Source organism: Lytechinus variegatus, chromosome 5 (assembly GCF_018143015.1).
Source record: "Lytechinus variegatus isolate NC3 chromosome 5, Lvar_3.0, whole genome shotgun sequence".
Lineage (NCBI taxonomy): Eukaryota > Metazoa > Echinodermata > Echinoidea > Temnopleuroida > Toxopneustidae > Lytechinus > Lytechinus variegatus.
The window spans coordinates 9,298,013-9,441,980 of record NC_054744.1 but is presented as its reverse complement, the minus strand read 5'-3'; the positions used below and the strand labels follow the sequence as shown (position 1 = coordinate 9,441,980).

Genomic DNA, 143,968 nt, shown 5'->3' with positions numbered 1-143,968 from the left:
GCACATAATACGCCCATCTGTAACACGGAAAATGGAGCTATTGGTCAAGCAAGAAAAGTGGAAGATGGCAACTTCACCTTTGACCTTCTGACCTCAAAATTAATACAATTGCTACAGTAGGTCTACTGTAGGTCTATGATAGGATCTATGCTAGTATCATACACACAAAATTATATGACCCTAGGTTATGTTAAAGACCCAGACCGGACCCAAATAAGAAATTGTCAAATTATATACTAATCGAAAGCTTATAAGCTACTAAATACAGCAATGTATGCTATATGCATTTTCACTGTTTCCCAGCTGAGTATTTTGCTTAAGAATATTCCAATTATCGGGCTTCAAACCCGGCTTAGAAAATAGGCTTTATTGTGCTTTTCACCTGCCTCAAGACCGTGACGTCACGTTGTGTAAGAAGCGTCGTGATTCCATTGGTTTGTACACAGAAAAACTGGGTGATGTTTTTGCTTTCCAGATAACGCATTTCATTCTCTTCACTTCTATCACAGAGGGATATCACGTATATTTTTTCCCACAATCTTGAATTTATGAAATCTACAGTTTAGAACTAGTTTTTGCCATATTTTATTTCCTGCTTATTTGGCGCAGATTTCAATTCTATCTGCATTTAGATTATGTATAACAACTTTTCCTGACATAGGAATTTAGGCCCAATAAGAGCCAAACACAAAAATTACAAAAAAATGGTAGTGAATAGTTGTAGGTTTACATCAATTTGAACAGTGAATAATTTTGAGTGCCATTTTCATCTGAAAACGAAAACAAAAGATATAAGATGGAAATGGAAGAAAATACCCAATGCTTTTGTACACAAACCTATGGAATCACAACCCTCCAGACACAACGTGACGTCATCATTTCTAGGCGACGTGGGGGTGCTCAATCGAAGCGTACTTTGGGGGAGAAGTTTCTTTGATTTTTATTTAATATTTTTAAGAAATGGAAGGAGATGTGTGTAATATTTTTGGTGTATTTGTATTCTATGAGTCATTATCTTTCTTTTGATATATGATTGTTTTTATACCGGTCAGGGTCTTTAAACTAAAGTTATCGCTTTTACAAGGACTGCAGCAGGGAAAGATGAAAACATACATGTATCAGTGTGACCTCGAAATTTGACCTTTTGACATTAAAATCAAAAGGCTTCCTGGGATATCTGCTAGTATCATACACACCAAATTATATGAGCCTAGGTTAAAGTTAAACTGAAGTTATCACCTTTACAAGGACTGCAGCAGGGAAAGATGAAAACATACATGCATTAGTGTGACCTTGACCTTTGACCTTTTGACCTCAAAATCAAATATTTTCCTAGGATCCATGCTACTATCATACACACCACATTATATGAGCCTAGGTTTAGTTAAACCGAAGTTATCGTGTTTACAAGGATTGCAGAAGGGTAAGATGAAAATATGTCACTGTGACCTTGACCTTTTGACCTCAAAATCAATAGGCTTCCTAGGATCCATACTAGTATTATACACATCAAATTATATGAGTCTAGGTTAAGTCAAACTGAAGTTATCGCGTTTACAAGGAAAAGTTAACAGACAGACGGACAGATAGACGGACGAACACCGAGCGTGATACCATAATACGTCCCGTCAAGACGGGCATATAATAAAAAAACCAACTGATCACCAAATCCAACTGCTCCTCAAAGCTACTTATAATGCGATGACCTGCATACATGTATATACATGTACAGTGTATTGCTCCAATTCCAAAGAACAAATGTTACTTTGAATACAGGTCTGACTGAAACTGGAATGAATTCTTGGCAAACCATCTCATTTTCTGAGGTATCCCTACTCAGAACACATATACCCTGTAGTGCTGATACAGTCAATCTAGGGCACATTCTTCTCTACTAGTATATGTCTTCCGAGAATCCTGAAGACGTGCATGCATCCTCCATCTTCCCGGAAGCCTATTTAAACACAAACACCTACTGGTACACAGAGTACACAGTTTGCACGTACAGCATTTGGCTTACAGTTACCCCAAGAATAAAGTAATTATGGATAGATGGTCATCACTCACAGGTATAGGCCTACTTACTGATACATACAAATCGATATCTAATTATCAAGAAAAGTCTTTTTAAGGGCCTCCAAAATCATTTTTATTTTGCATTTGCTTTTTTTAAATCAAACATACAAATAGTCATTTGATTATCAAGGCATGTTTTTTTAAAGGCCTCCAAAATCGTTTTTGTTTTAAATTTGCCTAATAATGCTATCCTATGAAATAACTTAACCTGTCGAGAGCTCAATCCCTTCAGTTTGCATGAAAACTTTTCAGTAATTGTCATCTCTGTTCATATCAAGTTTAAGTTTTAATTTGAATCTGACATAGCAACATACATTAAAAGTCACCTTGTCCAATAGTGCCTATAAAAGATAAATAAAATATAATAAAAAATTATAAACAAATGATTTGTCAGGTTTTCCAACTTATTCACATCTAAGAACTGCCTTTTATAACCTGGGAAAGCTAATAAGAAAGAGTTCCAAATGTCATCTCGCAGTAAACAAGTGCTGTTGCTAAGAAACTTGAAGTCTGTTTTTTTTCACATGATGGATAACGACGAACAATTCTAAACCACGTACTGTATAGATGGCTGCTAGATTATTTGTCAGTAAAAACAGCATGTCTCCAAAATACCCTCAACATGTATTACATGTAAAACATGTTTCTCATACCATGTATAATCCTACTATCAGCTGATTTTTTTTTTAAAGGATTAGGGCTCCGTAACACAAAGGATTGCAATGAATAGCAAATATGAAAGAACACTTCTGATTGGTCCCAAGTCAGTATTTTGCGCCATGATCTTGATTGGTCAATTAATTTAGTGATTGATCGCAAATTTTTGTGTTACGGAGCCCATATTCAGAGATGCCAACTTTTGGAAATCAGAATTAGGGAGGATTTGCAACCGCCACCAAATTATGTGCGCGTAGCGCACATCTCGAGCGCAGAGCGCTCGACCCTTGCGGCCGGGTTTCTAGATGCTCTCTGGTGCAATCTGACCCTTATTTTGGGGCATTTCACATGTTTTGAAATAAACATTGTTCCCACTTTTTTAACATTAAAAATATCAAATATACATTTTCACATTGTAAATAAAAAATGAGGGGACAAAAGAAGTACCTGTTCAACAACAATAAGGATGAATTATCACTATCGGCTATAGGCAGGTTATGTTCCACTATAAATCCAGTAAAGAAAAGCTCAGCGCTGGTCCCTTGCTTGGTGAAATAAAGACAACAGGGTACTAGTGGAGCTCGAAGATCTTGTCATCGCAATGTCCGTAGGCCTATGCCGTTTGCTCCCGAACGAAAGTGCTTCCGAATTATCATCACGACCTCCCTGCTAAACTGAAATGTCCACGCTGCAAATTGCGCAAAATGCATGGTAAATTCCTCTTTCCGACTTCCGAACACACAGGTACTGGAGACTGTATTCAGTCTTATACTTCTGAGACCATTTCTTGGTCTTCTTTTGTTGATTTTCTGCCATTTCGTGTCAATATCAACCCATCAATACGCCGAAATCACACACCGATATTCCACCGCACGACTCGACAAATCCAGTGGCCGCGAGCGCACACGCCTCGCGAAGCTAGCCGGGCCTACCGGCCTGGTGCACAGTGGATTCCCGTTGGGCATATCACATGCACCAGCTTTTCGCTGCTCCTTATTTGTCTACTTTTCACACAGAATTTAGTAGCAGCGAACGTAATGGAGTTACTACATGCTAAAGTTAGCAGACGATACATGTCCTTCCAATCCAAATTGATCAATGAAAAAAATCGTAATTTCGGGAGGATAAGGATGGTTATCGTAAGGGCGGGAGTTGGGATGAATTTTCGGGAGCCTCCCGATGAAATCGGGAGGGTTGGCATCTCTGCATATTGCAGAAATAAAAATCATGTTGCAACCAATAGCTTAAAGGGGAAGTTCACCCTGACGAAAAGTTTGTTGTAAAAATCCAAAATAATAATAATAAAAGTATTGGTAAAGGTTTGAGGAAAATCCATAAAAGATTATCAAGAAAGTTAGTAGAGTTTTATTTAGGGGGGATCTGAAACCACGACCCTCTGTTTCAAAGTCTGGGGACCAATCCACTGGGCCACACGCCCCATGATACATTCATCATCTCCATAGTGATAGACTACACCATACTACATGTATGTTGCTGGCACACTGTTACTCACGACAATTGTATCTGTATTGTTACGTGGGTCATTACATGCTGACGGGAAGCATTTCATGAAAGGAATAGTCTGTGATTTTCACTATTACTACTTTCACCTCAGCCAACCAAATGCAAGGATTTCCAGTGGCATCTACAACTGTAGCAGAATACAGGTTTCATGAAACACTTCCCCAGCTGGACACAATGTCAATGCCAGTGCATAAAAGAGTACACCCCATGCGCAACTCATTTGGCAATTTGTCTCGTTAACTGCTAAAATGATCGGGTATCCTGACAAACTAATAAGATTCCTTCCCTCATTTCCTTCTCTGCCATCAGGCCGCAAAGGTCATCCCTTTTTGTGACTCTTTTTTTTTACCCACAAAGTGCCATGAATGACTGTAGTTGGGTGTCCTCATGTCAATGCCCTTGGTTGTGCAGTAGTGTATTTTTTTTGCATCCACTTCACAGACGCTTTCTGCGACATTCAGAATCTATTGAAAATGCCCGTCAAATCACAATGAACAGAATAGAGGTCATTGTCGAAAGTCAACACCGGGACAGCACATTGTCTTACAAATAATTACAGATATGTCATTTGTCCTGAGACCCGGGGAGCGTTTCAAGAAAGGACTTGTCAGACGTTTTATCTGACAAGTCCCATTTTATCCGACAGTTACTATAGTAACAGTGCCTCTCAGCCAATCAGAACCAAGGAAAGATATCAGATCTGAAAACTTGTCAGACGAAAATGTTCATGAAACGCCCCCCAGGATGACACTGCCGTACATTTAGATTCACAGATTTTCGACAATGGCTGCTTTTTTATGAAGGGCTTTTGACAAAATATTATCTGCGTTGTATAAAGCGTCCATATGGTGATTGCTAAAATGCCCAAGGATCAACTCAGGTCAGGATAACATCAATGACATGATTTGCATTGGCAACATTGTCAACAAAAAAGGGATAGTTTGATCATTTTACCTTCGATATAGTTGAGTGAATGCTTCCTACACATGAACAAGCTTTCTCAGAAGTACATAATGTAATCAATGAACCGTGGTCACCATACATTTCAAAATAACACAATGATTCGTACTATCCATTGTACTATTCAAGCTATGTACCATCCAGTGTATCAAGTAATAGCCTACATCCAAGGTATGAATGCTATACACGCCAGTAACAGCAACATTTCTTCATCTGCAATGTGTTGCTCTATCTTGTGCATTACTGGATGCCAGTCAATCCAGACCAATTTTTTTTTCGGGGGGCTACCTTTCACAACCTACTGCCTATTAAAATCTGCAACATTGCAGTGAATGGAATTTCCCTGGGCTCTTTGATTGCATTTCAGGGGTGAAAGAAATTACCTCGAGCTATATTTTTTTCCTCCGGCACTGGTCCATGCTAAAGAAAATTCCACTTCTGTAATATATGCAACTACATGTATGCGCATGAGATATAAATCCTACCAGGGATTTTTTTTTTCTTAAAATTCAAATCAACTTTTTTTTAGGGTGGACTTACCCTTGTTACAATTACTGTGGAATGATGATATACTTTTTTTTGTTTTGGAATGCAACCTAGGCTACAGATTTCCTTCCAATATTCATACAAAATTACATTTTTTATTAACCCAAATACATTTGAAGGGCCCTTTTGCAACTTCCAAGGATAGGTGTACATGTATTTAAGGGCATCAATCACTCGACAGTATGTAGTCCCTCGTGTATTTTTAGAGGGTACATTGAATAAAACAATACATGTAGACTTTCTACATGTACTGTACTTTATATACATCTTTAGCTAAAAAACATGGCCACTTCTCAAATGTCACAAACATACTGTACACTGCAAGTACTTGGCACCAGTTAGGCCTACACCATTTCCTTCAACATACAAAGATTGTTTATTCATTTATACTGGCACTGAATGGACGACGTGTAATTGGAAATTGAATATAAACAAGAGCAGCAGAATCGCATTACGGATCAACCCAATCATGTACACGCCGATACTCATTAAAATTCTGGGCCCGTACAAATCGCATAGAGCGAATACCGCCATCTTAAAACAGAGCAACGTGCTTGGGATTCGGGAACCTTTCTCCCCTGCATCTTACCCACTTGAAAGGGTTGGATTTAACCTCTCAAAAAAGAAACGATGGAAGCCAGGCAAGAAGCCGAGCTTGGAGGCTCCCTATCAAACGACGATGCCTAAGGGGGGTGTTTATGGCTTGAGCTGATATGTCAATGTGTGATTCATTCATTACCACTAGCTTCTCCAAGCATCATGAATATAAAACGGTCGTTCCAATACCCGGCAACAAATGGCAAGCAGCGGGCAAGGTTCTGTGTGCATACAGTGCCTATAGATCTATCAATTACAAACTAGCCTGCAGATGGAATACATGTATGTAAATGAATTAATCTAGTGGGTCGTCGTCGGTGAGAAAGGGCTTGCTGCTTCAACCACCACGGCCAAGGATCACGATGACTGGTTCATTCATTCACACAAGCAGATTGAAATGTCATCAATATTAACCCTGGCCGATCGCTAACGGTTAATATTTCACGCTCACCTGAGTTTGTGGGGGAAATTTCTTTTCATAATAAGGCTGTGGAAATAATCTTTGTTATTACGATGACTAAGTCTAGTACCTTTCCTTGCTCTAGTTATTGTTGGGTTGTAGAAAAGAGGGTCAGACCTACATGTACATGTACATATTTATTGCTGGATATTTAAAGTATGCAATATTAAATACCCCTTCTAATACAGAAATAATTTTTTTTAAAGCTTTATTTACCCAGGGTAGCCACTTCATTTGGGAAGCTGCTCTACCAGCAGTCCTTGCATACTAAAATACATGTAGCCTAATCTTGTACTGATGCATGTATCCAGAATCATTGATAAAATGAAACAATTATAGGACAATTTTTTTTCTTTAAATTGCCCCCTCCATCTTCCCAACATAAAGAAAGAATGTACACCCCCTGTAAAAGGTTCAGAGTTTCAAAGGTCAAGTCCACCCCAGAAAAATCATGATTTGAATCAATAATGAAAAATCAAACAAGCATATATTATAATGCTGAAAATTTCATCGAAATCGGACATAAAATAAGAAAGTAACAGCATTTTAAAGTTTTACTTATTTTTCACAATACAGTTACATGTATATGCACAAATCATTGGTATGCAAATGACAGTGTCGATGATGTCACTCAGTACATGTATTTCTTTTGTTTTTATTGTTTAAATTATACATTTCAATATTTACAGATTTGACAGTAAAGACCAACCTGAATGAACCACAAAATGTTATTAAAACAATGATAGATCCACATGTTCCGAAAGGAATAAAACTTTTTTCACATGACAATGAGGAAACAATTAATAATTCATATTTCATGTAATGAAATACAAAAGAAATATTGAGTGAGTGATGTCATCAGCCTCCTCATTTGCATACCGACCAGGATGCGCATTTAACTGTTTTGTGAAATTAAAGCAAAACTTTAAAATGTCATAACTTCCTTATTTTACATCCGATTTTGATGACATGTTCAGCTTTATGAGTGTTTGATTTTTCTCTTTTCATTCAATTATGTTGGGGTGTACTTGCCCTACATGTACATGTATAGGCCTTATTCAAGGCTCGACATTAGCGGTGGCCCGGTGGCCCGGGGCCACCAAAAATTCATCTCGGGCAACCATTATTGAAAAAATGTTAAGTTTTGGTGGCCCGAATCGGGCAACCAATAATTTTCAAAGTAGCGCAATTTTTCTCCCGAATTTGCATGCATATATCAACCTTCTACAGTTAAAATTGCAAGCCAATTTGTCATGCGCCTTTTTTGTTAATCTACACACAAATATACACACACAAAGATTGCATAGTCATGACAGTATGTAGGCCTACCGCTAGCATACAGTAACTATTATTCAGCCGGCCGTGCCGGCTGTCTGGCTGAGCTTTGCATGCATGAAACCAATGCAGCTAGCTGTGCACGAGCAGACTATTCAGACCCAGGGAGCTGCGATACGAAATGCTACTGCTAAGAAATCTTCCCCAGAACTTTGGAAATCTACGTCAAAGTCACATTTTATACCAATGAAATGCCCTTCTACAGTCCATATTACTGAAACCTGATTAATTGCAAGCATTAAAAGGAGGAATTATGACCTCTCTTTTGACTCAAAAAGACCGATTTCCAAATGCATTTAATACACATAAAACACATAGGTGAGTACATCACAGTCCCATATGTGCATTTGTATGTATGTTGATATTTGGTTTATTTCGAAGCTGTGTCTCTTTGAGCCAAAAATAAATAGGCCGCTCTTTCTTTCTTGTTTACAAATGACTTCTTAAACCACTCTTAAGGAAGTAAATACTTTGGGAAGGCATTTCATTGATATGACATGTGAATTTTTTTCCATCATTTTGTCAAATATAGGGAAGGAATTTTCTCACTGTTTGTTCCAGATAACTTTTGCCATTTTATTTTTTTCTTTCATTTTTTTTTCACAGTGATTAAACCATTTATACCCCTCCCATTGAAAATGCCTGATTAAAGAACATGTTTCTACTGAATAATAATAATTTCCCCCATTTTTTTATAATTTTGTTTTATTTATTTTTCTTAAATTTTCTTTTGATTTTTCTCAAATTTTTTTTATGACCTGTTCTTTGTTTTTTCTTTCTTCATTTTTTCTTTTGTTTTATTTCACTTACCGTATTCGTTTTCACAATTTTTGTTTTCTTTTTTCAATATACTATTCTAAAAATTATTTTTGTTTATTTCCCCCTTTTACACATTGTTCTAATTCTGCAGCATGTGATTTTCTCCTGCTATAATATGCTGGAAAAGAGAAAATAAACTGGATTTGGGGCCTGCATTATCTAGGTTTTACAATCAAAAAGGAAGAAAGGAAAATCATTGTTTTGTAAATCTATCTGAGTTTGATATATGCACTATTTATTTACTTTACCATTATGAGTATGTGTCTATACGGAGATTAAAAATCTACACAACCTGGGAACAATACAATTCTTTTATTCTCTTTCAATCATTTCATATTTACAATGATAGAACAATTTATATATTACCACAAAATAAGCAAAGTAAAATAACAGCAAGCACGATTTACATACAAGATGTACAAAGAATAGTGGTACGTGTTGGTGATTGCGGAATATTTCAGTTTTATTCATTTTTAATTAATGTTTTACTTTATATTTTTCGGGCCACCAAAATTATTAGTGGGCCACCAAAAAAAATTATTTGAAGGTTTTGGTGGCCCGAACGGGCCACCACCAAAAAAAGTTAATGTGGAGCCTTGCCTTATTTGTTATTAAACTAAAAGGAATTTTAGAGGCGACTTGGGCTGTCATTAGGGCAAATTCACCTGTTGACCTCATGTATTTTCTATGCTGGTTGTGACAGTTGCTTTAAGGGACAAGTCCACCCCAGCAAAAAGTTGATTTGAATAAAAAGAGAAAAATCCAACAAGCATAACACTGAAAATTTCATCAAAATTGGATGTGAAATAAGAAAGTTATGATATTTCAAAGTTTCGCTTGATTTCACAAAACAGTTATATGCACATGTATCCTGGTTGGTATGCAAATGAGGAGACTGATGATGTCATCCACTCACTATTTCTTTTGTATTTTATTACATGAAATATGAAGTTTTTATCCTCAAATGTTGTCAAGTAAAACAACTATTAGTTCTTCCCTGATGTGAATAGCATTGTTAAATACTATATGCAAGGCTCGACATTAGCGGTGGCCCGGGGCCACCAAAAATTCATCTCGGGCAACCATTATTGAAAAAATGTTAAGTTTTGGTGGCCCGAATCGGGCAACCAATAATTTTCAAAGTAGCGCAATTTTCTCCCGATTTTGCATGCATTTATCAACCTTCTACAGTTAAAATTGCAAGCCAATTCGTCATGCGCCTTTTTTGTTAATCTACACACAAATACACACACACAAAGAGTGCATAGTATGTAGGCCTACCGCTAGCATACAGTACCTATTATTCAGCCGGCCGTGCCGGCTGTCTGGCTGAGCTTTGCATGCATGAAACCAATGCAGCTAGCTGTGCACGAGCAGACTATTCAGACCCAGGGAGCTGCGATACGAAATGTTACTGCTAAGAAATCTTCCCTAGAACTTTGGAAATCTACGTCAAAGTCACATTTTACACCAATGAAATGCCCTTCTACAGTCCATATTACTGAAACCTGATTAATTGCAAGCATTAAAAGGAGGAATTATGACCTCTCTTTTGACTCAAAAAGACCGATTTCCAAATGCATTAATACACATAGGTGAGTACATCACAGTCCCATATGTGCATTTGTATGTATGTTGATATTTGGTTTATTTCGAAGCTGTGTCTCTTTGAGCCAAAAATAAATAGGCCGCTCTTTCTTTCTTGTTTACAAATGACTTCTTAAACCACTCTTAAGGAAGTAAATACTTTGGGAAGGCATTTCATTGATATGACATGTGATTTTTTTTCCATCATTTTGTCAAATATAGGGAAGGAATTGTCTTACTGTTTTTTCCAGATAACTTTTGCCATTTTATTTTTTTCTTTCATTTTTTTCTGTGATTAAACTATTTATATTGAAAATACCTGATTAAAGAACATGTTTCTACTCAATAATAATAATTTTCTTCATTTTTGTCTCACCTGCGAAGCAAAGTGAGACTATAGGCGCCGCTTTTCCGACGGCGGCGGCGACGGCGGCGGCGGCGTCAACATCAAATCTTAACCTGAGGTTAAGTTTTTGAAATGACGTCATAACTTAGAAAGTATATGGACCTAGTTAATAAAACTTGGCCATAAGATTAATCAAGTATTACTGAACATCCTATTAGAGTTTCATGTCACATGACCAAGGTCAAAGGTCATTTAGGGTCAATGAACTTAGACCATGTTGGAGGAATCAACATCGAAATCTTAACCTGAGGTTAAGTTTTTGAAATGTCATCATAACTTAGAAAATATATGGACCTAGTTCATGAAACTTGGACATAAGGTTAATCAAGTATCACTGAACATCCTGCATGAGTTTCAAGTCACATGACCAAGGTCAAAGGTCATTTAGGGTCAATGAACTTTGGCCGAATTGGGGATCTCTGTTGAATTCCCATCATAACTTTGAAAGTTTATGGATCTGATTCATGAAACTTGGACATAATAGTAATCAAGCATCACTGAACATTTTGTGCAAGTTTCAGGTCTCATGATTAAGGTCAAAGGTCATTTAGGGTCAATGAACTTTGGCCGAATTGGGGGTATCTGTTGAATTACCATCATAACTTTGAAAGTTTATTGGTCTAGTTCATTAAACTTGGACATTAGAGTAATCAAGTATCACTGAACATCCTGTTCGAGTTTCAGGTCACATACCAAGGTCAAAGGTCAATGAACTTTGGCCGAATTGGGTGTATCTGTTGAATTCCCATCATAACTTTGAAAGTTTATGGATCTGATTCATGAAACTTGGACATAATAGTAATCAAGCATCACTGAACATTTGGTGCAAGTTTCAGGTCTCATGATTAAGGTCAAAGGTCATTGAGGGTCAATGAACTTTGGCCGAATTGGGGGTATCTGTTGAATTACCATCCTAACTTTGAAAGTTTATGGATCTGATTCATGAAACTTGTACATAAGAGTAATCAAGTATCACTGAACATCCTGTTCGAGTTTCAGGTCACATGATCAAGGTCAAAGGTCATGTAAGGTCAATGAACTTTGGCCATGTTGGGGTTTTTTGTTGAATAACCATCATATCTCTGTAAGTTTATTGGTCTAGTTCATAAAAAGTGGACATAAGAGTTAACCATGTATCACTGAACATCTTGTGCGAGTTAGAGTAGTATTCAAAGTCAGCACTGCTGCTATATTGAACCGCGTGATGCAGGTGAGACGGCCAGAGGCATTCCACTTGTTTGATAATTTTGTTTTATTTATTTTTCTAAAATTTTCTTTTGTTTTTCTCAAATTTTTTTTATGACCTGTTCTTTTTTTTTTTCTTTCTTCATTTTTTTGTTTTATGCAAAGTAAAATAACAGCAAGCACAATTTATATACAAGATGTACAAAGAATAGTGGTACGTGTTAGTGATTGCAGAATATTTCAGTTTGTTTTATTCATTTTTAAATTAATGTTTTTCTTTATATTTTTCGGGCCACCAAACTTTATTAGTGGGCCACCAAAAAAAAATATTTGAAGGTTTTGGTGGCCCGAACGGGCCACCACCAAAAAAAGTTAATGTGGAGCCTTGCTATATGGTTGAGTCAAGTTGGTCCTTATTGTCAAATCTGCAAAAAAAATGAAATATTGTACAATTCGAACAATAAAAAACAAAAGAAATAGTGAGTGATGGACATCATCCACTGAGTTGTGCATATCACTTTTTTGTGAAAAATAAGCAAAACAATTTTCTGCCATAACTTTCTTATTTTACATCCGATTTTGATGAAATTTTCAGCATTATGCTAGTTTGATTTTTCTCTATTTATTCAAATCAATATTTTTCTGTGGTGGACTTGACCTTTAATATCTGTGTTGGTTATATTCACAATGCTCACTCATTTTTTTTTATAGATTTCAAAATTTCACACATTGAGGTTATGTAAACTGATGATTTTTTGAATAACATGATGACAATTGACACGCATTTTAAACCCTTTTTTTTCAAGATATTATTATTTTGGTTTTAATACTGCACTAGATCTACTTGAGTTTTACATTAACAGAATCCAATTTTAATAGACACTAGACATTCACTATATACACACGCATAGTTGCTGTACTCAAAAGGGATTTTCTCATGATTGATACATATTTGTTAACCACTATGATAACCTTTTGCTTTCTTGGAAATCGTGCAGCAAGCACAATGGAACCACTAAAGCATTCATCGCTAAAAGTAGCATTTCTATCAGCTTCCAAAGAAATCCAAAAGCCACAACTCTCAAAACACTTTGTCACAGTTTTCAGAAGACCTAATATCCCATGAAGCCCCCCCCCCATTTCATTTTCTTCGTCCTTCAGACTACAGAATATCCCCTTCATACAACCTTTTAAACATAGATTTTAGAAGAATTTTCTTCTTCCCTATAAAGCGTTTGTAAACAAGAATGAAACAGTGCTGTTTACTGATTTTGTTGTGAGGATACTTTGGATGACATTTCACAAAGTTTGTATCATATTTTATCAGTTAGAAATTTACATGAGGCTGGGAGGCAATTTTTTTTTATAGCCCCCCCCCCCCCTGACCCCGAAATGCTCAAAGAGCCATCTAAATACCCATTCATTGCAATGAGCTGCTTATCCAATATTACATTTTTAGGCAGTACATTGTGAAAGGTAGCCATCGAAAATAAAGCAAAATAATTTTTTGCCTGCATAATATCATGTCAGTGGCAGTGCCAAGGAATTTAGATAACCAGCAAGACATTGTAGGTGATCTAAAATCACATTCTTCAATAGTAAGGGTTAGAACCTTCTCTGGCGCATAATGTTATTCCATATATTTTTTTCTTTTTGTCCAACCTCTTCCCTACTGTACAACATTTGAATATCAAAGGTCAAGGCCACCCAAGAAAATTGTTGATTGGAAATGATAAAGAAAACTCAAACAAGCATAATGCTGAAAATTTCATCTAAATCGGGTATAAAATAAGAGAGTTGTGACATATTTAAGTTTTGCTTTAATATTTTTCACTAAACAGTGATATGCAAATGAGAGAGTCGATGATGCCCCTATAAACTCACTATTTCTTTTGTTTTTTATTGATTCAATTACATGCAATATTTCAATTTTTACAGATTTTACAACAAGGACGAACTTTACTTAATAAAACACTGTTAACATAATGGTCGTTTGACATGTTTTTCATTTTATTTATTTATTTCATTCTGTTTACCCAGGGTAACCCCATCAGTGGACTAAGCACTGTTTTTCTTGGGGGCCCTGCATACAAGTAACAAATGCATACATATAACAAGTACACACATGAAAAGGCATTTAACAAGGAAGAAAAATATGTTCAAAGAGACAAGCAACCTGCAGGACATACACACAGACATACTGAAATACATGTGTGTATCTAGAACAAAAGTCAACATATATATTGTGCATAAAAGCAAATCCATATAAGTATATATGTTTATTCACTTGATTGCTTGTTTATTTAATTTTTTTTACTGGGGCAGACTTGTCCTTTTTAAAACTAGCATCAGAAAAATTTTACAGGTAGGACACTCATTAAAGAGAAAAATTCAACAAGCAAAACACTGAAAATTTCATCAAAATCGGACGTAAAATAAAAAGTTATGGCATTTTAAAGTTTCGCTTCATTTCGCAAAACAGTTACATGCACATCTCGGTCGGTATATAAATGAGGAACCGATGACATCACTCACCCACTATTTCTTTTGTATTTTATTATATGAAATATGAAATATTTTGATTTTCTCGTCATTGTCATGTGAAATGAAGTTACATTCCTCCCTGAACATGTGGAATTCCATTATTTTAACATTTTGTGCTTCAGGCATCATCTAATTCGTAAAATTGAAATATTGTATAATTCAAACAATAAAAAACAAAAGAAATAGTGAGTGAGTGACATCATCGACTCTCTCATTTGGATGTAACTGGCTCGTTCATATAACTATTTTGTTAAAAATAAGCGAAACTTTGAAATGTCATAACTTTCTTATTTTACATCCGATTTTGATGAAATTTTCAGCATTGTGTTTGTCTGATTTTTCTCTATTGATTCAAATCAACATTTTTCTGAGGTGGACTTGACCTTTAATGAAAGTGATTAATACTCTGGACTATCACGACGGCCTTACGTAGAACTCACCCTCTATTTATTGGCATATGTTGTTGCCATGGCACAGTACCTAACATATAAAAAGAAATGTGCCTTGTCTCCTTGTATGTTTTCACTTCAAGACAAATGTGCTTGCTATTAAGTCTCATACAGATCATGAAGTTAATTTTCTTCAAGATTTGCAATGGATTGACTGCATGACCAACCAATCAACCATCTAAATGAACATCAGATTCCTAGATTAGATATCCATTTAAAAAAAATTGTTGGAAAGGGTACAATGAATTCTACGAAAAACTGCTTTCTCTAAATATCTTAAGTCAAAATTCCATGAAATTCCATGTACATGTAGGGCGATAGTCAGTCCCCTTTTATATACCAAATAATCATTTAAATATAGACGCCAGTCTCATATTTTTAAAAACTGGCGATAGTCAGTCCCCTTTTATATACCAAAAAATCATTTAAATATAGACGCCAGTCTCATATTTTTAAAAACTGGTTTGCTGGAAACTGGTTCCCTTTGCTGGCGTTCCCATTTGATCACCCGATAGTGGTTTTCAAACCACTTCACGTAAAGTCTTGTTGCTATGGGAACACTCTCAGTGGGGTGACATGTTTCACATGAAATTTGAAACCGCAGCATAGGCATTCCACATACAGTGTGTCGGGTAGCGCGCTCGAAATGTGCGAAGATCGCTTCCCGAAGAATGGTCGTGTCAGCACTTACGATACATGTAAAACCAGTTTCACGAGGCAAAGCAGGCGAGGCATCTTCAAAACTACATTGCCAGGTGGTTTTCTGAACCGGTTAGGAAGATCGCTTCCAAGACCGCTTTGACCGTTCTCATTACATGTTAAACTAGTTTCAGGACGATAGTGAGAACGGTGTCTTAAACTGTTGTCCTTGTGTAAAAGGATGTGACCATTAGTCCTTCATCTACATATTATAAAAGTTATCAGGCATATTCTGGATCCTGTGGATATTGTGGTTGATAGATATGGTTTGATCAAGGTAGGGTGTAAGGACAAAACTATTCATGAATTCTTCTTTCATTTTCATCTTGGCTACATGGGGTGGAAAAGACTGGATTGGAAAATCATGACAAAGAGGGGTGAGATAAAGGAAGAGAGGGGGGGGAAGACACACCCCAAAGGAGGGGGGGGTCCTCTTAACTACTGTATATCCACAAATGCAAACAATGGATCTTGTCATCATGAGCATGGTTATTGTACAATTATCGCCACTGAAGTGATACATGTAGGCCTACAGTGTACATTCTATGCAGACCATAGCATGGTAATTTTAATTATTTCAATATTTCATGAAAGATCACAATGAACATTTTTTAATTAATTTGTTTTATCATAATTATATATTTTCATGGAAATCAGAAAATATATTTAATTATAGATCCAATATTATTCTTTAACTTCTCACACAGCTAAAAAAAGACTAGTGTTGATTTGATACCAGCCCGGTATCTTTGTAGAAAAAACACCAGATCAGTTTTGATGCAGCACCAGTTTAGCCAAACAATTTAGGCTAACACCTGAAACCGGTGTTGTTTCAACACTTTCTTGTGTTTTCCTGTAGAAATGAAATACCAGACTAGTGTTAATTCAGCACCATGCAGTGTAATGGCAGTAATATTCTGTTTACTATACGCTAGTCCCACGTGTGGGTGATTATGACATCCAGATTCATCGGAGAGCCAATGCCAGTCCGCTTATTAGGCAAAAAGGATTATATTTGATCAAAAGCTGTCACAGAAGCTCAAAAGTGGATGACTATCTCCCCACGAAGTGTCAACAAATTATGAATCATGGTAGATTTATGAATGGTATGACTACTATACAGGCCGCCTGAATACAAATGTATATATTTGCTTTGGAGGCCTCGCTGAAAAGCAAAAGGAATGCATGCACATTGAGACTTTAAAGTTAAACATCAGAAATTTCTGAAATAACAGTTAAATATATAAAACTAAAGCTGTAAAAGCCAAATTAAAAACAATCAGCAAACTAATTTTCTCTCAAATCTTACATTAAATTATGGTATCCAAAACAGAACTACAACAAATTATAAAATAGCTGTCTTACATGTATATGGAAATGTCATGTCATGCCCCAGATTGTAATTTTCAGTTGCAAATGATCATAAATTCATAATCTTAAAAAATGATTGACATTTTAGTCAGCTCATTACAGTACATGTATGTCCTCACCTGAGCCTGTTTTAAAGATTTATTTATTTTTCACTTAGAAGTACACTTTGTTATTTGTGATCAGATTTTAATGAAATTTTCAGCATTTTACTTGGTGAATATTACTCTATTCAGATATTATAATTTTCAGCCCAGAGTACCCTAATGTAATCAATATTGCCTGCTGTATGATGTCATTTACTATTACTTTTCAACCAATTCTTGTACATGTAGGCCTACTTGTAAGAACGGAAGATTTAGGGTACTTTCTACATTGCACAGCGAATTAAAAAATGGAACTTCGTTTTAAAGCATAATAAGCATTACATCAATGTACCCAATTCACTTCTGCTACCATTTCCCATCAATCTATACCACATTTAGCAAAAATTCTTTTGAATACGAGTCTACTTTAAAGGTGCCTCCATACCCAATAATCACAAAAATTCCTTGTACATGTAAATGGCAATATGAGAAGAAAATGATAAATCACCTCCATGTAAATCCTGTAAAACTGATGCGCAGTCCTGGTTTATGTAATCTCAGTTCTGTGTCTTTCGTTAAAGATAAATTCCAGTTGTGGCAACGATTTAAAAATGAGTTCGTACAGAATCCAATGAAATGACCACCAAAGTGCCTGTTTGTATATTCAAATAAAAAAATATGTGCCAAAGGATTCTGAAAGAAATTGTGTAATTACTGAGAAATTAGCAAATAAGCAAGGGGTCTGGGTCAAGCATCGGGCCGACATTCAAAGCATTAATAATACACTGTCCCACGTGCGCTTATCTGTGTTGGTGATCTTCAGTGTGAAAATTTTTCAACATTTTTCAGAGTAGATTTCAAGATTTCACAAAGTTCAGTTTATGTAACTGTACCAGAACTAGATCCTCGATGATATAGTGACAATTAAAGCTTGATTTCACACACTTTCTCGTGAAATCAGTGTTTACTGCAACTACTTTCTTTTATCTTTAAAAGTCAAGTCAACCCCAGAAAAATGTTGATTTGAATAAATAGAGAAAATTCAAACTAGCATAATGCTGACAATTTAATAAAAATCGGAGGTAAAATAAGAAAGTTAAGGCAGTTAAGAATTTTGCTTATTTTTCACAAAACAGCGATATGCACAACTCAGTGGATTTATGTCCATCACTCACTATTTCTTTTGTTTTTTTATTGCTTGAATTATACAATATTTCATTTTTTACAAATTTGACAATAAGGATCAACTTGACTAAACCATATAGTATTAAACAATGCTAATTCCACATGTTCAGGGAGGAATTAATCGTTGTTTCACTTTGCAATGAGGAGAAATTTCAATATTTCATATTTCAAATAATAAAATACAAAGGAAATAGTGAGTGGATGACATCAGTCTCCTCATTTGCATACAGACCAGGATGTGCAAATTTAAATTAAGCGAAACTTAAAAATGTGATAACTTTCTTATTTTACATCCAATTTTGAGGAAATTTTCAGTGCAATGTTTGTTGGATTTTTCTCTTTTTATTCCAATCAACTTTTGTTGGAGTGGACTTGTCCTTTAAGGAATAATGTATGCTGATTTTATAACATTAGATGTTGTAACAGTGAAATAGGGTATCATGATTCAATAGTGAATACCTACACACAATATTGGCAATAAAAAAATTCAGTCAAAACATCTAAACTGAAACAATACTATCACAACTGCCTGCGGGTGCATACAGGATATGAATTTTAGTTTGGTTTGTTGATCAAATCAAAAGAATGATTCATATATTTCACATTTTAACAGTCACGCTTACCCCTATCAAGTTACATCTATCGAGCCTCGATGTTTTTTAAAGTATAAATCCACTTTTATGGCGTGGAAACCTTAAATAGGAACTTTTTTTAAACAAAAAATGAAATATGTATTACATCCTCAGCAAATAATTTGTACATCTGAAATAAATCATCAACAAAAAAGTGTAGATACTGTACCATGCAAAGTCACTTCCAATTTGCTTATTAAATGAACCAACATTGTACATGTATTTATTTACAGTTATCATTATTTTTGGGGTGAATTCATCCCCTAAAAGCAATGTCACTACTGTATTTCAGTTTCTTACTAGATACTATGTGCTCTAAAAGGGTTATGATATGAAGGATACAACATTAAATGTTTTTGGGTGCCTTATCGAAATAAAAATAGTTGCCTATTTTTATGTTTGTTTTTTTTTTTTTCCCAACCCAGACACAAGCATGGAATGGGCTGAAAATTTCAGGATATGATATCTTTTTCTGTAGCTTTTATGATGTTTGATTTGAATTTGTCATTTAGTGCTGAAAGAGTTTTTAATAGTAAAACACTATGAGAGGGCACTAGATACTAAGGTTTTTTTTATCAAATTCTGATGGCTGAAAAAATTCAAAGGCCGTTACATTTATATTGGTATGTTAGACAACAAGAGTACAATTCACACTTCAGACCCTCTCAAAAAGCTTCAGATCGGCTTTAATTACAAGTAGAAAGGAGTTTTCTACATGAAAAGTCTATTTCAAAGGTGATATATCATTTGCGTACATTGATGAATGCTGCTATCTCCCTTTCCATGAAAACATCTGGAGGGTCTATGATAACCTTTTGATTCAGGCAACCAAGATGAGCAGAAAAAGATTTAATAGGTCTATTGCCACTGGCCTATATACCGAGGGGGGGGGGCCTTGGGCATACCATGGCCCCAAAAAGTTCCATTACACAGGGGGGGAAAGAGAAAAAGAAAAACAAGAAAAGGGGAAAAGGGTGAAATGTAATATGATTTTTATTATTTTATTCAATTCAATTCAATTTCAATTTATTTCATTCAAAATTAAAAACAATTACAAGGTAAAAATATATATACAATAAAATAGAATGTAGAGACAGCTAGGAAGAACATTGAAGTCTTATAAAATGCTGCCACCAATAATACAAACAATTAAAACCAAGTAATATACAAACAAATGAAAAGAGAGCATATTTCAAATAAATAACAAAATAATACATATAAAATAAATTAAGCAGTTTACAAAACCTAATAAACCCTAAACAGACATAACAAAAGACACAAAGATAAAAATGAGCCTGATAATTTACATGTAATTTTGTAATAGTAGTTTTTTATAATTCTTTTTAAAAACAATTATTATTGTCAAAGTCATGCAAATCAGTTTTTGCGGTCAATTAGATTTCAGAAAGATGCTTCTATTGGTTGACCTAAGCATATAAAGTATTTATTGATTGGTTGATGATAAAATATTGGGCTCGTCAGAGATAAAATAGGGGACGTCCTTACAGAGATAAGACAATTTGTAGAATACCGATGTGAGACAATTTTAGCGAGCTGTTATTTTGCTGAGTTGCAAGAAAAGTTACAAGAATAAGACAATTTTTAGAATACCACCCCTGAACAATCTTGAGATTAAACATGTATTTGTAATGGAGACGCAATCGTTCCTATAGTTCACTGGATTAATCTCGAGATTGCAATCTCAAGTCAGCTTTAATAGGATTATTTGCAAAATAGTGCTCACACTATTTACAAATTGTCCCCTAATTTGCAGGTGCAGATGCACTCTAAATTCGACTCAGGATTATTCATTCATGGCCTAAGACCATCATGCAATTCATGTTTTACTTCCACCATTGTCTTCCGAATGTAAACACATGAGTCAACCTGATTAGACATTTTTATTTCACCAGTACATATGCTAAGATTAATTAGAACCATCATATTTAACAAAGAATACATCACTATTAAACTCATCTAGCTGAGAGGATTGCACAGACAATTTCCGCTGTAGTGATGAGGAGAACAACCGTGGGAAGTTATCATAAGAGTGCACTGTTTAAACTCTTGGATCCAAAAGTGTGCATGCTTGAAATATTGGGCCTTATGCCTCGCTCGAGCATGAATTGCTCTTCTTGTGCTGGTGGAGATGGGTTTTTTTTAATATCGGGAATAATCGCGAAGAGGTCTGATCGGGCTAAAATCTCTAGATTGAGCAAAACTAGGGCTGGTGCAGCACCGCCTTATGTTAGGTTTGGGAAAGAAAGCTTCCATACAGCAACGTCCAATCTACAGTGTAAAATAACTACCTGGGAAGCAGTACGAAAAGACTTTTCAAACTCGATCGTAAGGCATACTACATGGCTTTCATATTCGACCGGACATCAAGTTAACACCTGGGTGGGGAGTGGCAAATTATGGCTTGATGTCTTGCCAAAGGACACTACACATGTACATGTATGTCTTGGAGGGATTTGAGCATGTGACCCTCTGATGACAAAACGGGAGACAGAAACACTCAACCGCAGTGCATATATAATGGAATGGAATGAAAGCATGTGTGCAGTACGTATCATACAGGTACATGTAGATGTATGTGCACCTGCAGAATGAAGATGGTTGATTTCTCCACACATGACGGGGGAAACCCTCTCCATTCACCACAGACGGGGTTTGTCAATGGATCTGTTATAGAGCACCCATGACAAGTTTTGATATTTAGCATATTGCTGTTAGCCATACTCAATCAGGAGGAAGTCTCTACTCGAAGTGACAGGATAGATTTGGAGAGAGTGAAATCTCAAGTTCAGTTTGGCCAGGCCCCCTCTGATCAGAAGTGATTCAAAATATTACCCTCGTAATAATGCATCATATCCAATCCACATGGCTCAATTACTAATGCTGAGAGAGTGTCTGTTGTTGTATTTCTTGTGAGATTGACTTTTTAATACAAACTCGAACCAACCCTCTCTATATTGGGCAATTTCAAATCCCATTTCAAACCTTGATCTAGTTTTGATAATGTACATATGTTAGTTTATACATGTATGTAGCAGAGACTATTTAAAGAGGAATTCACAAGAAAAAGGATTTCTTGAAGACTGATGCAAATACCACTTTCATTAATTCACCCACAAATAATCACGATCTGGATGGTGTGGACGCTGCAATAAAATTTACATTCATTATTTCCAAAATAGTCCAAAATATTTCTCGCATTAGCAAGTGGAGTGAGCAAACTACAGGAAATAGTCCAGATAATCATCATGAGACCTACTAAATAATAAATCATGCTGAATTTGATGGTCGATTGGATTGTTTGCAAACACAGTGAAGTGCCACAGTGCGCATGGAAGAAGTGACCTTTAACCTCAGTCTCTGCTCTATTTGGGAATCTCGTTAATGAATTCCAAGAAGCATGGTACGGACCATGCCCTCCTAATAACAGCACTCCAATAATCTGGGGCCCGTCTTACAAAGAGTTAAAATTGATCGAATCAATCGTAACTCTATGGAAATCCATGAGTGTCATAATTTTTTCTATGTACAGAAAAGTTGCACATTGATGTCCTTTGCAAACAAAGAGAAGCACACTGAATTTTCAAGAAAACAATGAATGCATGAACATTCATCAATATTAGAAAATATTTTGAACAAACATAAAGGATGAACTTTTTGCCCCAAGTGTCAACACTACATGTTTAGAATTAGAGTACGTTTTGCGCGAGTACTAAACCCAACGATGTAGGTAAAGGTGAAACCGCCGTGACTTTAAACAATTGAAATATTGTTGTACTAGTAAAGGGTTCAATTCAGGGAATACTTGCCAAGAGTATCGTTTTGTTTCCAATAAAGGGTAGGGTTTCATCACACGCCAATACTTGTTAAAGGAGAATGAAACCATTGGAACAAGATAGCTTGTGTGAAAACAGAAAAATCAAAGAAACAGATCAACAAAAGTTTGAGAAAAATCGGACAAATAATGAGAAAGTTATGAGCATTTGAATATTGCAATCACTAATGCTATGGAGATAGCAAATTGGCAATGCGATGTGTGATGTCACTTGTGAACAACTCTCCCCATTACTTTAGTATATATTTCACTTGAAATGCCTCTTTTATCACATCTATCCATAGATCATGTGTTCTTTCTACATGAGGGCATGTAATACATATTTTTTTAATACATCATGGATAAAGAGTTTGTATCATCATAAGAAAAAGCAAAAAGAGACATTTTGAGGGTATTTTATAGTCCACCAAAGGGAAAGTTGTTCATCAGTGACATCACACATCCTTGTCGCATTGCCAATGGGAGGATCTCCATTGCATTAGTGATTGCAATATTCAAATGCTCATAACTTTCTCATTATTTGTCCGATTTTAATGATTTTAATAATTCCTTGAAATTACTTTGATTTAGTTGAAAACTATAAAAAAATGAAGAATATTCATCTCTTTCCCGACTCTGATTTTACTCTGATGTAGTCCCATATGTAGATTTTCATGGCAACACCATGGAAGTCTACATGTGGGACTACAATATTTACCGAGGTAAGTTCAAATCAGAGTAGGGAAAGAGGTGAATATTCTTCATTTTTCTGATAGTTTTCAACTAAATCAAAGTAATTTCAAGAAAATATGGAAAAAGAAGGCCATTTCATGGATTTATAGATGTAAAATGTGAAATTTTAGCAATTTTTCCCGATTTTTTTTTCGATTTTTTTTTAGCAGGAGCGCGGACGACATCTTGTAATCGTGTTGACGTGACCCAGGCCTAGTTTCACCACAGATTAATTAATAGCTAACACAGCTATTGCATATACAATGTTAAGAAAAATCTACAATTTATCATACATGTATTGTAATGAATTGATTTGAGCTCCTCACGGAGAGCGATTCTGAGGAGCTCAATTGAGCTCCTCAAAAAAATAAGGAGAGCGATTTATTGAGCTCCACGAAATTATAAAGGTGAAGGACTGCAGTAGACTGTATCCTTTCTTATGACACAGACCAAAGAAACAAGAATATCATGTGCAGGGAATAATTTTGTTTTACAAATTTGAATAGCATTATCGGTCATAATAGAAAAAGCTCCAACTATTCCTATGTAAAAATGGTTTATACGAAAGACTTTATGCATATAGCAGACTTTCAAAAATGTGGAGCAAATTGTGATGCGATACCAGGAAAATTATTCCCTGACATGACATCAATCAGTGACTGTCAGTTGTACACAATCGCAGAAGAGAATTCAAATCATGACACAGTGTATTTTTTCCTGACAACGCATCACGACAATTTGCTATACATTTTTGCTTGACCACTACTCAGCATTAATATGCATATCAGTATCAAGACTGTACTGAATATTGTTTACAAGTATTTTCCCTTCAACACAAGCGGAAGCGGGTGATCAAGTTTGAGAAGTAAACATATTCCCTGCAATACAGGAGGGGGGATTAAATGGGGGGCCTGGGGCAATTTCATCCCAAAAATGCTTTAAAAAGCCCTGGAAATTAAAGAGGAACCCAGTAAAACCGCAACCATGACAATGTTAAAGTTAATCCAATGTTGCAGATTTAGGTAGTAAGTTGTGAAAAGTAGCCCCGGAAATAAAACCATCCTTATTTCACTACTGCAATATATGCAATAATTCCCTTTAAAATATATCTACATGTATGTGTTAAAGTCTACAAATAGACCCCATGCACATACATGTGTATAATGTCACTAAGATAGATTAAGTTAGTTACTGGGCGATGTGCTAATCAAATGATCCATAAAGCCTATTACAGGATGAATCATCCAAAATCTTCTATCCATCTCTAAATCACCATCTCCATACCCTTGGTGCTTTCAGACCAACTTGACAACTGAAAATACCTGGGATTTAGTGGAGCGTTGTGGCCCAGTGGATTAGTCTGCGGACTTTGAAACAGAGGGTCGTGGGTTCGAATCCCAGCCATGGCATAATTTCCTTCGGCCCAGTGGATTAGTCTTCAGACTTTGAAACAGAGGGTCGTGGGTTCGAATCCCAGCCATGGCATAATTTCCTTCGGCAAGAAATTCATCCACATTGTGCTGCACTCGACCCAGGTGAGGTGAATGCTTTACCGCCTATCAATATGGTGGCTCAGCTACCGCCAGGGTAATTATATGATACCAAGTATCAAAGCGCAGTTGAGTATATGCACATGGTAGCTGTGCTATAAATGGACATATCATTATTTTCTTTTCAGGAAATTTACCGCGATCTAGCCAGATTACAGAAAACATGGACAACGGGGAAATTTCGCCCCCAAAATGCTAAAGAGCTCTGGAATTTTTTTTTAATAGCCATAGAAAATCCGTTTCCTCATTCACTTCTATGTTAAAGCTAATCCAATACATAGCAGATTGAGAGAGTAGGTTGTGAAACAATAGCCTCTGGAAAAAAAAATTGCCTAAATTGTACAACATATTTTGCCTGGGTGAAAGCAAATTTCCCATAGTATCTCCAGAAGTAAAGTACTCAGTAATTAGAAGGCACTTTTAAATTTAATACAAAAACTTTCACAGAAATTTGCCCAAAATCGTGGCATTCTTGCAGTGAGAAAGCAAATTACGGAAACGTTACAATCGCAGTGAGAAAGCTGGGCATGGCCGCCATATTAGGCACTTGGGTTGCTGGCTTGCTGAGCTACATGTACAGCTTTACGTGCCTCATCTGCCTCCGAGACCACAATGCGCACGCTTATAACCTTAAAGGAGAAATATATTGATTATGAATGTGGTCTTATTATATATCAATGGAAAGGTAATGATGTGGGGATCATCAGTGGGTCATTCAAAAATACCGAAAATAATACAAAAAGGTGAAAATCGCCGATTAAAAAACGCTAAAATGCCCCTCCGAAATATGCCTCGCATCGGTCTCTGAATTGACTGGAATTTGATGACGTCACTGTCTGTACGAGAGGCGTGATTGGCTCTCCCACGTGAAGCTCCACTTGCATGCAAAACCTGTTGCGTGGGTACGTTTTCTCCACACTGTCACTGAATACTTCTATCACGAAATGAAAGAAAACCCAGAATTTTATCTAGATTTGGATTTTCAAATTGATGATTTTAAAGATGAAGAGAATGATGATGAAGTGAACAACACAGTGAGGTAGTTGGAGGTAAATAATGGGGGAACAATGCCGATGATTATGATGAAAATTCAACTTGCCTGACGATCACAAGTATAAGTCATGTACATGCCGATTCGCTACCAACTCATGCAGCTGCTGCTACAAGTGGTAGCTATACGTACACCGCGCGGGCCAAATTAAATCCATGAAAATGAATAACCACATCAAGAGAGAGTCTATCATAAGAAGAAAAATAATGATATAACTGTACTTACAAACAAGTGAATAATCCGAATTAACCTGAAAGCAAATCAACTCAACGAATAGCAGCAGACGATATGCACCGACGATAAACTTCATGTGGCTGGGATAGATTGTCACTCGTTCTGTTAGATGTAATTTGTAACTCATTAATTTGACAAAATTACGAAACTCGGGGAATTATTTATATATATAAAAATATGGTAACATCTCTTATTATTTTTTAATTGTATTACGATAAAACCTCTTTTGAAGGAAAACGTTGAGATAAACTAAAATTACTTTTAAATCCCCCCCCCAACATGCGTAGCTTGTATGTCATTGCGAACAAACCATCGCAAACATGCACGTATTCCTTCCTTGCTGATTGAGAGCTGTGCAACACGTGCATAGATCTATTCTCTCAGTCTCAGCCAAGGCGAGCAAACAATACGGCATGTGTTGTTGTGATGGTTTGTTTACGATCACATAATGCTACGCATGATGGGATGATCTTTTACATCTAATTTTAATTTACCTCAACGTTTTCCTTCAAAACAGGTTTTATCATAATTAAAAAAATGATAAGAGATGTTACTATATTTTTATATAGAATAATAATTCCCGAGTTTCGTAATTTTGTCAAATTAATGAGATAAAAGTTACATCTAACAGAACGAGTGACAATCTATCCAGCCACATGAAGTTTATCGTCAGTGCATATGCCATATCGTCTGGTACTATTCGTTGAGTTGATTTGCCTTCAGGTTCGGATTATTCACTTGTTTGTAAGTACAGTTACATCATTTTCCTTCTTATGATAGACTGTCTGGATGTGGTTATTCATGTTCAGCATGAATTCAATTTGGCCCGCGCGGTGTAGCTAGCACTTCCAGCAGCATGAATTGGTAGCGAATCGGTATGTACATGACTTTACTTGTGATTGTGTTGCAAGTTGAATTTTCATCATCATCATCATTGGCGTAATTCCCCCAATTTACCTCCAACTACGTCACTGTGTTGTTTCACTTCATCATTCTCTTCATCTCAAAATCATCAATTTGAAAATCCAAATCTAGATAAAATTCTGGGTTTTCTTTCGATCATTTCGGGATCGAAGTATTCAGTGACAATGTGGAGAAAATGTACCCTTGCAACAGGTTTTGCATGCAAGTGGAGCTTCACGTGGGAGAGCCAATCACGCCTCTCGTACAGACAGTGACGTCATAAAAAAATCCCCAATTTCGCGGACGTAATTCTGCGTGTTTGAAGCATTCAGAGAGAAAACTTTAAACTATCAATTAACTGAGTTTCATCCGTCTCCATGATAAATGATGTACACCATCGTGTTCTCCTTATTTTCTCCTTTATTGTGATATATGATTCTCCAGTTTTACGATTTTCAATATATTTCTACTTTAAGAACCTATTCCTAAAGGGTCTGGTTTGGGCGGGTAGAGCATGAATACAGAAAATAATTATCATTTTGAGACCTGGTAAGTTCTTGTAAATTCTTGGGTATTTTGGTCATCGGGCAAGTATAAAAGCACCTACAGAAACGAGGGTGAATGACGCAAAATCAATGTCTTACTCTCAGCATTGGTATCATTTTTCGTGCCTACGTATTTATCACCTCAGTCTCCAGCAATCATCCATTTTGTCCTCTTCTTCTTCCTCTATCCATCAACACCCTTTTTCATCTCATTTATTTCCAAACTACTCCAACATGAATTGATGATTTCTTTTTTTAACAAGAGATTTACAAAACAATTCTTTAATTTTTTTGAGGTATTAATAATCCATTCTTACTTTTGAATTATATTTCAAAACAACTGTTCTGTTTTGTATGTCATTCCTTCAACTCATTTACAACTGGTAATTTTATAACTGTGGCATATGGAATTCAATTATATCAAAAATACAGATTGCAGATGATGCAAGTTCCATGTCAGACATGTACATGTAGCCTAGACCATCCTTGTTATAAAGGCATTGTATAGAAAGTCTATGCCACATCTTTAAGAAGAAAAGCGTCATTCAAAGCGACTTTCTCTCATTCCATGCATCATTCGTATTGTGAGGATTACCCAAGAAAGGATGCTTGTGGGATTTTTGCATGAAACAGACGAGTATTGACTTTTGTTTGGATGCGAAGGGAGCCTACATATATATCTATTTTAAAAAAGAGATAACCCAAATATAGGTTAAATAGGAATGCATTCAACACAGGTTTACTTTTAGTTTGAGCATCTGTGATTTTCTCAAGCCTCCATTGTGGCGCTCACTCTTCATCTGGATGCCAACTCATCTCGTGTTGCAAAAGGACCCGAGGAACAACATCACGCAGCCAGACTGCACTCCAGCAGAGGTGCATCCTTAATGCACATTTCATACATCCTCCCACTATGCACAGAATGCAAATACCGCACAGCCCAGTTATGCCATCAATGCCAGATAGACACGAACGTCTGTTAACATGGCAGGCACCGAAGGGGGTGGGGGGGGAAGGAACTGGCATTGGACAATCATCCCTATTGCGAGGATGGACATTCTCAAGGAAGCACTTGTCATCCTGATGCTTTAGTCATCGCCCCGCATCTATGGCAGGCTGATGAAACAGAGAAGCCAGTCTCGGGGGACGTCAACGAAATTCATCCTAAATATGACGAGGCATATATACTGTCATGATTAGCCTGTTGATGATTGGGATCTAATCCCCGGGTTAGTTAATCACTGACTTGTACACTTCTTTTTTTCCACAGAGATTTCAAAATTTATTTATCAACAAAATCCTATGGTCCCAGCATGACAGACACATGAGATGATTATTTCCGGTTCATGTTCATTTCGAGGAATGAGACAAACCGGTTTCCCAAATTAGAGGAAAAATAAAAAATTTTCAGAATGGATCCATTCAAGACAGTTCTAGGACTGGATCAACATGTATTCCTGAGTTAATACAATGTTTTTGAAATTTTGTATGAATCCAGGACATTATACAGTTTTTCCCCAAAATACACATTTTGGTGCAAATAATTGCAAACTTGGTACATGTAGGTGAGGATGTGACTGAAAGAGCCAGCAAAACCGTCTGAGAATCCTGGCAGTGGCCACATTCTTTATACTACACCCTGTCTCAGCTGACAGCTCGCTGCTTATCAACTGACAGTACCCCTATGCACAGAATGACGGTTCTCACAAACACTTGACTAGAATTACACCTAGTCTACATGTAGGTGGGAAGGTAGTATCAATGACATTAATGAGCCCCATTTGATAATTTACTGTTTGTACTCTGTCTTATTTCTGTAGGCCCATGCCGATGCCGGAGTAATACCCGACATATCACAACTTTCCTCTAGCAAGGCCCCCCATGCATACTCTACCCATCATAATAACCTCCCTTGACCAAGATACATGTATACTGTACATGTAGGTGCTTGTGTGCAAAAAAAAATATGTGCTAGCACTATTAAAAACAAGCATTGTTTGATCAAGTGAATATCACTTTTTATTTCAAGGAAAGCTTGATTTTTTTTAATCCCAAATAGAGAAGTACATGTACATATTGATTTTCTTCCTGTTTACATGTATTTTGTACATGGTTTCAGATTATAAAAGGAACCAATCACCTCTTGATTTCAGGTGATGGAACAAAAAATCACTTCCCTAGAGAGCTTGATGTACACACGACATGCTATCTTTCCTCAGCTTTGCTTCAAAAGGATAGCTACACGTACAAGCCTTTTCTACAGAGATTATTCATATTCCTTATCACTCCTGACATTGCATTTAGTCTCAGACAAAATAAAAAGTATTCCCAAGGATAAGATATATTGGCTTGCGACAATTCACAAACACATGTAAAATGAGAGAAATGTAAGAGCCGTTTTAGGTTGAGCAACACATAAAGTCTAACGGACTAGGTTAAGGACATGTATTCAAATTTTGTCATTGCTCATGACAGAAGCAGACAAAATTCACTTGCAGCGCATCTAAAATGAGAGAAATACTGTGCGCCTTTTTGAATTGAGCAGCACATATCGGTTAACAGACGGAGTACCGGAAGCAAGGCTTCCTTCCTTTCCTTCCTGTAAGGATGCTGTTTGTGCTATACCCCAAAAAACTCCTATCTAGAACAGAGCAACAGAATGAGTAACTGCAATCTATGCACAAAGAAGCATAAACATGTACACAGTCGCATTCAGTATAACATTGAACATGTTGGTTGAAATGTGCAGTGCTTCACCAGCTTCTGTTTACAAATCACTCGGTTCATTGATCTTCAAATTTTTTTCAGTACGCTCTCTGAGCATTATTAACATGTGTATTTCAGATCAGAATATATGTACAAGTACGCAAAACACACTGTTACATGTATTTTCATTCTGTGGTCCTAAGAGATTAATTAAACGGTTCGCAAAATAGGTTAACGATAATTTGCTTTCAATGGCCATTTGAACAGCTTTTAAACGTTTTGACTCAGCCCTAGGCTGGAGCTACCTGTACAGTCTGATGTAATGTAGGTTTACATGTACATGTAAAACTGACAGGGCGCGACAAACACGCTTGCCCGGGGCAAGTGAAAATGACGTACGGGCAAGCATTTTTCAGTCAATTGCCCGATCGGGCAAGTGGTTGTTTTGAAAATGAAAAAGATAAACTGACAGTAAATTTTAATAATTTTTTGATAAATTGCAATTATCTGCCAATTATCTCTCATACAATGTCATACCAGTCAAAAAACATAGGTACTAACATGTCAAATCAACGCCAATTTATCGACAATTTATCGCCAGCGGTCCTGTTCAATGGGGGCTGCCGTCTTACTTTCTAAACTATACTGTGCGCATGCGCTACTAATCGACGAAGGAGCTAGCTGGGGAAACCCCTCTCTCGCACTCTTAGCGTATGCTCTAATACATCGGCCCTACAGTACATGTACGTACGTACATGAGCGATTGCAAGCCAGCCAACTCTCCAGCTAGATCGCGCTGAATGCATGCAAGCTTCGGACTGACTCGGCTTTAACTTCAAACCAAATAAACAATGAGACGTCAGACTAATATAGGCAACTTTTGTCTTCGCGATCGGCGACCAGAATAACTTGAACAAAAGCCAAGAAAAAGAAATGCCGAGGCCAGCGCCAGTAAATCAAGTTCAGCCAGGACAGAAAAAAAAATTAAATTTGGCAAGCAGTTTTTCTATTGGCCAAGCACAACAGGGCAAGTGATGAAAAAATAATTGTAGAGGCCTGTTTAAAACAGAAAAAAACATAATTACAACGGTCAACCATTTTGATGGGGAAAAAATAACCTACAGTGTATTGCACTCCTTCTCCCACTCTAACAAAAGACAACAAACAAATAATATCCAAAATTATAAAAATACCCAGTGAAACTGCATAAAACATTACTTCAATAATAATCCTTAAAAAATCTTTAGGCCTAGATAGATAGATAAAATTGCACGATATCCCAGCAAGCAAAGATCTCATTTCAAATTATTCAATTAGTTTCTGAATATTAAAATCATCATATTAATTGTCATCATTAAAATGATGACAATTTAACCTGGGAAAAACCTTCATACAGGAACACTTCATATCAAGTTTCAATGAATCCTCAGATATGTACTGGTAGTAGCAAACGTAGTACAATGATTATTACTACGTGACCAATAATTGCGTGGAGTGAATGATGAATGCTGATGATCCATGGATACTATATGTATGTTCACAGGTAATATGCAGAGGTTTGGTTGGATGTTGCTTCAATCATTTTGAAGACCTTTAATATTGGATGCACAATTTGGAATTCACAAGTTACATACATGTATACATCAATGGCAAGCTGCATGTAATAAGCTCCAAATTATTATAGCCATGCAAGTTTTGAAAATCTAAAAAAATAAAAAATCGACTTTGCTATTAATTGAATAGCTATGATTACATTTTGATAATAGAAAGTTCAAAATCTGTTTTCTGTTACTTAGATTACAATTTAAAGATTTTAATAACAATTTGCATGAAGAGTGATCAAAAAGTAAATAAACACTATAGATGGCATCACACAGCCATATGTACATGCAGTACTGCCATAAATCATGATTTGTGATTTCTTTATTTGCCTATTATTTGACTTGGAGGAATACTATGTCAGGCAAACCTATAACATACAATCTGATTGCAGATACATTGAAAGCAGTGACAACTGGCAAAATTTGGCAAAAAATATTATTTAGTTTTGTAAAGTACCGTATGGTACATTCATTTGCGGAGAAAATGGTTTGAAAAAAAAAGTTAACTCACGACTATTTTTGTCTTCTGTATTTTTTAATTATCCAAGTCGTAATTTGAATCATGATTCCAGTGAATAGTACGGCTGACGAATATTTAGCACGTGTGAAACCAAACTAGAACATGATAAGAACCACAAACGCCATCAATCACAGTCACGATTACAAGAGCAATCATCATTTCAATGACGATTCAAGATTCACGTGTGAAAAGCCCTACAATGTACAAGGGCCAAACTCCGAAAATGCAGGAAATTTGTTTTGTTGTAATGTAATACTTTGTTTACTCTTTCTATTTTTGCCAGGTTGTTTCTGCTTCCTGCATCAGGCTGCATGGCCCCTAAACATTTTCATTGGTGCAAGTTAGGGTGTATTTATGCTTCCATTGCGAGAACAGAATCAGCGTTTTCAAACGTCGATTCAAAACGCTGATCGTAAACGTGGGTCTGGGAGTGCTGTTTATGCTTAACTTTTCAGAGGCGAAATCACGATCTCCAGCTGGCTTCGCATAGTAATTTCATTGAGCAGAAAAGCCAGGTCAAATTGGGCGCGCCTTTTTTCGAAAGTTTTTTCCTTGTTCTGACGTGGAGGTAACATGCAACCAAGGCTCCACATTAACTTTTTTTGGTGGTGGCCCGTTCGGGCCACCAAAACCTTCAAATAATTTTTTTTGGTGGCCCACTAATAAGGTTTGGTGGCCCGAAAAATATAAAGAAAAACATTAATTAAAAATGAATAAAACAAACTGAAATATTCTGCAATCACTAACACGTACCACTATTCTTTGTACATCTTGTATGTAAATCGTGCTTGCTGTTATTTTACTTTGCTTATTTTGTGGTAATATATATATTGTTCTATCATTGTAAATATGAAATGATTGAAAGAGAATAAAAGAATTGTATTGTTCCCAGGTTGTGTAGATTTTTAATCTCCGTATAGACACACACTCATAATGGTTAAGTAAATAAATAGTGCATATATCAAACTCAGATAGATTTACAAAACAATGATTTTTCCTTTCTTCCTTTTTGATTGTAAAACCTAGATTATGCAGGCCCCAAATCCAGTTTATTTTCTCTTTTCCAGCATATTATAGCAGGAGAAAATCACATGCTGCAGAATTAGAACAATGTGTAAAAGGGGGAAATAAACAAAAATAATTTTTAGAATAGTATATTGAAAAAAGTAAAAATGAATATGGTAAGTGAAATAAAACAAAAGAAAAAATGAAAGAAAAAAACAAAGAACAGGTCATAAAAAAAAAATTGAGAAAAAACAAAAGAAAATTTAAGAAAAATAAATAAAACAAAATTATCAAAAAATGGGGAAATTATTATTCAGTAGAAACATGTTCTCTAATCTTGCATTTTCAATGGGAAGGGGTATAAATGGTTTAATCACTGAAAAAAATGAAAGAAAAAAATAAAATGGCAAAAGTTATCTGGAAAAAACAGTGAGAAAATTCCTTCCCTATATTTGACAAAATGATGGAAAAAATCACATGTCATATCAATGAAATGCCTTCCCAAAGTATTTACTTCCTTAAGAGTGGTTTAAGAAGTCATTTGTAAACAAGAAAGAAAGAGCGGCCTATTTATTTTTGGCTCAAAGAGACACGGCTTCGAAATGAACCAAATATCAACATACATACAAATGCACATATGGGACTGTGATGTACTCACCTATGTGTATTAATGCATTTGGAAATCGGTCTTTTTGAGTCAAAAGAGAGGTCATAATTCCTCCTTTTAATGCTTGCAATTAATCAGGTTTCAGTAATATGGACTGTAGAAGGGCATTTCATTGGTGTAAAATGTGACTTTGACGTAGATTTCCAAAGTTCTGGGGAAGATTTCTTAGCAGTAACATTTCGTATCGCAGCTCCCTGGGTCTGAATAGTCTGCTCGTGCACAGCTAGCTAGCTGCATTGGTTTCATGCATGCAAAGCTCAGCCAGACAGCCGGCGCGGCCGGCTGAATAATAGTTACTGTATGCTAGCGGTAGGCCTACATACTGACTACTGTCATGACTATGCAATCTTTGTGTGTGTGTGTATTTGTGTGTAGATTAACAAAAAAGGCGCATGACGAATTGGCTTGCAATTTTAACTGTAGAAGGTTGATAAATGCATGCAAAATCGGGAGAAAAATTGCGCTACTTTGAAAATTATTGGTTGCCCGATTCGGGCCACCAAAACTTAACATTTTTTCAATAATGGTTGCCCGAGATGAATCTTTGGTGGCCCGGGCCACCGGGCCACCGCTAATGTCAAGCCTTGCATGCAACCATGGAGCAATGCCCAAGGATTTTCATATCACCGGAAGCATATACCAAATGACGTCATTTAAACACGTTTACGATTGTGGTTCTGTTTATACTTCCCCAGAAAGCCTGATTCTGGTCAAACGACGTTTACAAACACACCCTTAATTAATAGCAACTGGTCCACTACAATACAAATTCCTGTGACCCGAGGATGTAAATGTATCACTACAAGACAGTGTTATACTAGGGCATAAATTAAAGACACCGGAATTTGACAGACAGAAGGGGGTGCAATACCAGGTGAGGCAGCGAAAAGATCTTTTCTCGCTTTATAGCGATTTTCAAAGGTTTGATGCAAAATGCTTTGTTTACAATGATAAGCTGTCCACGCAGACATCAACGAGATCCCAATTTCCTTGCACAATTTTCTTTGAATAGCTCATTGCTCATATATACTGTATGGCTTCACTTCAGTATTAACGACAAACATGAAGCTATATTTTTTAAAATCAATTCTTCTACCCCAAATTTCTGCGAGTCTGCAGGCACAGACTGCGACTGGAACTTTACTCGACAAGTGGGTCTTCACTCTTCACACAAGAATAGGCATGGACCTCAGGTTGCAAAGAATTATTCAGACAGCTTTTTTCCCGTAAAGGATTTGACTGTCATCACAAATGACAAAATATCTTACAAATCGATCACTTTATTTACCTCATAAATAACAAAATAAATCTCACAATTGTCTTTATTTGCCCATGACAAGTCCATCACAACAAAAAGATAATTTGAATATAAAAAAAGAGAAAAATCCAACAAGCTTAACACTAACACTTCATCAAAATCGGATGTACATGTAAAATACTTAGAAAGTTAAGACATTTCAAAGTTTTGTTTAATTTCACAAAAACGTTATATGCACATCCTGGTCGGTATGCAAATGAGAAGAGTCCGAAGGACGGATTATATTATGCAAGTCAATTGGCCTTTTGCAAATTTTGTATTGATTCAATTTCCCCATGACTTGTCAGTGGCTGGGCCCTTTAAATCTCTTCAATTAAAGTGGCCACCTTGAATGACGTCCTCTTCCTAGCAAGCATCTTGATATGTCGCATTTTATATCGCGATTCACATCACTTATGTTTGTGCGCGACATTCTGTATTTGTCACTCACATAGATTGGCCGAGATATTGAAAAGCCTTTATGTAGGCTATATTGAATATCAGCTATAGGTAGATTTTGTCTGCAATCTACAGCAAACAATTCTGTCCACAAAGCGAAACGAGAAGGACAAGTCATCATTTAGTAACATTTTTCTGTTTACTTTAATCTATTACTGGCAAGGTCTTTATGTCATCACAATTTTTAGACTAATAATAATATATTCAGGAGTAATATTTACATTTTTTCATTTGTTTGTTGCTAATAATGTTATATTCTAGAAGTAGATCTACTCCCAATTATAAGGCACTAATGCCATTTTGCACCCGCCAACTTCAAGAGAATTTCCCCACCTGTAATTGTTTGCAAATGCCTTAATGTTAGCAAGTCTTCGCTTGGATTTGCTGTAATTTTGATATGGACATAAGTTGGGAGTAATATTTACATTTTTTCCTGTTTGTTGCTTAATGTTATTCTAAAAGTATATCTACATTACTCCTGTAGATTACGCGATTATAAATAACTGGTATAATACTAATAATTATCTATAATTACATAATAAATTTTAGTATTTGTAAAATAATAATTGTTATCTATAAATCGTTTTGGTCTGCAGTGCAATATGCTCACCCATGGGAATAGTAACTCTGGCACAGCACACAGGCACACATTATTTTAATAGTTAGATGAAGATAGCAACAGTGATAGACCTGGAAACACGACTGCATAATTAATTGCATTTTTCCAGTAGATCCGGTAATAAGTAATAAGGTAATAATAAGTTTTTCAAAACGGCATTGCTAATCGGAAGTACGTCATACATAAGCAGTTGTGGGGTCGACGCTAAATTTGCGTTGTTTACATGTGGATCGAGGGGCTAGGGGTCTACGCGGCATCAGTTAGGTAAGAAAGCTTAATTCTTTTATTTCTATCCAACATTCTTTAAAACCTTCCTACGCATTAGGCGTAGGAAGGTATAAAAATCAATAAAATTTATAAACTTTACATGATTTTTATCTTGAAAGATGAATTTCCTATCCATCTTTGCTTTGGTCAGTCTCTTATGCGTTTATGCCTGGGAAGAGTGTCAAGACGTCAATGATTAAGAAGTATAGGTCAGGATTTAAAAAGTCATCATCATCATTGTGTCCTCAACTTCCCTCAAGTAGGAGTGGAACCTGCCCAAACTTCGCTCGAGGTACGGTAGGCCTAGATGAAATTGAAACTGAAGGAGGTACAATTACCGTACAAATTCGATTTGGTGACCAGTTCCCAAAAGCACGGAAAGGCCAAAACTTTTATGGAATAAAAATCATGTTAATCTTAAGTCAAACTTTTAGGTAACCACGAAGACATTCATGGGCTCTTTACACCGGCGAATACACATTCGTCCCGTTCATGGCTTCATGCCCATTCATTCCGCTTGCTCAATCTCGACTCATCCATAACAACACAACAGGCTTCACTCACTGACTCAGTTCCACTTCCAGTTCCATTTCTCATTCATGCTTCTTATTTCCCACTCCTTACCTTTTCTTCGTCCGTACTCAAAACTGTCGCCATATTGCTTTCCCTCAATAACATCCTACACAAGCTGAGATGTGAAATAAAATTGAACGCGTTCAAAATTCCACATACAAAATCGAAATTTCCGTTTTCACTTCAAGATACATGTACGGTACGATGCGTTGTAGGTCAACCGGATGTTCCTGGCCTGCACGATGTGATACGATATATAGCTCGGGTCGACGTACGTACGTCTGCCGGAGACACGGGGGAGGCGCAAGTGAGCTCACCGATCCCTATTTATGCGCGGCTCGAACGAGCTGTGCAAGCTCTCTCTCTCTTCCTCTCTTGTATCAAAATTATGATTCCGAACGCAAGTTGGCGCTATTGCGAAATGAACAAGGTACTGTAACACGAAATGCATAAACTTTTTTCTCGCGTTATAATAAATATTTTGGGTCTATCAACCACAAAAAATCCCCACAAATAAATGTATTCATATTTTGTCTAGGTCAAAGTCACAAAATAAAGAAAGACAAAAGCAATTAGTCATTATTTCTTGTAGGATAGTTCAATTTGCCTCATACTCCGATATAGTTAAACTCTTTACACCCTCAACTATATAGCCATTTGATGATGCCTCAATGACAATTATATTTCAATCATTTTTTTTTATACTAGCATTGTTTTAAACAAAGAAAATAATTTCAATACTAGTTAGCATTAAATTTTTTTTGTTTAGATTTGAATATCCCAATTTTTTAGCTGCGGTTTGCGCTCTCACAAGAAAGAAAAAAAATGAAATAGAATATTCTGCTTTAAAATCTAAAACTTAAAAGAAAAATAATTGTTTGTTGGACACAAAAAGCGGTCCATTTTTTAAAATCGTAATATAACAAAATTTCAGCTAGTCACGCTCGCATTTCACTTGCACATGCTTATACTTTAATAAGATTCACGTAACTGTTAAAAAATCCCCCCCCAAAAAAAAATAATAAATAAATGTCCCATAGGGCCTAATAAGGTCTCACGCCAAAGTTTTCACTTAGCGCTAGTAGGCCTGGGGACCGTTTCATCAACATTTTTGTCCGACAAGTTGTCAGATCTGACATCTTTCCTTGATTCTGATTGGCTGAGAGGCACTGTTACTATAGTAACTGTCAGATAAAATGACTTGTCGGATAGAACGTCCGACGAGTCCTTTCATGAAACGCTCCCCTGGGGTTGTTCTAGTGTCATAAAAATGTGCTAAAACTGCCCAATTTTGGGGATGGAATGTAAAACCCCGCGCTTGCATCAATTTGTTTAGTAAGATATCTATTCTATTCCGATAATTACAATTGCTAGTGCTTAGAATGTCATATTTTATGTCAGATAAAAAAAATTAGTTAGAACTTTGCGGTTGTATAGAGTTTGATTACATAATTTTTATCCTGTCGAATGTTATGTCCAATTATTAGGTTTAAATCGCCAATATTTCATCTCGCGCTTGCCTCAATAATTGCTAAGTTATATTATTCCTATCCATGATCGTGGCTACAAAATGCTTCGGAATGTCGAATTTTTAAGTCAGAATATCAAAAATTATCAGCTCACTTTTTGCTCTCGTATTCGGGTTGAAATGTCATCTTCATGAGTCACTCCAAACAATCGTTAAAAGGTCCCTTGTAAGGTCAGTATATTAATAAGTATATTTCGGCTAGCGCTTCGCGCTCGCCTCCCAGTAATTGTTTAGGTGCATTGAGCCTGGTAACAAAAAAAAATGCTCAGAATGTTAAATTTCAGGTCTGAAAACAGTTTTGTGACCCATTGACAAGTTTGAGGTTATGCTCGCATTGATTCATTTATGTTTATGAAAGATAAAAAAAGTTAAACGATTTTTTTTTAAATCTTTAGTAAGCTCTCAGTTGCCGATGAGGGAAAATGTGGATAAAAAAAAATAATGGAACTCCTATTGGCAAAAGCTGAATCCGAAACTACAAAAGGTCCGCATTATAAAATTCGGAACCGGCCTCGTAAATCCTGGCTACTGTCTTGTGTGCTAGGATATAGAATAAAGTTTCATCGAATAGGACCTTCTTCCGGCACTGAATTTAATGCGTGCATTGCCAAAAATTGCTTGCTAAGAAGCGAAAGAAATAGCACATGGATAGGCTGGCGGTATACAGTGTTTACCCGCTCCGCCAAGAAGCGCGGAATTTTGTGTCATTAGTGAAAGAAAAAAAAAGATCGATTACTTTTCATACTTCACATACCTATTTCTACAATAATTCACGAGTGGTACAGCCTGGGACTGGGACAATAAACGGGGCAGAAAATAAAAGGGGTGCCAAAAAAAATGAAAAAAGATGCGATTTCGTAATTTTTCCGCGCGGAACCAAAAACTTTTTTGCATGAAGAGAGAGAGCGAGAGAAAAGATAAGAATGAAAAACCGAAAGTTTACCCCTTCCCCCCTTTTCACCTCGCTTTTTCTTCCTTTCACTTTCCAAGTCTTTGTTTCTTTTTGGCCCGCTTTTTTGGGGACTAAATATTCTTATCCCATCAACCTACTTCACCCACGTAAGTGCTATTCCCCCCTTTATTATTCATGCGCTGAGATAAATGCATGAATATATAAAAAATCCTACACAAAAAATTACAATTCACTCACTCATGCAAGGTGCAAATTAAACTGATAAAAATCACAACACCCTCAACTGCAAAGGACCCCTCAAAGGAAATGCCTCTCAAAAACTGAGAGAAACTGGGCAGGTACATGTAATTTCTGCTCAGCCTAGTTCTCATACCATTATACCGATTTTTTTTTTACCTGACTGCTAAGAAACCACGAATGCCTGTGAGCAAGCAAACAGGGGACCAACGGCTTAAGGTCCTCTCCGAGGGACCTGGTAATGAGGATAAATGCCTTACCAAAGGGCACTAGTGCACCACTTGGGAACCTTTAATTTGTTAAATAGACAATGCTTACCCAAGCATGAATAGTTTTCCAACTATTTGGTATCCAGTGTAATTGGATCTCTCTTCGATTACAATTACGTAATTGAAGCAATGTCCATTTACAACAACTTTTCAATAACAATTACCAATTAATTTTTTCAATTACTTTCTGTAAAAGTCATGAATAAAAACAATTGTACTACTCTCTATGTACTACATAACACTACCTATTTCAACATAGGCCTATAACTCTAAGTTACAGAAAATCTGACAGGATGAAGGTTTTATGTTTAAGAGCACGGATTCTGCCTACTTGATGCTGAAAGAGTTGACGTGAAAAATTTCATGAAATCAAATCATAAATCAAATAAGTTTATTGTCAAGTAATTGTATGTAATTAAAAGTAATTGACAGTGATTGAAGCCAATTAGATATTTTTCCAGTTACAATTACTTTCCCTTTCAAAATTTCAAATACAATTACAATTACTAAAAATTTTTATTAAATGCCTAACTTTTGATCAATTATCTTGAGCCCAACCCTGTTGGCATAATTTGAAAGTTGAGTTTATTGGCTAATTTATGAGTTGAAGTAAATATAAATAAATAGGTATATATACAAATTCTTGCTCGTATCCTTCCAATGGTTACAAAAGTCTAAAGTCTAAGTTCATGAAAAAACATAAAATTCAGATCGCGCTTCGCGCTCCCATTATTTAATTTAGCCATGACCATGACCTATATAGTTTGCCTGGTGCTAGGCGTAATGTATTCAATTACAGTCTTTATGAATGATGCCCATATATTTTAGCTTTAAAAGCAATCGAGAGGGGAAACTGTACATTTTGTTAGCACCCCATCTATACACAACAAAAAAAGTAAGTCCCCCCTAAATCAAATTGCTGTAACTTTTGAACCGAATTATTTTGAGATATGATATTTCATGGGTGGTTTTATACACTCATTAAGCAACTCCTGGGGAAAAATGAGATTGATCGGTTGAGTCATGCATGAGTAATTAAAGATTGAATTAAAAATGACCATTTTTGAAAGTCACAAGAGTCGTTTTTCAGATTGTGCAAGTACAAAGTTGGGCAAAAATTGTTTTTAGGTGAATTTTATGGTGTTATGCTGTTTTACTATCCATCATTTAACCACTTCAGACCAAATTTTGATATCGTATGTTCATGGTTGAGTGAGCACGATGTATTGCAGGGGCCGCGGAAGCGGGGGTGGGGGGCTTGGGGGCTTCAGCCCCCACTTTTTTCCATAAGCAAGTACAAAAATAATACGATTGTGATTTTTGGCATGGTCAGCCCCACCCCCCCACACTTTGAAAACTGCTCTGCGGCCCCTGTATTGTGACGTATCATCATAGGGTTTTTTGGGTAGTATCTTCTACAACTTGTTAGATCATGTTAAAATTTGAAAATGTTGATGGCTCCCCCGATTATAGGCCCCTCCCCCATTTAAAATTCTGGATACACCACTGATCTGTCCATACATTCAACTGATCCTGAGAAATTGTTAGGAAAAGACTACATTTATGCAGTATCAAGAGTATTTATTCCTAAATTTTCGAATGGAATGTGCTCGCTCAACCATAAAATGGTTAAAGTTCGGAAAGTGTTTGGTGATAGAAATGATGGATGATAAAAACAACAGCAATTAAAGACACATTTGAAACCAAATTTGCCCCCAATATTCACTTTATTACCCTTTAAAATGAGTCTGTGACACTGAAAATACCAATTTTCCCACTTTGATGCGTGCTCACTCATCCATAAATAAACAAATCGATTTCATTTTTGCACAGAATTCTGCCCATAGGTTGATAAACATTACTGCCAAACGACATTGCTAAAGACAGCCTTGAAAAAAAGTTCCACCATATTGAATAAGGGGTTCCGTATGCACCCATAATGTACACAAGTCTATGAGAGAGGAAGTCAAAATTTTAACAAATATGAAATGAGGGTTTGTTTCATGGGTGGTTTATGCTACTTCTGCCAACAGTTATTTCATGAAACTTCGCACATGGCTTCAGAGTAACACTATCCAAAAGGTGCGCACACCAAAATAACCATTCGATACGACACAGAGTGGGGCCAAGGCCTTGAACTTTCTTCTCATTTGCATAATTTTCGAATATTGTGTGCTCACTGATGCATTAAACATCGGGATTTTCATAAAAATCAAATCAAATGAACTGTGCAAGGAGTTGTGTGACACAGTGGCGTACCGTGGGTCACGGCATTGGGGGGGCACCAGCAATTTTTTTTAGGCACTTAGGGACCGCGCGAAGCGCGCTCAGTTGTCAGGTATACTGACCTAACAGAGATATTTTGTGGACATGCAGTGCCATTAAACGGATATGTATCTCACTGATTAAATAATGCGAGCGCGAAGCGCGAGCTGAAAATTTTTGATATTCAGAGCTAAAAAGGGACATTATAAGCAATTTTGTTTAAATCACGATACGTAACTGTCTCGCTAAACAAACAGTGCGAGCGCGAAGCGCGAGCTAAAATTTTTGTGTATATATTGACCCTAAACAGGGAAATTTTAAGGACTATATTTCAGAATCCATTAGGAGTATAAATATCTCACCATAGTCATCTAATGCTAGTGCCATCTTTTGCTGATTTTGTTAGAAAACACATGAAGTACTTTTTGAAGTAATTGTAATCATGATTATCATACGCATCTCACTAATCAAATACTGCGAGCGCGAAGCGCGAGCTGAAAAATTATGTAGGAAATTCAGACCTGAAGAGGGGCATTCTAAGGCTTATTTGTGGACATTCACTAAGACACTACGTATTTCACTAAGCAAGTGATGCGAGCGCGAAGCGCAAGCTGAACATTTTTTATATTCAGAAAATCGGACGTTTTAAGGACTGATTTAAGAACATGAATAGCAAAAATCTCACCAATCTACTTATGCGAACGTTAGCACGGACAGGAAATGTTTTATATTAAGACCTTACATTAGGGCAATCACAAGAAGTCATAGAAAAGAAGAATATGTCACTACATAAAACAATAATAACTCGAATTACGAGGAAATATATTTGTTGTATATTAATTTGAAAACGGGATGTTTTAGTACAACAGGATTATTTATAAAGTTAAACAGTCTATGCTTGCACCAGGAACAACACGAACAATGAAGACATGCACAATGAAGCAAATAATGTTTTATAAAGTTATGAAAAAATGCTTCTTATGTAACATAACATAACATTATAATGAACAATAATTTCTTCTTTCCCCACTACGTTTCTTTTCCCTTTTCCCTCTTTTTCTCCTTTTCCCCGTTTTTTTTTTTTTTTTTTTTTTTGGCCAGCCGATTGGGGGGGGGGGGGGGCACGTGCCCCCCCATGCCCCCCGTAGTTACGCCACTGGTGTGACAGATATCCATAGTTACAAATTGCATTTTTTCCAATAACGTAAAAAAGAGCTTATCACATTCCACATGTTCATTCAAGCGTAAATGTTTAATTTGACACCTTTGAATCATTAAGGCGTGTTAATTGGTCATGAACATAACAAAAAGGTTGAGAAAAGATCATTTACAGTTACCAAAATGAAGCAATACTTGCATACGGTATTTGAAAATCGCATTTTTTGTTTCCAATAAATGCTCATTGAACCGTGAAACGGTGAATATTGTAGGAGAAACTCTTCCCAAAAATAACTGTCATCATGTTCTAGCATTTTTATTGAAAGAAATGTGTAAAAATCCAATTATAGCAAATTTGGACTTGAGTTTATTCAACCGTGAAATTTAGCTAAAAAAGTTGTATCGTCTTTTAGAAAGTACCTTGCAAGCCTTCTGAATATTTTTCATGATGAGAATGTGGAATTAGTTCCAATAAAATGGAATCAAAGTCATGATATTTTGCTTGTGACTTTTGAAAAGTGACATTTTTGCCTTCTGACGGTGCTGACTGAAGCATGACGTAAGATACGTCCACAACATTTACTCAGCCCGGAGGTAGCTTATAAAATTACCTACACGCTCATGTAAAAATATATCAAAAACTCGCATTGGTTCGGAAATTATTGATGTTTGTTTAGGGGGGGACTTACTTTTTTTTTGTGTATATATTGAAAAATGGTAAATCCAATCCGCCCCTGCGGGGGGGGGGGATGTTTCTCCCACAGAAATTGCTCCCAGGCGAGTCACGCTAGCAATCAGCAATTCATTCACGCGCGCGCGCGCCCGCGCCGCCCAATATGTAAATATGGCCGACTGGGGTGAGTAACATGTGCGGTGACATATGTCAGAAAATTATAGTGAAATATTGATTTTAGGAATTGCAGTGGGAAAAAGTACAAATATTTCTTACATTTATCTTATGATTCTTTTTTTTAATCAGAGGACGATGATTTTGATCCCGATGCGGGCTTCGCCAAGGCGACTACCGGTGATAAATGGGAAGGAGAGGATGAGGAAGAAGATGTGAAGGTGAGATTTTGCTTAGCCCCACTCCTAACGTTTTGTGTTGTGTATTTGTGTCGGAGCCCATTAATTTTAAGTTTAGTGGCGAGTTTGAAACAGTGGCTTCATTTATGGCAAGACTTCCATATGTCCCCTCCACTAAAATTGAAAAAAAAATATGGAGAAGGTTTATCAAGAGTTATCTAACATTTATCTAAGAGATTTAAGAAGGAAAAGTCGGATACATACCAAAATATGGCTTGATTCCGTCAAAAATTCGAGTGTGTGTAATTCCCAATAGCATCGGTTTATTTAGTCAGAAAACTAATACTCTTGGAGAGTAGACTAGTCGTAATATCGGTTGATAATTGTTATGAAACCCATGGCTTTCAACAATTCCTGCTAGCTCAGTGAGTAAGGCGACAGACTGGAGATGCTTCGTTCTGCAGCGAGAGGTTCGAATCGAAAGTTCCCACCGGAAGTAAGAAGGAAAAAAAGAAGAAAAAAGAAAGACAGAAGGGGGTTTTGGGGAAGTATGTTTTAAAATTATTGGAGGGGACATATGGAAGTCTTTCCTTATTTATTTTCATCTTTTACTTATGTATAGAATCACAGGCATTATCGGGCATTATCGTGATATAGGGAACCACCGTTCACTTCATACAGCAGCACTTTATTCAGTCACACGCACGGTTCCCTATTTCCACCTCCATTCACTTTGTACACAAGCGCGCGTACACAAATCTACGAGTGGTTCCCAAAACCACGATTTGGCCCATTATCGTGATATAGGGAACCACCATTCACTTCATACAGCAGCGCTTTATTCAGTCACACGCACGGTTCGCTATTTCTACCTCCATTCACTTTGTACACAAGTGCGCGTACACAAATCTACGAGTGATTCCCAAAACCATGATTTGGCCGAATCACATCACTATGCTAATTTTGTATGTTCATATGTCTATGACCTTTTATTTTTATCTTTTTTTTAATACATTTTTTGGATCTCAAGAGTAAAAAGGTTGAAAAAGTCATGATTTTTTTTTTGAAAAAAGCTGCAGAGAGGGTATTCTAAAGATATTGTTAGTCAGAATTTGAAGGGCAAGAGTTTCATATGGGTGCACCCCACTAAAATTTGAAATAAAAACATGGAGAAGGTGCAGAAAGCCAGAATAATATTTTTTAGCCCAGTGCCCAGTGGCGTACCTAGCCCAATGATTTTCCTAGTCTTGAGGACGCAATGATGATGATTTTTTCAGATATGTCATATATACATATCTAAAAAATCATCATCATTGCGTCCTCAAGACTAGGATTTTCCAAGGGGGGGGGGCAAATTCGTCCGCCAAAAAATTTGACAAGCAAAAAAAAGGTCTTTTGTTTTGGCCTCCTCGCACCGCAGAAATGACTAGGGTCATTGTCGCCATGGTAATTGTATTTTTGGTCAAATTTCTGTGTGAGCTCTATATTTAACAATGAGGGATGACGCGGTGGGTTCGGGGGATACATGTGCTCGGCTGCGCGACCCGCTGAGCATCTCTAGTTGTCAACTTGGTCTTGGAAGAACAGAACTTGAAGCTGATTATTATTTTTATTGCTAGGATGACTGGGCTGCATCAGATGAGGAGGAGGAGAAAGAAGAGAAAAAGGAGGCAGGTTCTACAGAGCAGACAGCGACTTCTGGAGCCGGAGGAGGTAACTAATTAGGCTATCTCAGCCAATAAACCCACCAATCCTCAATTTTTTTTAAAGTCCTACCTAGGATACCAGAAAAAATGTAGAGAAATGCGGACATATCAAATTTCTAAAGGGTGAAGTTGTGAAGCCTTTTAGAACACTTGCTTCTGCTGTCAATTAAGCTTGTGGTCGAGTAGTCTTAAGTCTGAAGTTAAAGCTCTATGCTGCTCTGTCGCAAATGGCACTTGTTCAAAGTTCCGCTTGTTGGCTAAAAGTTAAATTATTCGTTCATTTCTAACCTTTGTTACAAAATCTTATTATTCTGTTTGAAATTGGACCAGACAGTGAATTTTGACAATGAAAACAAGAATCTTTGCTAAATTTTCACTTGGTCTGGGAGATATAATGGCAGCTGGGTATACTGATAAAAATTTGACAAAAGAATTTCAGTCTCTTCAAAGTCATAACCAGTGAATTTCTCTATACTAAGTTCACTGCCACATCTTGTAATTTGAAGGTAAAATGCTCGTGATGTCTTTGAATTGTGTTGTCCCTCTTGAAGCATCGTTATTATCCTTGTATGTTTTTTATTCAGCAGTTTATAACCGTTAGAAAAAAGATGATTAAGACATTTTGTAATTTAAACATTGTGTTTATTATGGTCACACAAGGTGAGCATTTATAAACATTCTGTGCTCACATCTTGATTGTCATTCCTAAATAATATTAGCATTTCAAGGAGAAAGATCTATACTCAGGGGCCCGTTGCAGAAAGAGTTGCGTTTAAACGCAAGTCAAAAAATCAATCGCAAGTCCCAAATGCGCGCTGTTGATTGGTTGAAAATCAAGTTGCGCATGATTTTTAGAGTTGCGATTGATTGCAACTCTTTCTGCAACGGGCCCCAGGGGTAGCCGATGTTCAGAATTTCATTGGTGATTATTATGACTTATTTATATATTCTACAGCATTTCAAGTCAAAAAGAAGAAGACCAATCTAGAAAAATCATTGCAAAGGAAAGCTGAGAAGAGGAAAGAGAAGCTAAAGGAAGCAGAAAAGGTAAAGTTGCATGGATTCTTGCACTCTCTTCGTAATTGTATAATGATGATAATTTAATATCCCACAAATTCACAGCATTATGGATCGAAAATTTAAGATAAATGCCAGGGGTAACAGAATTCAATCAAATGACCACCCAGGTATCTTTATGATGAAATTATGTGCCAAAGGGTTCCGGGAGGTATTGCTGAGAAATAAGCAAAACAAGCATGCAATTCAAGCATATTGGGTCAGATGCATAAAAAGAAGCAATTGCAGAGATGCCAACCCTCCCGATGAAATCGGGAGGCTCCCGAAAATTCACCCCAACTCCCGCCCTTACGATTACCATCCTTATCCTCCCAAAATTACGATTTTTTTGCATTGATCAAATTGGATTGGAAGTACATGTATCGTCTGCTAACTTTAGCATGTATTAACTCCATAACGTTCGCTGCTACTAAATTCTGTGTGAAAGGCAGACAAATAAGGAGCAGCGAAAAGCTGGAGCATGTGATATGCCCAACGGGAATCCACTGTGCACCAGGCCGGTAGGCCCGGCTAGCTTCGTGAGCCGTGTGCGCTCGCGGCTGCTGGATTTGTCGAGTCGTGTGGTGGAATATCGGTGTGTGATTTCGGCGTGTTGATGGGTTGATATTGACACGAAATGGCGGAAAATCAACAAAAGAAGACCAAGAAATGGTCTCAGAAGTATAAGACTGAATACAGTCTCTAGCACCCGTGTATTTGGAAGTCGGAAAGAGGAATTTACCATGCATTTTGCACAATTTGCAGCGTGGACATTTCAGTTGAGCACGGAGGTCGTGATGATATTCGAAAGCACTTTGGGAGCAAACGGCATACGGACATTGCGAAGACGAGATCTTTACAGGTAGACGTTACCGCGCTGAGCTTTTCTTTACTGGATTTATACTCAATTATAGTGGAACATAACCTGCCTATAGCTGATAATTTCTCCTTATTATTATTGTTGAACAGGTACTTATCTTCTATTGTCCCCTCATTTTTTTTATGTTAAAAAAGTGGGAACAATGTTTTTTTAAAAACATGTGAAATGCTCCAAAATAAGGGTCAGATTGCACCAGAGAGCATCTAGAAACCCAGAGCTTCCAGGGCCCTAAGGCCCGCGCGCTCTCTGCTCGAGATGTGCGCTATGCGCACATAATTTGGTGACGGTTGCAAATCCTCCCTAATTCTGATTTCCAAAAGTTGGCATCTCTGCAATTGCTGGAAAGCATTTGCTTTAAGCGTAAGCGATACATGTGGCTTGCCAAGCAAAAGATCATGCCTCATTAAATTGCTTTATTTTGTATGCATAACCCATTGCTTGTGCTTAACACTTTTCTTGCCTTCAGAAAGTCTTTGCATTGCTATCTTTAAAATAAACAACAAATGTTGTTTGTGTTGTCATCTTCAGGTTACGTTAACGCCAGAGGAGGAGTTAGAGGAAAAGTTAAGACAACAGAAACTGCAAGAAGAGTCAGACCTTGAACTCGCAAAAGAAGCTTTCGGTAAGAGAGTCCTGCATCTATATCATTTTAATTATTCCATCAATATCTGGAAGCGAATTTCAGGGGGGGGGGTGTTTCACAAAGATATCTAAATGACGTGTACATATTATGCAACGCGCAATCTTATTCATTGATACGCAGTAGTGTGTGTCATCTTGACATAAAGCCTGTTGCAGCAAGAGTTGCGATCAAACGCAACTCAAAAAATCTTGCACAACTTGATTTTAAGCCAATGAAGCACCCTAATTCGGGACTTGCGCTTGATATTTTGACTTGCGTTTAAACGCAACTCTTTCTACAACGGGCCCTGACCAGTGGGGTCATGCCTTTTATATAGCTTGCAACTAGGCATTTAAGAACGACTCAAATTCAGGCTTCAATCTTTGTGAAATACCCCTTGATCATATGTTAGGAAGGTGTTTCTAAGCAATTTGGAGAATTACATCGAATTAGTATAGACGAAGGTGTCTATTGTCTCTTGTAAGTATGTAGGTTTGCAATGCTCTATTCCTCCATGCCCTTGTATTTTCTATTTTCTTTTCTATCGATCTCATCTCTTTCTCTCGTTTAGCAGCTGATGATCGTTTATCAAATGTATCCATTTTTTATATGCCAGGAAACGAGTTTTATGTATTTTCATACATGACATTGAATTATCTGGAATCTTGATATTTTATTCCTGTCTCTTTATGCAGGTGTAGGGCTTGATGATGATAGATCACTATCTCTAGACACCATGAATCCCACAACGGAAGAAGAGTTTACGGAATTTGGGAAGCTACTAAAAGAAAAATTATCAATGTTAGAATCTTCAGATTACTACCCGTTTCTGCTCGAGGATGTTTTTCAATCATGTTGTGTTTGCCGTAAGTAAAGATTGTGTTCATGTTACTTAACCCTAAATAGAACTGTGTTAGTTGAACCCATCTCACATACATGTACAACTCTCCTTTGGACAGTTGGAATAGACCTGAAACTTCCCTTTTATAATAATAATAAAGGGTATTTATATTGTGCACATATCCAACTTGTTAGGTACTCAACATTACCTGGCTAAGCTAGGCGTTCATAGCACACACAGCTTTTTAAGGAATTCCTACCAGTACCCATTTACCTCACCTGGGTTGAGTGCAGCACATTGTGGATCAGTTTCTTGCTGAAGGAAATTATGCCATGGCTGGGATTCGAACTCACGACCCTCTGTTTCAAAGTCCGAAGACTAATCCACTGGGCCACGCTCCACATGATGAACATTCTAGTGAAGGGAAAACAATTCATCCATGTTGTAATGTTGTGAAACCTGTATTGCATGCCCTTTGATGAAAATAACAACTGGGCTCTGTAACACAAAGGTTTGCGATGAATCGCAAATATGAAAGAACCGCACTGATTGGTTCCTGATCAGTATTTTAAACAGAGTGCGCATGCAACGATGATCTTGATTGGTCATTGGTATTTAGCGATTGATTGCAAACCTTTGTGTTACGGAGCCCTGATCTTATGAAAGACTAGATATGTACTATTATAATTGGAAAGTTGTACCTGTTTGACAACAAAGATCTTGGTCGCATTGCTAATAGAAGATATTACTTAGCATCAGTGATCTCAGTATTCAATCTTTCTCAAACTGCCATTGATCTGTTCCTTTGATTTTTTTTCATTTATACAAATTCAACTGGTTTCATTCTCCTTTAGAGCAGGGAGGGATGATATTTGTTTGCTTCATGCAGGAAATTTGAATGTTTCACTTTAAATTCTACTAGAAGCAGGAGGAGAAAACTGTATTTAAATTATTACTGTAATTACTGTATTGTGTAAAGACATGATTTTACTATTTCATACTGCATACACATCCAAATCATACTTTAAAAGTCTTTGCCATTGAATCAGTTTGCTTGTACATACATTTTCGGTTCCATGACATTTACTTTGGCGACAGTTGCTCCGATGGAAAATCTGCACATAAGCCAAACGTAACCTCCAAAGTAAATAGATACCAATCCTTATCTTCACATTATTCTGAACCATAAACTCTATTACAGTTCTGTGATATAAAGACCGGAGCAAATGTCGCAGGAGCACAATTATATATGTTGCATCACTGTATTTTTAGACTGATTTTATATTATATGTTTCATATTTCAGTTGACAGTGAACAAGTAAAGAAATTAGGAAGCTGTTTAACAGCAATAGCAAACGAGAAAGCAAAAGCACAAAAGGTATGTTAACTTCAATGTGTTGAAATTTTCACAAGTTCCAGCAATGGATTGCCCGTTTTTTTTTTTTTTTTTTTTGGGGGGGTGTTTCATTGTATTCAGCTGTGAAAACCATGATAAAACAATATATTATAATCAATGAATAGATGTTTATTATAAAACTGATTCAAAGATGTAGCCAATAGTCATATATGTCTTCATCCTTTAATTCCATGCAACCTCACTGTCATGATTTGTTTCTGCAGCACTGCATTTTGAGTGCATATTCATAACACGAAAAGACTGAAATATGCATTATTTCAAAGGAAAAGCTATTGGTGCCGGTGCTTATTTAGACGGCATAGTAGATACTCCTGTGATGTCATAATAGGAAGCAGGCACGGGTGTGACCTCTTCATCTGCAGTATCCCTAAAAAAATTTGGGTGATTTGAACAACCTTTCCTCTACAAATTTAAACAACCGGACGGTTTTAGAAAACAAATAATGCACAGATTTAAATTCATAATATCAATAAAGCTGGCATCGCGGGTATTTTCAGTAAAGTACAAAAGGGGGTGCCTGTTTTGTGTTAGTCAGGTTACTTGAAACATTGAATAACTTTTTGGCTCCACAAATACTAGACGATGTGATAAACATTGGACATGAATCACATGATAATCTCCAGATATGAGTCCAAATCTCCTGTATATTCTCCCCTTTTCTTTGGTTTGGGGAGGGAGGAGGGGGTTGTTGGTGCAGAGACCATGCAGATCTACAAATCTACACCATTTCCTTCTTGAGAAAAATTCTCTCTGGATAAAACATGCGAACTGTACATGCATATATTGGCAATGGTATGAATATAATTTCAGGTCATTTCAGGGTCACTTGATGTCAGTATTAGAGGATACAGTTTGGGATGATGGAGTGAATATTCCCGTTCCCTTAGGTTAGCAGGTCCCGCTTTTTTTGCCCCCTTCCCCCTCTTTTGCTAGAAAGTCCTTTTGCCTTCATGATTCTTGTTTTTTGGCATGTGGACTTACACATGTGCATTATTTTTTTTTTTCAGGCCTCTAAAGGAAAGAAAGGCAAGAAGAAAGCAGTCTTAGCAGGGAGTGGAAAGTCGGCAAAGAAGGATGAGTTTGATGACTTTGGTTACGGTGGAGGTGAATTTGACGATTTCATGTGACGAAGACTTTCCATCTTAGGCCAACCTCTCTTCACCATCTCTATCCAGCCATGCGTACTTGTGAGATTAAAAGTTATTTATGGAACACTCTCAGACAAGCATTATATACGAGTAGATAAAACGATAAAGAGCATGCATTTTTTTTCTGTGATGTTTATAAAAGTCTATTTAATTGATTTGCTGAGACATGCTATCATAATGTACCTTTTCTTGCAGGCAAAAAGATTTTCGTTTTTATTTTCTAGGGCTACTTCTCACAACTTACTGCCTAAATCTGCAACATTGGATGAGCTTTAGGGGGTCCATGAATGGGGAAATTCCAGGGCTCCTATTTATGAGTTTCCCGAGCTCTTTTGAGCCTTTTGGGGCCTAAACCGCCCATAGTCCCCGTGTAATTTTTTTACCATGCTTTGCAGTCCTGTGTCATAAATCACCTCAAAGTTATGTATTGAGGTGGGGTCTAATGACGATTTGATTATAATGAATGAAAAATATTTTGGAAGGTTTGATGAAAAGGGTTACGAATTCAAGGTTTTTTAAATTTGTGACGTCATATGCAAGCAGCTCTTCCAATATATCCTGTAAGATAAATCCCATAAATCTTAATTTTTGAATGAAACGTCATGATTAAAAATATTTTTCTTAGACACATCACTTGGTAAGAAGTGATGTGTCTGTAGCTATATTCACTCCACAAATGAAATCAATTTCAATATGTGTTTAAAAATGATATGGGGAACTCGTATCACACAACATATCAAAGAGCTGCTCCTCTGTGACATCACAAAATAAAAAAATAAAAATCCAATCCAACATTATAATTAGGATTTTCATCGAAACTTCACAAATAGTTTTCTCCACTTCATCAGGGTGACCTTCCCCCTTTGATCTTTACGTCGGCTATCTGCATTCGATTTCATTTTTACAATGAATAAGTTTTATTTACTAGGTTAAACATGCTCTGTATTTGTGGCTATCCATCTGACTGATTGTTTTTAAATAAACTTATTATCTTGTGCCATCCATTTCTTTCGTTCATGTGTAATGGACTTGAAAAAGACTCGTAAGTGAATAATTACTTTTTGACAGCCCCAGAACTGAGAAGTCAAAACTACATGTAGCTGTGTAATGATAGGAGCAAAAGCTTTGTAACTTAATTTTCTTTTTTTTTCTTCATTTGAGACTATACAATTTTCAAAAGGGATACTTCAGGCTGTGACTACTGAATTAGAGTGAAATTAAGTAACCAAAACAAAACTAGAAAGGAATTGAAAGATCAGATAGAGAATACAGTTATAATGAGATTCTGAAGTTTTGCATTATTTTTGTGGAACAGGGGGCTGTTTCATAAAGCTGTTCGTAAGATAAGAGCGACTTTAAGAATGACTGGTGAACCTTTCTTACGCGCGTAACCATCGCCAATGTATATACCATTTACCACAAGAAAGGATCACCAGTCGTTCTTAACTTACGAACAGCTTTATGAAACACCCACCTGGTCAGTTCAGGTCATCATTAATATGTCATCTTCCCTAAAGAAATATGCTTATATTCTTCTTCATGGAATGTTTTGTACATGTCGTGCAAGTTCATTGTAAGCGTAAATGAGTTTTTATTACAAGGCATATATTTTTGTACGATTTAGAATAAAGACAAAGAAAATTTAAATTCAAACCACCCCCCAAAGGTAATTGAAAAGATGTCTTTAACTCGCCCAGTGCATTATCATGATCACTTGCATACACGTGTTTCACTGGAATAATGCAGATCTTTAACTCAACATTTTCTATTGTGTGTTATTTGAATGAACTGTTTAGTGATTTGCTTTTCAATTTTACTCAATTTAATAAAATATATTTTACAGCCTGAAGCACCCCTTAATCTACATCTTTTGGTTTTGCCTTGAAGCAAGTAACAGCTTACTTTTTTCTCTTCAAATTTAGTTTGTGAAATTATTTTTTTAAATTCAATTTAGCCTGGTGTGAATATTAATTCTTTATCACTTCTGTATCACCCTTTAATGTATATTCAACAGTCTTGTAAAAAAAAGAAGAGAAACTTGTCTTCCGTACATTTTTAAGCTTTTGTTTTGTAGGAAATGCGTTATACAGTGTGAGTCAGAAAAAAATGTTACACTATTTAAATTAAGTATTTTTTACAGAAAATGTGGGATTCAGAGAGAATTTCTAGCATGTATGGATAGAGTAAATATTCCTTTGTCACTTGGTAAGTTTTGTTTCAGTGTTGTTGTTGTTATTGTTGAGTGCACTACAGCCATTGTTTGAAAAAGTGTCAAAACCCATTTGCGCCAAGTCAGGTGATTACCTGCTGGAAGAGAGACAAAAGCATTCACACAAACAATGAGCGTAAAATTTATGCGTGTTTATTAAGAAAAACAAGAGTACCAGTAAATTAATAAATTGTCTTCACTGAAAAGTTCCTTTTCATGGTCATTTTGGCCACATCTTTGACAAAGCTTCCCACCTTCAATCTTCCACATGTTGCTCTGATGCTGCTGCAAGTCATCCAGATCTGCAGGTTGGGTGTTGTACACTTTTGACTTCAATTACATAAAATGCTTCTTCTTTAATTGTCAAATGATTTTGATTAGACACTTCCCAGGGCCAATGACAGCAATGCTCCATCAAGCTCAGAAGTGCATCGAGAGAAATGGACAACATGTGGAAGATTGAAGGCAGGAAACTTTGTGTCCAAGTTGTGACCAAAATGACAATGAAAAGAAACTTTTCAGTGAAGATAATTTATTAATTTACTGGTACTCTTGTTTATTTTTCTTAATAAACACACAAATTTTACGCTCATTGTTTGTGTGAATGCTTTTGTCTCTCTTTCAGCATGTAATCATGTGACTTGGCGCAAATGGGTTTTGACACTTTTTCAAACAATGGCTGTTGTGCACTCAACCCTAACAACAACACTGAAACAAATTTACCAAGTGACAAAGGAATATTTACTCCATCCTTACATGCTAGAAATTCTCTCTGAATCCCACATTTTCTGTAAAAATACTTAATTTAAAAGCATAACATTTTTTTTTCTGACTCGCACTGTATGATTGTATTTTTTTCTTACAGGATTTAAGTCCATATTTAGCATTCCATTTTCTGTTATTTTATTACATCTGGGTGGTCCCAATGTCTCAATGTGAAATATTCCCTTTTTAAGGCATATGTCCAAGATGAAAATGACAGCCTTCCAAGCCTTTTTACTGTAAAAAACAAACAAGACACCCGATTGAATAATCATTTTTACCTCAGATGTTTTCTTTAAGGTTTATATTTTCAAGTATATCTTTTGAATGTACATGTATTGCCTGTTAAAGCTTACAAATTCATTAAAAGTGACAAGTCACAGGATTTGTTCTTTTTTAATGGGTACATCCATTTGGTCATTTTTCTTCAATTAGGTGGTGGCCGTGCTATGTGTTTAAACTGCAGTGAGGACATCTTGCCTGAATTTAGCTGTATCTGTTAAAGCATGGGCATGGTTGACTATTATTGTTATCATCATAAATCATGATAAAATCAAGCCTGAAGTTTTCCATATATTGCCGTTGTTGGTGAAAGGCCATGATCTGATGAATTTATTCATTTTAAAGGGGTACTCCAGGCTGAAAATGATATGATTTGAACAGAAGAGGTAAAATCAGACATATACACTGATTTTTTTAAAAATGAAAATCTGACAAGGAATAACAATCTATGACATTTTAAAGCTTTGCATTATTTTGTTGAAGCTGTTCAATGCATGTCTTCATGAATAATCAATGAGCAAGCTGGTGATGCCATATCCCCACTTATTCTTTTGTATGTTACATGTATTTAATTTTGACTGCCAAGAATGTGTTGTTACAATGGAGGCACACAGTATTAGGCACACGCAAGAAAGGATAAGAAAAAAAATGGAAAGTGGGGATATGACATCATCAGCCCACCAGATAAATATTCATGATGGCATGCAGAAACTGGTAGATTTTCCTCCATTTTTTTTAAGATATGACTATTTTCAGCCCTAGTTACTCCTTTGGAAGTACTGTACATGACAAAAAGTGTAAGATCACCTATCAAATTGCCTACTCAAAAAGTAGAACAAAGAGCGATATCTTTGCTGTAACGATTGAGTTAATTGCCAGGCACATTGCATACTGGGAAGGCAGGAGTCCATTGGACGATTTCACTGGTCATAAAGTCGTACCATGTAGTCCGATTAACATCAATATTCATTTGCTACCGATAAAAGCTATAGGCTTTAGTTTTGTAAGTTCATTCTTGCTCTATACAGTGCTTTTATATTAAATTCAGTTCATTTTAAATGAAAAAATAACACTTTTCCTCTTCTAATCTGATATCAATCATATTGTAACACCTTTTTGGATTGGTTCTTTAGAAAAGAAATCAAATGTAGCATTTCATTTATTGTTTAATGTTTGCCATGAAATGTTGCTACTTCTTTTTTTTATGAAGCATGCTCTCTGTTCATGTTCATAGTCACATTGAGAAATATGTCTCAACCAATAACAATATTAATATTAATAATATTACAATGTTGACAAAGAGGCTTCTCATCGTTTTTCTTTACTCTAGTTTATTGTCAGTATTCAATCTTTTGACAAAAAATATATATCTGAGAATGTACACTGTATACAATATATTACAATTAATGAAATAGTACATTCACAAGAATTGAAACAAGAGAGAGTGAGAGAGAAATGCTATTAATACACTGACATGTGTAGAAAATATCACTGAGCTGCAGTTCCTTGAAGCATGAGAACCCCCTCTCTCCAAATTAATTAAAAATACAAATAATGAATTACCTTTCTTCAGATTTTTTGGGCAAAAACAGACAATTATTTGTGATACTTGTATACAATTTGTAAGGAGTAGAATAAGGATTGGCAATGATGACTTTTGACACAAGACAATCACATAGTTCACATACATGTATGAAAGCTGATTTCTATTGCTAAATAAAAATTCCAAAATAATATTCATGCCATATATGGTACCAATATTAAACTACATGGCCCGTATTCTGAAGACCGGTTTGTCTTAGACCAGGGTCTAACCCTCTGCTAAAATTATGGAAAGCCATGGGATTAATCATTCTGTTTATATCATATATTTCATACGTTCACTTTTTTTGTTTCCCCTAGCATACATGATGAAGAAACTATGCAAGCCAGTAACGTCAACATACAAAATGCATGTTTTCTAGGTATGACGTATACCGGCACTCAGACATTGTGCAAATTTCCTAAAGAAAAATTTTGACATTTCTTTGATGGATTTGCATATGCTTGAGGTTGATCTGATCAATTGTAACTCTTTGTAAGACGGGACCCATTTATCTTTCCCAGACAGATTCGAATGATTTGAGAGTCAAATGAGTTGATGAATTAAACATACACTAACACAATTTTTGCCATAATTGGCTATCCATAGACAAACCACAGTTTTAAACCCGAGTTCAGAATACGGGCCGATGTAACATTCTCGGATGAATCTTGTCAAAGCAAGGTAAAATTGATTCACAAATTCTAAACTACTAATTGTATGAATTTAATATTTGAAAGTAATTTGAAAAGCGTTACACGAGAGATTTGGATTGAAGGGATAGAATGATGAAAAGAAAAAACATTTCATTCAAATACCTTGTTCAATCAAAGTACGTGTTGTAATAATATTTTGTATAAACAAATAGCATATGTATGATATAAAGAAAATTTCATGATTGCACTTATTATTGCCAGTTTTTGTATATGTATATCACATCAATATCAAATTACTTGAATAGTTCATAAATACACAAAAACAGGGTTTACATGAAATACAAAATATAAACTAATACACAAAACAAAATCATACAAAATGAGTACAATTTAGCAGCTCTGCACTGCCCTTGCAGAGGAGTTGTGGCTCAGTGGTTAAGTGTCTGGGGTTCAAATCCCACTGAAGTACTCGTGCCCTTTCACAAGACATTTATCTACATTTGCTACTCTCCATCTCCAGAGTAGTAGATGGCTAATTGATAGGAAGCAATTCCTTCAATGTTTGAGAGCCCGATCAGGGTAACTATGCCAAAGCCAGGGAACATGTAATATATTATGCAGTGCTTAGAATCATTGCGTTAACAGGGTTCCCACAGAAATTCGAAAACAGAATTCCATGACTTTTCCATGACTAAATTGCTGCTTTCCATGACGTCCCAGGAGTTATGTAGAACTTGAGATGTCACAAAACCGGGAAAAATGGAAATCATGAACACCAATTACAATAGAAGAGTATGATCACAGAGAATGAGTTGCAAGACAAACTGGAAAGCTGCCATAGCCAAGAGGTAAATGAATTCCGTGACTTTTCACAAATTTTCCAAATTCCCTGACTTTCCATGACCACAAATTTTTCCATGACTTTGGGAACCCAGGTTAAGCACTATAAAAAAATCTGCTGCATACTACATGAACCTCATACTACGTGTGGCTGACTGCTGCATAGAGCTGCCAGGTTATGTACATCTTGTGACGCGGTCACAGTGCAATTCCGCCTACACTCTCTGGGTTTTTTGACTTGCCAATTTCTTATATGAAACCCTGTGATAGAACATGTAATGCCCGAGGGCGGGGCCACGACCTGTATGGCTACGCGGGCAAATAGCTGGCTCATGCTAATTGGCTGTTACTCCTTGGTAAGATACATGTACATGTACACGCAACCACTACCCATTCCTGTGATTTAGCAAATCAACTAGAGTTACATGATGGTCCTAAAATAGATACCTGTAGCCCTCGTGTCTTGAGTAATGCGCGTGATGAGGTATATAAAACAAATATGTACTGCGCTTTATTCAAATGATGGCGGACATAATCATCGCCTCAGTGGTTATCATACCGGCCTCCTACCATCCCTTGGCTACTGAGGACTGAGTCTCTTGTTTATAGTTTGATCACTGGTACACATACGGCCACTGAATAGCTCACCTGGCAAGATTGCGCAAATTACAGGCACAAGATATGGGCACACGACCTCTGCTCCCCCTTTGAATGCAAACGGATTTGTATCAAAAGGGGGGTGGGGCCTTTACAGGGGGGGGGGCGGCTTCTGAGCGACTAGAGAATCAAAATCAAGGTCTGAAAAACGGGCTCCACTGACCCCCTTCAGTAAGCTGAATGCCATGTCTTTGAACTCTAGCTGGTTGGCAAGGCAGTAATCAGTATCCATTACACACGAGTGCTACTCCCCTTAAAAAACATAGGCTCCATCGTCCCCCTTCAGCAAGCTGAATGCCATGTCTTTAAACTCCAGCTGGTTGGCAAGGCAGTAATCAGTATCCATTACACACGAGTGCTACTCCCCTTAAAAAACATAGGCTCCACCGTCCCCCTTCAGCAAGCTGAATGCCATGTCTTTAAACTCCAGCTGGTTGGCAAGGCGGTAAGCAGTGTCCATTATAAATGAGTGCACTCCTCTTCAGAAACATAGGCTCCACCGTCCCCCTTCAGCAAGCTGAATGCCATGTCTTTGAACTCCATCTAGTTGGTGAGGTGGTCAGAAGTATCCATTATACAGGAGTGCCACTCCCTCTAAGCAACATCACTGAGATAGGCTCCACCGTCCCCCTTCAGTAAGCTGAACGCCATGTCTTTGAACTCCAGCTGGTTGGCGAGGCGGTAAGCAGTCAGGACGTCAGGACAGAGTCCTAAGAAGCGCTGCATGTGAGACACAACCAGACTGCTCTTACTAGACAACTGACGGTACCTGAAAACAATAAGACAAACACAGGAAATAACTTACGGAAGATTAGACCATCGATCTACTCAAGCAAGCTTGTACCTCTCATATTGTTTCTCAAAAATTACTGTGAAAGGAAACCTGTCTATACAGTCCCGAAATCCCTTATCTTTTATTTCATAATAGTGATTTTCCCACTTAAAATGATTAGCACAATACAATGCATCCTAGAAAAAATGACACTCAGAATTATATATCATTGTAAAGCTTAGGCCCTTCTCTTTTACCTTGTATCACTACATTATGCCAAACTTCACATAAAAATAATTTTACTTCTTGGAGCTTTCATATTTAATGCAAAATGTGATTTCACGATCAAATTGTGTCATATCAAATCACAGAGTGTGTGCTTAGCTTAATACGAAATGATACAGAAATGTGTGTCCCCTTCCTCCCCTCTTCAAGCCTATGATCTAGGCAGAGGTGGTAGCTACTGCTGTGCTGGAAAGTTAGTGAACCCCACCACAATATGCTGATGAATGTAGACAACAACACTGCAATGTTCGGCGAGCCCAGACAAACAAACTTTATTGAATGTAATATTTTATCACCTGAATTCACAATTGAATATATAAAACATGGTAGAACTTGAACACAAGTTCATTTTCTGGTGGGGTCAACTGATTGTTGAGCACCGATGGGTGATTTCAAGTTCAGTGTTGACCTTTTGGTGTTGGTGTTAGGTCAATTTTCACATGAGTATAACAAACACCAAGCATAAAATGGAGATGGTCCTGAAAAGTCACTCACTGGTTGTTGAGATATCAATAATGTGATCTGGATCAGTTTTACAAACCCAGAATAGGTTTTGGAGCTAGGGGAAGCAATCAAAATTCCAACACTAACACCAACACCAAGGCCAACACCGAACTTGAAATCACCCAATGTATGCTATGACATGCAACTCCTGCCTACACCCTCTTGTCTTGCTTCAGTCATCTTTTTTTTAATCGACTCTGATGCAGTACAATCCAGTTTTTTGTACAAAAATCAGCCACTGAACCATTGTTGATCAAAAGAAAACTAATGCAAGGCAGGATTGAAGGTACGGATGGCAGCTGCTCCCTTTGCAGCTCTGCAGCCAATGTTAATACGTGTCACAAATAAAAACAAAAACATTTGCAGCCCCTGCCTACGAATAACAGCAGACCACTTTCAAAAGTTCTCTGAAAACCTGGTTATTCACGCAAGCTTTCAGGTAATTGTTATTCGCCCCCTCTTTTTAGGTTTTCTATCTTCGTTTCTTTTTCCTTTTCTTTATTGCGCCATGAGCATCTTTTTATGATGGATACCGGTGCATTACAAATGTTCATATTATTATTATTATGAAATGCCAAGTGTCACACATTATGCGAGAGACTCCCACATTAGGGCCTCTTGCTCGTCCAACTACACCTTTTTCTCACACATGTATCACAGCCTCTCCCCATAGACCTTACACACAATCCCTGTGACCTCACGACGAGCCGTGGAAAATCTCACATTGGCACCTCTGTAAATAGGCTTATAATAATAATAGGCATTTATAAAGTGCCATCTATCTAGAAATATTCTATTCTGAGGCGCATTGTTATTATTGCCCCGGCTTTAGCCCGAGCTGCCTTTCAGCGCTCATGCATTCAAAGAATTAATCCTGCCGGGTACCCATTCGCCTCACCTGGGTCGAGTGCAGCACCATGTGGATAAATTTTGTTGCTGCAGGAAATTACGCCATGGCTGGGATTCGAACCCACGACCCTCTGTTTCAAAGTCAGAAGACTTATCCACTGGGCCACAACGCTCCAGCAGGCTACCCTGCATTCACACAGGACTCCTACCTGGATGCAACGTCGGTGCAATGGCTAGCGGTGAGCTGGATGCAAGACTGGAAGTCTTCCAAGTACTTGAAATTTCCCTGCAGGATGACGTTGTTATAGAGGGCGCTTGACCATTCATTCTTTTGCTGGTACGCATCCTGTACTATCAATACCTAGTGCACCGCGAGAAAAGAAATCAGTTTTATCACTGCATTTCAATAGCACTGCGAAGCAAGTCACATATCAAGAAAGTATTAAGTTATTGATATTCATGTATTTTTGCTATTCTTTCTGGTCAAACAAACCAAATATAATTATATGTATGAAACCCATCATACTAGGCGCTATACCAGGCAAGACCACATGGTATCACACTGATGTCTGGCTACATAGTATTAGCGCAAATTTGGCACCTTTTCATACTATATTAAGCCACAAACTTGAGTTGGTCTTAATGAGATCCACGAGTTCTGCAAGGCTTAAAGAGAAATTCCAGTAGAGTCAGTAAACACTGATTTCATGAAACAAGTGGAATGCCTCTGGCCGTCTCACCTGCATCACGCGGTTCAATATAGCAGCAGTGCTGACTTTGCATACTACTCTGACTCGCACAAGATGTTCAGTGATACATGGTTACTCTTATGTCCTCTTTTTATGAACTAGACCAATAAACTTACAGAGATATGATGGTTATTCAACAAAAAACCCCAACATGGCCAAAGTTCATTGACCTTACATGACCTTTGACCTTGATCATGTGACCTGAAACTGGAACAGGATGTTCAGTGATACTTGATTACTCTTATGTACAAGTTTCATGAATCAGATCCATAAACTTTCAAAGTTATGATGGTAATTCAACAGATACACCCAATTCGGCTAAAGTTCATTGACCTTTGACCTTGGACATGTGACCTGAAACACGCACAGGATGTTCAGTGATACTTGATTACTCTAATGTCCAAGTTTAACGAACTAGACCAATAAACTTTCAAAGTTATGATGGTAATTCAACAGATATCCCCGATTCGGCCAAAGTTCATTGACCCTAAATGACCTTTGACCTTAATCATGAGACCTGAAACTTGCACAAAATGTTCAGTGATGCTTGATTACTATTATGTCCAAGTTTCATGAATCAGATCCATAAACTTTCAAAGTTATGATGGGAATTCAACAGATATCCCCAATTCGGCCAAAGTTCATTGACCCTAAATGACCTTTGACCTTGATCATGTGACCTGAAACTTGCACAAAATGTTCAGTGATGCTTGATTACTATTATGTCCAAGTTTCATGAATCAGATCCATAAACTATCAAAGTTATGATGGGAATTCAACAGATATCCCCAATTCGTCCAAAGTTCATTGACCCTAAATGACCTTTGACCTTGGTCATGTGACGTGAAACTCATGCAGGATGTTCATTGATACTTGATTAACCTTATGTCCAAGTTTCATGAACTAGGTCCATATATTTTCTAAGTTATGATGACATTTCAAAAACTTAACCTCAGGTTAAGATTGCGATGTTGATTCCTCCAACATGGTCTAAGTTCATTGACCCTAAATGACCTTTGACCTTGGTCATGTGACATGAAACTCTACTAGGATGTTCAGTAATACTTGATTAACCTTATGGCCAAGTTTTATTAACTAGGTCCATATACTTTCTAAGTTATGATGTCATTTCAAAAACTTAACCTCAGGTTAAGATTTGATGTTGACGCCGCCGCCGCCGCCGTCGGAAAAGCGGCGCCTATAGTCTCACTTGCTTCGCAGGTGAGACAAAAACCTGTAAAACAAGGCTTAATTATCAGTATATCATCGAGGATCTAGATCTGGTACAGTTACATTAACTGAACTTTGTGAAATCTTGAAATCTACGCTGAAAAATGTTCACACCGAAAATCCCCAACACAGATAAGCGCACGTGGGACAATGTATAATTATTGCTTAGGGCGTCGGGCACGACGCTCTACCCGAATCCTGTGCTTATTTGCTGATTTCTCAACAATTACACAATTTCTTCCAGAATCCTTTGGCACATGCTTTTTATTTATACAAACAGACACTTTGGTGGTCATTTCATTGGATTCTGTACGAACTCATTTTGACATCGTTACCAAAACTAGCATTTACCTTTAAGCTACAAAAATATATTCATGACCTAATTCTATATTATGAAGGACATTGTTCTTTATGTAATTTATCACTGGAAATGAACATAAGACAAACAATTCACAACAACATGCCTATGGTACTCAAATTCTCAGTACTTATCACTGGATTGGGTGGAATTTCAAGTTACCAATGCAGTGTATGATTGCATAGCTCGTCACATGTCAGGAAAAAAGTATTTTTTTTCTTTTGTCCTGAAATATGAGGAATTCTGGAAAACATATAAGCATTAATAAGATATCATCATTTTCATCTCCACATTTATTTCACATCTCCATACCTCATGAAACTTGGGATGCTGGGTCACAAACTTGGTCACCTCTGCAGGTTCAAAGTTGATGACCCTTGACCTCACAGGAAGAAGCCGAATCTGAAGAGCCACCAGACGAGCTTGCTTTATGCACTTCTCGGCATGCCGTAAACAGTTGTCCTGAGATGGGTAGAAATAGAAGTGTATTTCATCAACATTTTGTTGTGTGACAAGTCGTCAGTTCTGCCCTGTTAAGGGTAGGGTTTCACACAACAATACTTGCTAAAAGGTGCAAAATCACAACATTTTCAGAATATGGAAAATATTTGTTTAGGGTGCTTTTTGAAACCCCATGGTTACGCCTGGTATCCACTCTTCAATGGAAGTGCCCCTCCCGGCAGATCTGACAACTCCACTTTTGAATAGTTTAGAGTATAAAATAAGGACAAGGGGACTAATCAACCAAATATACAAGTAAGGAAATATACCTACCTTTGCATAATTCTTGGCAGCATTGGTCAGATCGTGTAAAACATTCTCAAGGATGTTCTGAATTTCAATGTTTGTATCTGGAAAAAAGGCAAATAAAATAGACAAAATGAATAAAAATGGTGAAACCAGCCTTTTAGGTAATGACAGCGTACATTGTTTTGATCACACTTGGAATGGGTCATAAAGCAATGTTCAAAACAAAACAGGAATACCACTGAAAGAGATTAATAACCATCCTGTCATGGAAATGTTACAAGAACTATGTAAATGCATTTTCCTGATTTATTGACACAGTAGTCGTCACCCTCACAGTAACCCTCACTGTAATAACTGGCTACCAGAAAGGAAAAATGTCTCAATCTCATTAAGGAGTATTCCAAACTTTGCTCAGTTAAAATGCAAAACAGATCGCTTTAGAAAACATGCAATACCATATTTTATTGATTTACTAAATTCTAAATAAATTTTTACTTTCATACCCTTGAAATCAACTCAAACTTTTGCCATTGTTTTAGTCTCCATTTCAATCCAAATGATATTTGAATTTTTAATTGTCTAATATTCATCAATTTTTAATATTGTATTTCTTTTTTTGTTCTATTTTATTATATTTAATGAATTTTTAAGTACACTTGCTCTTTAAAAGTTATTCATTATCTATGTACATTGTAAATTGTTTGCTTTTTATCCATGACATTTTGTGAACGTTTTATTGTAAACATGTTAATTTCAGCCTTCTGGCTTTGTAACATGTATTGTTTTTATACGAAATAAACCATGATTGAATTGAATTGAATAATAACTACGACAACGTAGTTTTCGACACATTAACCAAATGAGTCTTGCAAGTTTTTACACCAAAACCAATGCGGGCGCCATGTCTTGTGAGCATTGGGTGAAAAGCTTTCATTTAACAAAAGAGGCAAAGAGTAAAATCATCTCCATCATCACCACCATTATCATCATCATCATCATCAACATCATCATCATCATCATCAACATAATCATCTTCAACATTATCGTTAGCATTAAAAAAAAAAAAAAAAAACATTATCTTTAGGACCTACCCATAGTCCGAGACTTTAGGGTTTTAAGTCTATCCCGAGCTGCTTGTTCTAGGAGGCTGGCTACTTCTCTATGCATCTCAAATTTGAGGGCAACAATGCCGTAAGTCTCAGTGTCTGGTGGGTCACATCTCTTCAAGAAGTCCAAGAGAGCCACTTTCAACTTGTCATCCTTTAAAAGGCACACACATGAAAGTGAATTGAGAGTACGTGATAGAATTAGTAGAAGTTGAGTACATAAATCTATAGAAAAAAGTCTATTAATTAAAGCCTGACATTAACCGGCTATGTCCTTAATGGGTATAGCACTAAGAATGTCTAACCTGGCAATACAAAACCAAATAATTATATCCGACCATCGGTTGTTCGGTCGGTCGGTCCGTCCGTTCATCCATCCATCTATCTACCAATCTATCACCCAACCAATCAATATACACACAATCTACCTATCCATTTTGATAAGAAATACACGAGTCGAGGGCACTCTGCTGCTCTGGGCAACCCCCCCCTTGAAATGCTAAAAAAAATGGCCTTGGAAATAAATATAAAAGCCCCCCCCCCAAAAAAAAAAAATCCCATTCACTGCAAAGTTAAAGCTTTGCAGATTTATGCAGAAAGTTGTAAAAAGGCCCTAGCCAGCCCCCCCCCAAAAAAAAAACCCACACAAAATTAAAAAAACTTGCCTGCTATCCATCAATCAATCTATCTAGAAGTGTACATGTATGTCTATCTATTAATTGTGGCATTACCAAGATCTTGAAAAGTCCATGTATTGGCATACATGTAGGTAATAATAATAAAAGTCAACGAGTCAATGCATACTTGCTATTAAATGATAATTTATTCAGCAAATCTCTGGGGGAGGGGCCTCCACGGAAAATTAGAAGAAGGACTTTTCTTTTTGAGCCCTGAGGAGGGGGACGCCCCCTCCTGGTGAATAACTTACATGTATAAATAGCAAAAGTGAATTAACTAATTGACTTTCATTTCTTGTTATTTATTATGACATATGTAAGTACTTACATTAGCTCCTTTCTTCAGAAGGGCATCCATTTGATGATTGGCTCGAAGAATTTCAAAGATATAGGTCATCTCACTGAACCTTCTCACACCAATCAGAAGCCGTACCTACATGTATATAAAAAAAACATCAATCACATTTTGATGTAAAAAACTTTTAAAACAAAATGATTGGTCAAGCTACAATATAATTTTTTCAAGACAATTTCCCTTTTACCATTCAAATTAAACAAAGCATCAACACTAACAAAAAATACATAGAACGGTTTTTAATGAAACTATTAGTACATGTATATTCAATCATATACATGTGCTTATATGTACAAACTTTCAGATGATCTTGAACTATTGCAAATTGAGGGTAACATTGTGTTAATTGCAAATTTGGTAAAATTCCATCACAAAAATAATTTAAATCAAGTTTTAGGCACAGCTTTGACAAGCTCACTTTATTCTAAACTTTTACAGTGATGCAAATTCCTTTGCATGTGCAATCAATGATCCTTAATATGTTTACATAACTTGTATTTTTTGTCTTTGGTCATTGTATTGAGTATGTAAATATGTATTTTTTTTGTTGAATGGAACAAATAATCTTGAAGATACAACATTCTACATGTGCACCTCTAAGCACTGAACTTACAAACAGCATCCATGAGTGTGGACTAGTGGTTAGAGCATTGGACTCATGAATGAAAAGTCGTGAGTTCGAATCCCAGCTCGGCCATTATCTCCACATTAAGTTAAGGCCCCAGAGAGGTATTTCTGTCGTCTACAAGGTCAGCCACTATGACTGATTAAGTTAGATGTTATTATTCTATTATTATATTATTATTATTCTATTATTATAGAATAATAATAATATAATAATTAAACAAAGCATCAACACTATTATTATTATACTATTATTATTCTATTATTATATTATTATTATTCTATTATCATTATTATTCTATTGCTATATAAGTAGTAATATATATATTGTTTCCCTTTTCCTTTTTTTTCAAACTGTACCTATAGCAAGAATGTCCGTTCTTATTGATTTATTTCCTGTTTAAGGATAACTTATGATTATTACATACTGTTATTTTAGGGAACTTGCCTTGTAACAAGCTTTGCTTTTTTTGCATGTTCCCCCCATATCCAAATCTGTTCATTATTATTATATGCTTTATCGTTCAGTAACATCAATTGTGTAATTTGTATGTATGAGTTATATTATATACTTTGTGATATCATGGATATGGAAATAAAAATGAAATGAAATGAAATGTTATCCTATATGCCGTAATTGGTTATATTACAAGTTTGGTTTTGATGCAGCACAAAGCTGCTTTGCCGAGTCCCTAAGAGAGTTATTTCAACATACTGTCCAGCATTAGAAGAATTCAGATTTCACAAAAAAAAAGGGACGGGTTCTTACCATGAGACTAAACTCTTCGGACTGAGCGAGGGCGTTGCAGCAGTCACAGCTGGCTCTGAGAACCGAAGCGATCCCTTCCATGTTGCAGCTTAGGGTGAAGCAGTCATGAGCTCGGATGATTAGCTCTACCTCCAGGGTCAGGGCTAACAAAGATTAGGACAAACACACATTATATAATAGTGAATTGGCATGAATAATAATAATTATATGTCTATTTATATAGCGCAGTTTACTATGTGCATATACTCAACTGCGGTTTGATACTTGGTATCATATCATTACCCCGTCTGTAGCTGAGCCGCCATATTAACAGGCGCTAAAGCGTTCTAGGAAAAATCCTACCGGGTACCCATTCACCTCACCTGGGTCGAGTGCAGCACAATGTGGATAAATTTCTTGCTGAAGGAAATTACGCCTTGGCTGGGATTTGAACCCACGACACTCTGTTTCAAAGTCCGGAGACTAATCCACTGGGCCACAACGCTCCACATGAGTGCGATGGTGAGATATTTTGCATGAGGTGAAAGAAAGATGCTCTATTCAACGAGGCATCAGCCGAGTTGAATAGAGCGTCTCTTTCTTTCACCGAATGCGAAATCTCGCACCATTGCAAGAATAGAAATATCCGCTATTTGTGTTGTACAACCAACGTTCTCGCCAGGTCCACTCTGACGGTTGTCGGCGCGAAGCGACGCAAGCCGCGCAGCGGCCTCGGTGCGTGCGAAGCGCGGTAGCTATAGAAAATATCAATATCGACGAGCTTAGATTGCTGCTAAATGCACCACATTTTATGTCTGTTTAATGCTTTTCCGGCCACACAGCCGTAACGGTTGCGCGAATTGCGATTGAAGCAGAAAGGCAATTACTTAGATCTATAACTTAAAAAGGTGAAAGGAAATGTCGATCTCATTTTATACTTACAGTTCATTGATTTATGCACATTGATGGCATCGATAAATTAAGTCCATTATTTCAATGTTTAGACCGCTACATCCTTGCGCCGTGTCACGCCCTTACGAAATCCAAGGATTGTTCCGACTTTGTTTGGAAGCCTCGGAAGTCCAAGTAATGGACATCGGTATTCATGAGAAGGGGTCCCCAATTAACTTATATAATTTGCATGAATTTTTGTTTTGTTTATTCAGATACTCTCTGAAACTAACTCTCATAAGATTTCTGTTGATGATGTTTACACTTATACTCTGTTATCAAGATTCTTTTATCACTGTCAATTATTGCTGTGTTTGTTCGTTACCTATAAAATAATGAATGTGCTCATCACGAGCGTGAGAATTATTTTAGTCATTCATAAAACTTTAATATTACGATTTTGTTATTAATTGCGATTTATAATGTTTTGAAAGTATAGGTTAATTGATAGGAAAAATATTTTTAGGTAATACACTATGTAGGCCTACAAATACAGCGTACAAATAAAAAAGAGAGAGGAAGAGGGGGGGGGGGGGTTGTAGACGGGAAAGAGCGATAGGGGAGGGGTCGTGGCGTGGACAATGACAAGGGGATATGGAGATCGTGTGTGTGGGATTGGTGAAGTCAATATTCGAAGCGAATATATTTTTTTAGAATTCTACTGATGATGATGGCTGAATAATCTTTCTTTACATTTAAATTTAAAAAATATTTTCTTGCATGATGAGTGGGAAGATCGAGATACGTGATTCAATAAATTGCATCAAAATATCACTTTAGGTGAGTAGTTTTTAATTTACAAAAATTCACGTTTTAACAGTTTATTAAAAGTAAAAATATTTTCTTAATCGTAGTATAGCACTCATCCAGCGTAAACAACATGAAGAATATTTGAGGTCACGAAATCAGCTGATTCGCACTCAAACAACAGGTTAAAAGGTCACACACGTGGCACACATTCCAGGGTGGGAAATCGGGAAAGTCCGTTCAAGCACAATGATTGGCTCAAGCCCAAGATAATGAATACTAATCAGATCACGTGCCATCGGCTTTGGCGCGTCTCGTTAACTCATTTCATGAATATCATCCACTCGCAGTAATCAGGCTAACGACGTTGTAAAGCTAACTGTATAAAAGCACAATTCAGATAGAAAATATAACATCAGTGAAATTGAAAAATTCATCCAACGATATTCAAATTATACCAGCAACTCACTGTGGGCGTAAACAACGAAATACATATCCTCTAAAACGTTCACACAATTCGTGAATGAATTGTCAATCCCCCTGTGTACTTCTATCGAAATCTATTGAATCACGTACCCCTCCCGACCCAAGGTGGATTTTTCAATCGCCATAAAGATTATGCAGCCACAATGATCAATCACAGTAGACACATCCATAAATGAATATTAATTTCATTCGCTCCGAACATTGACTTCTTTTCGCCAATCCCCTCCTCCATAAAGTCACAAACATCCCATCATTTGCCCACGACCACCCCCCCCTCCTTTATTTTTTTCTTTCTCCTTCACACAAATCAATTTCAAATAATATTTTATTTTAAAACGTAGTTGTTAAGCAAAATTCATAAAGCATTCACTGTGATGATTAAAAACATTTCTCAGGACCGTGACAGGTGCGCTCATTATTCAATTGGCAGGCCATGAGCAATAAAGAACAATACAAATGAAAATACACTGTATGTACGTATAAGTCACATTAAAAAGATGAGTTGTAATGATGTGAATGATATTAATAAAGAACATTACTTATGAAAATTGTAACAGATTCAATGAATATCTGAAAAAAAAACATTCAAACTGAATTAGTTTTGGATCCCATCTAATTCTGGAAGACTCGGATCCCCAGATCAAGGATTTTGATGCCATGTGCGATTTTTTTTCCTGAATGTGGTCGTTGCGAGCGCTAGTGCAGTGATACAGAACTTGGTACACACCGTCGCGAAATTAATCAACACTTTGAAAAAATCGATGTAGAGATCAAGACTTTGGAAATTATGGAGTAAAATCGGAACATAAATGTGAATAAATCATTATGCTGTAAGTAAATGAGTTGGACATTATGTCAGTCCATTCCTTTGGCTTTGTCATTATCAACGTGATCTTTGATTAATTTTCTCAATTCGCTCGATCTAGGGAGTGTCATCAGAAAAGCATTCAATGAATTCATGTACCGTAGTCGATGTAGCCCCGATGTAGCAAAGGCTGGGACGAGATGAAATTAAAATCCGATCGAATTTTGATATTATTTTTGACACTTTATTTTTGACAAAATAAGTGAATACATCCGCGGATAATATCAAATGAAATTCCTAATAATCTGATAATTACATTGCCCAACCCAGTAACCTACGGTACCCCTCTCAACTCACTTTATTTTTGAGCGTATTTACTACCATTTTAAAGACGTACCGGTAAATAATGTGAGCAATGCGATACGCAAATGCGAGGTAAACATCTTCGCGCTTCCCACAAAAGAGATTGGGCCTCGAGTCGAGGTCGTATCGTATAGCGTAGTGAGTCAAAGAAATCCCGGGAAGAAATCTTGGACGAAATAATCGTCAAGTTTATTTTAAAATCTGAAAAGCAGATTGTTTTATTAAATATATTCATTTTTTTTGTAGATCTAGGCCTGTTTTACAGTTGTCGGCCACGGTTGTCGGGGAAGTTCACGGTTGTCGGATTTCCCCTGAAAATTTTCAGGGTTGTCGGCGCCCGACAACCGTGACGCGTGGTAGCGAGAACGTTGTGTACAACGCCTCGGAATCTAGCAAAAATATGAAAAAACAAGAGTTTTTCCCTGCAGTAATCTATGAAAAGGGAGCAAAAATATTGAAAGTGAAAAGCAAAACCCCATAAAGCCCACATGATCTTGGGCAACATTGCGCATTTAGCCAGCAGGCTATACGCATATTGCACCTTCATTTTCACCGAGCGCAATGAATAAATTTGTATTGTGACGTCACCTCCTAAAGCCGTGCAACGGTACATTTTGGATGGTAAGTCTTGTGTGCAACGGTACGAATGTTTGACATTCAGCCTTCCATTTTCTTGCGTACAACAAGCTATGTAGGCATTGTACAATAGGAGGTATGATAGCCATGGCCCTGTTAGAGACTACCAAGGTTTGTGTGGGGGGGGGGGAATTAGGTTGGTATGCTTCTGCTAGTATAAATTTGACCAAAATCGCCTCCATTTTTGGAGCGGGATTTTTTTTTTGTCTGTCAAATCAAAACTTTATTTTACCTCCAAATTCGATTAAATTTTCAGTGAATTGAATTGAATTTATTAACAGAACATCACTGGCATTCGCCAGTATTTTTTCCAAAACCAAAATACAAAGTAATACAAACAAATATACAATTTGAGGAATGTAGGCAGATAAACAGAAACATAACAGTATTCGTCAAAAATGTAAGTCTACTTTTAGTCAATATATCATGGCACAAATAATAGAAAAGAGGGATAAACTAAGTGTTAAACATATGTGATTGTTCTCTTTTCATTCACATCAATTCCTTGTCTGTATTCCTGGCTTTTAACAAGTAACTATCTTGGTCTGGTCTTACCTGGTCTTGTCGTGCTTAAATCTGAGTGGGCAATCTGTATAGCCTCATCTAGTAGTCTTGTTCCCAGACATGCTGGATCTTTACATATCTTAGCTAAACTCATGAAGGCTACCTTCTCAATACGATCAGGAGGAGGTCCCTCGGACGCTGGAGGGCGTGTCAATGAACCTGAAAGTAATCAATATTTCATATTATTAACATTTATACGAGGTGATTTTACAATCTTTAATAAAAAAAATAAAAAACTGTTTTGCTAATTTCACATAACAATATTTGTTATCACAGGAAAATCTATCCTCATTCAATAGTAATAATAATATCAACGATATTAGATTAAAAATAGACAGCAGCATGCATGCATGTTTTTCAGATTTAAAGTTTTTGGTGCAAAAGAATTATGAAAATTCAGATCTTAAATCATTACCCAAGCATCTTTTCTTGAATTCTACCATTCAACATTTTTGTCTCAAGACAATTTTTTTTCTGATGGTGGCGGCCTGAAACAATATCATCATAACTTTCAGAAAGTATATGGACTTGAAACTCATGAAACTTGGATAGGGTAATTAAGTATTACTGAACATCCTGCACGAGTTTCAGGTCACATGACCTAGAAAAAAAAGGTCATTAAGGGTCATTGAAAATTTGTCATGTTGGGGTATTTGTTGAATTCCCATTATAAATTTGAAGGTTTATGGATATAGTTCATGAAATGTTGACATAGGGGTTATCAAGTATCATTTTATAGGTCACATGATCAAGTCAAATTTAATTTAGGGTCAATGAACGTGGTATTATATTAAATGAATTGCGTGTTTTGTGAATGATTATTTAATAGTCATTTTCAAAGCACTGCAGCTATATTGAATTGCATAATACAGGCGAGACTGCCAGAGGTGTTCCACTTGTTTTTTTAAATGTATTTCTAAATTACAAGTCAATTAGTACATACTGAGTATGTTGTATAAGACTGGCAATTGAACACAAATCCAAAGATCGAACACAACTTTTTATATTGGGTTAATGTGTCTGAGTGTTTTTTAGTTCAGTTTAAATGAAATAATTTGTGCAACTTGGTCATGGTAACAACGGGGAGACACAAACATCAATTTTACTATGGTATCAATACATTCCATTTGATTAAAAATATTCATCTGTATTATTATACCATCAACTATTGCTTCCATGACATTTGCTCCGGCGACATTACCCTACTATGAATTTCACACACCAATCAAATTAAAATCTTCAAGGCTGGATTCAAAACTATACCCGATATCTTAATCCTTACCCAAAATCTAACATAAATAGAACTCTATTTCAACTCTAATCCTCTATCTGAGACGAAATAAAGCCTATGGCCATTGTCGCAGGAGCAAATGTTTGGTCTCCAAAGTATTTTATAAACAGCTTACAAATAATATGGGGGAAACATGGCATTTAAAAAGAATATACATTAACATTCCATTGCAACAAAGGAACATAGACTTTGCCCAGGTACATTATCAAACACAGTATCACTACAGAATGTTATCATCACCATTGTCATGGTTATTCAGAAAATATTTTTTGAGAAAAGTAGCCTTTTGTCAAGGCCTTTTGATTGGGCTATATTCCTTGTCAAGTAGTGGCTGTGATGAGACTAGGTGGCGATGAAGTGAGATGGTGAGACCTGGGGTGGTATTCTGGAACAATGTCATAACTTTTGTCATAAATATTGTCATATCTCTCCGAGATGTGACACCGCTATGATTGTCACAAATCGGTATTCTGAACATAGTCTTTTCCCTGTCATATCTCTCAAAGTTCCGCCCATCTTTTCGGAAGCAAACCCAGTGGGAGCCATTCTGGCCAATAAGAAGGCCCCGTGACAGGTAGGGCGTATCCCCAATACAGTTGTGGGCATCGCGCAATACGCAAATATCGATGCACTTAATTACAAAGAGAGACAGTGGGCTGTGAAAGATTTTAGAGGAGAAATAGAAAAAGAAGGAAAACAGACAAAAAAAGGAGGAAATAATACATGTATGTAGGGCCTAACTAATTGTAGCATGAAAATATAATATTGAAAATTGTCATGGATGATGAGTGAAACTAATACCACAATCTATGCTTGTTATTCAGTCGGCAGGGTATCAAGATATTTGGTACTAAAAAATATACAAATTTTATGACTGCCACCCCCCTGTCATAACTTTTGTCATATCTTTTTCTTGTATAAAAGGATTATGCGCAATTAAAGGCGCGTATTTTTGGTGCGCGCTAAAGATAAGAGACAAAATTTATGACAATATTTGTGACAAAAGTTATGACATCCACCATACCGATTTTGCCATATCTGAGAAAAGAAAAAATATGGAGAAAAGACAATATTCAGAATACCGCCCCTGGGTCCCGTCTTACAAAGAGTTGCGATTGATCAGATCAACCACAAATATGGACGGCCAATACTGTCACCATTTAAAGTGCAAATTTGTTCAAAATATTTTCTAGATATGATGCATATTCATACATTTATCGTCCTCTTGAAGATTCAGTGTGATTCTCTTTGTTTACTGAGGAGAATGTGCAATTTTTTTGTAGAAAATATATGGTATGGATGAATTTCAGATGAGATTGCTGAGCTTGCATTCACCTAGCCTTTTGTGATTAGTCATATTTCAATCGCTAGGCGTCTGATATAAACATCATGACTGACACAGAGCCTTGTCTAAAGGTTAAAAGTTAATAAGTATGTGTACATACTCTCTTTTCTCCTCTTGATTTTCTGCTGCAGTCCATTCAAAACAACATCCGAGAGAAAGTTTGCAACCTGAAGATAGAAAGACAAATTTAATCATAACGGAGAAAACAATTTCCTGAGAGATATAATGGCCCGTATTCAGCGACTGGTTCGTGAAAGTTGCCAGCACCGACAAGTTGGCTTTTATCCAACAGTTACCAGTGTCTCTCAGCCAATCAAAAGCAAGGATATAGTCAGTGAAGACAACTTTCATGAAGTGCCCCCCCCAAGAAAATATTGTAATCATCATTTCAAGAATTTTTAATGATTTGAAAGCCAAATGTGATGATGAATTTATCATTTACTTCTACATATTGATGCCATATTTACATACATACATGAAATGTTTATAAAGCACCTTTCCATTATCATGCTCAAAGCGTTTAACAACAATATGGCAAAGAAGTAAAATCATGCTCTCCAAGTGCTTACAAAAAATATAAAGGGGGTATTAATGAGAAAACAGATATGTTTTTAGCTTATTTTTGAATACCGGTAATGGAGAACATGAACGAATATGGATAGGGAGACTATTCCAGATACTGGGACCATACTCAACAAAGTTCAACACTTTCCAAATTCAAACTCTCTTTAAAAAGACTGTACTTTTCTAAAATGAATTCATGCTGAGTTACAATGTATTATCTATATGATATTAAATTCTCATTCTCTTTTCTTTAATTGTGAATGGAATTTATCATGACTCTTTCCTTTCTACGTCTTCCTCCTTCACTGTCTCCCCTCTCTTTCTACTTCTCTCTATCTAATTCTGTGTATACATATGTCTGTAGGTGTGTTCATTGTTATGTATGTATTTTTAATGTATAATTTGTATCATAATGTTATAATGTATAATTAATAATGTTAACCTCAAATGTTTAGTGTAAGATGGGACCCCGCTTACAATCACTGTGCTTATTAAGGGTATCCCTCCATTTTTAAACAATATGTATTTGTATTTCATGTCAGATTTTTATGTACACTTATTTTTAAAGATGGTTAATAGACTGAAATTAAATTGAAAAAAATTGAATAATTCATTGCTGACCTTTCTTGGAGTTCATTGTAGAAATTTGTAAGCAAAAAGGATCTGATCTAGAGTGTAATGATTAGTGAGATTGTGGACTGGAGAAAATATTATTGAGGTGTCAGGTTATTTAAGGACATGTACATGTTCACAAACAAAGCAATTTGATAAGTAATTTGGCTTCCCATGAATAAACCATAACTTTGGACCAGGGTTTAAGTTAGATCCAGAGTTTAGAATAAGGGCTAAATGGTTGCATCCTCATAACAATGGCAGAGTTTATAGCCTGAGGTTAAGACCGACCACACTTTTAAAGGGGAAGTTCACCCTGAAAAAAACTTTGTTGTAAAAAAAGCAGAAAAAATAATAACAAATATTGCTGAAGGTTTGAGGAAAATCCGTTAAAGAGTAAGAAAGTTATTAGAGTTCAAAATTTTGGATTTGTGACGTCATAAACGAGCAGCTGCCCCATGTGTTATGTAATATAAGATGTATGAATTTCAAATTTTGTATGGTTCCTGATGACTTAATTTTGTTTTCTTTTCATGATCGGGTGTGAAATGATTTGTCTATTGATATACAAAAGTTACAATGAAAACCATTTTCAATTTTCTGATAAATGACATTTCATTGATTTTTTACCATTCGCTATGTAGGAATGCTGCTCGCATATGACGTCACAAATCTAATAATTGAAATTCTAATAACTTTTTAATTATTTGATGAATTTTTCTCAAACCTTCGGCAATATTTTTTATTATTTTTTCTGCTATTTTTACAATAAACTTTTTGTCAGGGTGAACTTCCCCTTTAAGCAGTACCAGTTGTCATCTAATTCACAAAGAACAGATTCATGTTAAAGCTAATTCAAGAACCCATCATGACACACTTCTGTTACTTTGTGAGTTATTGATTTAAGCGCATAAAACTTCAACATGTACAGTATCTGTGGATATAGATCATTTATAATTACTATTAACTATTATAATTAATAACGTAAAAAGGATCATCACCATCACCACCATAATTTCTGTTATGTTTACTCCTTGTTTACCTCATTATCTGCTAGATTGTTTGCTCTGATGAAGTTTTTGGCCAGGAGGTAGCGGTCAGCATGGCTAGTCTGAAGAAGAGATTTGACCGATGTGAATGGAACTTGTTTGATCAACACATCATATGGCTTGTCCAAAACCTGTAGTGAAGGTCAAAAAGATTGGTTAACATTTAAAGAGGTCTACAAAAGGAAAAAAAAGATGGAGATGATAATTATTTTGATAATTACTGCCTCAAGCATGCGCAGGTGTGTGAAACTCCTTGCTCCGCTGAATACCCTACACCAAAATAAACAGTATTGTTCCACGCATGCTTGGTTGCGCAGCAAGTGGTTTATAGCAATGGCCGAAATACCACTGTCTGCCTCAGCACTAACTTTACATTTCATTGAATAATCACTGGATAAATATGACTGATAAATAATCTGAGTCATGTGATGCAGGAACAAAATATTAATTAAGAGTGAGGTTCTGAAGGGTTGTGATACAGGGTCAAAAGGGTCATGAGGTCTAGTGGTTGGAGCATTGGACTCATGAATGAAAGGTTGTGAGTTCAAATCCCAGCTCTGAATAATTGTCTCTATTTTAACCTCCAAAAAGTCAGAGAGTAATTTCTGTCGTCTATAAAAGTGTTAGCGACCATGACTGATTAATCCAGACGTAAAATGTTTCATATGTAACTGGTTATATGTAACTGGTGGGCGTGTCGTGGTCTAGTGGTTATGACTCTCGCTTTTCAAACAGAGGGTCGTGGGTTCAAACCCTAGCCATGGCGTGTTTTCCTTCAGCAAGAAATTTATCCACACTGTGCTGCAATCGACCCAGGTGAGGTGAATGGGTACCCAGCAGGATTTTTTCCTTGAATGCACTGAGCGCCGGTGAAGGTAGCTCGAGCTAAAGCCGGGGTAATAATAGCAGCACTTTGTATCCTCAGGCAAATGTACTTTATAAATCCAGCTATTATTATCATTATTATTATGTATCAATTACATCAAAGATCCATACCTGTGAGATCCTGTAGACATTGATAATGCGGTCACAGCATGTCCTGGCCGATGTGGTATGGTCAGAGAGGGCTTCCATTATGGTCAAGATATCGTCATTCTGCGGCGAACTCAATTCTTGATTGATTCCAAGACTGACCACTGCAACAAAAGATGAAGATATTTCAATAATTGTCTCTCTTTTTTCAGAGGTTCAAGAATTCTAAGACACATACATCAATTGAGCTTTCATACTTTTACTAGGTTAAAGTGTCATGGAGGGTTGGGATTTCCTTGACTGTAATGAAAGTACGAGTGCTTATCAAGTGCTGAACTTTGACCCACAAGGTACAGGGTTCAAATCTCATCACAGCACTCACATTCTTTGGCAAGGCATTTATCTACATTTGCCACCCAGCAGACCTGCCAACCTCTGGGAATAAAAAATTATTTTCTGTGATAACAAAAACTGTATTTTCCCCCAAAACACTGTATTTTATAAAAAAAAAATGCACAGAACGTGCAAGGAGGGGGGGGGGTGTCCTCCCCTCCCACAGTAAGGACTTTTTTTAAGCTGGAAAAGGGGCCATTTTCTGCACGTTTGCTCAAGAGCTCAAGCAAACACAGCGTCCATGAAAATGCATCACACACATGAGCCGCGAACACACAAGGGCACAAAGCCAACGCTCCGCTAGCCTGAATACGGGAATATCGTACTGGTTGGCAAGTGGATATCCAGTAGAAAGGTATTCCTTTAATGATTAAGCACCTGATCCAGGTGTAGCGGTGCTAAAGCTGGGTAACAGTATGCGGTGCTAAGAAACATTGTATGAAGCACTATAGAAATGTTGCACATTATTATCATCATTATTACCATTATTGTCATTATTATTAATATCAATATTATTATTATTATCATTATTACTATCAGCATTACTATTGTTATTTTTACAATTATAATCATACTTATTATCACCATCATCATCATCATCATCATTATCATTATTATTATTAATATTGTTATTATTAATATTCTTATTATCATTATCCTGTTTCAAAGTAGTCTTGCTATCTGACTTACTACTAGGTGTTCTCCCAAGCTGTTTCTTTGATCTACCACCGTACACCCCTGACGGAGGACCCAGCAGGGTCAGATTACTGGGCCGCCTGGTCAGCTTGGGTTTGCTGCTGGATACCTTGACCTTTGACCTCAGCTCAGGGTCAATGCCCTCTGGTGTGACCTTGCCTTGCATGAGCTGCAGGCATGCCAGTGTGATGGAGAGATCGTGGTGGGAGTGGCCAAACTGACTGGCTAGTTTATGGGCTTTGGCGATGCAGCAGCTTGACAGCAGGCCATCGATCATATCCTTGAGAGCTAACCTCTCCTACAAATAAAAAAAAACAATAAAGATGATTTTATTGAATGCAGATATACCAATCACCTTACTAACATAGAACATAAAAATGAACCAAAAAAAAATGAATGTACAAAAGTCAATAAAAGAAAGAAAAAAGTTACATAAAGCAAGGAAGAATGAGGTTCATGTAAAATAATTATGCATCGCAATCCCATCGCCAGATCTATCTAAAATATTTAAATTCCATCTTGACTTCTTTAGTCCAAATAATACTATTTGTCTGATTCTAAAAAATGTAAATTTTTATCACATACAGGTGTAGATAATGGAATTGTAACAAAATTTAGAGCAAGAAATATATCAGTATCTTTCATTTATGAGGCAGTTACGCAGTAATCACATATTTGACTATTGGACATACATGTAGCCGACAACGTACCTCTTCATTGAGCAGTTGGTAGGCAGGTGAATCTATTGGTTGTACATCATAGAGGAGCTCTCGAGGACCTCTAGACTTGGGTGTCCAGTCTGCACAATGGGATTCCAGACAAGATGGAGACGGGTCTACTGCCCTCTTCTGGAGTGAAAACAGACAGGTACGACATTAATGGCAACTTGCTACTGTGGGCACGTCATGGTCTAGTGGTTCTGACCCTCGCCTTTCAAACAGAGGGTCGTGGGTTTGAATCCTAGCCATGGCGTGTTTTCCGTCAGCAAGAAATTTACCACACTGTGCTGCACTCGACCCAGGTGAGGTGAATGGGTACCCGGCAGAATTAATTCCTTGAATGCACCAAGCGCCTTTAGCAGCTGGAGCTACAGCCGAGGTAATATATAATGCGCCACTGACTAGGCAACTAGACAGATCGGCGCCTCATAAATGCTATATATTATCATTACTGTTCAATGTGTGCTTGCTGCTATGTCATTGGTGCTCGAGCAGACAGGCAGTGCAAGTTTTTTTTACTCGCTGAGTCGTCAAGTCGGGGGGTATATCTTTATCCACAGGATGTATCATTATCTTTGTTCTGATGCATTTATTTGTAATCTGTGTTCCAATTGAAATCAACGTTTGATTTTTTGCTCCTGGCTAATGACATAATTGCATTTAATTGAATCAATTGATTCAATAAATATGAAACACAGATCAACCCCAGTGATTGCTGTTTAAAGGGGAAGTTCACCCTAACAAAAGTTTATTGCAACTAACCCCCCCCAAAAAAAAAAAAACAATGAAAAATATTGCTGAAGGTTCAAGAGAAATTCTTTAAAGAATAAAAAAGTTATTCGAATTTCAATTATTTGATTATTGACATATGTGAGCAGCTTTCTTACATACATGTATCGTATTGTTAAAAAAAAATCAATGAAATGTCATTTTCTTAGAAAATTGAATTTACTGTACCTTCAGTGAATCAATATACAAATAATTTCACACCCGTTTCTAAAAAGAAAACAAAAATACATGTAAGTCATCATGAATCATAAAAAAAATGACATCAATGCATTTTATATTACATAACATATGGGGCAGCTGCTCATTTATGACATCACAAATCCAAAACTTTACATACTAATAACTTTCTTAATCTTTTAAGATTTTCCTCAAACCTTCACCAATATTTTTATCAAAATTTCCGCTATTTTTACAACAAACTTTGCTTCAGAAAGAACTTCCCCTTTAAACAGGCAAGTGTTTCCAAAATTATCGGAATAGAATGAAAATATCTTTCACACGATAGCTGCAAACAAGTTCAAATCAAAACTAAGGAAGTACACCAACCTTTTCGGCTTCAGCTCTAAGCCTCCAAAGCCAGACTTTTTGTTCGAGTGACCGCAGAGAACTCTGAGTTGCAGTAGTCTTTGGATGAGATAACCACTGGTAGGACAAGTCTAGCAAGATAGCTTTCTCTCTGGCATGTTTCTCACCAGTCAGTTCATTCTCTTCTGATTGAGACTAGAAAAAAATACAATACAAGATTAAAATAATAAACAAAAAATAAAATAATAATAATAACAATAATTCACAGTTTATGCTTAGTACAACTGAGGACTTTTCTAATGTTTTTTTTTGTAAAATCAAACAAAAAATTAAAAAAATTGAAAAGAATAAGGATAAAACGAGCAGAAAGACTGCAGTTTTCCTTCACAAAAGTTAAGAGAGGTTAGAAATAAAACACAAAGATAAAATAAAGGAAAAGTAAGCACACACACAATCTATACTTAATTTTTTATAGTTTATATGTTGTCATGAAAAGGACTATTGGTTTGGTTTATTCTGAAATGAATTGAAAAATATAACATTGAAATGACGATGCAAAACAAAATCAGAGAAATCAGAGTATTCTTGAACACAATTTTACCTGGAAGAATTCAGCTGCTGATTGATAGTCTACTTTGGCCTTGGTCAGCCTTTCGTTGCACTTTACCCAGAATGCAATGCATCCAGCAACTGTACTCCCAACCTCTGACCTCATGACCTGCCTAAGGTCACTAAGGAGCTGTTGGAGGTTATAAAATTGGAAATGTGATTAATAACTGATGAGAAGCGAACAAAGAGACTTAATCTCCTGTCAGTCCAACAAAGTCTTGACTAATGATCAAATGCAAACTTTTATTTTGTACATATGTAAAGCATAGATTTGTTATCTAAACATTGAAATACACATTAAAAACATATATTTGTACTTCCTTCGTGCATGTAATACAAATGAGTAAAAATGCATTACATTCATGTGATGTTTACATTGAGACAGTCACCACCATCACAGTCATCATCACTGTAATCACTACTGATGCCATCATCATCATCACCATCACCACTACCACCATCACCATGATCATCATCATCATCACCACCACCATCTTCATCATCGTCACCATCATTATCATCATCACCTCCATCATCATTTTCATTCAAACTGCGTAACATCTTTATCCTGACCTCTTGTATGATCACATGGTCAGTAGAGAGTCCAGCGGCCGTAGCAAACTCTTTTGCCTGGTCAAACCTTCCCATTGCCTGAAGCCTGTCAAGCAACACCTTGCATTCAGTGACCATAGCCTCAGGGGAATCAAGCATCTGGGTTATTGGGAGCACTAGCCCCGTATCTTGAAGACTCTTGTGGAGATGATATAGACGGCTGTAGTTAGGATCTACATGTACACATAAACAGAAAGAAAAATGTAGGCTGAGATTAATATTCTGATCAAACTGTTTTATTTTAAGAATTGAGTTTGGTCCAAGTGCCTCATCACCGTATTCTGCTATTCACCCACAATTCTATGTAAATTAGTGTAAAGTAAAATAGGGGTAGATTTGGTTTCTATTGAATCCCACTAAACCAATCAAATCAAAGGAAAAGTTAATTCAATCAAAGATGCTTCGCATCCACTCAACCATTATTACACATTCTGGCATAGGACTTCCGTGTCACTCCAACCCGCCTTTCCCGTTTATAAAATCATTTGTACCATACTCTATCCACAAATTCAATCCACAGGTTCAACACTATTTAAACTTCCGTTTCCAGCATAATTATGGTAATTATTGAAATGTTGTACTGATATCCCGGAAAGTTTCAAAATAATAATTATAACAATAATAATGATATAATGATAATAATAATGATGATAATAATAATAATAATGAAAATTATAAGTATTTGGACAACTCAATCATTTGTAAATTTACCATCATTGCACATGTATACTTTCAAAACGCATGTCCACCATTTGATCACTAACATATGTTCCTCCAATTCAAAATGAAGTTGAATCAAATTAGATACAATTCTTTCAATACTTGCTTGAAATATAGTCATGGTATATCATAACCTTTTGTAATAATTGACAAAAAAAGGAATGAAGAAATATCAGAATCTTTTCAGTAACAAGATTTTAAACGCAAGATTTGATTGCATTTGCTCACCGTTAGAATCAACACATCTGGAGAAATTCAAGGTTGTGAAGGCTTCAAGTAGAAATCCGATCTCCCATTGGCTGGTACTGGAGAGGAGCATGTTACGAGCAATGTGATTGGCCGTCTCTTGAAACCATTCCAGATGGCCAATCCTAGGCCTGCTTGGACCAGGGTCAGGCTGGTTTCTCATACTACTACGACGTCGACACTAAAAACATAAAATCAAATCACAAAGGAACATATTGTTTTCTTATATTACTACGACGTTGACACTAAACACATAACATTAAATCACATAGGAACAGATTGTTCTCTTATACTACTATGACGTCTCATAAAGACTAATTATGGCGACAAATGCAAAAGGTTTATAACAAAATCACTGTCAGCCAATCACATTGAAAGATTTCAATAGCTTCTAACAATTATTGTAAATTTGTTATTACACTGTATAAAAAGTTTTATGAAATGGACCCCTAGCAAATCACTCAGTTTATACATGTTGCTGCTCTCATGAACACCTACACACTAGCTAGGCTTCTATGCTCAAGTGACTCTGGTCTTCTATAAAGTCAGTTCCAAAATGTAAACCAATTGGGGGGGGGGAGGGTTTTCATTAATATGTGGGGCTAACCAGGATATGGAATTCCCCCCCCCCCAAAGATCTCTGATAGCAAGACTGTCATAACATTCAAGATTAAATAAAAAAGACACCTAAATTCTATAATTCTTTTTAATCAATGTTTTTAGTAAATTTGTTTTCTTTTGTGTGCTTTCTTTTAATTTGTGAGCCTTGAGAAGAATATGGCCCTTATAAAGTACATCTTTTATTATATTTTTAAAATGAAATCCATATTTTATTGTTCAAAATTGAAATCTGAAACAAAATATATTAAGTGAATGAATTATATATGCCTGTAGAATGCTATTACTGGTAACCTAATAAACACAACTTTGCAAGTTGCATGAATTTTCACAGGCTACCAGCAGAATATTTCCCTAACGGCAGACCATTCCCTCGTTTGCAACTACTCAATGTTTGGAGTATTAAAGTCCTATCACATGAATTATTCTTCAAAGGTAGATTACTTACTGTAAGCATGGCTTCATGAAAGAACTCTAGGTCTATCTTGCACTGATTTCTATCTCTTAGAAGCAGAAAATCTTCACAGAAAGCAAGAAACGAGTTCAACACGCCTCTCTGTAATACAAAGCATACAAAAGATACATTTACTTTATAGGGGAAGTCCACCCCAACAAAATGTAGATTTGAATAAAAATAGAATATCACACAGGCTTAACACTTCTTAAAATTTCATCATCAATTTCTTCAAAACTGGATGTAAAACTGTAAAAGTTATGACAGTTTAAACCTCCATATATTTTTCAAAAAACAGTTATATGCACAACCCTTCATTATACAAATGAGAATCCATGGTTTCACTCAATCACTATTTTTTGGGGGGTATTTCATTGTACGAACTGCATAATACTTTAATTTTTTTTCAGATTTGACAATAAGGAAACTCTTCAACAAATCACTTCCCGTTAAGCCATCTATTCATTGATCTACATGTAGATATATCTGTTTTCACTCCTCAAAATGGCGACATTTAGTAATTTTCCCTTTCTTACATAATTAGAAAATTGAATGGATGCCTACAAATAAAGGCCTGGTCCCACTGGATAGGGCAAACAAAAACAATTTCGGGGTGGCTCCATCTGTTTTCATCAGCTCCAGACAATGGACAAAATGGGCGAAAAATGAAATCACAGTGGATGGACGCTCATGGATATAGAGTGTATGAAACATATATGCAAAGAGTACACAACGGATACATAACATTTTCCAAATGATGGAAAAATTATTTTCCGTTATACATCCGTAAGTGCAGTGGGACCAAGCCTTAATGTAATGTAATAGCCCTCCTAATGATTACCATTGATACAATAGGCAGCTTTCATTTATAGTCCAGGATAGAAGAGGCGTAACCTTGTTTTTTTATATATACAGTATTTTTTGATGGTTCCTTGTCAATTCGAGGGTGCTGATTACGAATCTGAATGATGCCACTCGTGTAACCTTGAGCATTTTCCGCAAATTGGCAAAATCCAATATGGCCGCCAAAATATGCAAATTACCCATAAAAATCCTAAAATTGTCCGCACATTAGCTACGAAATGCATGAAATTGTGTGGCAGGAGTGAGATACTCCCTGAAAAAACAATTTTTGACAAAATATCTATTTTCCTCATATTTAAAATGGCCGCCATAGTCCATTGTATACTATATTATGTACGATATGAATATGGAAAACTAGCTTTCACAAAAGTGAGCACTAAACCGCAAAGAAATCGCGATGTATGAACGAAGTGATATATGCAAATCATTATTACTAAAGAGATATACCATTTATTATATCATAAATGGGAATATTTCTGTATTTTGATACCTAAAATGGCCGCCACTGGCCCAAACAGTATTACGTACAATGGCAATGGGGGTCAAAAAATTCACAAGAGTGATCACTAAAATGCATATTATTAAGATTAAACGAGTGGAATAGTGACTAAAAACATAATTGTTAACGAAATATATTATTAATATGCCATGTATGTGATGAATGTTGTATTTAGATATTCAAAATGGCTGCCAAAGGCCCTAAAAGCATTATGCACAATGGGAATAAGGGGCAAAAAAATTCACAAGAGTGATCACTAAAATGCATATTATATGTGATAAATTCATGGGATACTGTTTAAAAACGTATTTTCTAACAAAATACATCATTCAGGTTTAAAGTTTGTGTTAAATACTGTATTTTTACTTTCAAAATGGCCGCCAGAGACATTAACAGTCTTATGCACAATGCAAAGTGGGAACCAATATTCACAAGAGTGAGCACCATAAATGCAGATATTAGTGATCTATGAGTAAAATATTGTCTGAAAGCATGATTTCTATTAAGAGATATCATTTATTCTGCCAGTTAGGTGATAAATACTGTTATTGGAAAATCAAAATGGCCGCTACAGGCCCTTAAGATATTATGCACAATGTGAATGGGAACAAATTATTTCATCAGAATTTGGCTTTGCTTGGCCAAATGGTGATGTATGAGTGAAATATCGTCTGAAAACATGATTTATGACAAAATATATCATCTCTTATGTAATTTGTGTGATAAATACTGTATTTCAACATACAAAATGGCTGCCATTTGCCCTTTTTGTGAACATTATTTGTCTACACTAAAATTGTATATTATACGATAAGGGCTTATGTTGGCCATTTTCAATTTAAAAATGCAGTGTTTATCACCTTAAATACACAACATTATGATATATCTCGTTAGAAACCATGGTGTTAGACAATATTTCACCCTTGCATTAAAATTCACAATAATAGGCAATATTTAGAGTCAAACAAAGCCAAATTCTGTCAAAATTATATGTCTAATGTTACAATGTACATAATACTTTTAGGACCTATTGCAGCCATTTTGGATTTCAAAGTACAGCATTCATAACCTCCACAACCAATATGTGATGTATTTAGTTAGAAATCATGTTTAAGACAATATTTTTACTCGTATATCACAGTCATATGCATTTCATGATTCTCACTCTTGTGAAAATTAGTTTCTCCATTCGCATTGTACATGATCAATATAGGGATTATGGCGGCCATTTTGAATGTCAAAATACAGCATTCATCACATAAATTACATAAGATATCATATATTTTGTTATAAATCATGTTTTCAGACGATATTTCACTCATACATCCCCAATTGGCCAAGCAAAGCCAAATTATGCTGAAATAATTTGTTCCCATTCACATTGTGTATAATATCGTAGGGCCTGTAGCGGCCATTTTGACTTTCCAATAACAGTATCTATCACCTATCTGGCATAATAAATGATATCTCTTAATAGAAATTATGCTTTCAGACAATATTTTACTCATAGATCACTAATATCTGCATTTATGGTGCTCACTCTTGTGAATATTGGTTTCCCACTTTGCATTGTGCATAAGACTGTTAATGTCTCTGGCGGCCATTTTGAAAGTAAAAATACAGTATTTAACAAAAACTTTAAACCCGAATGATGTATTTCGTTAGAAAATACGTTTTTAAACAGTATCCCATGAATTTATCACATATAATATGCATTTTAGTGATCACTCTTGTGATTTCTTTGCCCCACTTTCTCATTGTGGATAATGCTTTTAGGGCCTTTGGCAGCCATTTTGAATATCTAAATACAACATTCATCACATACATGGCATATTAATAATATATTTCGTTAACAATTATGTTTTTAGTCACTATTCCACTCGTTTAATCTTAATAATATGCATTTTAGTGATCACTCTTGTGAATTTTTTGGCCCCCATTGCCATTGTACGCAATACTGTTTGGGCCAGTGGCGGCCATTTTAGACATCAAAATGCAGAAATGTTCCCATTTATGACATAATAAATGATATATCTCGTTAGTAATGATGATTTGCATAATATTACTTCGTTCATATATCGCGATTTTTGCGGTTTAGTGCTCATTTTTGTAAAAATTAGTTTTCCCTATTCATATTGTACATAATAGAGTATACAATGGACTATGGCGGCCATTTTGAATATCAGGAAAATAAATATTTTGTCAAAAAATATTTTTTCAGAGTGTATTTTACTCCTGCCACACGCTTCCATGCATTTCATAGCCAATGTGCGGACAATTTTAGGATTTTTATGGGTAATTTGCATATTTTGGCGGCCATATTGGATTTTGCCAATTTGCGGAAAATGCTCAAGGTTACACGAGTGGCATCATTCAGATTCGTAATCAGCACCCTCGAATTGACAAGAAACCATCAAAAAATATTGTATATATAAAAAAACAAGGTTTGGTCAAGTTTCTATGGGGCCTATCCTGGACTATTAAATGTAGGAATGACCCTGGAAACCAGACAATATTTTTCAACAAACACTAGAGATAAATAAAAGGCACACTGACATATTATGTACAAATAGTTTGGTAAATTTGTAACTAAGAACTGAGTAAAAGTATTAATCTACAATAACACTGCCATAAAAAGAAATAGACTTCAATGTTACCAAATTTTTACATCACTCACATTTTCAAGTATACATGGAATCACTTGAACCATTAATCTACAATATCACTGCACAAGAAAGTAGACTTCTGGAGACCAAATTTGAGTAAAACGGAAACCACTCACATTGTCATATATTTGAAATCCTTTGGTGAGAAGTTTGACCCTGCCTGTCGCCATGGCGATATCGATGAGATCCCGAAGCTGATCCAGGCTCCAGGAGTGGTTCTTGTAGAGGGAGCTTGAACCTAGGACCTTCTCCAGATTGGGGTCATCAGAGAGTGACGTATAGAGCCAGGAACATAAACAATCCAAAATATTTGCACCCTAAGGGGGGGGGAGATTATCATTTAAAAAATAGATTAAAGCCCATCTAAAGCTTTGTTTAAGGGTCCATGATGTAAGTATCACCAAGCATTAAAGTTTTACAAGTGCATTATGAGTAGAATCTCTTTTCTCAAAATAATATCTTAAAGGACAAGTCCACCCAAACAAATAGATGATTTGAATAGAAAAAGAAAAGAATATCACTGAAAATTTTATCAAAATTGGATCTGAAATAAGAAAGTTATGACATTTTAAAGTTTTGCTAAATCTAACCAAACATTTATATGCACATCCTGGTCAGCATGCAAACTTGGGGACCGATGACATCAACGACTCACTATTTCTTTTGTATTTTATTACATGAAATGTGAAATATTTGAATTTTCTCCTTATTGTCATGTGAGCAAAGTTTCATTCCTCCCTTAACATGTGGAATTTAATTGTTTTAACATTTTGTGGTTCAAACAAGATGGTCATAATTGTCAAATCCGTAAAAAAATGGAAATTGTATAATTCAAACAATGAAAACAAAAGAAATAGTGACATAAAGGAGGTGACATCATCAACTCTCCCATTTGCATATCACTGAGTTGAGCATAGAACTGTTTTGGGGAAAATAAGCGACACTTAAAAATGTCATAACTTTCTTATTTTCCATCCGATTTTGATGAAGTTTTCAGCATTATTCTTATTTGATTTTTCTCTATTTATTCAAATCAACTTTTTTCTGGGATGGACTTGACCTTTAAGCTCATAGGTATCTAGTGCCCTCTATCAGTAATGATTTTTATTTTTCTTTAAAATTGGCCCTTTTTTAGCACTGATCTTAGTGATTGCCTAGCAGAAAGATACAAAGATTTATATCTTGAGATATTAAGATCATTCCATGCATGAGAAGTTGTTTTCCTAAAGGCCACATCACACCTTACGACTGTTTGCGATCCGATTTTGGAACAGATCGCATGTTGTTCATTTTCTGAAAATGTGAATGGAAAATATCATTTTATTTGAAGTTAAAATTAATTTAAAGAATACTAATATAACCATTATACATGTAAAAGATTACAAGCCTTTATTTTGAAGTAAATGCCAAATTACATGTAGTTTCAAATCGTAGCCAATCGTACAACTGCTATGACGTCATGTAGATATTAAATTTGCTTTTATTCTAAGAAGGGTGATAGCATTGTCACAGATTTGAACATAGGTATTCGTGCAATGATTTAGAACATTACACAGTAAGATAATCGATGTTTCAATAATAGCATCAAATTCTACTACATTTTATACCAAAATCGGGTCTGTTTCGACACAAGCCTATTTATTCCAAAGGTTTCATTCCCCTTTATTTATCTGTATATTACCTGATGACAGGCTGCAATCACAGCCAGGACCGGCTGTTGTAAGTGGATGGCATAAGACAGGAAAGCTTTCCAAGCAACTGAATGATTCCCGCAGGTGAATATAATCTCAAACAACTCGTGGGTCACATCTCCTCTCAATTCATGATCTGAATAAAACAAAAAAGAAAAAATCCAAATATTTCTTTTTTTACATGTATTTATCTCATAGATATCAATTGTTCTCTATAAATCTTCTTGCTTTCCTTTTTTGGGGGTAAATAATGTTAAATAGATCAATTACATGTCATCACTTTATTGAGTTTGAATCTAGAGTTGTCATTTTTTTCAAGCAGTCTGCTAATGATGAAAATGATTCTCCTGCAAATTGTGAATGTAATATATTGGTAGTGGATCACTTTTTTTTGTGTGTGTTGAATGATATTTTTTGTACAAAACGGTAAGCAATTTCATGTTTGCTCAATATTATAAAAATGTTTTATAAGAATTATATACGTACATGCATGCAGAAGAGAATAATAAATCGAATCAAATCAATATAAAGTCAATATCTATTCAATTTCTTGCTAACTGCTAAGAAAATAGACATGAATTTTCTTTCTTTCATGGAAAGATTTTATTCAAAATCAAACAAGAAAGCAATTCAATTTACAGAAAAATCATGAAGCTAACATGTTTGCAACAACTGCACATGTATACTATTATCTAATGATAAAACAAAATTATGATGTTTTTGGCTGAGAACCCTAAAGCGTTTCAATACGTTCTTAAAAGAGCTATAAAACAACTGATCACCCTCACGTGTGGAAAAAATAAAATATAGTGTAAAGAATATAACGGTTCACAGTAGAGTATTGAGCGTCTAGGCCACCAAACAAAAATAATCTCTTATTCAAATACACCTAATTGTTCCAAAAAGGTTTGGAAGTTTCAAATAAATTATTGAGTTACAGGGCAGTCCTTAAAAAAGATGTGAAGGAAGAACAAAATGTACATAAATTAAATTCTGACAAACCCATATTATAAAGATTCTTTGAAGTACATGCAATTCCAGAATAAAGCATTCACACATTAAGCTTCTTTATAAAAAGTATGCAGTATTTTCTTAATCACAACAAGGTTTGACTTCCACTATACTTAGGACTATCACTGAAGGGAATTTCAAAAGTTACCTATTACAGTATCAGCATCAGTAGATGAAGCATCCTCCTGCGATGCCTCCAGTCTACTTCCAGACTTATATTCTTCGTCTTCTGTGTCACTTGTTTCTCCAGAGGCATCTACAAGAAGGGTGAAATAAACTTATTATGCAATGCAATCTTTCTAAAATGTGTGATACATGCACTTGGATTTAAATTAAACATTTGATGGAGGTATTGTATCCAAGAAAAACTTTTCTCTTCACTGTATATGTCTTCATACTTCATAGTATTTTATAATAAGCATTATATATTTTCAGTGCATCACACACACACACACAAATGAAACAGAGATCTATCAATGATTTATTTAATCACATGTACAATAGACAAATGACCTATCATTCAAAAGCTTAGAATCTCTTCTTGTACCTAGCATAAATCAGCATAAATTAAGCATAATTTTTAAGCACACACCACAGGTTCAACCAACGGTTTTAAAAACCACCTTTGTGAATTTGGGCCATAAACTCCACACACCGTACCTGTGCAGTCCTTGAGGAATCCCATCTTGGTATAGTAGGCAGTCCTGTAGTCTTTGATTGGCAGTCTAGACCTGACACTGGCCACGCCTCCTTGGGATGCCGTTTCGCTGTCCTGCGAAGGGGCGGGGCCATACTGGAGATGGGAGAGGGCGTGGCTCATGTGCTCTCGGATGGTGCTGCTCTTGAACGACTTCACAAGGTCAAGAACCTGTGGAAGGGCAATGGAAATCGTCTCAATGCTCCACCACTACTTCTTAATTTGGAAAACATTGCCAGATTCACTCAAGCAGGCCAGATCATTTTATTCCTTTAAACGCGCCATAAAAGAATTGCAATTAAACCAACACCTAACAAATTGAAAGGTTTTTTTAAATATTATTGTTATCATTATTATTCTAATGAGACATTGACTCTTGTCTAGAATTTTGTCTGTATGAATTGAAAATTAAACAATAACAAGGCTATCATTTTTTAAAATTTTGTTCTCAGCCAAGCACCCCCCCCCGCTCCCAGTCCATTCATGCACTTGCACGTTTTATGACAGTACATACAATTATTTGGCAAGTTTTCAGGACTGTCACGTTTTCAAGCTTTGCTTTTGTGACGACCCTTGCAGCCATCCTATTTATTGTGTAACAGAAAATACCATTTAAATTGTTTATTTATGTATGAATATTTGATGATTTATGTGCAAAATTTTGTTCATTAAATTAAAGGTCAAGTCAACCTCAGAAAAATGTTGATTTGAATCAATAGAGAAAAATCAGACAAGCACAATGCTGAAAATTTCATCAAAATCGGATGTAAAATAAGAAAGTTATGACATTTCAAAGTTTCGCTTATTTTCAACAAAATAGTTATATGAACGAGCCAGTTACATCCAAATAAAAGAGTTGATGACGTCACTCACTCACTATTTCTTTTGTTTTTTATTGTTTGAATTACATATTTCAATTCTTAGGATTTTAACAATTAGGACCTCCTTGCCTGAAGCACAAAATGTTAAAATAATGGAATTCCACGTGTTTAGGGAGGAATGAAACTTCATTTTACATGACAATGACGAGAAAATCAAGATATTTCATATTTCATATAATAAAACAAAAAAGAAATAGTGAGTGAGTCATGTCATCAAGTCTCTCATTTGGATGTAACTGGCTCGTTCATATAACTATTTTGTTGAAAATAAACGAAACTTTAAAATGCCATAACTTTCTTATTTTACATCCGATTTTGATGAAACTTTCAGTGTTGTGCTTGTTGAATTTTTCTCTTTTTATTCAAATCAACATTTTTCTGAGGTTGACTTGACCTTTAATTTAATGAACAAAATTTTGCACATAAATCATCAAATATTCATACATAAATAAACAATTTAAATGGTATTTTCTGTTACACAATAAATAGGATGGCTTTTTGTTTTTGTAGGGGTGGACTTGTCCTTTAAAGTATATTTTTCTAAAAGAATTTCATGTCCAGATTTTTGTTATGAAAAATGTTGCAAAAACCAATAAATTAAATGAAAATAAAATAATTTCCATTTAAATGCTTACGCCCAAATTATCAAGTACGGTTGAAATCAGAACATGGGTCCATTCGGAACTAAAATTATGGGAAGCCTAAAATGCTAAAATCTTGTTTTCATTGTCTGTTTCTTATGACCACTCTATTCTTCTCCCATGATTTATGATGCAGAAATCTATTTAAATTTCTATTCCAAGATAGTTATGAATGGCTTGAGAGTAAAATGAGCCGATAAACTGTGCCATTGGTGATTTATATTCTAATTGGCCATCCATAGTTAAGCCACCACTTTAGATTAGAGTTTAGATTAAACAAATGTTCACAATACAGGCCATTGTGTCTTAGAGCTATCTTTTTACTTGTAATTTAAGTGTAAAAAGATATGTGCGAAAGTACCTGTCAGTTTTATGTTGATATATGAAGAGCTCACTTGCAAAAGGGGTTAGGTCCATTATTCATCAAATTTGATTTTTATGTCTCAATGTATAGATTTTTCTTTTATACCCAATTTTATGTTCACATGATAGGGTAGTACATCATGACAATTTAGTTTCTCATAAGAATATTGCGATAAGTGAGAATTAAAAAACATGGTTTTTCTCGGAAGGGCCCAAAGTGGACCTAACCCCTTTTGCAACTAAACTCTTCATATGTTGTAAGAACTGAATTAGAATATCTTGAATATTTTTTTCATTAAATTGTTCATATTAGCAATTTGTGTTATTTGATATTTCACATTACTCAAAAATACCTACATCATTTAACACAAAGTAATAGGAATAATTTCTTTTTATTTGTTTGTTATCATGATGATCATGAAATCAATAAAACAATTTTTAAAAATAGGATGTTCTAACATTTTATTATCAAATACCTGTTGCTTTGGAAACTGGTGTGTTTGGACAAAGCAAATGAACAAAAGCCAGTTGTCTGCTCTGGTACATTCCATGGGGAAGACCGTTGTCATGGCAATACCATGGAGACGACAGAACATCACTGCTAAGTTCCATTCCTCAGCAGCCTTCCAGCTAACCCTAATAAAAATAATAACAATAGTATCATTAATGTCACCTTTAAAACCGTATGCCCTTATGAAAATAATTCTAAATATAACTTAAAAAAAGAAAGAAATCTTTATTTCTGTTTCTTAGGGGGTGTTTCAAGATAATATTTGCAATCAATCGCAAATATTGTGTTGCAATTTTACAATCGATTGATCACTTCTAGCTAGAGCAAATCAGATTACACTCCTTCTTTTATGGAGCAGATTAGCAGTCATTCACTAATTTGCAATCAATTGCATGGCATATGCTTGATTTCGAGAACAAAATAGACTTGCAATTGATCGCAAGTTTCTTGCAACGCCCCATTAAAGTGATATTTCTCTCTCCTTCATGCTGATTGCTTCTTAATGGAAAAAAATGTATTATACAAATAAATGATATGAGTGTAGAAAAAGAAAATAAATAAAATCAAATCAAAATCTATTTGTCAAAGGGACAGTTCCATGTTGGATGGGAAATCCCTTTCATATTCACATGGCTCAGTATCTCAGAGCTGCTAACCTGAACAAGAACATTTCAGTATTTTCAAGGCTGAAAATGAGTATTTTGGTGAGGAAATTAGTATTTTCACAGGAATACCATGGGACAACACATAAACTGAAACTTAATAAATTAGTATTTGCATGAAACCATCAGTATTCTTCTCTATTTTCAGTACTAAATATGGAAAATCAGTACTACATGTACTTGGCAGCTCTGGTATCTGTCCTCATTGCATTAAGAACTATGAGGGAATGTTGTATGTTGATACCCCTTGGAAATTTATGCACACCACTGGAAGAACATCCATTGACAATAATCATATCATATTGGATGGCTCAGAATGGAATACCAAAGATATTCCAGGAGTTAGGGCCAATATTTGACCCCTAAAAACACTAATTTTGATAGAAATCCCTAAAAATAAGGCTCCCCTTTTGTGGAATGCACTGTATATTCAGAGCAGACAAACCTCTCGATTGCCTCCTGATCAATGTGGCTTGTGAGAGCTTCTTCTAGTTTTCGCAAGACAGTTTTGCAACACAATTCACTGCCTTTCACACAGGACATCATGAGATTCACTATGAATTACAAAAGAAAGAAATAAATTAAAGATAAAGAATTAAGTTGCAGCAAACAATCATTTCACAAGAAAGCATTTTCAAATCAAGGTTAATTGTCACCCTGTAATAGATCTAAATTTTGTACATTTTCATAAATTTACCACTGTGAAAGCATGAATTCTTAGCTGAAAAATGACTAACACAGAAACGCAAAAGTGGAACAGTGTATGAATATTGCTTGGAAAAATACCCAACATTTGATGGAATGCAATCATTCTTATGTCGATTTCTCAGCAATTGCACATTTTTGTCCAGAGCCATTTGGCACATATTTACTACTTATATTTTCTATTTATTATATATTTATTTTCAAATTCATTTGAATATTCTATTCAAACTCATTTTGTGATTGTTACCACAACTGTCATTCCTCTCAAAGATTACATGTAAATTTTAGCTGAGGTAACAAATTTCAATTTTAAGTTATAACAGAATCCAGTGTTAAATTGATTTCCAGGAATATAAGACAATGTATATCGACATGACAACAAATTATCAAGGAAACTTATATATGAATAACACCAAAGTAAAGAGTAACCAATGCCTGGGGATTACCTAAAAGAAATCATTATTTCAGTTTAAAGGCTTTCCTCATTGTTAGTTCTAGAAATTATATACATCAAAACGTAATTTGTTGAAGCAAACAGATTAGAAGCAAAAACTTATTCAAAATTTGTGCTCCCTCCTCACCTATATCTCTTTCCACTGTCTCTTTCTTCTCCTTTAGGCTCTTCTCAAGACCGACCCCTTGTTGACCTTTGACATTTGACCTGCTAGCATGGGTCAGTTGACCCTTGAGATGGTCAGCAATGGTCCTTGCGGTCTGGAGGTCAATACGAAGGGACAAGCTATCCCTGCCCAGCATCTCAATGTAAGCGGTACAGGCGGCACAGATGGAGCGGTTGGGGAAATGACGGAGTGCGGTCGTGTAGGCTTTCACGTATACCTCAAATAATCTAATGATAGAAATATAAAGAATTACAAGTCATTTGTATCAGTGTTGTACATATCTTTAGGCTCATTCAACATGTCTTTGTCTAAATAATGATTTATTTCATGGATAGTGCATTTGAGATTTAACAGAATTCAGAATGTCTTTACAAGCAAGAATACACTTCCTTATGATTGTATTCAGGGGTGTGAGTGGTCACAAATAAAAAGATCTGAAAAAAGCTGAAGAGTATTGAAAAAATCTAAAATATAAAGAGCTTCCATACTTTTTGTACAAAGCTGAAAATCAAAACAAAAAAATCTGAACACTCACACCCTTTTGTATTTTACAAATGCATTCAAAATTACATTTATCCTGTATCCAAATTATATGAATACTAGTAACTTTTAAGTTAGTCAGTTTTTACCAATTTCCCTCACTTTTTTTTCCCAGGTACACTGGTGCCCATTATGTTACATGGTGCAGGTCTGGGCCCCGTTTTTACAAAGATTTATTATTGATCTGATCAATCTCAAATGTATGGAAATCCATCAGTGTCATAATTTTTTCAACACGAAATCTATTCAATGTCCTTGTAAACAAAGAGAATCACACTGAATCTTCAAGGGAATGATGAATGTATGAATATACATCATATCTAGAAAATATTTTGAACATGTTTTTATTCTGTTGACTTTGCTGGACGTCCATAGTTGTGGTTGATGAGATCAATCGTGACTCTTTGGTCTATTCCCGTTGTTCATTTGGTTAAATTCCATATGATAAGCTGCATGATTGACTTCTCATTACACCAACTATGAAAGACTAAGAATCAAAATAATGGCATTTTGCGTACATGTAGATTATTCTCATATCAAACTTAACCTGATGACCAAAGTTAAAGTAAGCCTACTTTCTTCCATTAACTTCTTGTTCGATGCCACTTTAAAAGAATGCTTGAAGATTCCATTTCTTACATTTTCTTTGTCAGCGCAGCGCCCTCTTGGAGCAGACTTGTTATAAACGTGACGTAGGCGAAAGATGGCCGACCCTGTCTTAGGTAGTATGTGTAGCTGAACGCTTCGGTGTATGCGTAGCGTTCTATCAGGATTGGGTCCGAAAAATATGGCATCTCGCTTGTTGTGTCTGAAACGAAAATGAAACAGTAGTCGCAAAAGAATGATAAATGATGTTATATTCTACATACTTCAAATCTTGCTTTAGGATTGGTCAGAAGTCGATTACGTTCACACGATTTAGATTAGTTTCCACTTCAATCACACTCGCAGTGACGTTTAGCAAAGTATTTTATTGGCCCTACTTCATAAATGATGAATATATAAGTTAAAAAATAAGAATATATATCCTTTGGAATAAGAACAGGTTCAACAAAATAAGATTAAAGAATGAAAATTTCAATCAGTAAAAAAATAATATAGAGGAAATAGGGGATAAGATTATAGAGAGTGAGAAAGGGAAGATGTGATAAAAGAGAAGGGTACATTTAATCAACTTTGAAAGACTTCTACTTCAAAATATACATCAAATTACATGTATACACAAATACTGAGAGAAAAGGATAACAAATACAGCAAAGTATTTCCCTAAAAATAAATGTTTACCTTCTGGGTTGATGACCTTATTGGTGCTTTGCCAGAGGAAGAGCTTCCTGGGGTCAAACGGGCAATTTCCCTGAAAAGATATTGTACAATCGTTTGTTTCATTCCCTCGTAGAGTAGATCATTAGAGCAAGATCATTCAACAGCGAAACTATAATTATTTTAATAGTTAATATAATAATTTTAGTGTCTGGTACAAAAAATACATCAATTTGAAATTGTGTTTGGAATTTGAACTCATGATAAACCAAATGCACAACATCTTAAAGTAGATTTTTGCTACAACATGCATTTTCAACAGACCCCACCAGGCATAGGGCAGTCTTCATCAGATTAAATCGAACTGTACAAAAGTTTGATTATGCTTTGTTATTTTATTGGTTTCATTTGCACTCATACAATATATTCCTCATAACATCACAAACAAAATCTGACAATTTTGGAGGCATGGATCCTGGATTGAGCAAACAAACATATTCCAAATGAAAAAGATCTTCAGGTAAATTATTCTAACGTTCACAACTTGAAGGGAAAGAATTTGAGCGCTTGAAAAAATAAATACATCAATTTGCTTGACACATTTATAAAACAGAATGGGATGTACATATACAGTTGTTCTCATAATTGAGTGGACCACACCACAAAAATGCACACCGTCAGGTCGAGCGTGGAATGTAGACGAGGCAACACAATATTTGGTGAGCCCTGAGAAAGAAACTTAACTGAATGTAGGTCTACATGTACTATATTAATTAACTTAATTAAAATTTAATATTTTATCACCCGACTTCACAATTAAATATCTAAAACATGGTAGAACTTGAACACTTTAAATATATTTATTCTCTGGCAGGGTTCACTAATTTTTGAGCAGCACATTCATGTTTGATTTACCTGCAGGAGTTGATAAACTGTGATGTCTTGAGGCTTGATGCCATCGATGCTAGAGGGCGGGAAGACGGCAGAGAGCAGCTTGGGGTAAGGACGTAAAGCCTGCTGGAGTTTGTCACCATCCAGCTTCCATAGTCTCTCTTCATCATTGCTTGCTGGGCTAAGAGCCTGGAAAAAGTATAATATAATTAGAAAGCTATCAAATAAAGGGAAAACATTTCTTAGAGATACAGTATAGAGGTGGGAGCAAGGGTGGGGGGATACTAAGCACTGTGGAAGTTCCGACTCTCGCCTTGTAATCAGAGGGTCGTGTGTTCGATCCCACCGTGGCCTAGCGTCCTTTGGCAAGGCGTCCATCCACACTTTGCCACTCTCACCCAGGTGCTTATTGGGTACCGGTAGGGAAATTGTGGCCGGGTTAGCAAGTGTGCGCCTAACAGGCTGCTTAAAATGCTATGAATCCAGTGATCGGGTAATAATAATTGTGAAGCACTTTGAGCAGCCGTAGATTGATAAAGTGTTATATAAATGCCAGTCATTATCATTACCAACCAAAACAATGGGGACTCCACCAAGAAGATTTATATTTAACGCATGTTTCTAATTAAAAACACTGCTATTATTCAAACTATTTTATTTCATGTTTAACAGAACAAAATAAAATGGTTGTATAATTATAATGATAATGACATTTGCAAGTGAAACTTATAAAAACAATATACACTGTGGGAGGTAGAATGTATTGATATATTATCCATAAGTGAAATAAAGTAACATTTATAAGAGCAGATTATCATAAACATTATAAAGATTTGAGAAAATGGAGGGATCAATGGGATCCCCTAGAAAAGCAAAAGCTTGTTGAACTCATCAATTATCCTGATGAAGAGTTCATGTGATATGTTGTATTTTTATCATATGTGCTTGCCTCAAGCTTTCCTTCTCTTTAAATTCTGTTCATGCCATGTTCACTCATGTGTAAGTGTTTTGTATGCCCTTTTTTCAAGTGGCTGAAGAAATTAGTGCAGAGTGGGGATGTGGACCAATGGCAACCCCCCTAAAAAAAAAGGGATAAGTCCCTTATCCTCTGAAGACCCACTTAAACGGACATATCCCATTAAACGAAAACAGACCGGAGATAGAACCTTCAATGTTTCATCCTCAATGGAACAAACTCCCTTTCACATTAAGACAATCCCGAACAATCAAATCATTCAAGAAGTCCCTAAAAACTTTTTGTTTCAGGCAACTGCCTTCATTTTATATGTTTGTTATTGTTTATTTCTTTGTATGTGAAATTGAAATTGTGAGTGCTTGAGCCATTTGGGAAAAACATGTTATTGTTATATATACAGTGCGTCCCAGAAAAAACGAAACCGAGATGAAAAGATGAATTATCATAACTTAATCACAAATACAATAGACAAATGACCTACCAATGTAAAGCTTAGAATCTCCTCTTTCATCTGATATTACTCAGATTATTCCTCATTCACGCACGAGTGAGCAAAAACAATTTGAAGAAAGGATACCAAAAACTTATTTGGCGGGGGGGTATCTGAATTTCAAAAAGAAAATCACATGCCTAAAAAGTTAAATATCTGCTCTTTTATTTGATACCTTAATCACAAAAAATTGTCAAGAAGTAAAAAAGTTATGTTCCCTCGAAACAATGCTTGTATTTCCATAATTTCATCAAATAAACATGTTTTCACCGGTTCAAAAAGACTTAATGCATGGCTGATCGTCAACAAAACGGAGTGTCGAGTGAGTTTGAACGCTAGCCTGTAAAACCTCTTCATTTTATGAAATTATTGAAATTCAAGCCTTATTTCAAATAACCAGAACTTTATTTCTTGACCATTTTCTTTAATTGAGGTATCAAATTAAAGAGCAGATATTGAACTTTTTAGAAATGTGGTTTTCCTTTTGGAAACCCAGATACAGCCCGCCAAATGACTTTTTGGTATCCCCTCTTCAAATTGTTTTTCCTCACTCATGCGTGAATGAGAAATAATCTAAGTAATTTGTGCCTAAGTTATGATAAACCATCCGTTAATCTCGGTTTCGTTTTTTGTGGGATGCACTGTATAAAAATACATATACCATGTGTTTATTGTTACAGTATAAGTGGGAATTACTCATCCTTGTTTGGACTGGCAATATTAAAAAAAATTTCTCTGAGAGACACCCCTAAGAGAAAAGAATAGTATTTGCCAGTCCAAGGCCAGATGAGTCATACCTCACTATAATACTCAAAGCCTGGTATATTTGTACAAGATGTCTTGTGCTTGGTTGGAAATAAATCCTGATCTTGAAATTGTCTCTCTTAATTTCTATCATTTCTCCTTTACTTCTCTTTTCACTCACCTCTGGAATGGATCCCGGTGCATAGAGTAGCGTTGCTATGGCAATAATCGGGTATCCAGACTCCAGGAGCCCCGATATGGTTGGCTGTGTGACTTGCATCAACAATCTTGCATTAGAAAGACTAGCTTGGAAAACCAATGATGGATCTGTAAAAAAAGTGTAAATTGGTGACAGCTACATGTACAATGTTTATAAATTTACTTAAATACACATACATGAACAAGGAGTACATACATGTAACAAAGCAAACTTCCAAGAATAGATTGTAAACTAATTAAATTGAAAGTCCTAGAAATACAGTAATATCTAGGAGAGAAGTGAAAATTATTTGATAAAAACAGACTCAGAACAAATTTGGTAATTTCAGGGGAGAATCATCATCATCATCGTAATTATCATCATCATCATCATCATCACCACTATCACCACCATTTTCCCCACCACCACATCATCATAGTCACCACCATCATCATCACCACCATCATTATTGTCATCACCATCATTATCATCATCACCACCATCATCATCATCATCGTCATCATCATCACTACCGCCACCGCCACCACCATCATCTTCATCAACACCACCATCAACATCATCACCATAATCACCATCATCATCATTATCATCATCATCTTCATCATCGGCATCATAAATATCATATCACAACCACCATAATCATCATCACCACCACCACCGCCATCATTACCACCACCACCACCACCATCATCACCATCACCATCATCATCATCATCACCACCACCACCACCACCATCACCATCACCATCACCATCATCATCATCTTCATCATCGGCATCATAAATATCATATCAAAACCACCATAATCATCATCACCACCACCACCGCCATCATTACCATCACCACCATCATCACCATCATCACCATCATCATCACCACCACCACCACCACCACCACCACCATCATCATCATCATCATCATCATCATCATCACCACCACCAGCATCATCACCACCAGCATCATCATCATCACCACCATCACCATCTCAACCCTGATCATCTCTATGGTTCTAACCTGTTGCCTGTCTACCAATCCATCTGAAATGTAGCATGATTTCAAGCCAGGGACAGTGGGCTAGGGGTAGCTGAAGACTCATCACTTCATTCTCTGAAAGGCATAAACTAAAGATGTAAAATGAGAAAACAAGATATCGGGTATCTGTTAGTTATAATAAATATAATAATATACAGTATTTCTGAAGCATCAGATCAACTTGGATTTAAGTTCCATAATTTGGGAGCCGCACATGTAAATGCTCTATCACCAAGGGTAGGATTTGACCATCCAGAAGGATATTTCAAGAGTGTGTTATCTTTTAAACTACATAGGCTGTAAGACACATAAGCTGATGACTTCAATTGTAAGAGATCCTGAATGTAGACTGGTGCCTTACCGTGAAGAGTTTTGTACAAAATTGACAATGTGTTAAAGAGGAGTCCTTGCTTTACATTGCAACTCGAGTATTAATTCTTTCTTTTTTATTATGATCTTCTTTAAGTTGAATATTCATAAAACGAAACCAAAGTCAAACTTATTTTTTAAGAACAAGTTATTAAAAATGCGTGTTATAACCTCCTCTGACTCAAACTTTTCCAAAATTGAAGGGATTTCTGTGGTCTCAAAGGATTTGATTTTGGCAGAATTCCTTTATTAATTATCATGTATGCACGTACCTGTAGAAATCTAAGAAGGCATACAACAGCCCTGGCAACTTCTTCTTGATACAAGTATCCAGGAACCACTGCTTGTATGATGGCAGCACGGACACCGTTTCCGACCTTTGACCCAGCGGGTGCGGATGCTGGAACAGCTGCTGTGTGCTGCTCAGACGTCGGGTTAAAAGGTCAAAGGTTGCCAGTTCAGAAGAGCTGAAGATCCCATGCCTATTGAAGTTTTATTTCAAAAGGGAACGGACACAATGATTAGATCATTTTCCTTGAAGAAAAGAGGATTTCAAATGTGACAAAAATAAAACATGTTGCCAGCCAGACAATGAACTCTAAATTCAATCATCTTTCACTGCTTCTAAAATGATTCAATTAGGCAAAGATTGCTAACTAACCTCGCCAATTCATCTAGGATTTTCTCCCTAAGATCGGGCAAACAGGATCCCATACTGTGAACCACTCTGGGGATTAGCTGGAGATCTTGTAACCATGGGTTTACCGCTTCCATAGATGGAGGTAACAGATCAGGATTAAGAGATAAGCTGGATCTAATCCAGAGCTTAAGCTGATCCCAGTGGTGGTGTGACGTCAGGTAGGACCAAGCCGAATCTGCTCTTAGATTGTAGTTAATGGAGGGATCTGAAAGACAGAATTTGGATTCTGATTTAAATAGAATTAGGGAATGTTCAATGAAGACTTCAGTTGATTACAGCAAACAATTATCACACAAGGCCTAGTGCACATTAATTTCCCACAGAATTAAAGTATTCAGGGGCTGATCGCGATTGAGGTCTCGTTACAAACGACTCCAATCCATGGTGTGAATCCAACAATGCAACTAGAGAATTGACTTTTCAATTTTGATTTTATCCAATAATAGTCTTCTTAACAATGAAACTCAAAACCAAGGCACTTAGCAACAAATTACTAAACGAAACCAAGAGTAAACTCTCATTCATTTCCCTAAGACCCCTACACCTACATGTAAGACCTGCTTTATCATAACTAATTTATATTCTTCTTCTTCCCACTTGACATAAGCATGTCATCTAAATACTAATGTACTAATTTTTTTCTTTCTTTTTACAAATACCACGTAAATTACTTTTGAAATGTAATCATGTCTTCAGCATAGCTTATATCTGCTTTCATATTCAGTCTATCATAATAAGAACATTGATTGATTTATACTCTTCCTTACATTAACGACACTCGAATTATTCTTAATTAATAGAACAATATACAGTTTCAAGTCACCTTTCCTCCTGACTTTGCACTCTTTCTGATTAACATTGTATGTAGTAGTTTCTGGTTGCTTTAACTTTGCATTATTTTTCTTGACATCCTCATATTTTCACCACCTATGTTCTCCTTTCAGGGACAGTTCAAGATACAGTAACTTTTTTTGTAATTAAATTTTGTCTTTGTTTTATATTTGTCACTTTGCTTGATTGTATTTTCAGATATCATATCAAATTGTATGAGATATCTGTATACCATTTTACTTGATATACTGTTTAAAAAATATCACATAAATTGATTTTTTGTTTATCTCAGGACCCTCAAGAACAACAGGGGCCCGTTGCAGAAAGAGTTGCATTTAAACGCAAGCCAAAAAATCAATCGCAAGTCCCAAATGCGCGCTGTTGATTGGTTGAAAATCAAGTTGCGAATGTTTTTAGAGTTGTGATTGATTGCAACTCTTACTGCAATGGGCCCCTGGTTGTATAACCGATGAGGCCACCCTGACAAATTAGAATATACAAAAAATAATGACTTGAAAATTTTGAGGTAACTCTTCGTTATTTTTCTGTTTTTTGTGTTGTGAACAGAAGTTCAACCAAATCATTATCTTTTACCAACACAGATGAACTTTCATGAATATGACTTGATTGTCAAACATTTTCATATTTTTGGAAAAATAGAAAGAAATGTTGCCATAACACAAGGCAAAGTTTCACATCACCCGTGTCAAATATTCTGTTAAATTGTAACATACTATTGTATTTTTCACATATTTATTTCAAATTGCACACTTCATTTATATTTTTTGTATTTGGTTTATGATGTTCACATCTTGTAGGATGTCATGACACCTTGTATTCATTAAAACTGATAGCCTGGGTTTTATATTCGTTAACTTTTTGTAATATAATTCGTATGATTGATCACTAAAGAGGCGAATGAAAAAAATCGAAATAAAAAATTCTGATATATTGTTTTGATTGGGGTTATTGTATTGAAGCAAAAAATTTATTATTTTTTCACTTTATACTTTCCTATACTATAAGCGCATAGAGACATACAATCTGCTACATGTGATGCGCTATAAAAGAACCATGTATTACTATTAGCAATATCATTATCATGACTATATATATTGTTATGAATATTATCATTGTCATTTTGAGAAAAGTACCTTTATTCTTTGAAGCAAGTAGTCTCTCAAGGAGGATGCGATCCCTCGTCTCCTGATTCCAGCTCCTCACCCACTCAAGAACAACATGACCATAGTTGAAGTTCTCACAGTTAGCCGGTTCACCAGACACCGAGATGTCCCCTCTTACGATGATGTTTTCAAGATATTGCTTGGCGTCAGTATCATTTGGAGGGAGTAACTCATGTCTCTGCTTCTCGTCCACATACCTGAAAAGATTAATATTAAATAATAGAAAAGTTCTTTCAAAGCGCATTATACCTTTCCTCATGAAATGATCCAAGATTTCGAACAGGTTCATATTCTACAAGTAACTCAGACAGATAAGTGGAGTGTTGTGGCCCAGTGGATTAGTCTTCGGACTTTGAAACAGAGGGTTGTGGGTTCGAATCCCAGCCATGGCGTAAATTCCTTCAGCAAGAAACTGATCCACAATGTGCTGCACTCAACCCAGGTGAGGTAAATGGGTACCGGTAGGAATTCCTTAAAAAGCTGTGTGCGCTATGAACGCCTAGCTTAGCCAGGTAATATAGGAGCACCTAGCAAGGTGGATATGTGCGCAATATAAATACCCTATATCATAAGATGGAGCCATTTGACAAAAACACAAATGAGAGTTGCAACATCTTGAACTTAATATGTGACCTGACCAGCAACCCAATAATGCAATGATCTTTTCCAGATGATACAGATTCATGTCTTTTTGTTCTAGTAACAATCCTAGCAGCCAAGTTTTGAATGACCAGAAGTTGAGTTGAACTGATATCATCATGTTCATCAATTCTTATTTTATAACCAATCCCTAAAAGAATGCAGTTTGGTTCACAACTTTGTTCAGTTAGCAACTCTGTTCTCTGCTTCTCATCTGTACATACATGAAATAATTGAATTGATTCATGTTATTCATTCTACAACTGACCCTCAAAATAAGGCACTTTGGTTTAATAGCTTTGTTCACTCAGCAGCTTTTCTTTTTACTTCTTGTCTCATCTACTTGCCTGAAAATATTGAATTGAATTTGTCATGCTTTTTCTGACCGATCCTTAAAAGAGTTCAATTCAGTTTGTAACTTTGTTCAGATAAAGAACTCTCCACTCTGCTTCTCATGATGTACATGTAAGTACCACAAATGATTGAATTGATTCATCAGGCTTATTTTACAACTAAGCCCTGAAAGAATGAAATTTGGTTGAGTAACTTTTTTCTTTTAATAGTTAGCATCTTTTCTTTTTTGCTTCTTGTCTCATAGAATTGCCTAAAAATGAATATTGGATTTGATTTTATCATGCTTGGATTATAACCGATCCCTAAAAGAGTGCAATTCCTTTTCTCTCTAATAAATTTTCATCTACATGCCCTAAATTATGTATTTCTTCAGGCTTATTCATTTTTTTAGCTGGTCCCTAAAACAATGCAATTCAGCTAGCCTGTATTTTAGAAGTATTTCAATAGAAAATCATTCTAACATTTAGTTTAATCTCAACTAAATTTGCAGTTTAACTATGAATAGGCAATTGTGACAGATATCTCTTAACAGTACAAGTTCAATTTGTCAACTCATTTGACACTTGCATCATTCATAAGAGACTGGTAGTAATTACTGAAATAGTTGTTAAAACACCAGGAAAGAGCCAAGTAAAGATAAGAAGCAAAAAAATATAAATGCAATTTTGAATTTTTTTGGGCTTCCCATAAGTTTAATAAAAAGTTAGACCATGGTCTAAGTTAACGGGGAAGTTCAACCTGAAGAAAAATTTGCGAAAATAGCAGTAAAAAAAGTTGGTGAAGGACTGAGGAAAAACCATTAAAAATTAAGAAAGTTATTAGAATTATACGTATGGGATTTGTGATTTATCATTAACGAGCAGCTGCCCCATATGTTAAGTGATAAAAACACATAAATTTCAACTTTTCAATAGTTCTTGGTGACTTATTTTTGTATTTGTTTTAGAAATGTGTCTGAAATGATTAGTCTATTGATATACTGAAGGTATGAAAGTAAAAATCATTTTCAATTTTCTGAGAAACTTCATTGATTTTTCCTAACATAGGATGTGAAGGAAAGGTGCTCGCATATGTTACAAATCAAATAATTAAAATTCTCACAACTTTCTTATTCTTTGATGGATTTTTCTCAAACCTTGGCAATATTTTTTATTATTTTTTTGCTGTTTTTACAATAAACTGTTTGTAAGGGTGAATTTCCCCTTTAAAGGTAAATGCCAGTTGTGGTAACAATATGAAAATGAGTTCGTACAGAATCCAATGAATTGACAACCAAAGTGTCTGTTTGTATAAATAAAAAATATGTGCCAAAAGATTCTGGAAGAAATTGTGTAATTGCTGAGAAATGAGCAAATAAGCACAGGATTCGGGTCAAGCGTTCGGCTGACATTCAGAGCAATAATAATACACTGTCCCATTTGCGCTTATCTGTGTTGGTGATCTTCAGTGTGAACATTTTTCAGCGTAGATTTCAAGATTTCACAAAGTTCAGTTTATGTAACTGTACCAGATCTAGATCCTTGATGATATACTGACAATTAAGCCTGGTTTTACAGACTTCCTCATGTAATCTGTGTTTACTGAAACTACATGTACTGGTATTTCTCTTTAAACTGAACTTCAGAATAGGGCGCTATATAGGCTTGGCAGTTCTGCTACAGCCTATATATGACACTGGACGCTTACCTCTGGCTCTTTTCTGAAGCGAGGGCCTTGGCTTTTTCAAACGACTGACAGGTGTAGAGATGTTCAAGCTGATGAACAAAGTGGACCATTTCTGATTCCTCGTTGGTCAGATCTTGAGATTGGGATAGCTCGGAAATCTGTGGTTTGATTGAAATATGAAGCACGTGAAACGCTTATTTGGGTTGGGATTCAATCTTTGAACCATCATCATATTACCTTTATCACCATTATAATCATAATCTTCAGCATCATCACCATGATCAGTATTATCATGATTATCATCTCCATCACCGCCATCATCATCATCATTACCATCATCATCATCACCATCATCATCATCATCATCATCATCATCATCATCATCATCAACATCATCATCATCACCATCATCATCATCAACATCATCATCATCATCATCATCATCAACATCATCATCATCACCATCATCATCATCACCACCATCATCACCATCATTGTCATCTTCATTATCATCACACTACCATTACCCTAATCACTTCAATCATCATTTTTTATTATCAGATTTAACATTATCATCATCCTCGTTTGCATTGGTACATACCAAGAAGTCCCTTAGTCCTGTATTTGCAGTGTACAGACATATTTTCTTGATTTCTTCTGTGACATTGAATCCCTGCCAATAAATAGAAATGAAATCTAAGAGAGATAAAAGTAATCACCATCCTAAATGAAGTTGAAATCTTCCAAGGAGCTGAATTTCATTTAAGAAATTTTGTCATGTGCATGATGTAATGATGTTCAAAATGATGAATAACTAGCTGGGCATACAGATATAAATATCAAATCCAATCTAATAGTCTTTTGATATTGCGCCCTTTCCTTTTGGTTAAAAGGTAATGCACAAACACTTTTCAATATTTGGGCCATGGGTGTAAATACATGACGTCAATAGTATTCAAGTGAGGGGGGGTGACAATTTTTTTATCCCCCTGATCAATGGGTATACTGCTTGAATTTACACCAGTAATTTGGGCCACTAAAACAATAATACATAAATAAAAGCATTTAACCAGATTTTTAAATTAATAATAATAATGATATGGTTCATTTATATAGCGCAGCAACTGTAATACTCTACTGCGCTTGATACTTGGTGTCATATTATTACCCTGGCTTTAGCTCGAGCTGCCTTTCAGCGCTCGGTGCATTCAAGGAATTAATCCTGCCGGATACCCATATACCCCACCTGGGTCGAGGGCAGCACAATGTGGGTAAATTTCTTGCTGAAGGAAAACACGCCATGACTGAGATTTGAACCCACGTCCCTCTGATTGAAAGATGAGAGTCATAACCACTAGACCACAACGCCCCCACAATGAATTAATACAACCATTTCGCTAAACAGTGCTATACCATATCATAATTCTGGGTGGTAGTTATTCTTATGTCATCCTGTGACCTACCAAATTTTGAAGCATTGTGTAAGCAGTCTCCGTTTCTGCATTGAGAAGTGAAGCATAGACCTGGGCAAGACCAATATCGACCAAGAGAGGGAGCCCTTTGGAATCCAGTGACGAGAGAGCTTGCTGCGTCTGTGTCTGTTCAAGCTGCAGATTGTACTGATGCTTCCTGAGGTACGTCTGGGCCAAGGGGATCTGACGTTTCAAGATGGCTGCACGGATGATCTCCTGTTTTAAAGGTCAAAGGTCAAATGTGACAGCGGGTACTTCTTTGACAATAAACCATTGAATGTATTCACATTTACCTGTGATGAGTCATACATGTACATGTAGATACAAATATAACCTCTTTTCTCTTTATTTTATATTACCATGCCATTAATAACGAATGGTGATAACGTACCTGTGGAGACATGGATTTCCAATCGTGCATTGTGGCTACCATAGACTTGTCTGTACCTGTGTAGAATACACTGGGGGAAGACATACCACCTGCATGCATATCAATCACAGAGAGATAGAATCATAGAGTCATGCTTTACTATAAACAATGTCATACAAGAAAATAAAGACCTGGGCCCCGTCTTACAAAGAGTTACGATTAATCCAATCAAAAAAAAAAAAAAAAATTGCAACTATGGACAGCCAGCAACGTCAACATGTATTACTCATGTCTGTTCAAATATAACTGTGATGTACGTTCATGCATTGTTTCTTGATAATTCACTGCACTTCTCTTTGTTTACAAGGACATTTTGCAAAGTTCCTATAGAAAAAATATGACACTGATGGATTTCCATAGTTAGATTGATTGGATCAATCGTAGCTCTGTGTAAGACGGGGCCCTGGTGGGTATTTTACAAAGCTCTTTGTATGTTACGAGCAAATTGCAAAACGACTGGTGATCATATCTTGTGGTTATTATGTGCACCAAATTTTCATTGGTATTGACTCAGCTCCTAAGGAAGGATCACCATCATCTTAAAGTCGCCCATAACAAACAACTACATGTACATGAAACACTCATCAGGCAACAATCGCCATTCTGGGGTTCGTTGCAGAGAGTTTAAATGGAATTCAAGAAATCGAGCGCAAGTCCCAAAAAGTTGCTTTTGTTTCATTGAAAACTACATGTAAGTTGCGTTTAATTGCTCTTTGTGTAATGGTCCCTATAAGATTTGGACTGAGAAATAAGAAAGACAGTATAAAGGCAATCAATGGAGAAATCAGGGCATCATATCATGAGGATTTTCATTGATACTAGGAGTGTTTCACAGAGTTTAGTGTGACTTAGAGTCGCACTTAAGTGCCAGTTACAAGGGGAATATAATGCGTCACCTCATTTGTCATATAATGCGCACTGGGCGCACACTTCAGCGTCTCCATCAATCAGATTACCCGTTAAATAATATTGCACGTTGGCGTTAAAGTGCAACTCTTAAAGGAAACCAAAACCCAAGAAGAGAAGTAATCTTATTGGAAGGAGTAAAATGAGAGGAACAATTTAAAAAAAGTTTCATCAAAATCGGTTATGAAATAAGCAAGTTATGGGAGTTTGTAAAACTCATGTTGTACTTTCTATGGGCATCCTCAAATTGGCAAACGTGATTCAAAATGGCTGATTTTGTGAACAACTCTCCATTTGTTTTGTACACAAATTTTCAGATTTTCCTCATTATCTTTCAATTGCATCTTGCCTCCTTCTGAGCGCAACATATGTCATGGGAAAATATAATCCACACCATATATGTCAAGGTCAAGAGGAGATAATGTGAAATATGTAAAATAAAGGGGAAAATCTGAAAATATATGTACAAAACAAATGGAGAGTTGTCCACAAAATCAGCCATTTTGAAGTACGTTTGCCAATTTGAGGATCTACATAGTAAGTACAACAAGACTTTTTAATCATTCATAACTTGCTTATTTCATAACCAATTTTGATGAATTTTTTTTAATTGTTCCTTCCATTTTATTCTTTCCAATAAGATTGCTTCTCTTCTTGGGTTTTTGGTTTCCTTTAAGTCACACATACATGTAACTCTTTCTGAAAGGACCCCCTGGCTGGTATTCAATTTGAAGTAAATATTTAAGTAAACCACTCAGCAGTATACTTTGCAAAGAAAAATAGTTACCGGTATTCAATTCACTTCTAAGTATTTTACTAAATCAAACCAACTTCAAGCAAGATAATTGCCAATAACCATAAAGCCTAAGTATGATTAAACTTATTCAATATGATTTATCACTTCTTCCGTCTCAAAAAAAATGAAAATTGTTTGTAGGCAATCGATAATCTCTTTGTTTTTTTAGCAACATCTTTGTGATGTAAAGTTTGTAAAGACTGAAGCATGTTGTAGATTTATTGGGTATGTATCATGAGAATGCATGTTGCATTCTGGGTAAAGGAACCGACTGTTTGAGAAGTTTAGGACTCCTGGGACTTTTAACACAAAGCTTAGCAATCATCATAGAATACATGATTGACAGCATTGACTACATTGTACAATTAAGTGTGAAATCAAATGTACGATTAATTGCTGTTTTGTGTTACGGATCCCTGATCACCCTATTCATTGAGCAGGGTGCTACATAATTTTTTAGAAGTGCTTGCCTGGTTGGGCAAGTAAATTTTTTAATAGTTGGAATATACTTGCCTAAAAATCTATTTCACTTGCCCGAAAAAATCCTTGAAAAAAGTTTACCTCTTCAAAAGAAAGTTTTGTGGTTTTATAAGCCATTGACCTTTTTTTTCTCTTTTGACATGAACTGATCTACCTTGTTATTGCATTACTTTTTCCAAAGTGATTTCATCTTGCCTGCCATGACCAAAATTAGGGTCAATAACATATCAACCCTAATTTTGGTCATTCTACCGTGACAATTTTGCTTTCTACTGTGTGAATTTTGCTTGCCCAGTTCGGGCAAGTAGTTTTGGTTTTTATATCAAAACCCTTGTCCGACTATAAGTTTTACTTGCCCCGGGCAATCGGGCAAGAGCTTATGCAGCACCCTGCATTGGGGAATATTTCCTTTAATTTTGATACTTGAATATATTGACTACTTTTCAATGTATAATTGCATAATGAAATGTGTACTGATCCAAAATGCATTCATACTACTAAGAAATTTCTTTTTCTTCTATTCCCTAATGAGCTGGAAATATAAGTACAGTTTATTTATGAAAAATTGTTACAAATGCATAGAAATACAAGAACATTCAAGGCCTAAAATGTATTAAATCTAATGATAGAATTCAGAAATCATAGAGAAAAGCAAATCCAAGAAAAATGCAAGGGAGAAAAGAACAAAAAAATGAGAAGTTTTTATATTTTAAAAAATTAGGTAAAATGTAACATGTGAATAAACATATATTTAGTTTAATAATATGACTGAGAAAACTAGGAAATTAAGTGCAAAAGAAATAAACGGTATCTTTTACTTTAAATGTATTTTCATGTAAATCTACATTGTAGTCCAGTGGCCCGTATCACAAAACTTGGAAATGATCGTAGAATATTTCTCTTCGATTGCTTCCATTGACTACAATGTACATGTACGATCAATGTAAAATCAAGTGTATGATCAATTGCTAACCTTTGCGTTACGGGACCCTGTATTTTCTATGATTCAAGTTTGGAGGTGATAAATAAAGAGAATATATGAATTGATGGAAAGTCATTCTGGAATAATCATTACTCAATTTTGGTTGAAATAATCCTCTTCTCAAAGGCAATCTGGCTTGTAGATTGAAAAAAAAAATGGTGATCATTATTATTTTTAATATTTTGCTGGTTTAACATACAAACAGATCCACAGGAAAGTTAAAAACTGTGAGATAATACAGACTTTTCTTGGATTTGCACATTCAACAGTGGGCTACTATGTGAATACATCACAATACTCTGTGATACACAGAGCATGGACAAGCATTTACAATCCTCTTCAAGGATGTTATTTAGGGAAAATCCATGGCATTGTCACAAGCAATTGATATGTCAGGCATCATCAGTTGAGCTTGGGCATGCTATGTGTCTAATGTTGCCTCACATCACCATCTCTCTATTCTGTGAACGAAAAAGGTTATTTTGACATACTGACATAGCAGTTTACTAGCTGTAGGGGGGGGAGAGGTCCCTAATTTGTTGACTGTGGGAGGGGCAGGGGGGGTGGGAAGGAAAAAAGTTCCCTGATATGCTGTGTCTCTTTAAGATTCCCAGTTGATGGATTACCTGAATCTATTTCATCCTTGTCTGGGAACATCCAGGATGGCGTTCCCTTCAGATGACCTCTTAGCTTGACTGTGTAACCGATCAACTTCTTGATGATATCCTCCAGGTCATGGTTAGTTCCTTCAAACCCCTCCGTCATGACCACCAGGGATGCTGCCATGGGCGCCGTCCGAGGCCGGTCACTCTGCAGACGAGACTGGACCGATGGTGTGCCAGCTACAGAAGATGAAGTTTCCAGAGGGCTTTTGATGGATGATGTCACCTTGCAGGAAGTAGAGGATGTACCGAGATGTTCCAGGGAGTCGGTGGCATTGTGGATGAGCTTGTTGAGATGATTCAAGGCAAGATTCAGGACCTGGAGAGCGTACTGCTTGGATTGCATTTCTTTGATATTGTCTGCGATGGCTTGGCAGAGGAGATCCATGGCCGACCAAAGCTGTGTTGCATCGTTTGAGGAAAGATCACTGTGGGATGAGGGTGCCACGCTGACTGGAGCGGTGTGCTGTTTCAATCGGAACACTGGAACATTGAGGGAGACAAACAACCTGTGAGACTACAGATGCATTTTTTTGTACATTTGACATGCATGTCAGTCAACATTGAATGGGAATAACTGAAATTTTATTATCATCAAAACTTGAGGAAACAAAACTGTAGATAAAAGGAACTACTGACAAAAAAAATTTCAATTTCAGCTTTCCATGATTTTAACACAGAGGTAGATTTATCTTTGGAATGCAGGCCATAATGCATGTGCACTGTAAGTAATAATGGCCGCCAAACCAAAGCTGGAGTATCCCAAGTCCTTCAGAAGCCCATACAGATGCTATAATCATATTGCGATATGCACATTAAAGGAAGTTTAATTATTATTATAACTAATATTATCATTATTACTAATATTAATCATTATCATTTAGATGTAGGGTTTTAGAGGTGCAGATATTTGTTGACGTCTGACGAGGTTGTTTCAAAGAGACAAAATATTTTAACCGATTTTAAACGTGCACGCCTCTGAAAACCATTCAAAATTGAAAATATTGGACGAATCGAATATTTTGCCCCGCCCACAAGATTATCATTGGTTAATAAATGATTGTGCACATGAAGCTATTGTTATGTCACAATGAAATTGCATAGCATATAAGTTGCCTGGAGGTATGGTAAAGGAGTGTCAATTTATTGAATTCAAATGCGCTTGCATTATACGGTAGCGCATCTTTACTTCATAACGGAAAATTATTTTTTTTTAATGACAATACTTAGGCGCCATTCCCTTTATTGCCAAAAATGATGGTTACTAAAAACAATTTTTTTTGCTTCATTACTTTATGTTTAGCTTGGTTGGGGTATCTAAATAATTGTAATAACATTGGATGACTAATTTTTGTGGGATGCGTAGAAATATTGTTACTCGCTGAAACACAATATTGGATTCGTCTCTGACTCATCCAATATTGTTCTTCAGCTCGTACAATATTTCTTCGCATCCCACTCAAGGCCATCCAATTTTTCCAAAATGTTCTTAAATTTCCTGTAAAGATGACCTACTGTTCTCTCTACTTTTGAGGAAGAACGCGATTGTATCCAACTGTCGATGTTTGAGTCCAATCTCCAGAGCATGGATAGGAATGGAACAATGGTCCCAGTTATTGAGATGGCAAAGGGCTTCAGTCACCGCAGCTGACTTGTATACCATCATCTGATTAAACCAAAAACGAGTTGATATATGATATGGTATTTAGAGTGACCTAATTAAAGATCTCAAATCAATTTTCAATTTTCTTTAGCACAATTTGCTATTTTCCTGGGTTTTAATAGAAACATATGTCTTGAGTACATTATAATAATATGTATTATTGTCTTTATCACTTTCAAGCACAAACTTATCAGGAAAAAAATGTGATTACTTCTAAGAACCTACACACAATTTGGGTCTGAGGAGTAGAATGAATGTGATGCATTATATCAAAAGCAGACAGAACAAGATTCTTTTGAATATAGATTTATTTTTTCACTGATTTTAATTCATTGTTTCTCAAGCTTTAAGCTTAAAATGTAGCACAAGCAATAGGACAGTTTATTTGCAGAGATAAATGTCACAGGTATGAGTGTTGAAGAAAAATATATCTACAAGAATAACGTTTCATAAGTGTGAACTGCCCGAGAAAAAAGGCTCAAAGAAAAGCTATTTTTCTTACACTTTCCCCTTATTTTTTTTTTGATTTTTTTTTAATGGAGTAAGTATCTCCCCAAAATAGACAATTTTGGAAGATCTCAAATCAAATTTTGAATTTGGATAGCTTGCTTATCTTTCAATTTTCTTTCTTAAAATTTGCGTTGTTATTTTCTTGGGCTTAGAAACATGTTGGTTGCATTGTCAATGAAATGTATTATTGTCTTTTTTACTTTCAAGTACAAACACAACTCATTCTGTCAGATAGAAAATGTGATTACTTCTGAAAAACTGTACAATTTGGGTCTGAAGGTGTAGAATAAATGTGATACATTGGATCAAAAGCAGAAACTAGATTTTTTGAAATATATTTTTCACTGATATTGATTCGTTTCCATGAAGTACCGGCAATTGGACAGCGTATTTTCAGAGATAATAGTCTTTAAATGTCACAGGTATGAGTGTTCAAGAAAAGTATATTTACAAGAAAAACCCTTCATAAGTTTGAACTGCTTGAGAAAGCTACTTTTCTTACACTTTCCCCTTATCTTTTCATTCTGTTTTTTTTTTTTACAGAGTATACTTCAAACGTTAAACACCCCCAAATTCTTTTTCTTAGCATTGTACATATATATATATCAATCCATTTTCTCCATTTCTCATTGAGCGAGTTCTGTCTGATTTTGACATGACTCATCACAAATATCCCTTCTGAGTTTGTTAACCTTTACGTTAATATTAAAGAGGTTTACTGTTAACCATGTGAATAGTCCTGAAAAGGACTGTTCGGTGGAGATATAAGGTGAAGTACTTCAAAGGACATTAAACAAGATGAGAAGTAAGGACTTGGAATTGATGGGTGAGTCAAGAGAAGTCTTAGACTTAGACTTAGTAGGTGTCTGAACTTTCCGGGAAGGTTGATTCTCTGTCATCAGTGCTGTTTTCAGAACCAACCACACGGTGAACTATAACTCCCTAAACGTTATCTATACTCCCATGCAAACCTTCAAAGATCTTCTAAAAATTTACCTTGTTAACGACCGATTCCTGTTCTAGGTTGACCGAGAGAAGTCTGACCTCTGACTGCGTTAATAACACATGTGGATGAGTGGGGTCATCAGAGACAGACAACAAACTCGGTTCATCAAAGCTAATCAAAAACACAGAAATCAAATCATTTAGTATGCAATAACACTCATAGCTAATATCTTTATACATCAGAGAAAATGTTGCATGTTTACCATATTCTTTACATATTAAGTTGATGGAAAAGTGTTAGATAGGGTTAAAGGGTTGAATATTTGAAACTGCAAACTTTAATGATTGTTCTTCATTACCTGTTTAACTGAATACTATTCACCTGTCAAATATTGTTGCATTGTCTGAGAAATTCAAGAAACAGAGGCCACCGTATCTGTCGGTGCTTTGGGCTTGAAGAGCACCACAGTACCAAACAATGGCTGACGAATTGCTGGCGTATACCGCCCTCACTGGTAGCCCTTTACACAATTTGGGACAGCGTACAGCAGTGGACACCAGTGAATCCGTCTTTGTTTCAACTCTTGAACTCCTGTCCTGTTGTGTAATGGTAGATCCTGGTGACCTTTGAAGCTTCCTATGAAACCCCGAGGCATGATTCCTCCTGACTGAACCAGTCTGCTCTGCACAAACACTTCTAGGGTTTCCGACAGAGAGGTGTCCATCGGCTATTAGATACCACCTTTGCCAAGTTTTGATATCATCAGCGGAAGAATTGGCGACTGCTCCTTTGGTGTGGTCGCCAACCGTTGTCAGCTTGAGTTTAAGATCATCCAGGTAGTTCCACCAGCTTCTGTTCATCGGTCTGCCTTTCTCGTTGACAGGAGACGCACCTCGGGTAAAGTCAAGCTCATCCTCATCCTTGTCGACCTTCAACGATCTCTTCTTTTGAACAATCTCTTGCTTCCTCCAGGATGAAAGCACGTGCTTTGGATTGTGGCAGAAGTACTCGGCAAGATTGATCCTGTAAAGACCGTACTTTACATTACTGTAGGTCACAATGATGTTCTGCAGATCAGGACTGATGTTGAAGTCCCCTGGCTTTCCCGTTTCTTGCGATTCTAAGACGCCTGCATTTGTAAAGATGCTGTGAACAAAATCCTTGTGGTTCACATGGGCAACAAGCTTCTTCTGATGAACAGAGAAGATAGCTGGATTGTTGGTCAAGTTAAGAAAATACTATAGTATTGTGTTCATCCTGTCAGATTACGTCACCAAACTAAAAAGTCTAAGGGATTTAATTTTTCAAATATATCAAAATGCATTCAATTGAAATACAAACATCTAGAATGACAAGGTGCTTAGCACAGGGTTCCCAGCTTTTCAAGAAAACAAAATTCCCTGATATTTCCACAAATTCCCTGATGATCGTTTAAACCCATTCCCAGTTTCTCATGATTTCTAAGTTGTTGCAGTGAATACATTCATTTTCAGCATAAAAAAATAATGCAAAACTAATTAGTACCACCATAAGTCATTCAACAAATGCTGTATTGAAATGCACCAAACTATGACAGAGTGACTATCGTGCTTTCGACTTTTGGGCTGATCAAATTCCCTGATTTTTCCCTGACTGAAGTAAAGTAATTTTTCATGATTTTCCTGATTTCCCTGATGGGCTGGGAATCCTGTTACTAGCATTATCTACATTTGCCATTCTCCATCCAGGTGTAGAAAATGGGTACCCAATGGTAGAAAAGAATTCCTTGATTGTTTGAGCGTCTGACAAGGGTAGCCATGCTCAAGCTGTGGTAATATTATGCAGTACTGAGACATGGTTTCAAGCTCTATATAAATGTTGCATATTACCGGTATTATAATTATTATCATTATCATCAATATTATTATTTTTATTATTACTATTGGGAGTGGGTTATAAATGGGTGATTTTTGGTTTTACTGTGGCAACAGTTTTTTGTATTTCTTTTACCTAAATATTAACATGAAATGACAATGCTTCTTGTCTTGGGTCCGAAAAAAAAGTGTGCTGGGCCAAAATCCAAAATGGCCGCTGAAACCCCCCAAAATCACAGTTTTGGCCACAACTTCTTTATTTGGTGGTCTTTTTCTCTGGTTTTTGGTGTCTATTCATATGTTTTTTCGGGGGGCAGACAATTTGTTTTTCCTAAAATTAGCACTTTTAAAACCATTATTTATAGAGTTAAGAGGTGATTTTACTTGAATTAACCATTTTTTAGACCCTTTTTTTTTCAGCCCCAAATCAGGTTTCATCGTCTCATGGTTCTTGGATATTACTACATTAGACGATACCAGTTGACCAGTAGTAAGCAGCTTCATATAGCTATATCGCTTTTATTCCTCAAAATTTGGGTTGATGTTTGCAAAATACATCTTATCCAATAAAATAAAATGTAATACTGATAGGGGCTGTATGGTATGCAATGTACTGTACATACTACTGCATATACATGTACACTGCATTTTTCCATGCATTGGCCACCATGACATATAAACTATAGTCTTCTTCTTGTTGGTAATACTCCTCAATGTCCCTATCATAGGAACCACCCAAGGAGGAATTGGGAGTGCACATTTTGTTTCTTATTAGTCCTTGTTGCTAAGGCTTTGTTGTGAAAGTATATAGTTGCCTGTGTTCTGAAATTACCGGAGACTGAGATTGATTGGATGTCGGGGGGTAGAGAATTCCAGTTCTTGATGGCGCGTGGAATCTACGAGTTCTTTAATAAAGCAATTGGTGCGAGTTGAGCACTGGATGAAAGATTTTCCGGATGTGCGTCTGGTAGCTCAAGTTGCCGGACGTAGATAGTCCGATACCGGCAGGGCCAAGTGCCCCCCCCAAGGCCTTGTGCAGTATACCAACCCTCAAAACTTTTCTTCTTGTCGAAAGGAGATCCCATCCTAACCCCTGCATTAGTTTTGTAGCACTGGTGGTTTGCCTATAGTCACTACCATTCTGGCTGCCCTTCATTTCATTTCATTTAGGTTTTATTTCCACAAATCCGTTACATAAAAAACTAAATTGAACAACCATTACACACGTAGCCTATAAAGTATAAATAGCAAGCATTCTTAAACAATACATATTAATAGATGTTTAAGTACATAAAAACCGGAAAAGTGGAGGAAACCTTAGAAGCATGATGCTTGTAGATAAGGTTCCCTTTTTTATACATTACTTTCGATATAACTACTTAATAATACTTTTCAATTCAATTCAATTCATAAATCGTTCAGTTCATTCTCATAATACTCTGTCAAGCAATATATTTCATTATCCCCAAGTTAAAACCGAAATTCTACTTAATTCATTAAGGCACCATGGCCCTCGTATATGGAACAATCTTTCTAATAATATCAAGTGTTCAACTAAATTAACTTAATTTAAAGCCAAGTTAAAAAACGTGTAGGCCTATATAAGTGAATATTCAAAATAATTTTTTTTGCCTAATTTTACACTTCCCCCAACTGTCCTGTCCCCCTTGTATGTATGTTGGTGATTTCTGATGCTGTGTGTTTATTTTTCATATGATTTTCATATGTATTTTTTGGTTATTGTTTGGGAGCTACAACTCACAAGTTCTCATGAACTTTTAAGTAGTTTTCCTTTCTTCTCCTTTGCATGTTATATTCATTCTTGTACATATTGTATATTGTTTTTTTATATTGATGACGTTGGAAATATGCTTGTCCCAATTAAGATCTTGAGAGATATTGACACCAAGGTATGAATGGTGGGTGGTTTCCTGTAGATCTACACCACCCAAGTTATATTTGGTTGTGAAAGGTGATCTAGAAGAAGTTATCTTCTTAGGATAAGTTTCATTTGCTACTTATTTTCCCATGCAGAAAGTTTATCCAGGTCGTTCTGTAGTCTAGTAGCGTCGTTTTGTGATTTGATGTTAGAATATATGATGCAGTCGTCCACATAAAGTCGTACAGTTGAGGTCAAGTCATCTGGTGGGTCATTTATACAGATGATAAACAATAAGGGTCCAAGCATTGTGCCCTGTGGAATGCCTGACTGTACCCTACCCACTGTGAATATTCCTCCCTAATACTCCTCTCTGGTATCTATTCTGTAAAAAAGACGAGATCCTCTGATTAATCATCCCATTGATACCATATTGCTTGAGTTTGAGAAGTCATTGATGGGGCACAGTGTCATAGAAGTGAGTTTCTGAGGTTTGGAATTAGATTAAGACTTGTGAATTTGATTGCTTGTTAGCTGATGTACATGATGCAACCGGATGATAACATAAATTGCACGTAAGCATCATGTATGTGTACATACATCACATTTTTAGCCATATCTGCTTCATTTGGAGGCTTGTTTTTACCTGGTGGTCTAACCCTATGTTTATGGGGTCAGGTAACTACCGTAGTAATGCTGATCAATGGCCAATCAGAATCAAGGAATCCATGCAAGTTGCCATTGGATGGCAAAGTTACCATAATCAGAATAGCCACATTGGAAGTGCCATAATGTGGGATTAACTATAATCCATTGTTAATATTTTTTCCTCTCTCCACCCCCTGAATGAGCATAATTGACAAAACACGTCTTCAATTTCTGAGACAAAACATACAGTATCTTTAATTTCTCAAAAGCTCATTTCTATGGCACTATATACAGACATTGCCATGGTGGTCAATGCATGGACATACATGTATGCAGAGCAGTAAGTACGAAACAATGTCTACTGTATAGCCCCTATGGATAAATAAATTTTTTTATATAATAATACTATTACTATTATTATAATTATTATCATAACTATTCTTCTTCTTCTTCTTATTATTATATTATCATCATTCACTTATTCCATGAAAATGCTACACTCTACATGTATAACCAGATGTGACAGCCGCCTTAGCTCGGCATAATCAGAGCCTTCTGGCACCACCAATCACCAGTAAACATTACGTGTCCGCAAAGGATACATGTATTCCCCGATGTGTGCAGAGTGAACACGAAGCCATCTTGTAGTCTGGCATTTACAATATCCTCTTCTTTGATTCCTGTCTGTTGCCATGACAACAACCAGCTTTCTTGAGGCGAGAGGCCATTTTCTGTCTGTAAGAGCTGGCAGAAGTGTTTCCCAATCAAGACAGATACTGCAGGGTGTTCAGCGGATAAGATTTTGACCTCTGGTAGATTTCCTGTTTCATTGATGCCTGTCAACAATAAAAAATGAATAAAAAATTATATCAAAGAGGCAATGAATATCATTTAATGCTTTAAAAAAAAATAGATAAGCATTTTCCAAATATGCCTTAAAAACTGCTTCTCTAAAATAACCATACTAACTTTCTTGATTTACAACCAAAGCAACCACCTGTAAAAAAAAGACTTAATAATACCACAAATTTAATTTCCCTCAAACAGTATTCCCTAAAAATAACAATGTCCATTATGATTGTCTAGTTAAGACCACTTTTCCTGTCTCCAAAGGACAGTCTCTATACTGGTTTATCTGTATACCATCGGAACCTAAAAGTAATCCTCTTTCCATCAATATGTTAATTATTTTTTACTGGCCAACTTTTAAAGGTTGAATGGAGATACACTTCACAGACCTTTTTTTTATCTACCATTTATTTTTTTCAAGAAATGTTTTTAATATTTCAATGAAAGACAATTTTATACCGATTATCTGCTTGAGCTTTTCTGCTGAGTAAACCCATAACACCTCCGCTTGTGATGTTGATTGTGTAAGAGAAGATGAGGCAGGTGAAGAGGAAGACAGCAGACGAACTCGTCAATAACGAGTAAGCAGTGAGAGAACCATTGTTGGAAAGAACTAGAAACAAATCTCTATCGCCATTGACATTGCTATTGGATGTCCATCTGTAAAGTCTGTAATATGAAACAGAGAATGAAAAATGTTGTATTAAACAGTGAAAATCAAGACTTAATTTTGGGATATAGCTTCCCTGTACAGAATGAAACAAGTGGAGCACCTCTAACAGTCTCACCTGCATTATGCGATTAAAACGGCAGCAGTGCTGACTTTGAAAGACTATAATATAATAATAAAAACATTCATATAATATACGTTCATTGACCCTAAATTACATTTGACCTTGATCAAGTGACTGTATCCACATGATCCATAAACTTTCAAAGTTTATGGATACAGTCCGTATTTGCGGACTGTATTTGCAAACTAACATTTGCGTCCTTTCCTTATGGATACGGAAAGGATGCAAATGTTAGTCCCATGTATAGGAGAGTCCAACCTATGCAAGTTAAATCCAATAGATCTACACCATTTGTCAAAGACCAGTTTTCATTTGGTGTATTGCACCTGCCGTGCCAACAAAATTCAGGTCAAGTCAATCTTGACGCTCATATGCCATAATAATCAATATGATTGTGGGCATTCACGGACAGACAAGATAAGACAAATGCAACACCAATAAAAAAGCCCCAATAGTTTTGTTTTCTTTTATAATTATAATGACCCCTATCCAAACAAAACAAATTACCATGGCAATTTTTTACTCGACTGTAATTAAAGTTTTAGATTAGTCTGTAGAAGTAGTCAAACTTCAAAGCTCATGTCTAATCTGAATCGCAGTATCACGGAATTACATATTTTTACATGGGACATGTCAATTGCATGTCGCCTAGCCTAGTGGCAGCCTCTTCGATCCGATCTGTATCATTTCAAGATTTGTCAATATTTATGCTGACACAGTTTTGAACGTGTGGGACTACACACATACCTTTTCGCGTCCGGAACGGTTCTATTTACGAAGAATACTTCATTCTGATTATAACTATCGCCAGTTTCTCTTCCACATATTAAAAGTGATCCAAACCTAACAGAAAAATAGCAATCACTAATAGTAGTTGTGTTTAACTCCGATTTTATCTTCCGAACAGATACCGAATGCCGGTTCTCAGAAACCTCCATCGTGAAAATGTCAGGTGACCCGCCCCCGTGACTAGACTGCGGCCGGTCGGCCTCGGCGCGGCCAATATGAAACTAGACCCCCAATTCCAATACTAAAATAGACCTAACCTTACAGGACTTTTTGTCGTGCTTTTTGTCTGTTCCAAGAATGGACAAAAACAGAGGTACATCTCTGTGGTAAAGGAAAATGAGAGTAAATCATTAATGCCAATAAGGCCGTTCTTTATTTGTCATATTATTTTTCTCTTTTTTTGAAACCATTTTCAGCCTCGAATATAAAATGCAAATAAATTGATGGTGAATCATTTTTATAAATTTTGATTGTTTCATCAACGTAGGTCTTCATGAGCAGCTAAAGCAGGGTTTTACTCTAGAGCACTAGCGTACCTACGGGGGGGGGGGGGGCGGGGGCAGACTGCCCCCTGACGAGTCACAACCCATGCAAGGGACGCATCCCTACCCCCCTAAAGATTCACAACTGATCCATGGCCCGGTCCTTTGAACTTTTTTTTTTGCTTGTCAATTTTTTTGGCGGACGAATTTGCCCCCCTGTGGAAGGTACGCCACTGCTGAAAGTGAAATCCTCGGGGGGGGGGGGGGGGTGGCAATCTGCATATGCATGAACCCTGCCCTTGGTTATTAACAACCTTTTTCCATTCATTTGTTTTTTTTCATTTACGGAATAATAAATCACGACCAAGGGGAAAATAGTGCAGAGAAAGTAAAATAAGAGAAGAAAGATTGGGAAATGGGAATAAAAATAGGTAAGAAATTAATCATTGAATGGATGGCTTCGCTCTTTCGTGCCCCCAGTATGTAAATGTCTGTTCATACACAACGTTATCCCTCTCAAAATCTATGACTCATCGCACCACTTACATTCGCACCTTTGCATAGGCGGATCCACGTGGGGGCCCAAGGGGCCCAGGCCCCCCCCATTGGCGGAGCAAAAAAGAAAAAAAAAGGAAAGAAAGGAAAAAGGAAGGAAAAGAAAAAAAAGAGAAAGAAGAGGAGGAAGATGGGTGAATAAAGTAAGATGAGAGGAAGACTTGGAAAAAAATATTTCATGTCACTATATAAAAATTTCGCTCGGAAATAGAACTTTCATTAATTTGTGTGATTTACAAATTGATTTTTAAAAAGTGCTCTGTCAAAACTTCAGTTTTATGGTCTGAATATCAACATTTCCGCTAGCGAACTTTTTACTTATCAGGTACCTATTATTTTCATGTATTCCATAAAGTTTTCAAAATATCCCTTTTCAAGTCCGATTGTCAAAATGCATCAGCTAGCGCTGCCATGTTTGCATTTTGATTGGCGGGTTATGTCTATCTCAATATTGATTATATAACAAACTACTTAAAATTCCCTTTTCATGACAGTTTATCAAAAATTTCGGCTCGTGATTTGCCCTCGCAATAATGGTTAAAATTATATCAACTGATTACTGATGCATCCTATTCATAATAAAAAATGCTTGAAATGTACAGTGTTCAGGCCATAAAATTTCGCGCCCCTCATTATGCATTAATAAAAAAGATATCAATCTAATAATTAAATTGTCCCTTTTGTTTAATATCACGCTTAGCAAAATGAATAGGAAGATATATAGTCATCATATTCATATGATAACATGCCCTAAGGATGTCACGGTCCTATAAGTAATGAGAAATATCAGCTCTTTATCAAGTGCGATTTATATCCACCTTACAATTTTCCTACAAAGTGTTTGAAATAAAAATCTGAAATTGACCCCTTTTTCAGATCGGAATATAAAATATTTTAAGCTCGCGCTTCGCGCTCGCTTTTATTTTCATGATAAAAGATTGATTTATTTTGAATGCCTATTCTAGGTCTAAATCTGAAACACGCGCGCGCATGTTCATTCAGTTATCCAATATCAGATCGCAATACAAAAAGTTTCCTGCTCGCCCTTTGTGCTCGAATTATTAATGTAGGAAGATCCCCCTTTCTCATCTCTTTCATGATTTACAAAACATGAATAGAGTGTCCCGTTCTAGGTCTAAATCTCTGTTCAGTTATATATCCTGTTCATGATTACAAAAAATTGTTAAAATTTTCCATTCTTTATGTATGGAAATGTCAAAAATTTTCAGGTCGCGCTTCGCGCTCGCATTATTTGATTGTTGAAATGTGTAACGTCTTCATGGCTAACTGCAAGCAGTCTTTAACGTGCCTACCTTTCCGATCAGTTCAAAACGTGTATCAAACATTTCTGCTCGCGCTTCGCGTTCGTAGTAATTATTGGAGGCACATCTTATTTTCAGAATGTTCAAATTTTAGGCTTTAAAAAAAAAGGATCATGATATTATATATTTATGTTTACTTAAAGGGGAAGTTCACCCTGAAGAAAACTTTGTTGTAAAAATAGCAAAATAATAGTAAAAATTATTGGTGAAGGTTTGAGGAAAATCCGTTAAAGACTAAGAAAGTTATTAGAGTTCAAAGTTTTGGATTTGTGACGTCATAAACGAGCAGCTGCCCCATGTGTTATGTATCATAAAATGCATGAGTTTCAAATTTTGAATGGTCCCTGATGACTTAATTTTGTTTCCTATTCATGATCGGGTGTGAAATAACTTGTCTATATATATACAATATGTACAGTGAAAACCATTTTCAATTTTCTGAGAAAATGCCATTTCATTTATTTTTTTACCATTCGCTATGTAGGAATGCTGCTCGCATATGACGCACAAATCAAAAAATTGAATTTCTAATAACTTTGTAATTATTAAATGACTTTTTCTCAAACCTTCGGCAATATTTTTTAGTATTTTTTCTGCTATTTTTACAATAAACTTTTTGTCAGTGTGAACTTCCCCTTTAAAGAATAAAGCTAAGAAGTGACTTATAGGACTACCCTCTTTTTAGAAAAAAAAATCATCTTCGAGCGGCCGATCGGGGAAAATATGACTGAAAAAAAATTCCGCCCCCTATTGGCGAGGGCTGGATCCGCCCCTGCCTTTGGAATAATGAATCTTGGGAACGATGATCGGCAGCCGGCTATAAATCAGAAAAAAAGGCTTGGCGTCCCAAGCGGCCTTCAAATGGCCCTCGATCGAATTTGCATCACTTAACTTGAGGTTCCCCCAATTAAACTGAAAATTCCTGCATTCTTACTTAAAGGAGAATGAAACCATTGGAACAAGATAGCTTGTGTGAAAACAGAAAAATCAAAGAGGCAGATCAACAAAAGTTTGAGAAAAATCGGACAAATAATGAGAAAGTTATGAGCATTTGAATATTGCGATCACTAATGCTATGGAGATAGCAAATTGGCAATGCGACAAAGATGTGTGAAGTCACTTGTGAACAACTCTCCCCATTACTTTAGCATATATTTCACTTGAATTGCCACTTAATCACATCTATCCATAGATCATGTGTTCTTCCTACATGAGGGCATGTAATACATATTTTTAAAGAATACATCATGGATAAAGAGTTTGCATCATAAGAAAAAGCAAAAAGAGACCTTTTTAGGGTATTTTATAGTCCACCAAAGGGAAATTTGTTCATCAGTGACATCACACATCCTTGTCACATTGCCAATGGGAGGATCTCCATAGCATTAGTGATCACAATATTCAAATGCTCATAACTTTCTCATTATTTGTCCGATTTTTCTTATTCTTATATTTTTCTGTTTCTACACAAGCCTATTTGTTCCAAAGATTTCATTCCCCTTTAAGAGTCATTTTGGAGGCCCTCAAGTTTAAGATCAAAATAACGCCTCCTAATACTCCCCTTTTCATTTCGATTAGATAACGCTGCACATAAACTAGGTCAATTTGGCGCTTTAGTGCCCCCTCGAGTTAGGACAGTTTGTTACGATCTTATTTCAGCTTTGCTTTCCAGTGGATTCCTTTTTTAGTACTGTATATCATATTTTTGTTTCGCCTTACATTGTAAACTTTTGTTGAATTTGAAATGAAGAATGCACTCAAACACATTTAGCGCCCTCTTATTCTAGGGTCATTATTTTAAGATAATCTCCCACATCCTCCACACTTCATCTTCATATTTTTTATGTTATTTGTACCGATGTATTATGAAAATTATATTGTTTTATGACTTTGACCTATCAAAAATATTGATGTTTTTAAATGATGTGAATAAATTCAATAAATGTGGTGACACTGATTTCTAATCTAATTTGGCAACCCTTAGTTCCGGATCAATTTGGAGTGCATCAAGACAATGGTTAACATGGTGCCCCTAAGTCCAAAATTAATCCCCTTCAAGTTTGAGATAAATTTGACGCCTCCATGTTAAAAATCATTTTGGCGCCACATGATGAACAATTAATTTGACGTGCCCCTAGGTTATGCCGCTATTTTTCTTTCATGTTTTCCTCTTATCTTTCATTCTCCCTTTCCTTTCTCTTCTTTCTGTCTTCTTTCCCTTTCTTTTTGGCGCCCTCTTTCGCCTACCCATGGGAAATTATAGCCCCCTCCCCATGGAATCTTTTACGTGCACTGATGGGGGTGGGGGCGTTCCGTGGACTCTAAAAAATGAAAGAGTGGAAAGAGGTGAAGGGTCGGGGAGTGACAGCATATTTCATAAGGATCGAAAACGCTGTACATAGTACCTTCTGTGCACTAGTTTTTCCCGGGCTTTTCCACCCTTTTCGCCTTTGTTTTTAGAGTGTGGTCTTTCCTTCAAGTGGCGTAATGAAACAAATAAATGGGGGCTTTTATTTTAATATGGCTCACTATTTCTTAAACAGTTATGAGTGGGCAAAGCAATCAAAATACACTATGGTTTAAAGATCTTTATACACATACACAATTTTCCAGTGCCTTTATCCTCGGCACCATTGAAGCAATGACTCTCACATTGAAAGAAGAGACAAATTGCAAGAAAAAACGAAATAAACTAATGACTTTACGTAATTTTAATATTCATTTTACAAACAAGACTTGGCATCTCATTTTGTCGTTTGAATTCATGAAGAGGGGCCGCGGGAATTCTATGTGTATGTAACGGATGATTGTGTGTGTGGATGTTGGGGGTCAACTCATGTCTGAAATAGACATTTTGATAGTTAGATTCATTTTTGGTACATGAATATTGAAGAAACTGGTGGTGGGGTCGAAGTCCCCAAAGCCCCTTATGCATCTTACTTTACAAATAATGCGAGCGTGTAGTGCAAGCTGAAATCTTTTTGATGATTAATGATGGAAGAGTGCATTTCAAGGACTGTTTATAAGGAATCTTTCGAGATAATAGAACAGAACTGGAATGAATTTAGGTTTAATCATAAATCATATCGATTGTTGCTTTGGTCGTGCAGAGGTGTTACTATTCTAATTTGTAACGTAACATCATTATAGAAATCTGATCATTGCCCGGGCCGTCAGCACATTTATATTTTCAATTGTTGTTAAATAAATAAATGAATGAATGAATATATATATATATATATATATATATATATATATATATATATATATATATACATATTTACATATATTATCTTATATCATCTTATAAAAGATTACGGCTGATTTTTCTAATGGACCAACGGACCTTAAATTTCACAGTGACACCTTTGCACTTAACAGAGTCACCACGAGAAGGTAGCAACAAGACTCCGTGTTAGTATAAACTAAATTTGACCATGATTACAAATGGTAATTTGAATTAGTAAAAACAAATAATAGATGGTATTTGATGACCATTATGATGACATACAGACTACACAGAACTTGACATGTATATAAAACATGTATAACATACATACACCAATATCAAACACATGCAAGCATGTTGACATGTAACGTTTAATACATAAAACATGTATAACATATATACACCAATAACAAACACATGCAAATACACAAAGTTTGACACATAACGTTTAATACATAAAACATGTATAACATACACCAATAACAAATACATGCAAACACACAAAAAAGTCATTGGTAGTGAAAGTACGAGTACTTGGGAAATATAATCAGGAGGGAAAATGAAAAGAAAAAAAAGTCAATAAGGTCACCATTTTCGAAAGCACTTTCCCTCGAAAATCTAAATCCATCAATTACAGGGAGTAATTTCCGGTAAAAAAAAAATTCCAAGGAAAAATTCTTACAACTGAAGAAAAATAAAATCTGAAACCAATCGTCAAACACATTCTCGCAAGAATAGACACGAAGAAAAGGGGAATAGAAAAAGTAGACGCATAACGAATTCGCGGAGGCGGTCAGTCGCAGAAATACAGGTGCAGTGTTAACGGCCACGACCATACGAGAAACACAAGTCATGTAGTACAAGTCGATCATAAAGTTTCAAACTGCTAGATATTCATATGGAAGGGAATAACCCTTGAATCCTCTAATTCTGAAAAGGAACAGTTGAAAATGAATTTATTTAAAACAAATTGAGATTTAAAACAAAGCAAGTAGTGCATAAAAACGAACTTTACTTTTGTAAAACGGCCTCTGTCATCATCATAGCTTTCCTGGATAAGATAATGAAATATGAAAATGACAAAAGCTGTAAGTGGGAAAGGTTACATGTCTTCAATGTCGTCATTTAGTTATTGACGATTAAATCAATTCGTAATTATTCAAAGTCAAGTAAAAATCTATCGTGGATAATATTACTCAAAACTAAAATTAGATAAAAATACGAGTATTAGAACGTGAATGAAATAAAAAGCTAAAATGCAACAAAAGGTTACTTCCTTGAGTATAAAAGTACCAACAACGTGCTTCTGTCCATTACATCCTGTACAAAAATTAAAAGGTAAAAGAGGCGAGTATCGTACATTATCAGTTATGATTGTCATTGTTACTATTAGACTTAAAAGAAAGAACTGAATATAGAATTAACTTTCAACAAATATCTTTCCTGAAAATTACCATAAAAATGAAAATGAAAAAAATACAAACATAAGGAGTATTGTAATATGTACAAAATCAAAAGAAAATATGACACATCATAATTTTTTAAGACATGTTAAAAAAGAGAGAAAACAAAGCCTGATTAAAATGGGTTTTCGCTCCCTTGGGGTCCTGTACAACAAAAAGGAATACAAAATACGAGCATGACAGACGATAATCGTATCAGCGAAAACGAACAGTAATTTTGCTTTAATTGCTTTAAAATAGAACAGAATTTCATTTTTGGGGAAAAGTGTTCCTCAAATACTCAAGAATACGGCATAATTTCTGTCTTTTGGGGTCCTGTAAAATCTAGAGTAAACCGAAAAAAGTGCAAATGTTAAATTTTAGAAGCAATGGTAACTGGGTGAAATGACATGATTTGAATATGAAATGAATAAAAAAGATTTCCCGAATGTTTCTTTCTCCTTTAACCCTGTAAAACATTAAGGTGAAAAAGAAATAAACTGCAAGCGTTAAACATAAGTCCAACCAAACATGTCAGTAGATTCAATGATCAATGGGTGTGTATAAAAAAAGGGGGAAACTTTCATTTGAAAAAAAAAGTTTCAAAGAAACTCCGTAAAGATGCCTCTCCAACTAGGTCCTGTACTAAATAACATAACGAACAAACCGAAATGGATGTACATGTGTACATCATATCATTATATGGTAAATCATAATCCATTAATGTGGCAAGTATATAAAATCCAACTGGAAAAAGAGAAACATTAGAATTTGAGAAAAAAATAGATAAACGTTGCTTTTTCTTACTTCTCTCCTTTTGGGTACCTTACTATCCAACATGAAATGAAAATAATTGAAATAAAAGCACCATACAAGAAAAGCTATTTCAAATATCATTTATCATTTCGTTTATAAAATCAAAAGAGAAAAAACAGACACATTAGCATTAATGACATAGGATTTATGGAATTGAGGCGGGTGAAAGAAAATAATGGTTATAAATCTGATGTAAATGTCTAAAAGGACTGGAACACTTTGACAGACTGCTCAAAACGGAACTAATTGATAATGTAATAATTGTTGTTAAAGTGGTAAAATTTGAGTACGACATATGATATTCACATTCAATTATTTTTAAAAGAACAAAACAAAAGTTTCATTAAGTTTCAAAGAAACCCCGTCAAGATTCACCTCTTCCATTGAGCCCTGTATAGTACAGATTGAAATTAATATACATGTTATGTACATGTATTATCATGCATTATTAGTGTGGCAATAATATATAAAATCAGAAAAGCAATAGAATTTGAAAAAGACAAATTCAAAAAATTGCTGCTTTTTGGTATACCTGCTCATTTATCGAACATAAAATGTAAACGATTAAAGAGATGTCAGCACCATCGATAGTAGCCATTTCAAACGTGATTTATCACTGCATAAGCGGAAAATCAGATACATTAGCAGTCATCATGAAATATGTTTCATTAAAAGTTTCGTTAAAAGTTTCAAAGGAACCCCGTAAAGATGCCCCCCTCTCTCTCTTATTGAGCCCTGTACTACATACAGATAAAAACCAAATAAAAATGGATGTACATGAGTAAGAAATCATACAATATTAATATCGCGATTGAGCACTCTGGAAAAGGATAAACATTAAGATTGGAATTCGGAAAAAGGGGTTTTGTAAATTGATTCTTTTCACATTGGAAACCTGTTTACCTGTCCAACATGAAATGTAGAACAATGACAAGTGTGGCCAATTTAAATATGGCATTTATCATTGCGTTTATATACAATCAAAAGATTAAAGATTTATCATAATATATATTTCAAAGAATTACAAAGATAATAATGGAAATGGTTATAAACCTGTTGCAAATAAAAACAATGATTGCCACATCTTGACAAACTGCTCAAAAAGGAAACTAATAGACCACGGAATAATAGCTAAATTATAAAAATATGAGTATGAATAAGGATATTCACATCAACGAGACAAACATTATTTTTTATTCTAAGAAAAGAACAAAGTAAATTCATCACAATTTAATTTTACGAAAAAATGTTTCGTAAATCTTCAAAAAGAAAATACATTTTCAGTCTCTTCGGGTCTTGTACAACCTATAAAGTTAAAATTTAAAGTGCAAATGTTTAACAGAAGACCTATACATTGTTTTAATGATAACAAGATGAGACGATATAATTCAAATTTGATAAAATGATCCTCCCAAAAAGGGGCCCCTTTCGTCGTGTCCCTGTAAAACAAACCAATCGTGTCAGTAGTTTAAATGCATGCATGGGTGTATAAAACAACCCCTCCAGAAAATGACACATTTGAAATTGGAAAGCAAAGTCTTGTTAAGAAACCCCGTAAATATGCCTCTCTTTCTCTGTGAGCCCTGTACAACATGAAAAACCCTCACAAATTAAAATGGATGTACTTGTATGCATCATGATAAATCACAGTTATTATAAATGTAATTATGTAATAAAATTAAACTAGAAAAAGATAAACATTAAAATTTGAAAAAAAAAATCATAGAAATGCTTCTCTCACTTGGGTTGCCTGTTCACCTGTCCAGCATAAAATGCAATTTATTAAAAAGACGGAAGCACTATTCAAGACTACCCATTCCAAATGTCATTTATCACTGCATTCATAAAATCAAATGGAACATTAGATAAATTAGCATCTATCATGGTACAAGTTTCATAGAATTACAAAGGGGGCCGATGGTTATAAATCTGATGTAAATATATACATATGTATAAAAAACTGGAACATCTTAAGAAACTACTTAACAGGGGAACGAATAGATAATGAAATAACTGCTAAAAGGATTAAAAGACATCAAAGTGTAACTAGGCGAAAAAGGGCGATTTCGTTTGAAAAATATGTTACTGTCTCTTCAGGTCCTGTACAAACTTAAGTTAAATAAAAAACTAATTATGTTTCATAGATTTAAAAAGACAGCTGATAAATAATGAATAGTAGTTATAAATCCGATGTAGTTAAAGGGCTGGCAAACGTTGACAAACTGCTCAAAAGGAGAATAAATATATGGAAATTGTTAACTTGTGCTTTTAAAGACTGCTGGAATAATGATGCTAAAGTGGCTACCCTGGGTAAATATTTAATTTTGATATTACTATAATTATCAAAAATACATATTCTTAAAACAAGAACATTTTCAGAACTGATCCGTTTGTAAACATCCAAACTAAAAGGGGAGAAAATTTTAAAGAAAGAAATTATGTAACTAAACCTTGATATCATTCTTACAGCCCTCCTTTGTTGACCATTGTGCCTCTTCCTAAGTCATTGTCGCCATCACTGCTCTCCTGAAAACAAATATATCAATATCGACAATCGGATAAGGAAAAGTACAGAAAAGAAAGCCCCGATGACTACATAACTTATCTTATGTAAAGATTTCAGCACTTCTCATCCTTGGTTACTGCCACCAACACAGCTGACATGCTAACATCGATAAGAACCTGCAAATACTCCTCTCACTTTGCCTCCTGTAATATGTAAACTTACCGTTAATAGCCTTTGAAATACATACGGTTTGTTAAGATTATCGAAGCAACTGATGGATGATGAATTTTCCATAAGATCGTGAATAAATCTGTCATTATTAAGAAGAAATATTTTGACGGATAAATTACAAGCTGTTTCAGAAGAAAATCACTAAACAATGAAGAAAAAATGACTTACTTGTTTGGATTATCTGGTTCAAGGTGTATGAAAATATTTGCCCTGAATAACTTTTGACGCACATCAGGAGGTAGATCCTATATAATCAGAAAAGTTTAATGTTTATATCACTGTTTTTGTTCTAAACTGCATCCAGCCTTAAACTCGAATGTAGAAAAAAAGTTTTATGAATGAGATATTGAAATCAATCCTATAGTCACTTTCTGCAGAACTTTCAGTATATTCTTGGCCACTGTCCTCATTTCAACACTCCTGAAAAAATGGTAAGCTGGAATAAGAAAACGAAAAAAACATTCTAAAGGTTATCTCAGTTTTTCCCCAAATTCAAATAACTGGATCTTACTTCTTCCTTTGCCTGGTTTGTCATGTTATGATTTTCAAATTCTTATAAAATCACGACAAATACTGAAAACAAAGGAAAGTAGTCTTTTGTAATATTAATTGTAAATCAAATGTCTCATTAAAAATTTAGTCTCCCACCAGTATACAATCCAATTTTGTGTATTTGTCAGACTGTTACAATAAATATCTTTCCTATCTTTCATACTTCTTGAATAGAAATTATTTCTTTTTTTTTTTTAACCAATAAAAAGGGAGATATCTAAAAATACCAAATTGAAATTTCAAACATTTTCTTTTCGTTATCACATACCTTTAGAATCATAGACGGAGGGTGTGGTAGACTGAAGGAAGGGTGTCCTACTGGTCAGTTGTCTCATTTATGTTCAGTCATCCCAGTACTTTGTAAGTTTGCTGGACAGTCTCGTAGATCACGAGAATGAAGATGAGCACGATAGTTTGCAATATAGATGCTGGTTGTATACCGAAGAGTACTTGCTTCTCAATGAAATATAGGATGTCAGGAATGAAGGTGGTAAGACAGGTGGAAAGAAAATCCGAATTGTCCTCGATAGATTCTGGGATGTTGAAGAGACTAGTTATTGATGAAAGGCGAATCGATATTCAAGGGATTGCAGTGATGAAGATACTGTTAGATGGAATGGAAATATCTTCCAGCCATCGTAGATCGGCAGACGGTTGAGGGAGATCGTGATAGATGTAAGGAAAAAGACATTCGTCTCGTTGCTAGATTGAATGTAGGATGTTATTACAGACAACGGTTTCTCGATATTTCTCGACGAGAATATGAAGAAGATAGTGGTGGGGGAGAAGATCTTGGCGAAAGTAAGTGCTGAGGGAGGCTGAGTCTTCGGGAAACCCAATGAACATCAAGTTTGTTGGTAAGGGTTTCGGACGATCTTGACTGCATATACGGGCGGTTGAAGTGAGGCATGGAAAAAAAGTTCAATAGGGATAGCAGACGTAACCAATTACCGATGAGCGCGATTGATGCAGGGAATACCAAAATAGATATGACTGGCATTAACATCGTTAGAGGGATGTCAGACGAAGTTGATTCCTGGCGAGGATGGATAACCAACGGGGTCATTGGAGACTTGACAGTAAGGGTTGCAGGACACGTCTATTTCAGGTGAGAGGGAAAGAGCCACAAGAACACGACATCAACGTCTGTAGTTAGTATCGTAGAAGTCGACTGCCAATGAGGGTGGGTAACCAAGGCAGTCACAGAAGAAACATGACAGCAATGATGACAGAAGAGGTTGAGTGACACAGGGAGCTAGAAGAAACATTACTGACATCAACATCGTTAGAAAGATGGCGGACGTTTGTCGATGAGACATCATGATAGTTGATGATGAATGGAGCAGAATCATGACAGTACGGGAAGCAAAGAAGTCGATTCTATCATATAGAGGATGAAGAAGTACATGAGACAGAGCCACATGGGAGCAGAGTTGACAGATTCGGTTGCTGAAACGGGCGATTGGCACTCTTTGAAAAAATCTTCGAGTCTTGGATGAAACAAACCAACGTGAAGATCGTCGAAAGTCAATTGCAGATGCGCTGGTTGACGAAGAAAGCCTTAGAAGAGACTTGAAAGAACGGATTGCACAAAGTATATCTGGCAGGGTCGATGGCAGATGTTTATAATCCATGAGAGTGGATAAAGAGGGGAGCCAGGAATAATAATGGACATCAGTGTTGTTGGTAAGAAGTGCTTGAGGAGTAGATTTCCCATGAAGGAGGGTGACGAAGCAAGTCACGAGAACCATAACATGAGGAAAGGGAGAGAAATCCAATAGCATCATGGGGATGGTTGACAAAGGGAGCCAAGAGAAAGATAACGGGCATCATCATAGTAATGATATAAGAAGTTATATGACGATGTGGACGGTTGGCATGGGGAACTGTGAGAAACAAAACTAACATCAATATTAGCAAAGATTGCAGGAGAAGTTACTTGCCGGAGAGTGCGGTTGGCATGGAAGACAGAACATAACTGATTTCAATGTCGTAAGGATTGAAGAATTCAATTTTCGATGAAAGTGGATAACCAGGGGAGTCGTTGACTAAACTTGACCATACGAAAGGAGAAGTGTAATAAATAAAGGCAGCCAGAATAAATATAACTGACGCAAACATATTGCGGATTGCAGAAGTCGGTTACATTACCAATGAGGGCGAGTAACCAAGGGATTCATATTAGAAACTCGACATTAAGGACGACCAAAGAGGGTGGTTGACAAGTGGAGCTAGAACAAAGCAGACAGTCACAGAAGCCTGACACTAAGAAGGCAGAAGAAGAAGAAATATAACTTGACATCATTTTCATATAAAATGGAGAAGCGACTTCTCCAGCATTCCTTAAAGGAATGCTGGAGAAGTCGCTTGCCGAAAGCGTTAGGTAACCAAGGGAGTCAAATAAGAAACCTGAGAATAAGGATGACAGAAGAAGTTGGCTGATAAAGGGAGCCAGAAGAAACAACTCATACAACGTTTTAGTTAGAATACAGGAAAAGTCCATTTCCGATGAGGGTAGGTATTCCAAGGTGTCATAGATGAATTTTGACATCAAGGATGACAGAAGAGGTTGAGTCACAAAGGGAACCAGAAGAAACATAGACACAAACGTCTTGCGGATTGCAGAAGTTGATTAAAAATGAGGATGAGTAACAAACGAATTCACAGAAGAAACCCGATAGTTAAGATGGCAGAAGTGGGTGGTTGACGAGGGAGTCAGGGGAAACATAAGTGACAATGACGTCATAAGGACTGCAAAAGAAGTCGATTTCCGATAAATTTTGGTTTCCAAGGGGATCATAGAAGCTTGCGTGATGAAGGATGACAGAAGAGGTTGGGTGATGAAGGGAGCAAGAATGAACATTAATGATAGAACTTCTTAGTAACGCTTGCAGGAGACGTCGATCTCGGCTGAGGGTAGGTAACTCAGGGAGTCACAGGAGAAACCCGACAGTAAGGATGGCAGATGTTGACGAAAGGAGACAGAAGAAAAGTGTCATTTAACATCCTCAGGACTGAAGTCGATTGCCAAGGGAGTCATGTAAGAAACTCGGCAGTAAGAATGGCAGGAGAAGTCCTTTGCTGAAGGAAGCCGGAAGGACTTTGGCATAAAAGTCCACTATCGAAGAGGGTATGTAACCAAATGAGTCGTATCTTTACTTGACAGTAGGGATGGCAGAAGAGCTTGGGAGACAAAGGAACCCAGAGGAAGCATAACTGACGTCAACGTGAAAGGATTGCAGAAGTCTATCACCAATGAGAATGACTCATCAAGGGAGTTATATAAATATATATAGAACCCAACGATGAGGATGGCAGTAGTCAATTGCCGAGGAGGGCGTTTGACAAGCCAAGGCAAAATAACTGCCAATCAAAGTCATTTATTGAAGATTGCCAGGGATGGTACTTAAGTACGAAACGTGACAGTAAGGATGGCAGAAGAGGAAAGGTGACAAAGGCAGCTAGAAGCAGCATAACTGACATCAACGTGGCTATTAAGGGTTTCAGGAGAAGTCGCTTGCCGATGTGAGTGTTAAACAAGGACAACAGAAACTCGGCAGTACGGACGGCAGATGGCGATTACCGAAGAGAGAGAGATTGTCAAGGGAATCCAAAAGAAACTTGGAAGAAACTTGACAAGTAGACCCGGCAGATATATTCTCTTCCCGACAAGGAGAGTGATGAAGAAAGTATTGAAATAACTTACCGTACGAGGTCGATTGCTGATGAGGTCTCTTGACTAAGGGATACAGCAAAAACTCGACTGTCTGCGGCATCATCGTCAGGACGGATGACAGATGAACTTGATTACCATGAAAGTTGGTTGTAGAAAAGTCTAGGATGAAGCTCAACTGTGTAAAGATCTTGAATAAGGAACGCAGACACTGGAGGATAGCAGATACTGGAGGATCGCAGACACTGGAGGACCGCCGACACTGGGTAGCTGTTTGATGTATTTCATCCCTGTTAAAGAAACAAGATGCCATGTATATGAAATGCTTTGACTCTTAAAATTGACTCGAGTCTTGGTTATAATATAACAGAAATTACAGAACTAAAATTCATCTACATAGTTTTTTCTTCTATTTCTTTGTTCTTGTCTTGCTTCTTCTTGTCGTTCTTCGTTTTATTTGTGTTAGTCTAGATCGACTACTTTATTGCGGCGTAAAGAATTTTCTCTATGCATTATTAAACAACAAGTACAAAATTATATACCTTATACAGCATAACTCGATCATGAAATAACATATCAAACGAGAAAACTCAAATAATATTTGATGGAAAGATTATGAACTTACCGCGATGATTTAATCGAATCAGACCTGTAAATAAAAAAGATACCGTGTTAATAAAATGCGTTGTTTCAAATTATCGTAGTCTTGATACATTAAGTCTAGAAATGAGATCGTATTGATTACATAATTTCTAGATATAAGAGTCCTCTTGCATTACGTCTAGAGATAAGATTTCTCTTAAACTAAGTCTAGAACGAAAATTCATCTTACATTAGGTCTAGAAGATTCCTTTTACATTAAGTCTAGAACTATACAAGATTCCTCTGACATAAAGTCTACAACTAAGATTCTTCTTACATTAAGTCCAGAAGTAAGACTCTTTTTAAAATAAGTCTAGAACTAAGATTCTTCTTATATTATGGATAAAAATAAGATATTTATTTAATAGCATTTCTTATTTCTATTAATATTCTTCTTCTCCTTCGCCTTCTACAGTGTCTTACTTTGTGTAAGAAACGTGTTCACTTTTTCTGTATTAAGTATGACTTTCTATCTCTATCATTACAACGCTGTCACAAATAACGCGTACATAAAACAATGTCTTTGTTTCTATGTCTAGAAAAAAGAATCATCTAACATGTCTAGATAATATATTAAAACTAGAACATAAGTCTTACATTATTTTATGATTCCTCTTAATAGGTGTGCAGATTTAAGAATCTTCAAAAGTTATGTCTAGAAATATAATTCTTCCTTCTCTTTTCCCCCTTCCTTTTTCCCTTTTTCCTCTTCATCTCTTCCTCCCCGTTCTCTGTTTTAATTTGTTGAAGAAACTTGTTTACATCTATTTCTGTATTAAGTAGGACTTTCTATCTGTATCATTACAACGATGTAAATGATTACAAAACTCCCCCCCCCCCAAAAAAAAAAAGAATATATATATAACACACCTAACCATTAGGAAAAGAATGCATAAAAACAAAACTTTTCAATAAAAATGCTGATGTAAAATTATTAACTTACCACAAACATTCAATCGAATCGAACGAGGCCATGCGAATATGCGGTATTAACCACCCTTCGTTTTCCGAAAACAAGCAGGAAGCACATTATCGAACGAATAAACGAACGGGCACTGGACTTAACCGAATGGAAAAACGAACCACTAAATGACCGAACGATTACACGAACGAATATTGCAAACCAATGATATTGAAAATGCAAGTCGCTTCTGCTAAAATTATTCTAATTATCGTGAGAAATCAACGCTCTTTAGTTTACAATTGTAAAAACGAGAACCTCTATTGTTTTTTTTTCGACGGAGTCAAGCAGAGGAAAACTTAAGGAAACAGTGCAGCAATCCTCTTGACATGAAATAACGAATAAAAATGAGACATGCTCAGACCAAGTTTACAGCCAGGCACCTATTCCTACTGTGGCCCTATCTGTGTAAAATTTTCCTACAAATCCTGCCAGTAAACTCAATCTCACAGCACATCTCGTTTGGATTCATAGTTTCATTAAGATCAATAATGATATTGCTGTATTGTTCCAAAGTTTAAAGACCCAAACGTACAGGTATGTTTGTCTTGGTTGCCCGGTCTGTATAAGGAATTCATTCAAACGCTGGGTAAGATAGTTGGTGTATTTCAGACCTGTAAATAAAAAAAAAGATACCGTGTTAATAAAATGCGTTGGTTCTTCATATTATCATAGTCTTGATACTTACATTAGGTCTAGAGTTAAGATTGTCTTGGTTGCATTATGTCTAGATGTAAAAATTCTCTTGCATTAGTCTAGAAATAAGATTTCTCTTGCAATAATAGAACTAAAATTCATCTTACATTAGGTCTAGAAGATTCCTTTTATATTAAGTCTAGAACTAAGATTCCCCTTACATTAAGTCCTGAAATAAGATTACTTTTACAATATGTCTAGAACTAAGATTCTTCTTACATTATGTCTAAAAATAAGATAATTCTTCATCAGCTTTCGTTCTTCTTTATCTTTTTCTTCTTCTCCTTCGCCTCTTTCAGTGTCTTACTTTGTGTAAGAAACGTGTTCACATTTTCTGTATTAAGTATGACTTTCTATCTCTATCATTTAATTACAACGCTGTCAATAATAACCAAAGTTAACCCCAAAAATATAACACACCAAACCATTAGAAAGGAATGCATAAAAACAAAACTTTTAAATAAAAATGCAGATGTGAAGATTATGAACTTACCGCAAACATTCAATCGAATCGAACGAGGCCAAATATGCTGTGCTAACCATTCTTCATTTTCCGAAAACTACAAGCAGGAAACAAATTATCAAACGAATAAACGAACTGGCACTCGACTTAACCGAACGGAAAAAACGAACGACTAAATGACAGAACGATTACACGAACGAATGTTGCAAACCAGTGATTTTTAAAATGCTAATCGCTTCTGCTAAAATTAGTCTCATTACCGTGAGTAATCAACACGCTTTAGTTTACGATTGTAATAACAACCTCTGTTGTTTTTCGAAGGAGTAAGGTAGAGAAAAACTTTTATGGAAACAATGCAGCAATCCTCTTGACATGAAATAATGAATAAAAATGAGACATGCTGAGACCAAGCTTACAGCCAGGCACCTATTCCTACTGTGGCCCTATCTGTGTATATTTTTCCTACAAATCCTGCCAATAAACTCAATCTCACAGCACATCTCGTTTGAATTCATAGTTTCATTAAGATCAATAATGATATTGCTGTATTGTTCCATAGGTTAATAGCTCCATGGGTTAAAGACCCACACGTACATTATGTTTGTCTCCAGTATCCGGCGTGTATAAAACATTCAGACGCTGGGTAAGAAAGTCGGTGTATTCCAGACCTGTAAATGAAACAAGATACCGTATTAATAAAACACTTTGGTTCTTCAAATTATCGTTAGTCTAGAAATTAGATTCTTACATTGTGTATAGATATAAGATCCCTCTTCTATTTAGTTAACATAATATTAATTTTACATTTAGTTTAGATATAAGATGATTATACATTAAGTCTAGATATAAAATTCTTCTTTCATTACGTCGTCTAGAAATAAGATTCCTCCTAAATTACATCTAGAAATAAGATTATTCTTACAATATGTCTAGAAATAAGATCCCTCTTACATTATACGTTTTCTTCTCTCTTTCTCCTGCTTCTTGGTTTTCTTCTCATTGTATTAGAGTCTTGTCTTCATTTATGATTTATTTCTTTACTATACGTGTGGGACCTAAAGCTGTTATTGATAATTACGAAACATCCCTTTGAACTCCATTTAATACACTTTTCATAGTTTTTCCTGTTTAGATGGAATGCATCGAATAATTTCTGTAATATTAGGCCTATTGATTTCTAATAATTTTCAATAATTCCATATAGCTTTCACTAAAACTTAATTCTCCTACGTCTACCATCTGATTATACTACTACTGCTGCTGCTATCAGACTTCTCCATATTCTTCTTTTATCCCTATATTTTTACTACTACTCTCTTACATTACTACTACTTCTACTACTGCTGCTGCTATTACTACTACTACTGCTATATCAGACTTCTACTTCTTCATCATCTTCTTTTGATTCTTCTTCCTGTACTTCTCCATATTCTTCTTTTATCCCTATATTTCTACTACTACTCTCTTACATTACTACTACTACTACTACTACTACTACTACTACTACTACTACTACTACTACTGCTGCTG

At 36.0% G+C, this 143,968-nt stretch overlaps 2 protein-coding genes across 2 annotated transcripts; one reads left to right on the top strand and one right to left on the bottom strand.

Moving 5' to 3' along the window:
* The first annotated feature begins 44,834 nt into the window (after window positions 1-44,834).
* LOC121415221 (eukaryotic translation initiation factor 3 subunit J-like) lies at window positions 44,835-53,746 on the top strand. The gene is made up of 8 exons (XM_041608392.1): window positions 44,835-44,903; window positions 45,026-45,114; window positions 46,692-46,785; window positions 47,734-47,825; window positions 49,243-49,336; window positions 50,032-50,202; window positions 51,482-51,555; window positions 52,602-53,746. The coding sequence occupies exons 1-8, from the start codon at window positions 44,891-44,893 to the stop codon at window positions 52,719-52,721; spliced, it is 747 nt and encodes a 248-aa protein (XP_041464326.1). The 5' UTR covers window positions 44,835-44,890; the 3' UTR covers window positions 52,722-53,746.
* Window positions 53,747-60,083: 6,337 nt separating this feature from the next.
* On the bottom strand, window positions 60,084-119,260 carry LOC121415220 (spatacsin-like). The gene is made up of 41 exons (XM_041608391.1): window positions 118,438-119,260; window positions 118,107-118,227; window positions 116,453-116,603; window positions 114,902-115,420; window positions 111,073-111,161; window positions 110,673-110,897; window positions 109,811-109,882; window positions 109,231-109,367; window positions 106,522-106,748; window positions 104,498-104,741; window positions 104,109-104,318; window positions 103,450-103,556; window positions 102,397-102,542; window positions 100,030-100,194; window positions 99,139-99,208; window positions 98,494-98,662; window positions 97,276-97,541; window positions 96,435-96,543; window positions 95,293-95,452; window positions 92,895-93,102; window positions 92,383-92,490; window positions 91,214-91,359; window positions 89,649-89,849; window positions 85,498-85,605; window positions 84,414-84,612; window positions 83,427-83,638; window positions 82,846-82,983; window positions 82,266-82,439; window positions 80,922-81,059; window positions 80,206-80,509; window positions 79,147-79,286; window positions 78,144-78,281; window positions 76,026-76,092; window positions 73,281-73,448; window positions 68,759-68,901; window positions 67,339-67,443; window positions 66,319-66,487; window positions 65,252-65,328; window positions 64,790-64,939; window positions 62,350-62,501; window positions 60,084-60,499 (listed from the first exon to the last, which is right to left on the bottom strand). Exons 1-41 carry the CDS (start codon window positions 118,914-118,916, stop codon window positions 60,325-60,327), a joined length of 7,086 nt encoding a protein of 2,361 aa, XP_041464325.1. The 5' UTR covers window positions 118,917-119,260; the 3' UTR covers window positions 60,084-60,324.
* Between the last annotated feature and the right edge of the window lie 24,708 nt (window positions 119,261-143,968).

What these genes read in the sequence shown, in the direction of transcription:
- LOC121415221 (XM_041608392.1), top strand. An exon ending in TCAATCATGTTGTGTTTGCC is followed by an intron (nt 50,203 to 51,481) that starts GTAAGTAAAGAT and finishes TTCATATTTCAG; the next exon opens with TTGACAGTGAACAAGTAAAG. An exon ending in AGAAAGCAAAAGCACAAAAG is followed by an intron (nt 51,556 to 52,601) that starts GTATGTTAACTT and finishes TTTTTTTTTCAG; the next exon opens with GCCTCTAAAGGAAAGAAAGG.
- LOC121415220 (XM_041608391.1), bottom strand. Translation starts at nt 118,916, where the DNA reads ATGAACAGAAGCTGGTGGAACTACCTGGATGATCTTAAACTCAAGCTG. An exon ending in ATTCCTCAAGGACTGCACAG is followed by an intron (nt 92,491 to 92,894) that starts GTACGGTGTGTG and finishes CCCTTCTTGTAG; the next exon opens with ATGCCTCTGGAGAAACAAGT. An exon ending in CTGCCAAGAATTATGCAAAG is followed by an intron (nt 64,940 to 65,251) that starts GTAGGTATATTT and finishes TACCCATCTCAG; the next exon opens with GACAACTGTTTACGGCATGC.